General features: G+C 45.1%; 1 protein-coding gene across 1 annotated transcript; it reads left to right on the top strand.

Annotated features, from left to right (window-relative positions):
- The first annotated feature begins 37,953 nt into the window (after positions 1–37,953).
- On the top strand, positions 37,954–112,317 carry BCAS4 (breast carcinoma amplified sequence 4). Its single transcript, XM_040437302.1, has 6 exons — positions 37,954–38,038; positions 39,237–39,360; positions 43,703–43,774; positions 46,230–46,331; positions 46,814–46,948; positions 111,920–112,317. The coding sequence occupies exons 2-6, from the start codon at positions 39,271–39,273 to the stop codon at positions 112,004–112,006; spliced, it is 486 nt and encodes a 161-aa protein (XP_040293236.1). The 5' UTR covers positions 37,954–38,038; positions 39,237–39,270; the 3' UTR covers positions 112,007–112,317.
- The last annotated feature ends 12,236 nt before the right edge of the window (positions 112,318–124,553 follow it).

Raw genomic sequence — 124,553 nt, 5'->3', positions numbered from 1 at the left:
GCTGCTATAACAGATGGGTTATGATTTTACACTAAGCCGTTTTATGAAAGGGTTAATTGACAACTCCGTCGCCTTTTGGTCACTGACCCAGAGCTCTGCTCCAAAGAATCTCTGCAGGACAGAGCGTGGTTAAAGGGGCCGTCCAGTTTGTGTTCTCTCAAATCACCTGCCTCTCCAGTACGGGGAGCTGCGCTGGACGCGGCCCTCTGTTCTGACCACTATTTTGTAAGGGGGTCACCAACAACAGAGCGCCCCAGTCTTTCTGTTGGCTGAATGACTTGTACGTGGGAATGTGGCCACTTTAGACCTCTACATATCTTGTATCGGACTCTCTACCTCTTTTAATCTCCTGTTAAACACTGGACGCCATCACCTCGGGCATCCTGTCAGTCCGGCCATCTTTGTTCTGTTCTGTTTCCAGCTTAGATCTCGTTCACATCTCCATTAGGAGATCCGGCAGGCTGTTCTGGCACAGAGCACCCTGCCAGATCCCCATTGACTGCAATGAGGTACGGCGAAAATCCAGCTGATTTCCGGCATACATGGCGGGATGCGTCCAGACAAAAGCAGTTGCTTGCAAAAAAAAAATTGTCCAGCCAGGATTTCCGCCGAATATCCAAAACGGAGATGTGAACGTAGCCTTACTGAGTTTATGTTCCTGTTTAATAAATATATATATATTAGATTGCTCTTCGATTGGGGCTGATTTTCAGCCGGTATTATACGCCAGGGCTGCACTCTGTATTCTGATGATTTTTTTTACTGGAAACTGTCAGTAAGCTATGCTTACTGACAGACATCCCCAGCCCTGAAAAAAAAAAATCAGCAGAAAGCAAATCAGGGGGTCATTTATCAAACTGGTGTAAAGTAGAACTGGCTTAGTTGCCCATAGCAACCAATCAGATTCCACCTTTCATTTTCCAAAGGAGTTGTCCAAAAATGAAAGGTGGAATCTGATTGGTTGCTATGGGCGACTAAGCCAGTTCTACTTTACACCAGTTTGATAAATGATCCCCTTAGTTTTTTGTACATTAGATGACTGTATAGAGCCTGGCCTAAAGATGACTCTTCCCAGAATGCAAACCACTACAGCAAGCTCTATGTAGGTGCTGAACAAGCAGGGAGTGCTGGGAGATTAGGGAGTGCAGCTCTGACTTACGGCCTGCATTAAACTTCAGAGTCAGAAGAAATAATGTATTATATATAACTCTGTGTAAAATGGGATTCATATGTAAACTGACTGAACCAATATGCATCAAACCCCCCTTTCTCTTTTTTAATACTCTGGTACAGTCACAGGCAGTCATCATGTTTCGGAGGTGGAGCTCATGATTTGCATTGACTTTGATAAACCTATATAATTTATTACTGTGTATATAATCTCCATATCTGACTGTTCATATATAAGAGAATCCTGTGTAATTATCTAATGCTGAACATATAGGAATAACCCGAAGCACAAGATTACCCAGAATCCCCAGTTTTATTTAATACCCCACCCCCCACCCCTAATCTGCAAGGAGCAGTGCACAAGTAAATGGGAGGGTCGGACTGATGGGGCGGTTGTAGGTACTCGGAATACGAACCCCACCGCACAATATTGCAGCACTAACCACTATTACTCTAGCGATTCCCATATGTTTCCCATCAGCTAAATAATTTATTGAAATAAGATTGGAGGCGAACATACGCTGCCATCTTATCTCTGTGTATTAATGGATTTAACCCCGGGTGGCACAGGATGTTACCGTACGGTACAGGGCCCGGCCCAAGGGCATAAAATGGGCAGACGCTGCCTCGGCCCGAACTGTAGCGAGAGGATACTACAAAGCCTCAAACCTGACTAAAATATTTAGTAGTAATCCCCCACCCCCGTCCCCCCGGTGTGTCTTACTTGATACAGCTGTAATGAAGCCCTTTGTATAGGACAACTGTGAAAACCTAGTGTAAGACTACATTTCCTTTAAAGAGACATTCCACTTTATAGGATAACGTGGATATTGCAAGAAAAATGAGGCCATCAAATGCTAATTCATGGTGGAGTTCCCCTTTAAGAAGTTTCTTTTTATATTTTTGTGGGCGTTAGATCTTTGTTATTCTGTTTTCAATTTCCTTTATTCTGAAACTGGTACTAGTAGAGCGATTGGCGCAGCAGAGGCACTTTGAAGGCAATGAAGTCGGGGGATGGGGGTCTCTAAGGCCCTCAGACCGTGCAGGGTTGCGGGATCTCCTTCAGTTGAGGTGTGTTTGTCATGTACTCCACATATATGGGAAGATTTATCAAAACTAGTGGAAAGCTGGAAAACTGGCTTAGTTGCCCATAGCAACCTATCGGATTCCACCTTTCATTTTCAGGATCTCTGAAAGGTAAATTCTGATTGGTTGCTATGGACAACTAAGCCAGTTTTCCTTTACACCAGTTTTGATAGATCTCCCCCATAATGTCTAGCAACTGCCTATCGTTTGTTTCCCTGTATTGATTTCAGGTTACCTCATCTCTTGTACTCTAGTCACAACCAAAGCTGCATTCATAGATCTGGAGGCTGCACAAACCTTACATCTTCCAGTTGCTGCTGTATATGTGGAGAGCATCCTCTGCTGTGCTGCATGGTAGATGATGTGGTTAAAACAAATCCCCTAAAATGCACTGCAATGGTGTAGCCAGCAGATCTGTGAGCGTGGTTTACATTGTACTCCAGTCACAATCAGAGCTGCATTTATGTCTTTGCTGGTTGGCTGGGATTGATTTATCTGCACTGTACGGTCATGTGACCTAAAATCTGAACTCCCACAATGCACTGCTGTCTGTCAACCGTAAACCAGCAGGGTTGTGACCTCAGCTTTGGATGTGACTACAGTATGGGACCTGATCGGAGTTCCTTCAGTGCACTGTTCCTTGGTCTGCAGCTCTGGATGTGACTGGAGACCAGATACAACTCTGGACCAACAATAAAGTAATGGACAAAATATTACGTGTAGATTATAACCAGATATCACGGTAAAATTCTGTTCTTAAAGCTGCCCATGCGGTGTCAGTAATACCTGGTGTATGCCCCACCCCCGCTGTGTTATTACCTGGCCTATGTCCACCATGTCGCGTGGCGTTGCTCTCTCTACGGCGCTAGAAAAATGTGATTTTTACACATATTCTGAATGTTTTAACGTCAGATGTCAGTATTTTTACTACGATCCTGTAAAATATGCATTTGTATCACTAAATGAAGTTTTAATTTTTCAACAATCAGATGAGATCAGATCATTGCTTCTGCAGTATGTCATGTCTTATATTTTTACAAATGGAAAAATAAACCAATAGATTCTGACACTTTTTGGCTGTGTTATTAGAGGTCTGGGGGGGGGGGGGGGGGGGTTTGCTGACATGCACAATCCTAAAGCTAGGTTCACATGAGCCTCCGTCGCAGATTCCGGAAAAAAGGCGGGACAATTAAAGTGCTGGATGCAGAGCTATGTGGTCCAGGAGAATGACGGAAACCATTATAGTCAGTGCGGTCTGTCGGATGCAGTTGGTGTCCATCATTTGCCAAAAAATAAATAAAAAATTCCTGCTCCTATACCAGAACAGAAAGATGGAAACCCCACTGCAGATGTGAACCTAGCCGAACAGGAAAACATTTTATTTATTTATTTTCAGTTTTTCTTTTTGTTTGTTAGGATTGGGTGTATTTGTTTATTTGTCACTTATTATATTTGTAAGGAATACATTATTGGTGACGCAGCTTTTTGTACACCAGACTGCGACTAAAGTGCCAAGTGTGAAGAAAACATCTCCCACAAGAAGCCTTGCCGAGTGTGAATACTGAACCAGCTGGACAGCCGCAGGTTGTAGATCACTGCTCTAGGGCTCATGCACATGGCCGTATACGTTTTGCGGTCCTGACTGTGTGCATCCCACCATTTTTTAAATAAACTACAGTAGAATTGTCCTATCCTTGCAGGCGAAACGAACAAGAATAGGACATGTTCCAGCTTTTTTTTTTTTTTTTTTTTTTGCGCGGGGCTGCAGAAAGGACACGCGGTAAAATCCACACGAGTTACATCCAGATTGGTCACAGATTTCACGCTATGCATTGCATTATATTGACGTACTGTGGATTTCAATTTCTCAAATGGTAACTTGGTTTCCGCGTGGATTTTGTGCAGATTTGTTCTGTAGCGGGTGGATGAAATTTGGTAAATCTCTTCCACTTTGCTATTGTAATATGCTACAGATAGAAAATCTGCCGTTTATCTGCTCCATGTGAACATACTCTTAAGTTCACCGTTTTTGTTTTCCATCCAGATGCTGTCCATGTGTAGAACGGACAGCACCAAGACTGAACATTCAGACCTTATGCACATTTCCATATCTATGATAACATCCAACACAAGACGGTCCAGTTTGGTCCGTGTCCATCAGTCATCCGTATTCCATGTGCACTGCTAGGCTGAAAATTGGTTTCCAGAGGATCTCCTAGCAATGGTCAGTGAAAAACCACTGACAAAGTGGGAAAGGCCTCATGCACACGACCGTTGTTTTGGTCCGCATCCGAGACGCAGTATTTGCGGCTTGGATGCGGACCCATTCACTTCAATGGGGCCACAAAAGATGCGGATAGCACTTCGTATGCTGTCTGCATCCGTTGCTCCGTAAAAAAAAATTCAACCTGTCCTATTGTCCGTTTTTGCGGACAAGAATAGCCAGTTATATTTATGGCTGTCCACGCCGTTCAGCAAAGTGCGGAACACACACGGACGCCATCCGTGTTTTGTGGATCCGCAATTTGCGGACCGCAAAACACTGGTCGTGTGCATGAGGCCTAAGCCATCCGTATTCTGTCAGTGGTTTTTCACTCAATGGGCAATGGGTTTGGTTCACATCATGGACCAATGCAGTACTTGCCTCTATTGTTTTTCCACTGAAAACCACTGATGTTTGAAATCAATGGATCCGAAGTGTGAACAAGGACTAAAACAAAACAAAAATCTATTCACATCAGTGATTTTCCATCCTTCTCCAATCTTCCCATGAGATTTTTTCACTTGAGTAAATGGATCTACAAAAAAAACCTGAACCCTCACGGATGCCATCTGTGTGCAGTCTGTTCCGAAACTTTTCTGACTTCAGCATCGGAACGCGGATGTGTTTCCTGACGTCCTGAAGAAGCCTTAAAGTTTATAAGTAGCCTGCAATGTTTCCTAATGAACATTAGGACAATATAACGGTATAGCTCACCGTGACATTGATGGGGGTGGAGGCGGACGTGGTTTTGTCACAGGTAACGGGTATGAGCTGGCTCTGCTGCCCTCCGGTGATCATATGGTTTTTGCCCCCTGGGGCTTTTACCCTGCTGTTCTGCATTCACCATTTGTCCTGACTCATGTCTGACCTTGAATGTAGCAGCTTAGAAATCACATGCTGGAAGTTTTGTCCTGTCTGGAGCGGAGCATTAACCATGCAGGAGCCTGGCACGGCTCACAGAAGTCTAAACCAGTCATGCCCAGGCAATGCCTTCATGTTCAGCCGCCGTTTCAGTAAGAGGTGGCTGCGTCGGGTGATGCACGAGGCCAAGAAATGGATTACATCGGATAATTCCTCCTGGTCCGCACACTGGGTCTCTATTGGTGACTGGCAGAAGGGATTATCCAGACTAGATCCTTTTGTAACAACCCCTCAGCTGTGAGAAGTCTTGGGTCAGGACAGGCTTCTTTCCTCCTCTGGATGTAAACAAGCAAGCTTCCACTCACTCAGTGGTGTAACTAGAAATGACTGGGCCCCACAGCAAATTTTTGAATGTCCTCCAACCCAGCAACTTCTTCACATCCCCCGACTCCCATGCAACCCCCCCCCCCCCCCACCTCCTGTGACTAGTCAAGATCGCTCTCTCAGACGAGGCCCTTCATCCGCTACATCTGTTTCCTACAGTGTCACTATATAATGTCATTAAATAATACTGTTGAAAGGGTGCTGACTATATAAACGGGCCACTCCTGAGTTCGGGCCCCAAAGCCCCCTATAGCTACACCCCTGCACTCACTGACCGCAAACAGAGACGTTGAAAATGGTGTGGAAATGGAACACAAGGGGGTAAGGGGAGACTGGGTACTTAAAGTAGCCCTGGAATTTTTTTTTATTTAAAAGTGGCCCCATGTTGTAGGCAGGTTCAAATTGACAGATACAACAGAAGTAGGCGGGGCCAGCAATACTGTAGTGCAGAACAAAATACCGCCACGGCATAACCAGGTACCACAGTGCAGCACACAATACTCGCACCACAGTATGAAACTATATCATTGCAGTTGAACTCAGGAGGGCACCTGCAGACACTGGCCAGGTACATAGGTGCCCGATGCTCAGGGGCGTAGCTATAGGGGGTGCAGAGGTAGCATTCGCTACTGGGCCCAGGAGCCTGAGGGGGCCCAGGACCCTTGAGCCGCATAAGAAAAGACTGGTATTATAGAAAGTCCATGCTGGTCAAGTTACACCTCTTGGTGGAAAGAAGGGGTTAGGTCAAGAATCTGGCATATGGGGGGGGGGGGGGGGGTAATGTTTAAATTTTTACCTCAGGTAGCACGAAGGCTATGTTCTTCCCCGCCCCTGGCCACAAAACACTGAGGGGAGGGCGGCCCAACTGAACTCTTGCATCGGGGCCCATGAGCCTTTAGCTACGCCCCTGCCGATGCTCCTACATTAATTAGTGCTGACAGCATCAGATCTTTATGTACCCTGTAGAGTCTAGGGCCAGTCTGCTCATGCAAAGAGGGGAATTTATCATGAGGGTCACATTTTAGGTCAGTTTTTTCTCGAGTCTTGGAATGCTTTGCGCTAAATTTATCAAATCTCGCACAATGTTTGTTAAATTTGGCCCATCTTCGAACCTAACCCTTTTTGTCTAGAAATTCTACTCCGGTTTTCTACACCACCCCCTTATTGGAGTGGCTTTGAGACTTTTTAAAATGTCTCAGTGATAGATCTGCAGTGACTCATTAACAGAGCTAATCGCACTCCTCTTTCCACCCACATTTAGCGTCCTATTTTGTGAGTTTTTTTGAAGACAGGACTTGGGAGTGCAGGTCATGATAAATACCCCCCCCCCCCCCTCCCCATGTCTAGTAAAAGGTTAGAGTTCTTTTGATGCTCATGGACACGACCATATGGAGACGCAAAAGATGGAGACAGCACACTTTATGTCTGTTCTGCGGTTCTGCAAAAAAAGATAGAACTTCCTATTTTTGTCTGTTTTACGGACAAGGATAGGACATTTCTATTAAAGCGAAAAAGAAAATGGCAGCATGCACCCGGCCAGGATCCGCAATTTGCGGACTGCAAAACGGATATGGTTGTGTGCAAAATAGGCTTGCACAAAAGCAAGACACCCCTTTAGGGTACGGCCACAAGTAGAGCCAACGCTACAGATTTATCCCAGTGTGGAAATTCTGCATCATTTACAGAAGCAGCAAAGAGAATGAGATGAGCTCTCTTCTGCACGCGGTGGAGAGTGTTCTCAATGATTGGACCCACTATATGAGGCAGTACCCAAAAAGTAAGCTCTAGAGGTATGCTACAGGGTCAACTCCCCTGCTCCACCTGTAACCGCGTCCCATGGAGTCCTATGTGCAGCAGCTCCTGACCCTTCACCCGTTGATGTATTACCACTTGCCCACTCATGAGGTAATCTACAACTGACCGTCTCATCACCCCAGATAGGAGGGGTCAATCCATGGTGCCAGGCGGTCAGTAGAGGAGACAGTGGGCCTCTGGCAGGTCAGCCCGAAGTGGGTTAAGCTGCTTTGCCTGGAATGTAGGGCACAGATTACTGCAGGCGAGGATTAGGACCCCCATGGTGCAGTCAGGTAGTGATTTCCTGCGTCTTGCAGAGCTGGAATAGTTATGGGGGTGGACATAGCTATGCACCGCACGCACACAGTATGTACTCCAGTGTCATCGTATATAATAAGGGATGGTCCAATAGCAAAAATCACCACCATCAGGATCACACACGTACAGGCCAGTTACTGACCGCTGTTACATGTTCTATAAGGTATATTCATAGGCGGCAGACTTGTTAAAGAAATTTCTGTAAATCAGGGGCTTACTTGGGATGGGTGTCGGGGGTTTTCTGGTGGCCCAGAATTCCCCCTGATCATCAGTCCCAACTTAACCCTACAGCAGTAGTGAGGCTGCTGTACAGGCGCCTTCCCGCTTCTCTCCAGAGAGGCGCAGGGAGGCCGGCTGTACAGGAGCATTGCTACTAATTGGAGAAGGGCAGGAACTGAAGGCCCACCATATTGATGTAAGCAACGCTTACAACGTTAAAACATCTTTGGCGACGGGACCTCTAGAGAGACAGAGGTGGTGGGCAGGCAGCTATTTTCTTGTGATGGTCCACAGGAGAGGCATCGGGGCCCATTTACTATAGTGCAGGAATGGCTAACCTGCGGCTCTACAGCTGTTGTAAAACTACAACCCTCACCATGCCCTGCTGTAGGCTGATAGCTGTAGGCAGTCTGGGAATGCTGGAAGTTGTAGTTTTGCAACAGCTGGAGAGCCACAGGTTGGCCATCCCTGCTATAGTGTCTGCGCCTGTTTCCATGAGTAAGGCCTCAATCACACGACCGTTGTGTGCATCCGCGGCCGTTGTTCCGTTTTCCGTTTTTTTTTCGCTGACCCATTGACTTTCAATGGGTCCGTGGAAAAATCGGAAAATGCACCGTTTTGTAGGCGCATCCATGATACGTGTTTCCTGTCCATCAAAAAAATAGGACCTGTCCTATTTTTTTGACGGACAACGGTTCACGGACCCATTCAAGTCAATGGGTCCGTGAAAAAACACGGATGCACACAAGATTGCCATCCGCGTCCGTCATCCTTGTCCGTAGGCTACTTTCACACAGACGGATCCGCTGATCCGTCTGCATAAAAGCTTTTCGTGAAAACTCAGATCCGACAGTATATTCTAACACAGAGGTGTTCCCATGGTGATGGGGACGCTTCCGGTTAGAATATACTAAAAGAACTGTGTACATGACTGCCCCCTGCTGCTGCCACCTCCCTCTCCCCCCTGTATTTAACTCATTGGTGGCCAGTGCGGCCGGCCCCCCCCTCCCTTGTATTTAACACATTAGTGGCCAGTGCGGCCGCCCCACCCCCCCCCTAATTAAAATGACCGACCCCCCCATCATTGGTGGCAGCGGAGAGTTCCGATCGGAGTCCCAGTTTAATCGCTGGGGCTCCGATCGGTTACCATGGCAGCCAAGACGCTACTGCAGTCCTGGCTGCCATGGTAACTTAGCAATTTTAGAAGCATTATACTTACCTGCGATGTCTGTGACCGGCCGGGCGCTCCTCCTACTGGTAAGTGAAAGGTCTGTGCGGCGCATTGCTTATAGCACAGACCTGTCACTTACCAGTAGGAGGAGCGCCCGGCCGGTCACAGACATCGCAGGTAAATCTAATGCTTCTAAAATTGCTAAGTAACCATGGCAGCCAGGACTGCAGTAGCGTCCTGGTTGCCATGGTTACCGATCAGAGTCCCAGCGATTAAACTGGGACTCCGATCGGAACTCTCCGCTGCCACCAATGATGGGGGGTCAGTAATTTTAATTAGGGGGGGGGGGGGCGGCCGCACTGGCCACCAATGTGAAAAAATACAAGGGAGGGGGGACCGGCCGCACTGGCCACCAATGTGTTAAATACAAGGGAGGGAGGGGGGGCCGGCCGCACTGGCCACCAATGTGTTAAATACAAAGGAGGGAGGGGGGGCCGGCCGCACTGGCCACCAATGAGTTAAATACAGGGGGGGGGGGGGTCTGCCCCCTGCTGCCTGGCAGCACCTGCCAGGCAGCAGCGGGCAGTCATGTACACAGTTCTTTTAGTATATTCTAACCTGAAGCGTCCCCATCACCATGGGAACGCCTCTGTGTTAGAATATACTGTCGGATCTGAGTTTCACGATCTAACTCAAATCCGATGGTATATTCTAACATAGAGGCGTTCCCATGGTGATGGGGACACTTCAAGTTAAAATATACCATCGGATTGGAGAAAACTCTGATCTGATGGTATAAAATTAATAGGGACTCCTGACTTTACATTGAAAGTCAATGGGGGATGGATCCGTTTGCACCATATTGTGTCAACGTCAAACGGATCCGTCCCCATTGACTTGCATTGTAATCAAGGAAGACCCACGGAAGAAAAAAAGGTCACGGATCACGAAACAACGGAAATCCGTTTTGTAGACCGCAAAAAAAAAACGTGAGGCCTAAAAAGCCTGTTTTTGACAGTTATTTACCAACTCCAGGGATGGCGCACTTTTCTGCCTCTGTTTTGAGTGATGAGTTGTGCCACAATTTTTCTACTTTCATGGAGACGTGCGCCTAACTTCAGCTCACTTGTGCCACATTTTCATGCGCATACTAATTAGACCAGTCTTAGTGAATATGAACCCGTCTTACAAGAAAATAACCACTAGATGTCAGACTTAAACCAAAAAAAGAAAACCCTGATTTAAAGGGATTCTGTCACCAGGTTTCACCCCTGTCAGCTAAACATATGCTGATATTCAGGGCCTCATCACGATTCCTAATGTGGGCTTATAAATGTGCCCAGCGCCGCCTTTCCAGACTTCTGCGCCGCCTCTCGCTCTCCCTCCCTCCCCTGCTGTAAGATCTCGCGCGTGCGCACAGGGCTCTGCCTGATGCGCCCGTGCGGACTTCTCCATTTGGCTTCTTACAGCGAAGTGCGCATGCGCCGGCACTTCGCTCAACCCCCTGTATGACCTGCACTCTGGCGCCAGCCTCTCAGAGCCCTGTGCGCACGCGCGAGATCTTGCAGGAGGAGGGGGGAGGGAGGGAGAGCGAGAGACGGCACAGAGGATTAGGAGGCGGCGCAGGGCATGAACGGCGGTGGGTGCGGCGAGCACCTTGCATCGCTTGACATCCCCTTGGGCACCTTATTTCTTTGAGTGACAGGTTAGTAAAAGCTGTTTTTTAGCAAGATAAGGCTACAGATCACATTTATAAGCCCACATTAGGAATCGTGATGAGGCCCTGAACATCAGCATATGTTTAGCTGACAGGGGTGAAACCTGGTGACAGAATCCCTTTAAAAATAAGGGTGGATTCACATCTGCGTTCTGGATTTTGTTACGGCTTTCCGTTATAAAATGGTTATAACAGAATCCATAAGACGGTTCCCGTTATGTAAGACGGAAAACAAAGTCCTGTCGATAGGACTTTTTTTTGTCCGTTCTGCATAACGGAAACCAAACGGATCCGTTATGCTTCCCCATAGACTTCTATTAAAAACAGAATGCCTTTTAAAGGCTTCCGTTTTGCATTCCGTCAATAATAGAAGTCTATGGGGAAGCATAACGGATCCGTCCTTCTGTCTTATGGATTCCGTTATTTTCCGTTATAACCATTTTATAACGGAAAGCCATAACGGAATCCAGAACGCAGATGTGAACCCACCCTTAGACTTAAATTAAAGACAGGAGTTGCCAATACGCTTGATAACTGTGCCCCTCTCTGTTTTCACTGACTGGCCTTCAGCCTTTCTTTTATTTTGTTTGGCAGGGTGACTGCTAGTGTGAATTTAGGGTACTAGGAACAGGTTCCTAAACATGCAAAGCATACCTCGAACCGGCTGTACACCGTAAATGTACACTGCCATGCATGACGGAGTTAAACAGTTTGCTTTTGGAAACCTCCTTTTTCAAAATCCTGCATTTACCGTGTAACTTCCCCATTTAGCTGAGTAGAGCTTGCTAGAGTCCATGCACCTTCTGCAGAAATAACCCCATTTAGATGAATGGAGTTGATTTTCAGTCGCACAAATATCAGCAACAAATCTGGTGATTGTGAATATACCCTTACGGTTCTCTGGTTGTGTCCAGTAAAATCATGCAGTCAGTGTGATGCAGCCTTTATATGGTGCTCTTACTTGTTTCTATTCTTGTTTAGTAGACACTAATCCTGATTTGTGACCCCGAGAACCCTACAGAATACAGTAAGGGCTCATGCACACAAACGTTTTTTGCGTTCCGTATACAGACCGTATTTTGATTCCATATACGGTCCGTATACGGAACCATTCATTTCAATGGGTCCGCAAAAGATGCGGACAGCACTCTATGTGCTGTCCGCATCCGTTGCTCCGTTCCGTGACTCCGCAAAGATTATGAGACCTGTCCTATTCTTGTCCATTTTGCGGACAAGAATAGGCATCTCTGTAATGGGCCTCCTGTTCCATTCCGCAAATTGCGGAAGGCACGCGGGCGGCATCCGTTTTTTGCGGATCCGCAATTTGAAGACCGCAATAAACGGCACGGTCGTGTGCATGAGCCCTTAACGGGATGTCAGAAAATCCGAGCTGTAAACGAATACATTTCTACATTGGGTTTTGAAGATTTGCTTGCTTGTAGCACCACCTTGTGGCAACGTGATGCATTGCTTCAGTTTTAATATTCAGGGAAACAATGGGCGGGATTTATGTAAATAAAATCAATGCTAATATGAGGAATTATAGTAGACATTGGGGGATTTTCAGTGCACTACCTTAGGCTGCCCTCTTGTGTTTTAACATGAAGCGGTTTAAGGGCCCGTACACACGATTTTTCTCTGGCACTTAGAAACCACTTGCATTTTTATGACAGTTTTTGTCGCAGCATTTTTTTTTGTGAATAAGGCGCAAAACACAGATCCACAAAAAATACGGATGATATCTGTGTGATGTCTTTTCTGCATCCATTTTTACTTTAATGTGGACCCATTGTAACAAAAATATGATCCTGTGAATAGGGCCTAAGTGTGTGAAAACAAGTCCTGTGCTTCACATTTCCTATAGATTTTCAGCTAAACTCTGGAGCCGGCATTTTTAATTGTAAAAAGTCCCACTCAAACTGCAAAGATGCATAATAACCGTACAAAAAATCTATGTGTGAACCCGACCATAGAGGGGTTCGGTTCGGTTCGAAGCTGTAAAGTGTTCGCTGACAGAGATGAGTCTGATCATTACGCTTTGGCATTTTTTTCCCCCACTGTGCTTAGGATAAAAACCTGAAAACCTAAAAGTAATCAAAACCACACATAGATAAATACAAAAATAACATCTTTATTAGTCAATACAACAATGAGTAAAAAATGCAGGGAGTGTTGAATAGTAGAGAAAACAGGCATATAACCATAACTCGAGACATATTGTATCACCAGTTAATCCAACACAAAAAGTACTGCTCAATAAGATAAAATCCAGTAACAGTAGTGTGGGGATACCAGGTATTGATAGTGGGGTGACAATAAACATAAATCATCTACCACATAAATGGATCATCCCTTATCTCAGGAAAAATTTCCCATTGCAACTCAATGTGAACAGCAAAATTCACTGTGTGAAAAACTGGGTATAGCAGGGTACATGTGGTGGCATGGCCGACACCCAACACAGCCGACAACCAACCACACCCTGAACATAAATACAAGAGGCAAAATACCTGTAATAATGAATACCAACCAGTTTGGGGAGAGCCGAAAGCCCGACGTACGTTTCGCAAGGTGCGCTTCTTCCGGAAGAAGCTCTATGAGCTACTTCCCTATGGAGAGACCCAAGCGGCGCATGTGTGAATCACAAGCACTGCCCATAAGCTGACGGCTGGAGAAGGCGGCGCATGCGCAACACCGTCACCTTTAACCACCGCCATATTCAAGAAGGGAACATTGCCAGATCTCTTTTTTATAATTCATCATCGCAGCCAAAAAATGTCACCATCATATAAGACATGTCACTGTGGATAAATTCCACTGACAGGCAGGTTAGGCGAGTGACCATCTTTTCCAAGATGGTTAATCCAGACCCAGTCGGCGCCCCAATGTTGCCAGCACGTCAGTGCTAGCCACATTACGGGTCCCCGTCCTGGCCCAACTCGTGAATAAGAGGGTTCTCCTCTATCAGCTGTGACATGATTGGTCATTGGATATATAAAGCTCTAAAGAAATACCATACTGGCAACATAAGCACTTGAACTAAACAAAACATTGTCTTATCGAAACAAGGAGGGGACTACCCCCATGCAATGCAGGCGGGACACGCAAAAGGAACCAAAAATTAAAAACCGATGAGATGTTGTAGCAAAATTGTACTTTATTCGGGGCTCTTCATCCAACGTCCAGGCTCATTACTAATCCAAAAAAAACTTCTCCCAGATGTGCAAAAGTGTCTAAAAAACTAAAATAATAGAAAAGTATGAATAATAGACATAAATAATACACCTTATTATTCCTATGTTACAAAAAAATTATAATTATATTTTTCGTTATTTTTTAACCAATGAACCTGTCTAACACAGGTGGAACGCTTCACGTACAACCAGGGTAACCAAGAGCAAAAGAATACATACTCATACTATATATACCCCCATATCTATAATCTATATTCAATCCATTAGGATGCAAGCTATTTAAGGTCTGGATCCAGTATAACTCCCTTTTTGTAAGTAGAGATATACGGTCTCCACCCCTCCGTGGCATTTGAATCTGATCTATAATCCAACATCTGAGATCCTTTTCATTATGCTTATGTAACACGAAATGTCTGGGGACCGGTAAATCTGTACGCCCTTTTCTAATCGTGTAGCGATGATTGTTGAGCCTGGTCTTTAAATCTGTAGATGTTTCACCTACATAGAGCAACCTGCAAGGACAGGACAATATGTATACTACAAAAGAAGAATCACACGTTAGGTGGAACTTGATAGGATATGTGCAACCCGTATTGGGGTGTACAAATATCCTAGATCTACAGACATAGCGACAATTGACACAATGCAAGCACGGAAAACAACCAGTGCCCGATGGTGCCAACGTCGACTGTCTGATAGTTGTTTTGGGGCCAACATCCGCTCTCACTAACTGATCTCTAATATTTTTACATCTGCGATATGAAAACAAAGCTAATACCCTAAATTTAGGTACCGCTTTCAAACAACTGCCTAATATCGGCCAATGCCTCTTCAGAATTTTGTTGATTTCGCAGCTACACTCAGAATAAGTAGATACAAATGTAATTCTCCTTTGAACATTCCTATCTCTAGTCCCTTGAAGTATGGAATCCCTATCCATTGCCAAAACTTTGTGTTTTTGTTCACTAAGCAATTTGCTAGGGTAACCTCGCTGTCTAAATTTGGTAACCATGTCATCTATTGTCTTGTCCAAAGTGATATTATCTGTTACAATCCTCTTTGCCCTCAAGAATTGTGAGTATAGTAAATGTTTCACCATACTGTTTTTCCTTGGTTTTTCCTTGGTTTCTTGTCGTCCCTCATGTTGTTATATGAGGAGTTATTTGGTTGCCAGGTGTAAATATCACCCTTTTTATAGTCCAAGTTGGTTTACACCTGGCAACCAAATAACTCCTCATATAACATGAGCGACAACAAGAAACCAAGGAAAAACACGCAGACGCACAAAAGTGAGTCGAATGTTTTTTTAGGGAACAATTCATATCCAAAGACACCAAAAGGAAGCGAATCAGGAGGGGCGACCGTCGATACAGATGAAACCGGAAAAACCCACAATATGAAAACACGGACTCAATTGAACATAGCACCCACCACCAAGAAGAAGTAGCCGTTATCAATCTTTCTTCCAAAGTACTGACTCCTGCACAATTAACTGTCCTGTCCAAAGGATTGTCCTTTTGCCCTAATGCACAGGTAAACTGGTTGGATCTAGAGACAGATTTGAGTAATTTTTTTCGTTCCATTAAGGCAAAAGTATGGTTTGAGGGAGTGATTGGGGATAAGGTGGAGAGATCTAGTGAATTCTCCTGCAAAATGTTTTATTTATCCAACAAAAGCAGTTTCAATCCTGTGATAAGTGAACCTGCCTTTGAGGCGTACATCTCTGCCGTCAAGACTGAGATTGCTGAGCTGAGGTCTCTCCCTCGATTGGAGGGCTTCAAATACCCCAATCTCACTACGGCCGAGGCGTATGCTCTGACTGAGTTGCGGGATGACATTGATTTAACGGTGAAACCAGCCGATAAAGGCGGTACAGTTGTAGTGATGGATACTACAAAATATATCAAAGAGATCTTAAGACAATTAAGTGATGGGAATGTGTATGGTTTGGTACAACATGATCCCAAGTTTCATATTGTGTGTCAGATGCTTTGAGGACGGGTATCATAGATGAGGGACTTAGGGAATACTTGGTTGTTCCCCACCCCATCACCCTGGTGATTTATGTGTTACCTAAGGTTCACAAAACGTTGGTGGACCCACCGGGACGCCCCATCGTATCTGGCACAGATTCTGTTTTTGGACATATAGCAATTTTCCTGGACAAGGTATTATGTGACTTCTCTACAGGAGGCCAGTCTTATATTAGAGATACGTCCGATCTTTTTAACCAAATTGAATAAGGTTAACTTAGATGGGTTTGAATCAGTCACTTTGGTCTCATTTGATGTCACATCCCTATATACCTCCATTGACCATCAGAAAGGTATTGAGGCTGTGAAAAGTATGTTGGTTGTATCATCAATGACACCTGAAGCGTTTTCCTTTATTGTTTCACTTCTTAGGATAGATTTGGAACATAATTACTTCCTTTTCCAGGACACGTATTATGTCCAGAAATGCGGCGTGGCGATGGGGTCCAATGTGGCCCCCACGTACGCCAATATTTTTATGCGCCGGTTTGAGGAGGATGTCGTCTATGGCTCCCACCATGCCCAACACATTTTGGGATGGTGGCGATACATAGACGACATCTTCCTCATCTGGTCAGGGTCAGAACAATTGTTTAATTTTCACCGATATCTCAATGGTATTGACGGTGATTTTGTCACGGAACCATGAACCAGACGTACAACAAGAGATAAGTGAAAATAAGAAGGCTTTATTGAAAATAAAGCTGTAAAGCAAAAGTCCAAACGGATGGTGAAACCGAGCAGAGTCTTTGCGAAGCCAGAGGTCAGGAACCAGAAGGGTAGTCAGACAAAGCCAGGATCAGGAACCAGCAGGGTAGTCAGACGAAGCCAGGATCAGGAACCAGCAGGGTAGTCAGACGAAGCCAGGATCAGGAACCAGCAGGGTAGTCAGACGAAGCCAGGATCAGGAACCAGAAGCAGCAGCAGTCTTAGAAGCATGTGAACACAAGAGGACCAAGCAAGGAACTGAAGCCACAGACCTCCTATATATATGAGCTAGGCATCCAGCTCCTCCCAGGGGAAGGAGGAGCCGCAGGGTGGAAGGCTACAAGAAACCCAGGACCCAAGATGGCCGCCAGCACATGTCAAACGAAGGAGAGCAGCAAGCAGGTAAGACCATGACAGATTTACAGTTCACCATCACCTATTCAGATACCGCCGTACAATTTCTGGACATCAATGTATTTTTTTCTAATGGGGCTCTTATTACACAACTCTATACCAAACCAACTGATAGAAATACGATGTTGAGGTATGAGAGCTGCCATCCTCGTAGTATGGTGAAACATTTACTATACTCACAATTCTTGAGGGCAAAGAGGATTGTAACAGATAATATCACTTTGGACAAGACAATAGATGACATCATTACCAAATTTAGACAGCGAGGTTACCCTAGCAAATTGCTTACTGAACAAAAACACTAAGTTTTGGCAATGGATAGGCATTCCATACATCAAGGGACTAGAGATAGGAATGTTCAAAGCAGAATTACATTTGTATCTACTTATTCTGAGTGTAGCTGCGAAATCAACAAAATTCTGAAGAGGCATTGGCCGATATTAGGCAGTTGTTTAAAAGCGGTACCTGAATTTAGGGTATTACCTTTGTTTTCATATCGCAGATGTAAAAATATTAGTGATCAGTTAGTGAGAGCGGATGTAGGCCCCAAAACAACTATCAGACAGTCGACATTGGCACCATCGGGCACTGGTTGTTTTCCGTGCTTGCATTGTGTCAATTGTCGCTATGTCTGTAGATCTAGGATATTTGTACACCCCAATACGGGTTGCACATATCCTATCAAGTTCCACCTAACGTGTGATTCTTCTTTTGTAGTATACATATTGTCCTGTCCTTGCAGGTTGCTCTATGTAGGTGAAACATCTACAGATTTAAAGACCAGGCTCAACAATCAACGCTACACGATTAGAAAAGGGCGTACAGATTTACCGGTCCCCAGACATTTCGTGTTACATAAGCATAATGAAAAGGATCTCAGATGTTGGATTATAGATCAGATTCAAATGCCACGGAGGGGTGGAGACCGTATATCTCTACTTACAAAAAGGTAGTTATACTGGATCCAGACCTTAAAGGGTTTCTATCACTTCGTATGCCATAATTAGCTCTCAGACACTAGCGATCCGCTAGTGTCTGCTCTGGCCAACCATCCTAATATAAGAGCTTTTTGGGCAGCCGTTTTGCTAAAAAATAAACTTTTATAAATATGCTAATGAGCCTCTAGGTGCTATGGGGGCGTCATTAGCACCTAGAGGCTCCGTCTACCTTCATACACAGCCACCGCCCAGCGCGTCCCTCCAGCCCGACCATCTCCTGATGAATGCGATCCTCCGTGTGACGCAACGGACGAATTCTCGCGCATGCGCCGTGCGCGGCTGTATTCGGCGCATGCGCAGAGAATGTCTGACCGCTTCCCTGCTCAGACATCTCCACTGCGCCTGCGCCGATGACGTCATAGTGCTCCAAGGAACAGGCGCAGTGGAGATGTCTGAGCAGGGAAGCGGTCAGACATTCTCTGCGCATGCGCCGAATACAGCCGCGCACGGCGCATGCGCGAGAATTCGTCCGTTGCGTCACACGGAGGATCGCATTCATCAGGAGATGGGCGGGCTGGAGGGACGCGCTGGGCGGTGGCTGTGTATGAAGGTAGACGGAGCCTCTAGGTGCTAATGACGCCCACATAGCACCTAGAGGCTCATTAGCATATTTATAAAAGTTATTTTTTTAGCAAAACGGCTGCCCAAAAAGCTCTTATATTAGGATGGTTGGCCAGAGCAGACACTAGCGGATCGCTAGTGTCTGAGAGCTAATTATGGCATACGAAGTGATAGAAACCCTTTAAATAGCTTGCATCCTAATGGATTGAATATAGATTATAGATATGGGGGTATATATAGTATGAGTATGTGTTGGTTTGCCCTTGGTTACCCTGGTTGTACGTGAAGCGTTCCACCTGTGTTAGACAGGTTCATTGGTTAAAAAATAACGAAAAATATAAATATAACTTTTTTGTAATATAGGAATAATAAGGTGTATTATTTATGTCTATTATTCATACTTTTCTATTATTTTAGTTTTTTAGACACTTTTGCACATCTGGGGGAAGTTTTTTTTGGATTAGTAATGAGCCTAGACGTTGGATGAAGAGCCCCGAATAAAGTACAATTTTGCTACAACATCTCATCGGTTTTTAATTTCTGGTTCCTTTTGCGTGTCCCGTCTGCATTGCATGGGGGTAGTCCCCTCCTTGTTTCGATAAGACAATGTTTTGTTTAGTTCAAGTGCTTATGTTGCCAGTATGGTATTTCTTTAGAGCTTTATATATCCAATGACCAATCATGTCACAGCTGATAGAGGAGAACCCTCTTAGTCACGAGTTGGGCCAGGACGGGGACCCGTAATGTGTCTAGCACTGACGTGCTGGCAACATTGGGGCGCCGACTGGGTCTGGGTTAACCATCTTGGAAAAGATGGTCACTTTCCTAACCTGCCTGTCAGTGGAATTTATCCACAGTGACTTGTCTTATATGATGGTGACATTTTTTGGCTGCGATGATGTATTATAAAAAAGAGATCTGGCAATGCTCCCTTCTTGAATATGGCGGTGGTTACAAAGGTGACGGTGTTGCGCATGCGCCGCCTTCTCCAGCCGTCAGCTTATGGGCAGTGCTTGTGATTCACACGTGCGCCGCTTGGGTCATCGACAGACAACCCTGCGACGAGCGTGTGTCTCTTTTCGGCCCGATACTGATGACGTAATGCAGCCAGAACATGCGCAGAGGTAACCTGTATGTATTTTCACTGATTACCTTGATTGATACACTTTTATATGTGTGCTGTTCATTTTGTACCAATGCTTGAGAAAGGCTCATGTATGAGCCAAAGCGTCGCTCTTTGCCACTTCATGGGTGAATAAAACACTTTGACTTTTTGAAGAGTCCTTTGGAGTGCAGTCCGATTTTTGTTTTATACAAGTGGGTAAGAACCTATTGCCATACTTGGACCTTGCACCCTCCTTCTTTCCTTTTTTCTTTTTGGATGGTGCTGCCGGTGGTTTTTTCTATTATATATATATATATATATATATATAAATCCGGAAAAACGAGCGGCACTCCGTTGAATAAAGAATAGTGAACCTTTAATCACCCAGGTGGTGCAACGTTTTGGCTCTGCTCTTGAGCCTTTTTCAAGCATAAATACAACTCCAAATCTCAACAATATATACAGGTGAATCAATTAACTTGTGAATCATGTGATCACACTCCACCCAGTGGGTGTGAACAAATCGTGGCAGTAATACACTGAAGCAATATAAACACATATTGTTGACATATAGTGATAAGCAAGTGCAAATCAAAACACAATTGGAGGAGACATGAATCATCTATGTCATACATATTCCAGTGATCCAACATATTATCATTCTAGTGAATAAAAAGTTGTCGATCAGAAACATAAGGATCGATCGATTTATGTGCTAGACATGTCATAACTTGCAGGGGGGAGAGCAAGAAGGAGGGGTGATCCAACACACATACCGAGATCACAGGGAGAATCGCGTCCTGCCGTGTGCCCAGCCTTGTTTACAGTCCATTGCGCAGGCTCGGCACCGCACCAGTCAGGGAAGAGGAAGCGTCATCAGACTGCGTCGACGCACAATCATCACTCCAGTGTCTTCTTACACATCCGGAACGCCCCTCTCCAGGCGCATGCTCAGATGAAAAAACCTATACTCGGCGCCATCTCACTCACTGGAAAGACGCCCTCAATCGATAATATCCAGTGTAATGCATCCACATTACATCGGACATGGCATACTCAGAAGGGCAGTGGGCTCCCTCAAGACAGGGTGTCCACATGCATCGCCCGGGCGAAGAACTGTCAGACCCACGGTAACCGCGGATCATGCAGGACTGTCACCCAGGTTACTGAGCTGTCATCTCATCCGAGAGGGATCTCCTCTTATGGGTATACAGATGCCACTGGGTGTATCTAACATATGAAAAATAATGCAAAGTTGTGCCGCCTGGGTTGTTATATCAAAATCATCCCATGGTGCTAGCCAAACCAGACAGAAATAAAGTATATGTATAATAAAACAAAAAATGGGCAATAAAGACCTATAAAACGGCCCTCTCCTGTGCGGTATGTTGTGATCACTCTATCCGAACCTGCCATTCCTCCTGAAGTTCAGTGTACGTGGTCTCTACGTGAAAAGGGAAAGAAAAATAAAATTATTATTGAAGCAAGAAAATGAAAAGATTGAGTTATATAACTCTCTTAGTGTATACCAGAGACACCGAGTTACACCCAACCCGACACGGGAGGCAAGCCAACCTCACAAAACATCCCCAAAGTTGTATTCTATATTTAACCCGTGGGGTTTCAGACTCCCCAACTTGTGGATCCAGTTGAGTTCTCTACGTTTCAGTATCCTTGACCTATCGCCACCTCGTCTAGGTTGAGGTATATGATCTACTATCCAGCACCTGAGATCACGTTCCCCATGTTTGGCCTCCGCAAAATGCTTGGATACCGGAAGATCCATACGTTTCTTCCGGATACTCAAGCGATGGTTGTTGAGGCGGGTCTTAAACTCGGTCGTTGTCTCTCCCACATATAATAAATTACATGGGCAGGATAATATGTAAACGACATAGCTGGAATCACAGGTTAAATGGAAAGAGATTCCAAAGGATTCACCATTACCAGGATGTATAAAGTTCCTCCCCTTACACATATATTTGCAATTAACGCAATTGAGGCAGGGAAAACAACCCAGGCCCAACTGCGTTAATGTGGTTTGTCTCAAAGGCCCCTTGGAGCCCAGATCGGCTTTAACCAGTTGATCTTTCAAATTTCTGGATCGGCGGTAAGAAAGAAGAGGAGGATTCTGAAATTCAGGAATTTCCTTGAAGCAGGAGCCTAATAGACCCCAATGCTTCCTCAAAATCCCGTTTATCGAGGAACTGTGCTCACTATATACTGAAATAAACGGAATTCTATCAGCTTTGCGGACAGCCTTCCGTTTAGTCAGTAGTTCCGTCCTATCCAGATCATGGACTCTATTGATATGCTCCTTCAGCAACCGTTTAGGATACCCCCTGTCCTGAAATTTAAGGGCCATAGAACCCAAGGTCGCATCCAATTTAGACTCCTCTGATACTACCCGCTTAACCCTGAGGAACTGGGAGAAGGGTAAGGATTGAATCATTTTCCTTGGATGAGAGCTATTGAAACATAGGAAGGTGTTGGTGTCGGTTGGTTTGGTATATAACTCGGTGTGTAACATACCTTCTTTGAACACTACCTTAGTGTCCAAAAACTGAATCTACTAAATTGTATTTATGCTCTCAAGAGCAGAGCCGAAACGTTGCACCACCTGGGTGATTAAAGGTTCACTATTCTTTATTCAACGGAGTGCCGCTCGTTTTTCCGGATTTATACATTGGGGTAAGAAGCCTATTCCCCCTGGGACGTGCACCCTACTTTTCACATTCATTCTACCAGTGCCGCCATTTTTCTTGTACTATATATATATATATATATATATATATATATATATAACAGAGGGGGGCAAAAAAATATATACAGAGTGGGAGGGGACAAAATCAAATATATACAGAGTGAGAGGGGGCAATCATTCAACTATATACAGAGCTGGCAAAATTATATACACTGCTCAAAAAAATAAAGGGAACACAAAAATAACACATCCTAGATCTGAGTTAATTAAATATTCTTCTGAAATACTTTGTTCTTTACATAGTTGAATGTGCTGACAACAAAATCACACAAAAATTAAAGAATGGAAATCAAATTTTTCACCACATGGAGGTCTGGATTTGGAGTCACACTCAAAATTAAAGTGGAAAAACACACTACAGGCTGATCCAACTTTGATGTAATGTCCTTAAAACAAGTCAAAATGAGGCTCAGTAGTGTGTGTGGCCTCCACATGCCTGTATGACCTCCCTACAACGCCTGTGCATGCTCCTGATGAGGTGGTGGACGGTCTCCTGAGGGATCTCCTCCCAGACCTGGACTAAAGCATCTGCCAACTCCTGGACAGTCTGTGGTGCAACGTGACGTTGGTGGATAGAGCGAGACATGATGTCCCAGATGTGCTCAATTGGATTCAGGTCTGGGGAACGGGCGGGCCAGTCCATAGCATCAATGCCTTCGTCTTGCAGGAACTGCTGACACACTCCAGCCACATGAGGTCTAGCATTGTCTTGCATTAGGAGGAACCCAGGGCCAACCGCACCAGCATATGGTTTCACAAGGGGTCTGAGGATCTCATCTCGGTAGCTAATGGCAGTCAGGCTACCTCTGGCGAGCACATGGAGGGCTGTGTGGCCCTCCAAAGAAATGCCACCCCACACCATTACTGACCCAATGCCAAACCGGTCATGCTGGAGGATGTTGCAGGCAGCAGAACGTTCTCCACGGCGTCTCCAGACTCTGTCACGTCTGTCACATGTGCTCAGTGTGAACCTGCTTTCATCTGTGAAGAGCACAGGGTGCCAGTGGCGAATTTGCCAATCTTGGTGTTCTCTGGCAAATGCCAAACGTCCTGCACGGTTTTGGGCTGTAAGCACAACCCCCACCTGTGGACGTCGGGCCCTCATATCACCCTCATGGAGTCTGTTTCTGACCGTTTGAGCAGACACATGCACATTTGTGGTCTGCTGGAGGTCATTTTGCAGGGCTCTGGCAGTGCTCCTCCTGTTCCTCCTTGAACAAAGGCGGAGGTAGCGGTCCTGCTGCTGGGTTGTTGCCCTCCTACGGCCTCCTCCACGTCTCCTGATGTACTGGCCTGTCTCCTGGTAGCGCCTCCATGCTCTGGACACTACACTGACAGACACAGCAAACCTTCTTGCCACAGCTCGCATTGATGTGCCATCCTGGATAAGCTGCACTACCTGAGCCACTTGTGTGGGTTGTAGACTCCGACTCATGCTACCACTAGAGTGAAAGCACCGCCAGCATTCAAAAGTGACCCAAACATCAGCCAGGAAGCAAAGGAACTGATAAGTGGTCTGTGGCACCACCTGCAGAACCACTCCTTTATTGGGGGTGTCTTGCTAATTGCCTATAATTTCCACCTGTTGTCTATCCCATTTGCCCATCAGCATGTGAAATTGATTGTCACTCAGTGTTGCTTCCTAAGTGGACAGTTTGATTTCACAGAAGTGTGATTGACTTGGAGTTACATTGTGTTGTTTAAGTGTTCCCTTTATTTTTTTGAGCAGTGTATATATATATATATATATATATATATACAGAGTCAGGTGGCAAAATGAAATATATACAGCGTTGAAGGGGGAAAAATTCAAACCTATAATGGGGAGGGGGGCCAATCCAAAGTTTGCCCTTGGGCCACTGGCTTAGACTGCGCTAGCTGCTACATTTTAGGCACGTCTGGCTCTGACGGTGCCCAGGCGTAGACTGCTCTAAACTAGATCTGCAACCCCCTGCCTTCGGGTAGAAAGCAGGACTGGTCCACTTCTGCCCAAAGGGGGGAGAATGTAATGGTAAGTTCCATTCTGTCTAGAGATCTCTCTCTCTCTGCCAGATATACACCGCCACCTGCTGGTGAACCAGGCATATTACATGTACAAAGATGTAATTTATGTTATACTAGGGTTGCTCAACCTGCGGCCCTCCAGCTGTTGTAAAACTACAAATCCCATCATGCCCTGCTGTAGACTGATAGCTGTAGGCTGTCCGGGCATGCTGGGAGTTGTAGTTTTGCAACAGCTGGAGGGCCGCAGATTAGGCATCCCTGTGTTAGACCATTAGAGACAGTAGCAGGGTAAAGAAATGTTAATACCACTCTGGGGTGTTACACAACCCCATTCATTCCTATGGCAGCGATCTTATATGGACCAATAATTCTTGGCCCCAACTTCCAAAAAGGTACCTTAAGCTTAACCCCTTCAACCCTGGGCCTGTTTTCACCTTCCTGCCCAGGCCATTTTTTGCAAATCTGACATGTGTCACTTTATGTGGTGATAACTTTAAAACGCTTTCACTTATCCAGGCCATTCTGAGATTGTTTTTTCGTCACATACTGTACTTCATGACACTGGTAAAATGGAGTCAAAGAAATGAATTTTTATTTATAAAAAAATACCAAATTTGCCCAAAATTTAGAATAATTTGCAAATTTCTAAGTTTCAATTTCTCTACTTCTATAATACATAGTAATACCTACAAAAAATAGTTATTACTTTACATTTCCCATATGTCTACTTCATGTTTGGATCATTTTGGGAATGATATTTTATTTTTTGGGGATGTTACAAGGCTTAGAAGTTTAGAAGCAAATCTTGAAATTGTTCAGAAATTTTCAAAAACCCACTTTTCAAGGACCAGTTCAGGTCTGAAGTCACTTTGTGAGGCTTACATAATAGAAACCACCCATTCTAGAAACTACACCCCTCAAGGTATTCAAAACAAATTTTACAAACTTTGTTAACCCTTTAGGTGTTCCACAAGAATTTATGGAAAAAAGAGATACAATTTAAAAATTTCACTTTTTTGGCAGATTTTCCATTTTAATAATTTTTTTCCAGTTACAAAGCAAGGGTTAACAGCCAAACAAAACTCACTATATATGGCTCTGATTCTGTAGTTTACAGAAACACCCCATATGTGGTCGTAGACCACTGTACGGGCACACGGCAGGGCGCCGAAGGAAAGGAATGCCATACGGTTTTTGGAAGGCAGATTTTGCTGGACTGGTTTTTTGACACCATGTCCCATTTGAAGCCCCCCTGATGCACCTCTAGAGTAGAAACTCCAAAAAAGTTACCCTATTCTAGAAACTACACCCCTCAAGGTATTCAAAACTGATTTTACAAACTTTGTTAACCCTTTAGGTGTTCCACAAGAATTAATGGAAAATAGAGATACAATTTCAAAATTTCACTTTTTAGGCAGATTTTCCATTTTAATAATTTTTTTCCAGTTACAAAGCAAGGGTTAACAGCTAAACAAAACTCAATATTTATGGCTCTGATTCTGTAGTTTACAGAAACACCCCATATGTGGTCGTAAACCGCTGTACGGGCACACGGCAGGTCGCAGAAGGAAAGGAATGCCATACGGTTTTTGGAAGGCAGATTAAGGGCTCTTTCACACCTGCGTTATTGTCTTCCGGCATAGAGTTCCGTCGTCGGGGCTCTATGCCGGAAGAATCCTGATCAGGATTATCCTAATGCATTCTGAATGGAGAGAAATCCGTTCAGGATGCATCAGGATGTCTTCAGTTCCGGAACGGAACGTTTTTTGGCCGGAGAAAATACCGCAGCATGCTGCGCTTTTTGCTCCGGCCAAAAATCCGGAACACTTGCCGCAAGGCCGGATCCGGAATTAATGCCCATTGAAAGGCATTGATCCGGATCCGGCCTTAAGCTAAACGTAGTTTCGGCGCATTGCCGCATCCGACATTTAGCTTTTTCAGAGTGGTTACCATGGCTGCCGGGACGCTAAAGTCCTGGCAGCCATGGTAAAGTGTAGTGGGGAGCGGGGAGCAGTGTACTTACCGTCCGTGCGGCTCCCCGGGCGCTCCAGAGTGACGTCAGGGCGCCCCAAGCTCATGGATCATGTGATCACATGGATCACGTCATCCATGCGCATGGGGCGCTCTGACGTCATTCTGGAGCGCCCGGGGAGCCGCACGGACGGTAAGTATACCGCTCCACCGCTCCCCACTACTACTATGGCAACCAGGACTTTTATAGCGTCCTGGGTGCCATAGTAACACTGAACGCATTTGGAAGACGGTTCCGTCTTCAAATGCTTTCAGTACACTTGCGTTTTTCCGGATCCGGAGTGTAATTCCGGCAAGTGGAGTACACGCCGGATCCGGACAACGCAAGTGTGAAAGAGGCCTAGCTGGACTGGTTTTTTGACACCATGTCCCATTTGAAGCCCCCCCTGACAGGGCCGCCATCAGAAATTTTGGGGCTCCTAACACAGCTCAAGTCCTGGGCCCCCCCCCCCGCCCCTAGGTCGAAAGCTAATTTTGCCGCCCCCCTTGACTCGGCCCATTGACCACACCCTTTCGCCTGCCCCTTTTCGTCTGCCACCTATTTAATGATTGTTTTATGATACATTTTACTTGACCAGCTAATTTTAAATATTCTAGTTATTCTTGGTGGTCATCTGTGCCATTTTGGCCTCAAAACATTACATGGCCCCCTACACTACATTACATTATTGCCAACTGTAAGTTTTTTACCTTGACTTGTGGTGGCCTAGGTGTGTTTATCAGCAGGTCTGCTCCAGTCACTGTTATGGGGGATCTGTGGATGACACACTGTTATGGTGGATCTGTGGATCACACACTGTTATGGTGGATCTGTGGATGACACACTGTTATGGTGGATCTGTGGATGACACACTGTTATGGTGGATCTGTGGATGACACACTTTTATGGTGGATCTGTGGATGACACACTGTTATGGTGGATCTGTGGATGACACTGTTATGGTGGATCTGTGGATGACACACTGTTATGGTGGATCTGTGGATGACACACTGTTATGGTGGATCTGTGGATGACACACTGTTATGGTGGATCTGTGGATGACACACTGTTATGGTGGATCTGTGGATGACACACTGTTATGGTGGATCTGTGGATGACACTGTTATGGGGGATCTGTGGATGGCACATACAGTATATAGCATCTTATGCTATGTGTCATCCACAGATCCCCCTCCATAACAGTGTTCTGTGGATGACACTGTTATGGGGATCTGTAAATGGCACTGTTATGGGGGGATCTGTGGATGACACTTATGGGGGGGATCTGTGGATGACACTGTTATGAAGGGGGATCTGTGGATGACACTGTTATGGAGGGGGATCTGTGGATGACACTGTTATGGAGGGGGGTCTGTGGATGACACTGTTATGGAGGGGGATCTGTGGATGACACTGTTATGGAGGGGGATCTGTGGATGACACTGTTATGGAGGGGGGTCTGTGGATGACACTGTTATGGAGGAGGATCTGTGGATGACACTGTTATGGAGGGGATTTGTGGATGACACTGTTATGGAGGGGGATCTGTGGATGACACTGTTATGGAGGGGGATCTGTGGATGACACTGTTATGGAGGGGGATTTGTGGATGACACTGTTATGGAGGGGGATCTGTGGATGACACTGTTATGGAGGGGGATCTGTGGATGACACTGTTATGGAGGGGGATCTGTGGATGACACTGTTATGGAGGGGGATCTGTGGATGACACTGTTATGGAGGGGGATCTGTGGATGACACTGTTATGGAGGGGGATCTGTGGATGACACTGTTATGGAGGGGGATCTGTGGATGACACTGTTATTGAGGGGGATCTGTGGATGACACTGTTATGGAGAGGGATCTGTGGATGACACTGTTATGGAGGGGGATCTGTGGATGACACTGTTATGGAGGGGGGTCTTTGGATGACACACTGTTATGGTGGATCTGTGGATGACACACTGTTATGGTGGATCTGTGGATGACACACTTTTATGGTGGATCTGTGGATGACACACTGTTATGGTGGATCTGTGGATGACACTGTTATGGTGGATCTGTGGATGACACACTGTTATGGTGGATCTGTGGATGACACACTGTTATGGTGGATCTGTGGATGACACACTGTTATGGTGGATCTGTGGATGACACACTGTTATGGTGGATCTGTGGATGACACACTGTTATGGTGGATCTGTGGATGACACTCTGTTATGGTGGATCTGTGGATGACACTGTTATGGGGGATCTGTGGATGGCACATACAGTATATAGCATCTTATGCTATGTGTCATCCACAGATCCCCCTCCATAACAGTGTTCTGTGGATGACACTGTTATGGGGGATCTGTAAATGGCACTGTTATGGGGGGATCTGTGGATGACACTTATGGGGGGGATCTGTGGATGACACTGTTATGAAGGGGGATCTGTGGATGACACTGTTATGGAGGGGGATCTGTGGATGACACTGTTATGGAGGGGGGTCTGTGGATGACACTGTTATGGGGGATCTGTGGATGACACTGTTATGGAGGGGGATCTGTGGATGACACTGTTATGGAGGGGGGTCTGTGGATGACACTGTTATGGGGGATCTGTGGATGACACTGTTATGGAGGGGGATCTGTGGATGACACTGTTATGGAGGGGGATCTGTGGATGACACTGTTATGGAGAGGGATCTGTGGATGACACTGTTATGGAGGAGGATCTGTGGATGACACTGTTATGGAGGGGGGTCTGTGGATGACACTGTTATGGAGGGGGATCTGTGGATGACACTGTTATGGAGGGGGATCTGTGGATGACACTGTTATGGAGGGGGGTCTGTGGATGACACTGTTATGGAGGGGGATCTGTGGATGACACTGTTATGGAGGGGGATCTGTGGATGACACTGTTATGGAGGGGGATCTGTGGATGACACTGTTATGGGGGGGGATCTGTGGATGACACTGTTATGGAGGGGGATCTGTGGATGACACTGTTATGGAGGGGGATCTGTGGATGACACTGTTATGGAGGGGGATCTGTGGATGACACTGTTATGGAGGGGGATCTGTGGATGACACTTATGGAGGGGGATCTGTGGATGACACTGTTATGGAGGGGGATCTGTGGATGACACTGTTATGGAGGGGGATCTGTGGATGACACTGTTATGGAGGGGGATCTGTGGATGACACTGTTATGGAGGGGGATCTGTGGATGACACTGTTATGGAGGGGAATCTGTGGATGACACTGTTATGGAGGGGAATCTGTGGATGACACTGTTATGGAGGGGGATCTGTGGATGACACTGTTATGGAGGGGATCTGTGGATGACACTGTTATGGAGGGGGATCTGTGGATGACACTGTTATGGGAGGGATCTGTGGATGACACTTATGGAGGGGGATCTGTGGATGACACTGTTATGGAGGGGGATCTGTGGATGACACTGTTATGGAGGGGGATCTGTGGATGACACTGTTATGGAGGGGGATCTGTGGATGACACTGTTATGGAGGGGGATCTGTGGATGACACTGTTATGGAGGGGGATCTGTGGATGACACTGTTATGGAGGGGGATCTGTGGATGACACTGTTATGGAGGGGGCTCTGTGGATGACACTGTTATGGAGGGGGATCTGTGGATGACACTGTTATGGAGGGGGGTCTGTGGATGACACTGTTATGGAGGAGGATCTGTGGATGACACTGTTATGGAGGGGATCTGTGGATGACACTGTAATGGGGGGGAATCTGTGGATGACACTAATGGGGGGTCTGTGGATGACACTGTTATGGAGGGAGATTTGTGGATGACACTGTTATGGAGGGGGATCTGTGGATGACACTGTTATGGAGGGGGATCTGTGGATGACACTGTTATGGAGGGGGATCTGTGGATGACACTGTTATGGAGGGGGATCTGTGGATGACACTGTTATGGAGGGGGATCTGTGGATGACACTGTTATGGAGAGGGATCTGTGGATGACACTGTTATGGAGGGGGATCTGTGGATGACACTGTTATGGAGGGGGGTCTTTGGATGACACTGTTATGGAGGGGGATCTGTGGATGACACTGTTATGGAGGGGGATCTGTGGATGACACTGTTATGGAGGGGGATCTGTGGATGACACTGTTATGGGGGGGATCTGTGGATGACACTGTTATGGAGGGGGATCTGTGGATGACACTGTTATGGAGGGGGATCTGTGGATGACACTGTTATGGAGGGGGATCTGTGGATGACACTGTTATGGAGGGGAATCTGTGGATGACACTGTTATGGAGGGGAATCTGTGGATGACACTGTTATGGAGGGGGATCTGTGGATCACACTGTTATGGAGGGGATCTGTGGATGACACTATTATGGAGGGGGATCTGTGGATGACACTGTTATGGGAGGGATCTGTGGATGACACTTATGGAGGGGGATCTGTGGATGACACTGTTATGGAGGGGGATCTGTGGATGACACTGTTATGGAGGGGGTCTGTGGATGACACTGTTATGGAGGGGGATCTGTGGATGACACTGTTATGGAGAGGGATCTGTGGATGACACTGTTATGGAGGGGGATCTGTGGATGACACTGTTATGGAGGGGGATCTGTGGATGACACTGTTATGGGGGATCTGTGGATGACACTGTTATGGAGGGGGATCTGTGGATGACACTGTTATGGAGGGGGATCTGTGAATGACACTGTTATGGAGGGGGATCTGTGGATGACACTGTTATGGAGGGGGATCTGTGGATGACACTGTTATGGAGGAGGATCTGTGGATGACACTGTTATGGAGGGGATCTGTGGATGACACTGTAATGGGGGGATCTGTGGAGGACACTAATGGGGGGTCTGTGGATGACACTGTTATGGAGGGGGATTTGTGGATGACACTGTTATGGAGGGGGATCTGGGATCTGTGGATGACACTGTTATGGAGGGGGATCTGTGGATGACACTGTTATGGAGGGGGATCTGTGGATGACACTGTTATGGAGGGGGATCTGTGGATGACACTGTTATGGAGGGGGATCTGTGGATGACACTGTTATGGAGGGGGATCTGTGGATGACACTGTTATGGAGGGTGATCTGTGGATGACACTGTTATGGAGGGGGGTCTGTGGATGACACTGTTATGGAGGGGGATCTGTGGATGACACTGTTATGGAGGGGATCTGTGGATGACACTGTAATGGGGGGATCTGTGGATGACACTAATGGGGGGTCTGTGGATGACACTGTTATGGAGGGGGATTTGTGGATGACACTGTTATGGAGGGGGATCTGTGGATGACACTGTTATGGAGGGGGATCTGTGGATGACACTGTTATGGAGGGGGATCTGTGGATGACACTGTTATGGAGGGGGGTCTGTGGATGACACTGTTATGGAGGGGATCTGTGGATGACACTGTAATGGGGGGATCTGTGGATGACACTTATGGGGGGTCTGTGGATGACACTGTTATGGAGGGGGATCTGTGGATTACACTGTTATGGAGGGGGATCTGTGGATGACACTGTTATGGAGGGGGATCTGTGGATGACACTGTTATGGAGGGGGATCTGTGGATGACACTGTTATGGAGGGGGATCTGTGGATGACACTGTTATGGAGGGGTATCTGTGGATGACACTGTTATGGAGGGGGATCTGTGGATGACACTGTTATGGAGGGGGATCTGTGGATGACACTGTTATGGAGGGGGATCTGTGAATGACACTGTTATGGAGGGGGATCTGTGGATGACACTGTTATGGAGGGGGATCTGTGGATGACACTGTTATGGAGGGGGATCTGTGGATGACACTGTTATGGAGGGGAATCTGTGGATGACACTGTTATGGAGGGGGATCTGTGGATGACACTGTTATGGAGGGGGATCTGTGGATGACACTGTTATGGAGGGGGATCTGTGGATGACACTGTTATGGAGGGGGATCTGTGGATGACACTGTTATGGAGGGGGATCTGTGGATGGCACATACCGTATATAGCATCTTATGCTATGTGTCATCCACAGATCCCCCTCCATAACAGTGTCATCCACAGATCCCCCCCATAACAGTGCCATCCACAGACCCCCCCCATTACAGTGCCATCCACAGTCTAGATCCCCATAACTGTGCCATCCACAGTCTAGATCCCCATAACAGTGTCATCCACAGATCCCCCTCCCTATAACAGTGCCGCCATCCATAGATCCCCCTCCCCGCCGCTCACAGTAGTATACATTTATAAACTGTTATCTGTATCCTGCAGACAGTAACTTTAAATCAGCGCTCATCTCTTTACTACCTTACATTCAGCTCCCTCCACAACGTGGAGGGGTGGGATTCAAATTTTTAACAACAGGTTCCCTACTCAGCAGAGGACACGCAGCGCCAGGACACATGTTTACGTATACAGTACATACATCATATATATGCAACACACATAAATACACCATATACATTTTGGCGCGCTTTGGTTAGCTGTGCTTGCACGGTGTGCTCTCCTTCATTTTGGGGGCCCCATTCTGGATATTGGAGTGGATCCCAGAAGTGGGATCCCCATGTATCTGACATTGGTGGCATATCCTAGAGATATGCCAGCAATGTCTGAGATGGAAATACCCCTTTAATGCACCCTATCCTTTTCTCCCCCAACATCATCTGTCGATGATGATGTCCCCACAAACATTAGTCGGTTGGTCCCGTCAAAAAGGGAGGGGGCCTTTACAGCACAAGTCACAAGCGCAGACTTTAAGGGAGATTTACTAAACTAATTTGCACCCAAAAAATGGTGTACTTGCCTTGCACCACCTTAGACACTTTTTGTGCTTTGTTAGATAGGGGGATGTGGTAACGGTGAAGCGGTGTGGCCTAAAATGTGGCAATGTGCACCAAAAGCTTTGCGGAATATCAGCCAACCAATAGTTAGTGTAAAGTTAGAAAGAAGTATACTGTATGTCTTAAAGGGACACTTCCTTCAGAAAGGGTTATTTTTTAAACTCAACATTCATAGAAAACATTATGAGGGACATTTATGAAGACTGGTGATTTAGACGCTGGTCTTCGTCCCTCCTGCGGCCAAGTGTTGGCCTCTACTTAACTTAGACAGACCTTACACTTGTCTAAATCTACGCCAGCTCTCTTGCTGGTGTAGATTTAAATTATTTTCTATACCTAAAACAGGTGTAGAAAATGATAAATGAGACAGGCCTGCCAGCCCGCCCTTTTCCCTGCCCATACCACACCCCTTTTTTAGACCTGGCGTGAGCAGCGAAAAAGGGGAAAAACTTGCGCCTCAATCTTTGCCACAATCGGCAACAGATATATACCAAAAAGTGGCGTATGTCTGTTCGTAAATGACCCCTATGTTTTTTAGAATATTTGGCAATTTTATTTTCATGTACTATGTATTCGACAATACATAAATATTGTCCTTCTGTTGCAGTCACCACAAATGATAAGACCTCCTATATAGTTAATCTATTGTTTACTGCTGCTGTGAGGGAAGGGGTTATTTGCAAGTTAAACGGTTTCTGTCATCAGAAAAATCGTTATGTAGCTGGCTCGGCTGACCTTAGCGATGTGCTAATGTCAGCAGTACATAACTGTATGACTTGTATCTCCCTGCCTGCCGCCGTTCGCGCTAGATAATGATTTTTATAATATGCAAATGAGCCTCTAGGTGCTAGTGGGGCGTTGCTGCAGCACCCAGAGGCTCCGTCCTCTCACCGTTTGGCACACACGCCCTTGTAAAGGTGATTGACATCCTCGGTCGCCTCTGTGCCCCGCAAATACCGTGCCTGCGCCGTCCATTTTAGTATTAGGCGCAGGCACAGTGAGTGAAGGACGGCAGCAGGCAAGCGTCCTTCACTCACTGCGCCTGCGCCTAATACCTCAAATGGACGGCGCAGGCGCAGGATTTGCGGGGCACAGAGGAGACCGAGAATGTCAATCATCTTTACAAGGGTGTGCCAAACGGTGAGAGGACGGAGCCTCTAGGTGCTGCAGCAACGCCCCACTAGCACCTAGAGGCTCATTTGCATATTATAAAAGTCATTAATTTGAGGGAACGGTGGCAGGCAGGGAGATATAAGTCATGCAGTTATGTACTGCTGACATTAGCACATCGCTAAGGTCAGCCAGCTACATAACGATTTTTCTGATGACAGAAACCCTTTACAGGGGTTATCTAATTTCAAGAACCCCACCCCCCCCCCCCCCCCACACACACACATGTGCCGGGCCCCTCACCGGCAGGCGGGGACGTGGACTAGCCTCCCTAGCGTCAACTGCGATGCTAGGGAGGCTCGTCCCCGTTCCCGTCTGCCATTGGCTGCTCCCCCCGACACCGGATGTTTTCACCCATGTGCAGGGAGAAGCAGCAGCGGCGATGCGGGGACCAGGAGCGGTGCGGGGAGCAGGGTAAGTATATTACCGGTTAGGGGCCCGGCACATGTGGGGGGGTTCTTGAAATTGGATAACCCCTTTAATCCTCTCTAGTAATGTGGACAGTGCGGGAAGGCGTGTGTATCCCACCCAGATACCTCAGCTGGGTGAGATAACTAAAATCCGGAAAGCTGCAGTGGTCTCAGCAAAGTATAGTTTGCTGAGGCAGTTTTGTATACATTTTCTTCTGGGCTGGATTTTACTTGGATTGGCGGATAGGTTTGGTAGTGGGATATGCTAGTCCACACCCTTCCGGCACAGGTATTCCCTTTCACCTGAGGTGATTGCAGGTGAGGCCTTCTCTAATCAAGGAGGCATGAGGCATAGGCCTCATGCACACAAACATATTTTGTTTCCGTGTACGTTCCTTTTTTTTTTTGCGGATAGGATGCGGACCCATTCATTTCAATGTGTGCTACCACCATCTGTATGTCCGTTCCGTAGCCCCGCGAAAAAAAAATAGAACATGTCCTATTCTTGTCCGTTTTAGACATTGTTACAATGGATCCGCAAAAAAAAAACAAAAAAACGGATGGCATATGGACCGCAAAACACATACGGTTGTGTGCATGTAGCCTTAGTCAGGGGGCAGGAAAGGCTCAGGAGGCCTGAGAGTGAGAGAGAAAGGCTGAGGAAGCCTGAGATTGGGAGACCTAGCGACGCCTGCGGAGAGAGGGTCGCGCGGCCAGTCAGGCGGACTTCTGGGTCACAACCCCCCAAAGGTACTGCTGTTGTTGTAGTCACAGCCTGGAGGCTGCTGGACTGCTTGGGCTGAGAAAGCCGCATCTGATCAGTGAACTGTGTTCTTTAGAGGTGAGTGAGGGAATCAATTATATATTAGGTAGTGCCTAGACGGGCAGGAGTTATTTTGGTTGCTGTATTGGGCTAAAGTGCTAGAAAATAAAGCATCGTTTGGACTTCAATCCGGTTGTCTGTGAGAAATCTGTGATTGAGACCCCCTGAGAGGGAGTGATCCCTTACACCTCATTATTAATAGTAGAGATGTGATGACAGCTCTATTGTTCTCTTGATAGGCCTAGACAAAGATGCCCACAAAGGAGCATTATATCATGACAAATGTTTTAACAATAAATAAGTACTCCCACAATTTTTTTTATTCTCTATTAGAAAGGTACACGATGTAAAATGTAGTCAATGTAATTTTCTTATCAGTAACTGTATTTGTGAGTTATAACCTCTCTTCTGATCCTCAGCTGTGTCATGTGACCAGCACTCTTACTGTCCAAATAACACAGGAAGCCAGTTTCTCTCTGTATTACTATGGGAGCCTCAATGGCAGTCTTATAGGAATGAATAGAGAAGTAACTGACCTCCTGTCCCTGTGTTAGTTGGAGAGTCAGAGTGCTGGTCACATGACACAGCTGAAGATCAGAAGGGATTGGGTAACTCACAAATACAGTCACCGGTAAGATTAGCTTCACTATAGTTTACATCATATACCTTTCTAACAGGTAAGAGAATAAAAAAAATTCTGGGAGTGCTTCTTTAAGCCATGCCTCTAACTCCACCAATCTATACACACACATGGCGGACAGAAAAACGCTGCTTGCAGCGTTATTTTGTCCAGCATGGGGACGCAACCAAACGGAACGGAACGCATTCTGGTGCACTCGTTTCATTCAGTTCAACTTTGTCCCCATTGACAATGAATGGGGACAAAACTGAAGCGTTTTCCTCTGCTATTGAGACCCTATGACGGATCTCAATAGCGGAAAGGGAAAAAGCAGATGTGAAAGTAGCCTTATCTGTCTGGCCTAATGCTACTTTCACACTTCTGCTAGTAGTTCTGACAGAAGCACTCTAGATCTGGCATTGCCGGATGTTACTAGGATGCCCGGCCGGCTCCATTGACTATCAGCCGCGTTTTTTGTCAGGCCAAATCCCAGCATATTTGTCGGGTAGCGGCTGGAACGCCGCCCGACTATTCAAAGAGCTCCGGCAGCGTCTTCTATGATAGAACTAAAAACGGAATTGTGAAATTAGCCTAAGGCCTCATGCACACGACCGTTGTTTTGGTCCGCATCCCAGCCGCAGTTTTGGCAGCTCGGATGCGGACCCATTCACTTCAATGGGGCCGCAAAAGATGCGGACAACACTCCGTGTGCTGTCCACATCCATTCCTCCGTTCCATGGTCCGATAAAAAAAATATAACCTGTCCTATTCTTGTCCGCGCTTTGCAGACAAGAATAGGCAATTATATTAAAGGCTGTCCGGGCCGTTCCAAAAAATGGCGGAACGCACACGGACACCATCAGTGTTTCGTGGATCTGCGATAAAAGGACTGAGATAAAAACACAAAACGGTCGTGTGCATGTAGACTAAATTGCGTGGTAGTGTCAGGGTACAGTATGGAAGTTGTAATTAAGGCACAGTGTGGCAGTCAGGAATAGGGGGGCAGTTTCTGTAAAAACCAATCCTTAAAACATTAGAGGGTGTATGTGTATACGTGTATGTGTATGTGTATATGTATATATATATATATATATATATATATATATATTATATTACACACATACATTATTGAACATCTAATGAGTGGTGCTGGTGGGGAGAACAGAGTCACGTGACGGTGACCCTGAGAGACCCTAACGCTGACTCGACCCCGCCGTATGCACGGCAGTTTCCAGAAATGACCACACGGTGGCGGCAGCGCTCGGTTTAGTGCAGGATGTGATGGAAGGAAGCCCAAGAAGAACAGCCGGGAATGACCAACCAGAGTCGGTGTCTGAGGGCAGGACGCCGCGGGAATCAGCATGGAGGCCTGCAGGAGAGCCGGACCTCTGGGGGTGAGGGAGCAGGAGAAGAACCCTGAGCTGCAGGACATAGAGGAGGAGGAGGAGGAGGGACTGGACGGAGGCGGGGGGCAGGGGGACGCAGACCTGCAGAGGCTATCAAAATATAGGGTGCAGGGTCAGCAGTATGTGGGGGTATCAGGGCAGCTGCCAATGCAGCATGATGTAAGGGCACTAGAGCAGCTAACAAAGAGAGAGGTGCAAGGGCAGCGCCTGGTGGGTGCATTAGAGCTGCTGTCAGATGTGCAGGATACTGAGGTAATAGAGCTGTCAGGGGTGCAGGATGTTGGGGTATTAGAGTTGTCAGGGGTGCAGGATGTGGGGGTATTAGGGCAGCAGTCAGGGGTGCAGGATGTGGGGGAATTATACCACCTGTCAGGGGTGCAGGATGTGGGGGAATTAGGGCAGCAGTCAGGGGTGCAGGATGTGGGGGAATTAGGGCAGCAGTTAGGGGTGCAGGATGTGGGGGAATTAGGGCAGCTGTCAGGGGTGCAGGATGTGGGGGAATTTTACCACCTGTCAGGGGTGCAGGATGTGGGGGAATTATACCACCTGTCAGGGGTGCAGGATGTGGGGGAATTAGACCACCTGTCAGGGGTGCAGGATGTGGGGGTATTAAGGCAGTGGTCATGGGTGCAGGATGTTGGGGTCTTAGGGCAGCTGTCAGGGGTGCAGGATGTTGGGGTATTAGGGCAGCTGTCAGGGGTGCAGGATGTTGGGGTATTAGACCACCTATCGGGGTGCACGATGTTGGAGTATTACGGCAGTTGTCAGGGGTGCAGTATGCAGGGGTATTAGGGCAGCTGTCAGGGTTGCAGGATGTTGGGGTATTAGACCACCTGTCAGGGGTGCAGGATGTGGGGTTATTAGGGCAGCAGTCAGGGGTGCAGGATGTGGGGGAATTAGACCACCTGTCAGGGGTGCAGGATGTTGGGGTATTAGGGCAGTTGTCAGGGGTGCAGTATGCAGGGGTATTAGGGCAGCTGTCAGGGTTGCAGGATGTTGGGGTATTAGGGCAGTGGTCAGCGGTGGAGGATGTTGGGGTATTAGGGCAGCTGTCAGGGGTGCAGGATGTTGGGGTATTAGACCACCTGTCAGGGGTGCAGGATGTTGGAGTATTAGGGCAGCGATCAGCGGTGGAGGATGTTGGGGAGCAAGAGCAGCATGAGGAATCTGATGTGTTTCGGGCCAGGAACCCACAGGAAAAGCCAGAATTGGCACCTGAGATGTTGGGAGCCCTCTGCCCGCAGGAAAGCAGATCTGAGACTGATGGCCATCAGTATGCCACCCTGGTCAATGCTGACACAAGTGCAGAGGTTTGTATCTGTGTGCCATGACTGCTGCAGATCATCTTGGCTGACCCCGTAGTCATCTGTCACATCTCCGCAGTACTGAGGGTCAAGTCTCTCTCCCTGGACATAAAAGGGATCAGTTCAGTATTGAGATTATAATGTTATAATGTGTCAGTGTCGTCTTCCTTTCCTGTCTTTGCATACTCCAGTCGTGTATCTGTACTCACTGACATGTTAACATGGGCCTTCATGTGGAATGAAGAACATGTGACCATATGGTGGCCTTTCACTGTACAGATGTCCAGGCTCATGGGATCTCCATACTCATCAATATTCATAGCTTCACAGAAGACAGATTTATCCAGCTTGTGCCCCTTTGTATGATTTTCTGGATTTACATCTCGCTGTCATCTGTGGATCCAGGTTCTCTATCTGTTAGGGTACTTTCACACTAGCGTTATACTTTTCCGGCATTGAGTTCCGTCCTAGGGGCTCAATACCGGAAAAGAACTGATCAGTTTTATCCTAATGCATTCTGAATGGAGAGCAATCCGTTCAGGATGCTTCAGGATGTCTACAGTTCAGTCTTTTTGCCTTTTCAGGACTGAGATAATACCGCAGCATGCTGCGGTTTTATCTCCGTCCAAAATTCCGGAACACTTGCCAGATCCGGCATTTTTTCCCATTGAAATGCATTAATGCCGGATCCGACTCCGAGTGTTCCGGCAAAACGGATCCGGCTTTGCGGTCTGCGCATGCTCAAACCGCAAAGAAAATGTGAAAAAAATAAAAATGCCGGATCTGTTTTTCCGGATGACACCGGAGAGACGTATCCGGCATTTCAATGCATTTGTCATATGGATCAGGATCCTGATCCGTCTGACAAATGCCATCAGTTTGCATACGTTTTCACGGAACTGCCTGCCGTAATCCTCTGCCGCAAGTGTGAAAGTACCCTTAATTGTTCAGTTTTGTCTTTCACGGTCTTTGCTTGCTGTCAGTGAATAGAAGCATTCATATTTACACAAGAGGCCGAATGCTTGTCCTGCTCATAGCTGAGGCTTTGTTAGATCTGTAGACAGTTCTCTGGAGGTAAAAAGACTGGACTCCAGACTGATCCATCTTAGGCTACTTTCACACGTCGCCCGAACAGCATGCCGGATTAGGCAATCTGCATGCAAACGGATAGCATTTGTAGACTGATCCGGATGCGGATCCGTCTTACAAATGCATTGCAAGAATTGATCAGTCTCTCCGGATATCATCCGGAGAAACGGATCCGTTATATATTTTTTTCACACTAATATATTTTTTTCTGGCACTAATACATTTCAATGTAAATTAATGCCGGATCCGGCATTCCAGCAGCTGATCCGGAATTTTGGACGGAGATAATACCGCAGCATGCTGCGGTATTTCCTCCGTCCAAAACGCCGTTCAGTGACTGAACTGAAGACATCCTGATGCATCCTGAACGGATTGCTCTCCATTCAGAATGCATGGGGATAAAACTGATCAGTTCTTTTCCAGTATTGAGCCCCTAGGACGGTACTCAATGCCGGAAAAGAATAACGCTAGTGTGAAAGTACCCTTACCTGCACTGATACATTGTGACAAATTATGAAAATTAAGACCATTGCAAGATAGGGTAATTTTTTCCCATGTTCATGGGCAGACACAATCTCCAGGTTCTGTCTTGTTTTTGTTTGTTTTTAGTACATTACTTTTTTTGTCTTACTGTAATTAGAATAATTTTTATCTACTTTTGTCATTTTTATTGTAGTATTTTTTTGGTTTAGATTTTTTTGTTATAAGAAATGTAAACAACAAAAAAAACAGTTTTTCCCTTAGGCTGGTTTCACACGGGCGTTGCGGGAAAAGGTGCGGGTGCATTGCGGGAACATTGTAATGCGTTTTGCATGCGCGTGAGAAAAATCGGCATGTTTGGTACCCGAACTTCTTCACAGAAGTTCGGGTTTGGGATCAGGGTTGTGTAGATTGTATTATTTTCCCTTATAACATGGTTATGGGTGTATTATTTTCCCTTATAACCATGTTATAAAGGAAAATAATAATGATCGGGTCTCTATCCTGATCCTGAAATTGTGATTTTCACGCAGCCCCATTTACTTCTATGGGGCCTGCGTTGCGTGATAAACGCACAGTATAGAGAGCGTGCTGCGATTTTCACGCAAAGCACAAGTGATGCGTGAAAATCACCGCTCACCTGAACAGCCCCATAGAAATGAATGGGTCCGGATTCAGTGCGGGTGCAATGCGTTCACCTCACGCATTGCACCCGCGCGGAAAACTCGCCCGTGTGAAAGAGGCCTTACATTATTACTTATGATATTATAGCAATAATGACACTACAATACTCTCTTAAATTGTGTCCCTTTTTCCGTTACCTCTGGTGTGGGATGGTGGTGGCTTTTTTTATTTATTGTTTTTGTCCTTATGCCGCTTTTTGGGTCACACAAGACCTTTAGGGGGGCATTTTTATTGCTGATTTTCCCTGTAACTGGGGCTGACAAGTTAGCCCCATGTCGGTCTTGTCCGTGTCATTCTTCATCCGTGAAGGATCTGTGTTTGGTCCGTGTGTCCATTTTTAGCTTCCATGTGTCATCTGTAATCCATGGACGTTGCTCAACAGAAAACTAATTTCCAGAGCATCTTCTGTTAGTCTCCAGTGAAAAATGGACGCACCTTAGATGTCACACGAATGCCATCCGTGTTGTGTCCGTGATTTTCATGGACCCATAGACTTCAATGAGCATGCTTGGTCCGCGTTAAGCCTCATTCACACGTCAATGTTCCACGTACGTGTGCTGTACGTGTTCTCCACAGACAGCACACGTCCCCATTCATTTTAACGTGTGTATTCACACATCAGTTTTTTTTTTTAACCATGGTCCGTGGTTTTAGCACGGATGCACTACGCCCCTTATAGTCTGTGGGTCTGTGAAAACCACGGATGCCATCCGTGTTTCTTGGATCATTATGAAGAGATGCTTTGAATAAAAAAAATTTATGTGTGCAGTGTCAGTGAAAAGCGGATGACACATGGACAGCAAAAAACGGACACACGGATCCATCGTGGACATCTTCACGGAGGCATCACTGACCACATTTTCACAGATTTGAGCAAGGACACGGACGTGTGAATGAGGCTTTACAGACCAAAGTAGTGCAAGTCACGGTCATTAAAGGAAGTCTGTCACCTACTGGCCACGATTTAAACTGATTATAGAGCTGTGTTGGACACAAGTACTTGACACGAATGTTACCTTTGTTTCATTTGTGAGAGTCTCCAAAGCGCCAAAAATCAGGTTTTAAAGATATTCAAATGAGCCATCGCAAGTGCCCAGGGGCGGCTTATTTGCTGCAAGTGACCAGCCCCGCCGGCCTTACTCGCATCCAACTCCTCCCCTGTGTATCCTCCGCCCAGCTCTGTATGCTTGTGACATCATAAATTTTCTGCAGCCGAAATCCGGCGACTGCGCAGTACACTGCGCCAGTTAAGTAGCCTCGCACTTACGATTGCTCATTTACATATGTTTAAAACTTGATTTTTGGCGATTTGGAGACTCACAAATGAAACAAAGGTAACATCAGCGTCATGTACTTGTGTCCCACAAGCTTTAGGCCTCATGCACACGACAGTTCAGTTTTCTGCGGTCCGCAGCTGCTCGGATGCGGACCAAAACAACGGTCGTGTGCATGAGGCCTTAGAATCAGTTTAAAAACTGTCAAGTAGGTGACAGACTCTCTTTAAAAAATATTGATGTATGAACAGACACGTTCAAATCAATGGGGTACGTGTGCTCTCTGCAGAAAATGCAGACAGCACACGTCAGTGAAAAACGGAAATGTAAACGAGGCCTTACAAGCGGCTTACAGCCTCCTGACTTTCCCTACAGAGATGATCTGGGTCTGCTACGAACCAGCAGCTCCTGCAATTACCCAAAATCCCGTGATCACTGGGGTGGGAGCATGAAGTGTCATGGCCACTTCCTGATGTATATAGACAGCACTCATTGAGTGCCGTGTATACAGTGATGGGGAGGGCAGGGATAGTTATAGTCATAGACAGCCCGATCTCTGTGCATCTGCAGGCTCAGGAACGTCCTGGAAGTGTCACATGTCGGCCCAGTGTGCACTCTGTCTAGTAGTCTGCAAGCAGTTAATGACCACAAGCAGAGCTAAATCAGGCCTATGCAAACAGCCCCTCCTATCTCAGCCTCCTGGACCCCTCTATAGAGTGTGGCATGGTTGGAGAAGCCTGAAAGAGACCTCCTGCCTTTTTGTTTTCATTTTTAGTATCTAACGCCAACGATTCAGAGATATTTTATTTGCTCATTTTCAGGCCCAGGATTTGGAACTTTCTATAGAAGAAATGCTGATCCGACTAGATGAGTTCTGCGCCATGATGGACAGGGTGAGTTGGAAGATTCTTGGGGCCCCAACTCGAGGCTGCCCCCATAAAGAGGGCTGAGCGTCTTGTGTCATACACTGTCTGGCCAGTAGGTGCTTATCACACGCACTGACTGAGCGGCCATCTTAAAGCTGCTCTCTCTCCCTGATGTGGCTCAGCTACACCACTAGGTGGCAGAAGTAGGTGGAACTGGAGTATTTCTCATTGCACTCCAGTTAACCTGTTCTTGGCTGAGGTGCACTGCACATGCTTAACCATTTATGTGCAGCACAGAACCTCATGTCTTTGGGTATATTTATTATTGTCTGTTCTGAATAATGATGTCATTATTTTGTTCCTATTTCCTGTACTCATTGTTGTTGCTTATTGCATCATCATTGGGATATACCTCTGACTGCAGATAAGGACAGGACACGTGACGGAGGCCGGACTGGAGAAGTATAACCCCCCACACACCCCACACACCCCACCATGGATGTCCACAGTAGTGGGCAGGGTTTTATTGACAGCTATTAAATAACTTGTTACCTGATATAATAAGCTCTGCCCCATTGCTGATACCATAAATCTCATTAGTGGGGGGATTGGATATAAGAGTGGAGTGCACCCCCCCTTGTTGTCGATATATTTGACTTGCTTCAGCTCTGCAATCTTAGGCAGGAGTGATCGGGGGGCGATCAAAGATTTCCCAGATTAGAATTTTATACCACATCATTTGGTGGTATTGGGGGTGTGAACCCCCATTAATCAGACCCTTCAGACGTGTTTCGTGGCCAGAACTCCCCCCCATATCTTTACTTGCACTGCTCAATCTTCCATCTCTGTGCTGGGTATTAAATTATAATAGACAATAAAAATAAAATCAGATGTCATTATAACAGACAGTTAACTTCTTATCAACTGGTGTGAAACCATCATTACAGGAAATTAAGTGAAACACGAAGGAGCTCGTCACCTATTGCAACCAATGAGAGTAATCCGTATCTAGTCCGACTGCTGGGGCTCCCACAGATCACGAGAACAGAGACCCATGTCCCCCATTTGAATGGATCGCTGGTCGAGCACGCACATTGCCTCTCCATTAATCCCTATGTCCGACAGTCCCATAGAGCGTGAATTCATGGGCATTGCACGTGCTTGACAAGGCTCCCCTGTTTTTGTGATCATTGGGGGTCCCAGTAGTCGGACCCCCACCATTCAGACACATCACTTATCCTGTCAATAAGTTGTCATGCTGGGACAACCCCTTTAATTTTATAAACTGCACTGGAGTGGCAAAATATTGTTTCTGATTAGCCGCAGCAAGGTCACACGTCTGCTGAGATATTTAAAGGAGAATTCCACTATTTTACGAAATGAGCCACAAATTGCATCCATGGGCCCTTAAAAAAAACGTTAATTAAATGTAAATGGTTCTAATTACAACCATTTCCGTCAGAAGCCTGATCGTAGCCATCCCCTGAAGGAGAATTTCTCTGTTAAATTCCCTCTAACACTGGTGGAATTGCTAATGCAGGGATCTGATCGGTGCCAGGTAATCAAATGGTCATAAAAATATATAGAACATGTTTCTACGGGTATAGTAGATTGGCACAGAATAACCGTTCTGTATGTCCTGCAGTCTACCAGAAGTTGTTCATATGTGCCCATGCCACCCCAGTGTGCATCCTTAGGCAGCAGCAAGGAATGAATGAACCACTATGGTGTTCCTCATTGCGATGCGCAGTTTGACAACTTCATCTTCCATGATAGAAACAGCGGCTCCAGATGGTGATACATTTAAGACATCACTTCAGAGTGGCTGCCATTTTGTAGAACCACTCTACAGTGTTCACTCATTCAGGAAATGGAGGACGCTCTGCTGGATGTAATTTCCTGAGTGGCCACAAGGGGAGCTCTTCCTTCACTGGCGCTGGTGACCACACTGCTTGCAGGGATAAGTGGCTTCTGACCTGATTTGAGTTTCTGCTTGTAAAATAAAACATACAGGTCTATAGATCCCATCTCCATGGCAACCACTCGCCTCCATCTTGTCCTTGCAGCCATTCGCATCGCTTTGAAAGCAGCATACAAGGCCTGAATAAGGTGCTGCAGAAGAATCACTTACTCCTGCAGCTAAGTTCTATAAATCTGAGTGGGTCCTTGATGGGGGCACCACAAGTCACAGCAAATCCTTCCAACACATATGCATATTTGCCGTGTACACCTGTAGAGCTTTTGCGTAATGGTTGGGGAGAGATTTACATACTTTTAGGCAGATATTATCCTAGAAGTTACACCATCTTAATGGCACAAAATAATGAATAGAATTTGTTTTATAATGTTCTAGAAGCTTCGGAGTTCCCCTTTAGTATGGAAGTTGTTTAGATCTCTCATCGTTCTCCAGTTGATGATATTTCTGAAGAGTGAAATATCTTTAGACGTTTAATTTGTTTGTTTGTTTTCTTCCCCCCCATAGATCAGAAGTGAAACATCCCTCATCCTAGACGACCGAATTCCAGCGATTAAACTCCGAGTGGAGGAAATGAACAAGATCTACTGTCAGGTGGAGAAACTGGAGGTTTGTTGCTTCTTAATTTCAGTGTCCTTTCTAATTGGTGAGTTAATTTATAATAATATTGTTGTAGAGTAGGAGCTTTGTTTAGACAATTTTTATGTTCTGTGATTTCAGTCATGGGGGCGGGGCTGTGACAACCTTTTAATCATGATATGGAGACTGGTAGTCACCAGTAATAGATGTGATAGCTGTTACTGAAATATAATGTGTGGATCTCATATCTGATCTCAGTATTATTTCAGTACTAATAAATACAGTGGCGTCAGTAACAGGGGGCGGGGCTGTGACAACTTTCCTGACATGATATAGAGGTTGTTTGTCAGCAGTAATAGATGGAATAGCTGTTCCTGTAGTATACGGTGTGTGAATCTCATGGACGTCTAATCACAGTGTAATTCTATTAGTATTATATTCCGTAATGGGGGTAGGGCTGTGACAACCTTATGATCGTCCTTCACTCCTGACGTGTGCTTTACTGTTCACAGTCATTTGTGAAGATGGTTAGACATCATGTATCTTACCTGGAGGAGGATCTGATCCGAGCAGAGTCGGATAACATGTCCTTCCCACGTGCCATCAGCCGGGTCCTGGCAGGAGCTATTCTCCCGGTGTTCCGACAGGTAAGCCTGTTTACATAATTGGGAGGGGTCCTTCTAGATAATGCACTGTAGTGTGAGGCTTACACAGTGGGGTTGTATGGCCAGTTATTGTTATTGCTGGGCTTGCTGGTAGATAATAAGGTGACCATGAGCATATTTCATGGGAGTTGTCTTTTTGTTTTTGCTTTTTTTTGGGGGGGGGGGGGGGGGGAGGAAGGGGCAAACTAGACATTATCATTGCTTGCTGTCCCCAGTGGAGCTCACAATCTAAATGCTCTATCAGTATGTCTGTTGTTGTGTGGGAGGAACCTGGAGTACCCGAAGGAAACCAAAGAAGAACATACAAGTTTCATGCAGATGTAGCCCTTGGTCGGATTCCAGCCCAGGACCACAGTGCTGCAAGGCAACAGTACTAACCACTGTGCGACCATTGTACTTATTGTAGGGCACCCCTGGCAGTATCTCCTTGATGAGTAAAGTAAGCGTTACTGCTGTGTGGAGCCATATTGGCTTCCATTCTGTTACCCAAAGACACCTCTGCCTTTCTCTTTCATGTTGACCTTGGCATTCAGTGACATTGGGAGACCCCTTCCTCATTTTATCAGGTTAGGAGATAAATAAAAATAAAAAAAAGTTAACAAACAAGGAATCTTGGGAAGCTTAGTTGAAGAGTGACATCAGTGAGACAGGAAGTAGCTAATTTCTCCTACTGCAACCTGGTTTAAAACTGCAGGGATGGAGAAGTAAGACCTGGGATTTATAATAAACAGATGGAGCACATTTATGGCTACTTTCACACCTGCGTTTGGTGCGGATCCGTCAGGTATCTGCACAGACGGATCCGCACCTATAATGCAAACGCTTAGATCCGTTCAGAAAACGGATCCGTTTGCATTTACCATGAACAAAAAAAAAATATATATATATTTTTTTTTTTTCATGATAATGCAAACGGATCCGTTTTGACTTTACATTGAAAGTCAATGGGGGGACGGATCCGTTTGAAAATTGAGCCATATTGTGTCAACTTCAAACTGATCCGTCCCCATTGACTTACATTGTAAGTCTGGACGGATCCGTTTGCCTCCGCACGGCCAGGCGGACACCCGAACGCTGCAAGCTGCGTTCAGGGGTCCGCCTGCTGAGCGGAGCGGAGGACAAACGGTGCCAAACTGATGCATTCTGAGCGGATCCGCATCCACTCAGAATGCATTAGGACTGGACGGATCCGTTCGGGGCCGCTTGTGAGAGCCTTCAAACGGAACTCACAAGCGGAGCCCCGAACGCTAGTGTGAAAGTAGCCTATAATAGTCAGTGGCAAAAGTTTTTTGTGGCCAATTTTCCAATGTACTTACCCAATTTACCTGTCAGACACACGACGATACAGTCCACTGAAGAGAATACATCTTGGTAGTAATGCCCATATAGTGTAAAAGATCAATTCTCAGTATTCACAATCTCACTGGTCCACAGAGACAAAAGTGTGTGTGTGTATATATATATATATATATATATATATATATATATATATATATATTTATATTACACATACACTAAGAGTAACAATGTTTAGAACTTTTGACTTTCAGGCTCCATATTTTACCATCCACTACAGCTTCGAGAGACTACCATCATTTTATAGAAAATCATCTTGGCTATCTCATACATTATTTGGACTTGCAACTATTTGGCATATGATTAGTTATTCAAATTCATGTCGTGTAACTGCATTTTTACTGTTTTGCTCCTGGTGGTGGAACACTCCAGGAGATTTCCCAAGAAAAGAGAAGCATAATCCAGCTCATCGATAGCGGTATCTCGGCCAAGAAAATTGCCAAACTGCCATTACAGAAGAATACGAAATGAAGTCCGTCCATCCATTCCAAAGCCAAGAAGTGGATGTCCCGGCAAAATATCAGAGTCAACAAGTCGGCTCATCACAAGGTCTGCGCAACAAACACGGCAGTGGTGGTGGCTCGTATGCTTCATAATAGTGAGATCACACAAGTCTGGAATGGTGGCCCGAAAAAAGGTGAAGAAGCTTCGACTTCAATATCGTCATAAGAAGCGTCAGCTCGAGTTTGCATAAAAGTACGTACAGTGAAAGTAGACGCTAGAAGATTGGAAATGGGTGATTTGGAGCGATGAGACAAAAGTCAATAGACTGGGCTCTGATGGGTGCAAATGGGTCTGGAAGAAACAAGAGGAAAGGGGACTAACGGATCGAGAAATTGAAGGAACTTTCAAGTTTGGTGGAAAAAGCCTGATGATATGGGGTTGTTTGACAGCCAAAGGCGTTGGATACTTGACCAGGATCAATGGTGATCTCAATTCTGAGCTATATGTGAGTATCCTACATGACGAGTTACTTCGTACACTCGAGTATTATGGGTATGAAAAGGACGACATAGAGTTCCAGCAGGACAACAACCCGAAGCATACGTCAAGATTGGTGATTAAATGGTTCAATGACAATGAAGTAGAGGTGCTGGATTGGCCTTCACAGACCCCAGACCTCAACCCAATCGAACACGTGTAGGTAGAGTTGAAGAAAAAGCTGTATTCGTACCCAAGTGAGTTGACCAGTATGCACCAACATTGGGAACGTGTAGAAGAGACCTGGGATTTCGGTCGAGACATGCTTGAATCTGATCGAAAGCATGTCCAGAAGGATTCAGGCAGTGTTCAAAGCCAAAGCTGGATTTACAAACTACTACCAAAACAATAAAAATAAAATTTTAGAATTTTAGGAGCAAAAACAGTAACAATGCAGTTACATGACAATAATCTGCATAACTAATCATATGCTAAATAGTTGCAAGTCCAATTTATGTATGAGATGGCCAAGATGATTGTCTATAAAATGATGGCAGTGGATAGTGAGATATGAAGCCTGAAAGTCAAAAGTTCTAAACATTGTTACCCTTTTGCTTGTCAGTGTACAGTGGATATAAAAAGTCTACACACCCCTGTTAAAATGTCAGGTTTCTGTGATGTAAAAAAAAGAGACAAAGATAAATTATTTCAGAACTTTTTACACCTTTAATGTGACCTATAAACTGTACTACTAAATTGAAAAACAAACTGAAATCTTTTAGGTGGAGGGAAGAAAAAAAACTAAAACTAAAATAATGTGGTTGTATAAGTGTGCACACCCTCTTATAACTGGGAATGTAGCTGTGTTCAGAATTAAGCAATCACATTCCAAATCATGTTAAATAGGAGTCAGCATACACCATCATTTAAAGTGCCTCTGATTAACCCCAAATAAAAGTCAGCTGCTCTGGTTGGTCTTTCCTGAAATTTTCTTATCGCATCCCACAGCAAAAGCCATGGTCCACAGAGAGCCTCCAAAGCATCAGAGGGATCTCATTGTTAAAAGGTATTAGTCAGGAGAAGGGTACAAAAGAATTTCCAAGGCATTAGATATACCAAGGAACACAGTGAAGACAGTCATCATCAAGTGGAGAAAATATGGCACAACAATGACATTATCAAGAACTGGACGTCCCTCCAAAATTGATGAAAAGACGAGAAGAAACACTGGTCTGGGAGGTTACCAAGAGGCCTACAGCAACATTAAAGGAGCTGCAGGAATGTTTGGCAAGTACTCGCTGTGTGGTACATGTGACAACAATCTCCGTATTCTTCATATGTCTGGGCTATGGGGTAGAGTGGCAGATGAAAGCCTTTTCTTACAAAGAAAAACATCCAAGCCAGGCTACATTTAGCAAAAACACATCTGAAGCTCTCCAAAAGCATGTGGGAAAAGGTGTTATCGGTCTGATTAAACCAGGTTAAACTTTTTGGCCATAATTCCAAAAGATATGTTTTGGCGCAAACAAACAACACTGCACATCACCAAATTACAGCATACCCACAGTGAAGATTAAAGTTTTGGAATGGCCCAGCCAGAGCCCAGACCTGAATACGATTAAAAATCTTTGGGTGATCTGAAGAGGGCTGTGCACAGGAGATCCCCTCGCAATCTGACAGATTTGGAGTGTTTTTTGCAAAGAAGAGTGGGCAAATCTTGCCAAGTCAAAATGTGCCATGCTGATAGACTCATACCCAAAAAGACTGAGTGCTGTAATAAAATCAAAAGGTGCTTCAACAAAGTATTAGGTGGAAAAAGTTCTGAAATTATTTATCTTTGTCGAATTTTTTTTACATCACAGAAACCTAAATTTTAACGGTGTGTAGACTTTTTATATCCACTGTATGTGTGTGTGTGTGTATATATAATATTGTTGTGGGTATCGAAATTTCGATACTTAATCAATACCTTTTGTCCCGGTATCGGATTTCCATTTTTTTTCGATACTGGCTGCGCTGCTGCGCAGTCTAGTATCCACAGGACATGAGTGCGCTGCCTCAGCAGAACAGGGGAGAAGGAAGCAGTCTCTTCCTCCCCCCTGTGCTGCGCTGCCAATAAAGTGGGGGCGGAGGAGGGGTGGGCACACTGCACCACCAATGTAGGAGGACTTTTCATGGATTCGGACTTTAAGTTAGCAGGCTACATAGAGCGGCGCCCAGGGATCTCATTGCACTTAGGCCCCATTCACACGTCCGCAAAAGGGTCCGCACCCGTTCCACAATTTTGTGGAACGAGTGCGGACCCATTCATTCTTTATGGGCCCGGACGTGAAGTGGAGAGCACACTATGTGCTCTCTGCTTCTGCATTTGCGGAGCGCGGCCCCGAACTTCCGGGTTTCGGCCCCGAACTTCCGGGCCGCAGCTCCGCAAAAGATAGAACATGTCCTATTCTTAATAGGCATTTCTATAGGGGGTGTCGGCCAGGTGTGTTGCGGATCCGCAATTTGCTGGTCCACAACACACCACGGACGTGTGAATGGACCCTTACTATTATTCCTGGGCGCCGCTGGGGCTCCGATCGGAAGCTGCCACTGCCACCAATGAGGAGGGGAGGAAGGGACCCTGTGGCCACTGCCACCAAGGACTATAATACTGGGGTTGGGGTGGGGGTGTACTGCGCCACCAATGAAGATAACTAACCTTTTAATACAAATATAGGCGACAGAATCACATACCCGGCACCCGACCTCTATGACAAGGCCCTGCGATCCGCGGAAAATAACCTCTCAGGTGCCGCACCTGAGGGGTTAATTGCTGCGGATCGCAGCGCCTTGACATAGTGGTCGGGTGCCAGGTATGTGATACCGCCAGCACCCGCCGCCTATATTTGAATTAATGGCAGTGGCGTATCGTCAATATAGGCAGACCACGCACTGGCTATGGGGCCCCGTGAGGTTAGAGGGCCCGGCCAGACTGCATGGCTCCGCCCCCTTTCTGACCGGAATACCTGCTGCATACCAGTAACAGTAGAGAGATAAATACCGTCCCCAGTCCTGTGTCCTCCTCCTGATTCCTCCCCTCCTCCTTGCCTCTGCTGGGCTCCGCTGCAGCGAATGGCATTGGCCCCTGCCCCCTGTCTGTCAAAACACGTCAAGTACAGCTGGCCAATAATCAGGGAGATGCTGTGCTGACTGCGCTGCTTATTGGACTGCTGACACCTGACCTCTGCTCTGTCGGTGTGAAGTGTTACAGTCCAGCGCCTTTGTCCAGAGCAATGTGAGAGCCCTCAGCCCATCTATCTTTTGTGCAGCCTGTGCCAGAGGTCCTAAATCCTGTTGACCTGCAGGAGAGACTAGAGAGCATGGACAGATTCAACCAGCAGATGAAAGTGCAGCAGTCGACATCTGTGTGAGTGACTGCGCTGCAATGTGGAGGGAGTAATATGGGGAGGTCTGTGTGGCTTGCACTAGTAGTAATAGCTTACTATAATTGCAAAATGCACAGCATCTGTGCCATAGACATGCAACCTTCCCTCATAGACCCAGCACCCCCATAGAAATACAACCCACCCCACCCATGTATGCTTTTAGTTCTGAGGGACGATCCATTCCCTGCCTCTCATTGCCCTATTAGAAATACCCTATTTTAAAAATAGGCTGGATCCCCCCTTAGAACTTGAAGCATAATGCATCTCTCGCTCTCTCTCTCTCTCGTTTGCGCTCTCTCTCTCGTGTGTGTGTGTGTATGTGTGTATATATATATATATATATATATATATATATATACACACACCGTAAAAAAAAATTGAACCAAAAAGTGTGCTTTTGGTGGGTTTTGAACTAATGGTTGTCTGTGGATGACACTGTTATGGGGGGGCATCTGTGGATGGCACTGTTATGGGGGGGCATCTGTGGATGGCACTGTTATGTGGAGGGGGATCTGTGGATGGCACTGTTATGTGGAGGGGGATCTGTGGATGGCACTGTTATGTGGAGGGGGATCTGTGGATGGCACTGTTATGTGGAGGGGGATCTGTGGATGGCACTGTTATGTGGAGGGGGGATCTGTGGATGGCACTGTTATGTGGAGGGGGATCTGTGGATGGCACTGTTATGTGGAGGGGGATCTGTGGATGGCACTATATAGCATCTTATGCTATATGTGTCATCCACAGATCCCCCCCCGTCCACCATAACAGTGTCCCCCAATACACCGGGCCCCGCCGCTCACAGCAGTATACATATCTAAGCAGTAATCCTTAACCCCGAGTAACTTTAATTTTAAAGCAGCGCTATCCTGTTTACTACCTTACAATCGAGCTCCGGTAACAGGCAGAGCGGGCGGTAGCGTAACATAACTCACTCACGTCACGAGCCTGCTCCGCCTGCTTCATTCAGAAAGTGGGAGGAGCAGGAGTAAACAGGATAGCGCTGCTTTAAAGTTACTCGAGGTTAAGGATTACTGTTTAGATATGTATAATGCTGTTAGTGGCGGGGCCCAGTGTAAGAGTACAGTGACTACACCGGGCCCCACCGCGAGTCCCCGGCCTCCAGCCCCTCCTCCCTCCCCGCTGATAAATCGCTGCGCTGTGCAGCATCGCAGCCGGCGATGTATCAGTGTTAGCGATGTAAAAATGGCAGCATTCGCCTCATAAGACTCACTTCCATCCCCCCCCCCACACTTTTGGGGGGAAAAATTGCATCTTATGGGGCGAAAAATACGGTATATATATAATAAAAAAAATTCTTCCTGCTCTTCTATGTACAGCATTGTGATGGTGAAGGCTCAAAAATGAGCCTGCGCCATCAGCTGTTGGTATAACACACTGCTTCAACTGTCAGGACTGGAGCTAGTTCCAATTACACCATTTTAACCCTTACGATGCCCTGTTTGAACATTGCAAACATAATAAATAATACACATAAAATTTAAAAGAGTGTTTAAAGAAAGCAAAAGTATCCACTAAATAAACTTCTCAATTAGGGCTCATGCACACAAATGTATTTTGTTTCCATGTCTGATCCTTTTTTTTGCGGATAGAATGCGGACCCATTCATTTCAATGGGTCTGCAAAAAATGTGGACTGCACACTGTGTGCTCTCTACATCTGTATGTCTGTTCCATAGCCCGCACTGTTTTCCACACAAGAATAGGCATTGTTACAATGGTTACCCCCCCCAAAAAAAAACATGGATATTACACAGACAGCATCCGTATTTTTTGCAGACCGCAAAATACATAGTCGTGTGCATGAGCCTTTATTCCGATTTTCTTCATCAATATCACTGCAAAACCCCACACCTTCACTAATCAGCTTTAATAATTGTACTTTTTATTGGGGGAAGTGCCCAATTCTGAGTTTTCCTATGGGGCCCCATGATTTCTATGTACGCCCCTGATTAATGGGTTAGTTATCTTCATTGGTGGCGGCAGGGGCACTTCGCCCCCAACCCCACTATTATAAATTATAATCATTGGTGGCGCAGTGAGCACAGCCCCTCCCCTTCTCTTCCCCTCTCTTGTCATTGGTGGCAGCGCCGGCACAGTGCAGAGGGAGAGACTCCCTACTTCTCCACTGTGCTGCTGAGGAGAACATGGTGCCTGCTGAGAGCAGTAGCAGTAGTGCAGCCTAGTATCGGTAATGGCAAATCCCAGTATCATATAGATTCGGGTACAATAGTATTGATTGGGTATTGATCATTCGATAACTGGTGCAACCCTACTGGATACAGTAGTAAATCATCAGCTCTCAGAAGTAGTAGGGCCTGTACAGGTTTCTTAATAAAAAAATATCTGTTCACATTCATTGAAACCAAGCAAAGATCTTGAAAATGGTGAGGAAATCAAAAACCAAGGTCTAGTAGAAATTTGCTGACATTTTCAATATGGCATTCGCAGTATAGTATTTATTTGGGAAGTAATTGGTTAACAAGTATCTTGAGAGTAGTCACAGACACTCCCAGGGCCTAAAACATGAACACCGAGTATAAAAGGGACGACACTGCTCTTGTAATGAAACCCATCATCATCATTATTGTTCCATTTTTATTTATTTTTTCCAGGTTAAAACAGGGAAATAAAAACTTTCTCATCTTAAGTAAATACTCCCAGACATTGTAATTTGGGCCACATGGGAGCTGCTTGACCACTGCAGGAAAGGGTTCACCATTGCATTGTAGTAATATACACTTTGATTGACAGCTCTCCTCCATACAGAATCTGTAGTTAATGACCAGACCCAGGCATGGAGACAGAATGTCTAATGGTTCCCCACCACCGCAGAAAAAAAAAAAAACAACCATGTAAATCTATTCCATTCTGTGTCCTGGTTCTCATCTTCCTTCCTCAGCCAACCAGGACTGGGAATACTGTATGTGCGGTACAGTCATTTTAGTGGCATCAACACAGGATTATGCAGATCCAGTGATGTCACCCAGCAGCAGCATTTTCAGTGGTATTATAACCCTATGACATATCTCTTGTCATGGTGCTGTAGTTACGGCAGGGTGGGTCCCTTGGCGTAGGAGATCGTTTTGCTGCCTGTCTGCCCCATTTCCCAGTATATGCTGTGTGCTAAATTTAGGTTCCTGTATTTTTATTTCATCTCATTTTGGTATTTTGCATCTCTGATCTGTCGCCCACGTACAGACAACACTTCACCCCCCCCACTGTTGTGTCTCCAGTGCCATCTGTGCCCTCCCCCCCTGCAGGGCCTCTTGTTTCCCCAGGGCACATTCACATGTGCTGTGTTTTGGGGATTTTATTTTCTTTGCACACTTTAAAAAAAAAAAAATCTATCGGGTCAAGAGTTGTGCAAAACTAAAATCTATTACTGGCATAGGTACTATTCAGTAGGAAGAGTAGTTTGGGGACCCCAGTGATGAGGAGAGGATGCCCATGAGAATATGGCTGCTGCTCTGTCTGTGACCAATGCCTCATGGAGTTAGAGGTGTTTGGTTTGAAGAACCTGGTGATCTGATGGGCGGGAGTGGTTAGGAGCTCTGCCAGTATAATGCAGGTAAATCTGCTGCTCAGGTTGCAGATTGTCCCTGAGAGATTGTCTGACAACTTTGTAAAATATTGCAAGAAAATTTAGACTAGCACAACCATAAAGCTAGCATATAAACAAAATATGGCAGCACACTGTTATACATGCAAACAAAAGAACTAGAGATTAGAGATTATTCTGGATTACAGTGGTACTATACATGAAAAATGAAGCTCTACCATCAACAAGGCTTCTAATCAGAGTATAAATATACAGTAGCTGATTCCTACATGGCCCTGAACATTGTAGGTTTAGGTTAGGCCCAGGAGAGGCAGTTCTGCTAGTGTTAGGTACCCATCTGCAGATGCACCTTGACAGTGGTAGATGGGCCCGAACATGTTTCGTGCCTCCATATTTCGTGTATAATAGGTATAGTAACATTGTATTTCAGAATAATCTCTAATACCTAGTTCTATTGTTTGCATGTGTAACAGTGTGCTGCCATATTTTGTTTGCTGTCCATATGTTAGCTTTATGGATGTGTACCTGTAACTTTCGATGTGCAAGTCTAAACTTTCTTGCTGTGTGTTTGGAGGGTAGCTCCCTCCTTTAGATTAAGCACTCCCCTCCCATCTGCCCATGGCTTCTGAGCAGAGTGTAAATATAGCCCTACATGTAGACCTACATTAGGCCGAGGAGAGGCAGTTCTGTTAGTGATAGGTAGCCATCTGCAGAAGCCACCTTGACGATGGTAGATGGGCCCGACACATTTGATCAAAAATATGTGCGAAGAGCTTCCATTTTTGTGTATAGTACAACTGTAATCCAGAATAATCCCTAATCCCTAGTTCTATTGTTTGCATATACAGTCCTGATCAAAAGTTTTAAGACCACTTGAAAAATGGCAAAAAATCATATTTAGCATGGCTGGATCTTAACAAGGTTCCAAGTAGAGCTTCAACATGCAACAAGAAGAAATGGGAGTGAAACAAAAATGGCGTTTCCATGAGGTGAGTGGGAGCATTTCTCCAAGTGGTGAAGACTGCCGCACGAAGGCCATCTACTGTCTGGAACTGTTGTCCATTTTTGTAAACTTCCCTTGCCATCCCATCCCCAAAGGTTCTCAATTGGATTTAGATCAGGGGGAACACGCAGAATGGGTCAAAAGAGTGATGTTATTCTCCTGGAAGAAGTCCCTTGTCCTGCGGGCATTGTGTACTGTAGCGTTGTCCTGTTGAAAAACCCAGTCGTTACCACACAGACGAGGGCCCCTTAGTCATGAGGAATGCTCTCTGCAACATCTGGACATAGCCAGCGGCCGTTTGACGCCCCTGCACTTCCTGAAGCTCCATTGTTCCACTGAAGGAAAAAGCACCCCAGACCATTATGGCGCCCCCTCCACTGTGGCGCATAGAAAACATCTCAGGTGGTATCTGCTTGTCATGCCAGTAACGTTGGAAACCATCAGGACCATCAAGGTTAAATTTTTTTCTCATCAGAGAATAAAACTTTCTTCACCTTTGACTATCCCATGTTTGGTGCTCTCTTGCAAAGTACAAACGAGCAGTTCTGTGGCGTTCAAGGGGACGAGGTCTTTGAAGATGTTTTTTCTTATTGAAGCCCTTCAGTCTCAGATGCCGTCTGATGGTTATGGGGCTGCAGTCAGCACCAGTAAGTGCTTTAATTTGGGTCGAGGATCGCCCAGTGTCTTGACGGACAGCCAATTGGATCCTCCGGCTCAGTGCTGGTGACATTTTTTGGGGTCTTCCACTTGCCTTTTTTGTTCCATAACCCTCAGGATCATTTAAGAAATTCCAAATGACTGTCTTACTGCATCCCACCTCAGCAGCGATGGCGCGCTGTGAGAGACCCTGCTTATGCAGTTCAACAACCCGACCACGTTCAAAAAGGGAGAGTATTTTTGCCTTTGCCATCACAACGTGTGACTACCTGACAGAAAATGACAATGAATCCACATCTTTGCACAGATTTGGCCTTTTAACCACCTCCGGACCGCCTAACGCAGGATCGCGTTCCGGAGGTGGCAGCGCTGCGCACAGTCACGCATATATGCGTCATCTCGCGAGACGCGAGACTTCCTGTGAACGCGCGCACACAGGCGCGCGCGCTCACAGGAACGGAAGGTAAGAGAGTTGATCTCCAGCCTGCCAGCGGCGATCGTTCGCTGGCAGGCTGGAGATGTGTTTTTTTTAACCCCTAACAGGTATATTAGACGCTGTTTTGATAACAGCGTCTAATATACCTGCTACCTGGTCCTCTGGTGGTCCCCTTTGATTGGATCGACCACCAGAGGACACAGGTAGCTCAGTAAAGTAGCACCAAGCACCACTACACTACACTACACCCCCCCCCCCCCCGTCACTTATTAACCCCTTATTAGCCCCTGATCACCCCATATAGACTCCCTGATCACCCCCCTGTCATTGATTACCCCCCTGTCATTGATCAACCCCCTGTAAAGCTCCATTCAGACGTCCGCATGATTTTTACGGATCCACTGATAGATGGATCGGATCCGCAAAACGCATCCGGACGTCTGAATGAAGCCTTACAGGGGCGTGATCAATGACTGTGGTGATCACCCCATATAGACTCCCTGATCACCCCCCTGTCATTGATCACCCCCCTGTCATTGATCACCCCCCTGTCATTGATCACCACCCTGTCATTGATCACCACCCCTGTCATTGATCACTCCCCCTGTCATTGATCACTCCCCCTGTCATTGATCACCCCCCCTGTCATTGATCACCCCCCTGTCATTGATCACCCCCCTGTAAGGCTCCATTCAGACATTTTTTTGGCCCAAGTTAGCGGAATTATTATTTTTTTTTCTTACAAAGTCTCATATTCCACTAACTTGTGTCAAAAAATAAAATCTCACATGAACTCACCATACCCCTAACGGAATCCAAATGCATAAAATTTTTTTGACATTTATATTCCAGACTTCTTCTCACGCTTTAGGGCCCCTAGAATGCCAGGGCAGTATAAATACCCCACATGTGACCCCATTTCGGAAAGAAGACACCCCCAGGTATTCCGTGAGGGGCATATTGAGTCCATGAAGGATTGAAATTTTTGTCCCAAGTTAGCGGAAAGGGAGACTTTGTGAGAAAAAAATTTAAAATATCAATTTCCGCTAACTTGTGCCAAAAAAAATATATTTCTATGAACTCGCCATGCCCCTCATTGAATACCTTGGGGTGTCTTCTTTCCAAAATGGGGTCACATGTGGGGTATTTATACTGCCCTGGCATTCTAGGGGCCCCAAAGCGTGAGAAGAAGTCTGGTATCCAAATGTCTAAAAATGCCCTCCTAAAAGGAATTTGGGCACCTTTGCGCATCTAGGCTGCAAAAAAGTGTCACACATCTGGTATCGCCGTACTCAGGAGAAGTTGGGGAATGTGTTTTGGGGTGTCATTTTACATATACCCATGCTGGGTGAGAGAAATATCTTGGTGAAATGCCAACTTTGTATAAAAAAAATGGGAAAAGTTGTCTTTTGCCAAGATATTTCTCTCACCCAGCAAGGGTATATGTAAAATGACACCCCAAAACACATTCCCCACCTTCTCCTGAATACGGCGATACCACATGTGTGACACTTTTTTCAGCCTAGGTGGGCAAAGGGGCCCATATTCCAAAGAGCACCTTTAGGATTTCACAGGTCATTTACCTACTTACCACACATTAGGGCCCCTGGAAAATGCCAGGGCAGTATAACTACCCCACAAGTGACCCCATTTTGGAAAGAAGACACCCCAAGGTATTCCGTGAGGCGCATGGCGAGTTCCTAGAATTTTTTATTTTTTGTCACAAGTTAGTGGAAAATGATGCTTTTTTTTTTTTCATACAAAGTCTCATATTCCACTAACTTGTGACAAAAAATAAAAACTTCCATGAACTCACTATGCCCATCAGCGAATACCTTGGGGTCTCTTCTTTCCAAAATGGGGTCACTTGTGGGGTAGTTATACTACCCTGGCATTCTAGGGGCCCAAATGTGTGGTAAGGAGTTTGAAATCAAATTCTGTAAAAAATGACCTGTGAAATCCGAAAGGTGCTCTTTGGAATATGGGCCCCTTTGCCCACCTAGGCTGCAAAAAAGTGTCACACATCTGGTATCTCCGTACTCAGGAGAAGTTGGGGAATGTGTTTTGGGGTGTCATTTTACATATACCCATGCTGGGTGAGAGAAATATCTTGGCAAAAGACAACTTTTCCCATTTTTTTATACAAAGTTGGCATTTGACCAAGATATTTATCTCACCCAGCATGGGTATATGTAAAATGACACCCCAAAACACATTCCTCAACTTCTCCTGAATACAGAGATACCAGATGTGTGACACTTTTTTGCAGCCTAGGTGGGCAAAGGGGCCCATATTCCAAAGAGCACCTTTCGGATTTCACAGGTCATTTTTTACAGAATTTGATTCAAACTCCTTACCACACATTTGGGCCCCTAGAATGCCAGGGCAGTATAACTACCCCACAAGTGACCCCATTTTGGAAAGAAGAGACCCCAAGGTATTCGCTGATGGGCATAGTGAGTTCATGGAAGTTTTTATTTTTTGTCACAAGTTAGTGGAATATGAGACTTTGTATGAAAAAAAAAAAAATCATCATTTTCCACTAACTTGTGACAAAAAATAAAAAATTTTAGGAACTTGCCATGCCCCTCACGGAATACCTTGGGGTGTCTTCTTTCCAAAATGGGGTCACTTGTGGGGTAGTTATACTGCCCTGGCATTCTAGGGGCCCAAATGTGTGGTAAGGAGTTTGAAATCAAATTCTGTAAAAAAAATGACCTGTGAAATCCGAAAGGTGCTCTTTGGAATATGGGCCCCTTTGCCCACCTAGGCTGCAAAAAAGTGTCACACATCTGGTATCTCCGTACTCGGGAGAAGTTGGGGAATGTGTTTTGGGGTGTCATTTTACATATACCCATGCTGGGTGAGAAAAATATCTTGGCATTTTTTGCCAAGTATAACTACCCCACAAGTGACCCCATTTTGGAAAGAAGAGACCCCAAGGTATTTCGTGATGGGCATAGTGAGTTCATAGAAGTTTTTATTTTTTGTCACAAGTTAGTGGAATATGAGACTTTGTAAGAAAAGAAAAAAAAAAATAAAATCATCATTTTCCGCTAACTTGTGACAAAAAATAAAAAGTTCTATGAACTCACTATGCCCATCAGCGAATACCTTAGGGTGTGTACTTACCGAAATGGGGTCATTTGTGGGGTGTTTGTACTGTCTGGCCATTGTAGAACCTCAGGAAACATGACAGGTGCTCAGAAAGTCAGAGCTGCTTCAAAAAGCGGAAATTCACATTTTTGTACCATAGTATGTAAACGCTATAACTTTTACCCAAACCATTTTTTTTTTTACCCAAACATTTATTTTTTTATCAAAGACATGTAGAACAATAAATTTAGAGCAAAATTTCTATATGGATCTCGTTTTTTTTGCAAAATTTTACAACTGAAAGTGAAAAAATGTCATTTTTTTTGCAAAAAAAATCGTTAAATTTCGATTAATAACAAAAAAAGTAAAAATGTCAGCAGCAATGAATACCACCAAATGAAAGCTCTATTAGTGAGAAGAAAAGGAGGTAAAATTCATTTGGGTGGTAAGTTGCATGACCGAGCAATAAACGGTGAAAGTAGTGTAGGTCAGAAGTGTAAAAAGTGGCCTGGTCTTTCAGGGTGTTTAAGCACCGGGGGCTGAGGTGGTTAAAGGCATGTGGTCCTAAAATTTTGATCAGCTGAAAAACAGCCTGTTTCAGTTTAATTGTTATTTTCAATTAATTGAATGCTCAAAAAATGTTTTGTCTCACTCTCATTTCTTCTTGTTGCATGTTGAAGCTCTACTTGGAACCTTGTTAAGATCCAACAATGTAAAATATGATTTTTTGCCATTTTTCAAGTGGTCTTAAACTTTGATCAGGACTGTATAACAGTGTGCTGGCATATTTTGTTTGCTAATTTTCCAAAATATGTCACGATTTTGCAGATGTGAAATAATAAGGATGGGACTGACGTCAGACAACCACAGTCAGTGTATTACCAGCGGTATTGTGTACTACTGGTGCCCATCACACCAGTAAGGCACCCAGTGATTCTCTCCGGTGATGGGGCTCTGTGTTTCGGCCACTAGTAGTCCTGCGTTATAATGCACGCTGTGCAGAGCGTATTTGATGCATTGTGTTTTTATGGTTAACCAGTGACCTCTCACATAGCAGGGTGAGCTGTGGTCAGGCAGTTGTTAACTATGCGGAGAGTAACTCAGATATATTGATGATGTATTTATCGTGTGGCCTGGTTCAGAAAATGAATTCATGGAGTTTGTGAATGAGAATGACATGAATATGTAGTTTACGTCACAGTTTGGGGGTAACACCCTGCAATTTTTGGATGTTGAGATTAAGGAGGGGTGTATTCACACTAGGGAATTTAGGAAACCTTCAGCTATGAACTCACTACTCAGATACGACAGCTTTTACCCAGAGTATGTGAAACAATCTCTTCCATACGGACAATTTTTGCCCTTGCGCAGAATTAATGGTGAAGACCGAGATACAGGCAGAGTCACTAAGTGCATGATCAAGGATGAGGGGATATCCTCAGAAATTAATAAAACAGTCCCTAGAAAGAGCGTGGGCCAAAAATCATAAGTCTTTATTAAAAACTAATATAAATAAGAAAAACAGAACAGACAGTTTGCATTTTCTTTCCAGTATAGTCTGATATTATTAGAGTTTCCATCAGAAAAAATTGGCATGAATTGGAAAATGATCCTTCGTTATCAGAAGTTGCAAGTCAGCAATCATTAATCTACTTTAGACGTACGTGATATTTTGGTGAAAAGATGATATGAAAAGAAGGTGGATGGAGGGTACAGCTGGCTACGAAGTACATTGCCAGAGGGCAATCACCATTGTGGCCAATTTAGATTTTGTACTTATTTGCAGAGAGGATCTTAAGTACGTCTAGGATAGGGATCAGCAACCTATGGCACTCCCAGTATGCCTTGCTTGGCTGTTTCACAACAGCTGGAGTGCCGGAGGTTGCTGGCTCCAGGATTTGGTATCGCCATAACTGTATCAACCCACAGAACAAAGTTATCATATCAAATATCCCTCATGGAGAACTCTATAAAAAATAAAAATAATAAACAGAGAATTGTAAATTTGTCAACACATCACCTCCCAAAAATCAAATAAAAAATGATCAAAAAGTCATATGTTCCCCAAAATGGTACCAATAAAAACTTCAGCCCATCCCACAAAAAAAAAAACCCTCACACAACAATGTTAAAATGTTGACAGAAAAATAAAGTCATGGGCCTTAGATATGGCAATGCAAAAAAAAGAGAGATTTTTTTAATAAAAAATGATTATATGATTATAAAAGTAAACACATGAAAACAACAATATAAATTTGGTATTGCCACAATTGTAACCAACCGATAGAATAAATTTCATAAATCATATCAAATATACTACATGGAGAACCCTATAAAAAATTTAAAAAAACTTACACAATTGCAATTTTTGCTCGCCTCACTTCCTAAAAGAAATGAAATAAAAAGCGATCAAAAATGGTGCCCATAAAAACTACAGCCCGTCCCACAAAAAATGAGCTCTCACACAGCTCAGTCAAGAAAAAATTAAAAACTTATGGCTCTTGCAAACAATTTCAGCAAATTCCATGTTAGAAAATGCACATACTGCTCCTTACCTTTTGAACTCTGCTGTCTGCCCATACAGTAGTTTACAACTACATATAGGATGTTGCCGTATTCGGGAGGCAATGGGTAACAAACTGTGGGGTTCATTTTCTTCTGTTACCCCTTGTGAAAATGAAAAATTTGGGGATAAAGTGACATTTTCATGTAAAAATGTACGGTAATGGACCTAGATAAGGGTCTTATGGAGGAGGATATTACATTAGAGGAAGTGGAGAGAGCCATTAAGGACCTACCGACAGGGAAAGCCCCAGGCCCAGATGGCATCCTGGTAGAGGTATATTCTAAGTATGGGGAAAATCTAAACCCTCAATTACTGAACCTGTACCGAGCGGCGCACTCCCGTGGCTCCTTGTCAGATTCCATGTATGATGCATCCATTGTTGTGATCTTGAAGCCTGGCAAGGACCCATTGGAATGTGGATCTTATCGTCCAATTTCACTTTTAAACTTGGACTATAAAATCCTGACCAGAATTATAGCCAATAGATTGAATAAGGTCATCACGTCAATAATTCACTCTGATCAGTCGGGCTTCATGCCTGGAAGGTCCACATCAGACAACATTAGGAGGGCTCAAGTAATTGCGCAGCTGGGGGTAGCTAAGAAGGAGAGATGAGCTCTAGCCTCACTGGACACGGCCAAGGCTTTCGACTCGTTGGAATGGCCCTTTTTGACTGCAGTGCTGGGCAGCTTTGGCTTCGGTCCTAAATTCATTAAATGGATTGAAATATTATATAAAAAACCCACTGCTAGCATCCAACTGAACGGTTCCCACTCTGATAGGTTCCCCTTACTCAGAGGCACGAGGCAGGGATGCCCGCTCTCGCCTTTGCTGTTTGCAATTGCCATAGAGCATCTGGCCATTAGATTTATACAGGACCAGGTTTATACAGGTGTCTGCGAGGGAGATAGGGAAGACAGGATTGGACTGTATGCAGACGACTTGATCCTCTTTATGTCGGAACCGGAAGTATCTCTACTAAGAGCTATTGAAATCATAGAGCGCTTTGGGCAATACTCCGGGCTGCACATAAACTGGGGCAAGTCTGCCATCATGCCACTCTGGAACCATGATTGGCCTAGTTGTCAAAACAACCTGCCTGTAGTTGATAGGTTTAAATACTTAGGGGTAATAATCACTAAAGAGCCCCAACTCTCCTATGTATTGAATATTGAACCCTTAGAGACCATATTCCAAGATAAGGTTAAAACATGGGAGACCCTCCCTTTGTCGGTTATGGGTAGATTGAATCTGGTAAAGATGGTACTCTTGCCCAAGGGTTTATACTTGCTGTCCCACGCCTGTACGCCAGTCCCCAGGGGATTTTTTAAACGTATCCATGCTATTATAGCCTCCTTTGTATGGGGTAAATCTAGGAGGAAACTCTCACTGTCAGTTTTACAGAGGCCGAGGCTACAGGGAGGAGCTTCCCTTCCAGACTTCTTTCGTTATTATATTGCAAGTCAACTTAGATTTCTGAGATATTGGGTAACCGATGCCCCAAGCCCAAAAGCAGAATGCTACCTGCACGAATATTTGCAAGTCCCCACGCTGTGGCCCGTTCTGGAGGGATCTCGCCATATTCAAAAGGGTCTTCTCCCAGTACATAAGCTAGCCCATCAGATATGGCAGGCATCCAAGTTAAATTCCTACACGGATTTGCCAAGTGAAGTCCCCGTATGGGATAACTGTATGTTCCCACATCTGGTAAAGCTGGAGGGTGTCTGACTGGAAGAGGCATGTTATACTCACTTTGGGCGATCTATAAGAGAGCGGGCAGCTTAGATCATTCTCCCAGATTCAGGATAAGTTTCAGGTGTCCCGTACTCTTTTCTTCAGGTACCTCCAATTGAGACATGCACTACAGGCCCGATTCAGAGGTGATAACAGGAGTATTTCTAAATACCCTATCATAGGGGTTTTAAAATCGCAAGGCCCGAGAGGCATAGTCTCAGCGCTATATACACACTTGTTGGACTGCCGCTTGCTGGTGGCCCCGTTGGCCGTTGAGGGCAGATGAAGTTGCTAATACCATCTTTGTCTTCTGAGGATTGGGAGGAGGCATTAATGGCTCCGACTAAGGTATCACTCTCTATAAATAATAGGATGATCCAGCTTTTTATCCTTGATTGTAGCTATCTCACGCCCACCAGACTTCAAAAGATGGGCAGGATTAGCCACTCCAGGTGCCATAGATGCGATGCTGTTGGAGCCAATTTTTGGCATATGATGTGGGATTGTGAGTTCATTCGACAGTTCTGGATTTCAGTTCTGGAGGTCCTCGCAACTATGGTTCCTGTGACATTGCCGTTATGCCCCAAGATGTGCATTCTGGGAGTCATTGATGAAGAGTCGTGGTCACACTACCATAGAATCTTCTTAGCGGAAACACTATTTCTAGCTAGAAAGGCAATTGCCATAAGATGGATGGGAGATTTCCCCCCCTCGAAGGGACAATGGCTCACTCTTGTGAACCACGCAGTCTCCATGGAGAACATTGTGTATAAGCATAGGGGGTGTCCACAAAAATTTGATAAAGTCTGGGGTGACTGGTGTGCCTCTCCTCTCACCTTACACTCATCGCGTCTGCACTCGACAGCTGACGGGTCACATTGATCTTCGAACCAATATTCAGATACTTTATAGCACTGTTATCACTGATGTTAATGTTGGAGCATTTATGTGTGTGATTTGTCTATTCTGTGAATATTGTATGCTGTCAGGGTTAAGAACATGTCCTTTTACATGCTAGAGTCCTGATAAATGTCAATGTCTTTATGTATCACTGTTCTCTTGGTATTTCTGAGGCGCCCCTGCGTGGGCCATCACATTGCTACATGTATGCCATACTTGTGTCATTCTCTTTTAATAAAAAGAGTTAAAAAAAAATAAAAAATGTACGGTAATATTTAATTTTCACAGCCAAGTGTTTCTAAATTCTATGAAACGCTTATTGGGTCAAAGAGCTCACTTCACCCCTCGATAAATTCCTTGAGGGGTTTAGTTTCCAAAATTACTTACTTTTTGCGGGTTTACTTTCTAGGGGTACCTGAGGGTCCCTTCAGATGTGAAATGGCACCCGAAAACCATTCCAGCAAAATATGCCTTCCAAAAACCATTTGGCGCTCTTTCCCTTCTGAGCCCTGTCGTGTGCCTATGTAGAGATTTATGATCACATATAGGATGTTTCTGTAAACTGCAGAATCGGGGTAATAAATATTTGCTTTGCTGTTAACCCTTGCTGTATTATAAGAAAAAATTTATTAAAATGAAAAATCCACACAAATAGGAAAAATGTTAATTTCACTTCCATTTTCCTTTTAATTCTTGTGAAACACCTAAAGGGTTAATAAAGTTTGTAAAATCAGTCTTGTGTAATGTAGTTTCTAAAATGGCGTCATTTATGGGTGGTCTCTTTTTTATGTTAGACCCTCAAAGTGACTTCACAACTGAATTGGTCCTTAAAATTTGAAAAATTGCTTCTACAATTCTAAGCTTTCTAATGTCCTAAAAAAATAAAATGACATTTACAAAATGATGCCAACATAAAGTAGACATATGGGGAATGTTAATTAATAATCTCTATGAGGTATAACTATTTGTCTTTAATGTGTAGAAATTCAGCTTTAGAAAATAGCAATTTTTAAAAAAAATCTGTAAATTTAGGATTTTTAAAAATAAAATAAAGGTTAAACGTATTGACTCAAATTTAACCCTAATATCAAGCACGATGTGTCACAAGAAAATAGTCTCAGAATGGCTTGGATAAGTACCGTAAAAGCATTCCAAAGTTATTAACACATGTGACATGATTTACAAAATTACTCTTGGTCACGAAGATAAAAAATGGCTTTGTCCTGATAGGGTAAAATGTGTTCCTATAACTTGAATAATGGAGGGTAAAATGTGTTCCTATAACTTAAATGATGGCAGAGGTGAATAGTTAAAAATAAGAACTGTTTTATGGAGAAGGATGCACATTTTTAACCCTTATTTGAAGTGCCGATATGTTTTGTGTTGTAATTATGTATGTGATTTAGGTTTCAATCAAGTTCTTATAAGGGGTGTGACACACGTGAGTGCATAGGCCAGACGAAGTGCATACTAGCACAAAACGGCCGTCGCCAATATGTTTTCATGAACCTGTAAGTTGGAATAAAGAAGTTTTTACAGTCTGGTGAGTGCCATGTGGACTTTATCTTTTTTTGTATGGATTAATAAGCTATAATGATATATAGAGCACCACCTTGGCGTGAGGATGCAGCAAAAAAAAGTGGGGAAGTCACAGGAATGGAGTAACTGTTGCACTGACCACCATCGTGACGTTTCTTCTGACATTTCTTTCACTTTCCCAGTCCTAATATATAACTTATATTAGGAGAGCAGTGATGTCACAACTGTAGTATATCGCTTATATTAGGAGGGCACTGATGTCACATCTGTAATAACTTAACAATTATATTATGGCTACACTGATATCACATCCGCAATAACTATATAAGTTAAATATTGCAGCAGTGACATCACTGCTCTCATAATATAACTTAGACAAGTACTTGGACAAGTATAGGACATGTAAAAATGTTATTTTTTTTGTAAGACTGCGGCACAGACATACAGATGTGGACAGCATACAGTGTGCTGTCCACATTTTTTGTGTCCCCATTGAAATGAAGGAGTCCGCATCCACTCCAAAAGAAATGTGGAAAAGAAAATTTGTGCATGAGGCCATATTAGGAGAGTAGTGCTCTCGCAGCTGTAATGCATAACCTATTTTACATGAGTAGTGATGTCGTAGCCGTAATGTATAACTTGGGGTACTTTCACACTAGCGTTATTCTTTTCCGGCATTGAGTTCCGTCCTAGGGGCTCAATACCGGAAAATAACTGATCAGTTTTATCCCCATGCATTCTGAATGGAGAGCAATCCGTTCAGGATGTCGTTCAGTCTTTTTGCCTTTTCAGGACGGAGATAATACCGCGGTTTTATCTCCATCCAAAATTCCGGAACACTGGCCGGAATCCTGGATCTGGCATTTTTTCCCATTGAAATACATTAATGCCAGATCCGGCCCAGAGTGTTCGGGCAAAACGGATCCGTTTTTGCGGTCTGCGCATTCTCAGACCGCATAAAATGTGAAAAAGATAAATACCGGATCCGTTTTTCCGTATGACACCGGAGAGACGGATCCGGCATTTCAATGCATTTGTCAGACAGATCAGGATCCTGATCAGTCTGACAAATGCCATCAGTTTGCATACGTTTTGACGGATCCGGCAGGTTGTTCCAGCGACTGAACTGCCTGCCGGAATCTTCTGCCGCAAGTGCGAAAGTAACCTTAGGGTACTTTCACACTTGCATTAAAGAGGACCTTTCATCAGTTTTGACATAGGCTAATTATGGTAGGGCCCACTGATGCCATGGGTGTATTTATTTTTTTTATTTTTTTAAAAAACCCGTTCGTCCGCTGTGTGAATCTCGCTCCTTGTCCCTGACTGTGAGCGTTCCGCTCTGATTGGATCGCACTCACAGCCAAGGAGAAGGAGACGTCCACAGCAGAAGACTGAGTCTCCTCCCCGTTGCGACTTTAATGCTAATTATAATACAGCGCACCAAATCATCGGCGGGCCACAGCGGATGAACGGGAGGGGGGTTTAAAAAAAATACACCCATGGCATCAGTGGGGGCTGTCCTACAAGGTAATACCATAATTAGCCTATGTCAAAACAGAAAAGGGTCCTCTTTTTAATGTTTTCCGGTATTGAGTTCCGTCCTAGGGGCTCAATACTGGAAGAAAAACTGATCAGCATGCTGCGGTATTTTCTCCGTACAAAATTCCGGAACACTTGCCGGAGTGCCGGATCTGGCATTATTTTTCATTGAAATGCATTAATGCCAAGTGTTCCGGCAAATCGGATCCGGTCTTTCAGTCGCATGCGCAGACCTTTAAAAATGCAAAAAAATTTGGAAAAAGATAAATACCGGATCCGTTTTTCCGTATGACACCGGAGAGACGGATTCGGTGTTTCAATGCATTTGTTAGACGGATCCGCATCCGGTTCCTTCTACAAATGCTCTCCGTTTGCACACGGATTTCCGGATCTGGCAGGCAGTTCCGGCGATGGAACTGCCTGCCGGATCTTCACAACGCAAGTGTGAAAGTACCCTTATAGTAGGAGAGTAGTGATGTCACAGCTGTAAAATAGAACATATTATGAGGGCTGTGATGTCATAGCCATAATATAGAACTTCTAAAAGCTGTGGTGTATAACTTATATTAGGATAGTAGCAATGTCACAGAAGTAATACATAGCTTATATTATGTTAGCAGTTAAATCAATATATATATATATATATATATATATATATAAAAAAAAACACTTATTTTAGGAAAGTTGTGATGTCCCAGCCATAACATATAACTTATATTATGACAGTAGTGATGTCACAGCTGTAAAATATAACATATTATGAGGGCAGTGATGTTATAGCTATGTATATATCTTACATTATGAAAGTAGTAATGTCACAAAAGCAATATATAACTATATTTGAAGAGCAGTGGAGTTACGCTGGAAATGTTCACCGATAAAATGTATTCTGTTTTCAGCTGAAGCTATTTGATCTAAGAAATGGCTGCACAGAGGAAGGGATTGTAATGTGCGCATCACACTTCCTGCTGAAAACTGGGTACAATCTTCCACTGTTTCCTGTGTCTGTATACAGCTGGTTGTTTGAGACAGTGGCTCAGCAGACTGAATCACACAAGATTGAGATACAGGGCTCATCACAGTATCACACATGATAGGCTTAGATACAGTATCCCAGCAGACAGTACTACCATGGTAGGATTGGATACTACGGTTCAGCAGAGCATTACTCTGTCAGAGTAGCTGAGCAACAGGAATGGTAGTTTCCTGGCTAGCTGCTAGCTTGCCGGAGGAGGTGCTAGTGTCAGCGTGGGCCCAGGAAGAGCCCGGCACTGACAGAGATGTGTGCATTGTTGGGCTGAAGTGCTGCACAAGGAGGCAGCGTGCAGAGGAGAGACCGTACGAGGAGCCTGTTGTGGACTGGGGTAGCAGGCCAATGCTTGTCCACAAAAGAGGTGGATGCTGGAGCACATGACTGCGTGCCTGAGTAGAAGCTATGCAGTGGGACTCCTGTGGTTGAGACAGAGGTCTATAAATGCCAGAGCGGTACAGCGCAGCAAGGCCAGAGTGTTACCTGTGTGCCTTCAGCCCTGAGAGTCGCCAACATTGAGAGACTGAGAGACACATTCACAGTGTAGGCTGGGAGAGAGTTCAGCTCTGTGGGAAGATGCACTTACGTCATCGCTGTGTGAGGGTTATGCCACACTGAGCAGTAGGGGTGAGCGAATCGAGCTTCAGATCCAAGATCCGAAGTCGATTCGTTCCTAAACATTGTTTTAATGCTGTACGGAGACCTGTCTCAAAACGGGATTAAAATGTATGTGCTGCAGCGAGGCAAAATTCGTTAAGTGAATAACTTCGGGCTTCGATTTTACAACATTTTAAAACAGGAATCCGAAGCCGGCTTCGGTACCGAGGTACTGATTCGCTCATGCCTACTGAGCAGCATTAGGGCAGCCGGGAGCCACACTAAGTTGATACTTAAAGGGGTTGTGTCAGTTCAGCAAGTAGCAAAACGGACAAGAATAAGACATGTTCTATTTATTTTATTTTTTTGCAGGGCCACGGAACGGAGCAACGGATGCGGGCAGCACACGGAGTGCTGTCTGCATCTTTAGCCACCCCCCATTGAAGTGAATGGGTCCTCATCCGAGCCACAAAAAATGCGGCTCGGATGCGGACCCAAACAACGTTCGTGTGCATGAGGCCTTAAGGAGGTGACAGGCTCCCTTTTAGGTTCTTGTGTGTTGTATCACCTAATGTTACCTGCAACCATCAAGCTTATCTGTTCAACTGCTATGTTCTGCAAGTGAACCCACTATTACATGACAGGATTAGTTACACTGGCTCAGCACATGGTTAGGCTTAGATACAGCTGCTCAGCAGCACTGTAGCACACATGATTAGCTTAGATACACACTATTAAACATGATAGGCTTAGATAATGCGACTCAGCAACACAGTGTCACATAAGATAGACTTAGATAAAGCAGCTCAGCAGACTCGTGTTTGGTGCGGATCCGTCATGGATCTGCACAGACGGATCAGTTCAGATAATACAAACGTTTGCATCTGTTCAGAATGGATCAGTTTGTATTATCTTTAACATAGTCAAGACGGATCCGTCTCGAACACTATTGAAAGTCAATGGAGGACGGATCCATTTTCTATTGTGCCAGATTGTGTCATAGAAAACGGATCCGTCCCCATTGACTTACATTGTGTGTCAGAACGGATCCGTTTGGCTCAGTTTCGTCAGATGGACACCAAAATGCTGCAAACTGATGCATTCTGAGCGGATCCTTTTCCATTCAGAATGCATTAGGGCAAAACTGATCCGTTTTGGACCGCTTGTGAGAGCCCTGAACGGATCTCACAAACGGAAAGCCAAAATAGCCAGTTTCAAAGTAGCCTTAGATACAATGATTCTGCGGGCAGGCTTAGATACAGTGGCTCAGTAGAAAGTATCACACTTGATAAGCTTAGGCTACTTTCACACTAGCACTAAAATCTTCCAGCAGGATCTAATTTACTTTTTTTTTTTTAATCTTCCGGCAGGCTGTTTTCCAGCAGAGGAACAGCCCGTCGGAGTTCATTGTATCCGGCATAGCCAGATACTAACTCTCCCCCCGGAGCCCATTAACTACAGTGGGAGCCGGCCGGGATCTGGATCTTTTCCGGCATTGGTGCTGGGATTCGGCTGGACAAAAACCACTGCTTACAGCTGTATTTGTCCAGCCGAATCCCGGCACTAATGCCAGAAACAGGCTGGGTCCTGTTACAGTCAATGGGGCCTGGCGGTGCTCCGGCCCTTTCCAGCTATGCCAAACACGTTGAACTCCAGCAGGCTGTTCCTTTGCTGGAACAGTCTGATGGAAGATTTTATTGCTAGTGTGAAACTAGCCTTAGATAAAGTGGCTTAGCAACCAGTGTCACACATATCCCTAGGGTACGGACACACATTCAGTTTTTTTATGCAGTTTTTGAAGGCAAAACCAGGAGTAAATTACAAGAAGAGGAGAAGTTGTATCTGGCCTATTATTTTCCACTCTTGGTGTTGGCTTCGAAAACTGCATAAAAAACTTGAACATGTGGCAGCACCCTTAGATACAATGGCTCAGGAGACAGTATGTAGGCTTAAAGGGGTTCTCCAGACATTTTGTCGAAATAGGGTATGTTGTGAAGGGAACCTCTTTTTTAGATAGTACTTACCCTCCCTAGTTCCCGATGCTGCGGTCTCTGCTGCACTGACCGCGCTGCAGGCTCTTCTGCCTGGGTCCCAACTGGATGTGGCCGCTTCTTTTCCTGTTCATCCTCATTATACTCATCTGGCCGATGGATGATCGGGCACTGGTTTATTTACTTGAAGGATTCAATGGTATTGTATGTGACTAAACTTTCGTTAGTGCAATCTATGAGGCTTATACAGTTTAATTATTGTTGATTGCACATGCATGGAGCAATCTGCTGCCGACAACAGATGTTTTTTTTGCTTTTTGTTTTTCTTATGCCCGCGTTTGCTCATTTAACAGATCACTGGGCATGTTTACATGGGGCAATGATCATTCTCCCAGTCATCAGCCTATTTAAATGGAACCAAAAAAACTGTAGCTTAACAGCACTGTCTCTGGAGATTAGATTTTATTTTACTGTTGTGATATGTGATTGTGCCATCATCCAGCCCCCACTCCTCCATCATCTTGGTGCCTCTCAGGTGGTCTCCCTTGCATGGTTCTGACTAGTGTCTTGTTTCAGTGCAGCCCCCTCCCCCCCTTCATTTCCCGATGAGAGCAGGGCAGGTTTTCCCCCCAAGGCTCGTGAGCCACAGTCTGGACTTGGCTGTGTGATTTCACATCATCTCCCAGCAGCAGATGTAAGAATACATTGGACGAGATGTTCGCCAGGTTGTAGTGGTGGTAACGCTATCAGAGGCAGAATGCAATTGTGGTAAACCCTTAAAAGTGGCTGCACTGGGTTTAACGTGGGCTCAGCCTTTCCCTCGTCACCTTGTTAAATTTTGCTTTCTCATTTGGCATCAAGTGAACCAGACTCCTGTATTGGTGATGGACACACGGGTGTATGGCTCATTACAATATGGTTATTAAGTTAAAGGGGTTGTCTCACAAGAGTAAATAGCATTTATCATGTAGAGAATATTAATACAAGCCACTTACTAATGTATTGTTATTATCCATATTGCCTCCTTTGCTGTCTGGATTCTTTTCCATCACATCACACACTTCTCGTTTCCATGGTTACGACCACCCTGCAATCTAGCAGAGGTGGTCATGCTTGCACGCTATAAAATAAAGCACTAGCCTATGTGCGCTCCCGCGGTCCCGGCCACCAGAGAGGCCAGCGCTTTTTCCTATTGTGTGCAAGCACGACCACCAGTGTTGGATTGCAGGGTGGTCGTAACCATGGAAATGAGTAGTGTATAATGTGATGAAAAAATTAATCAGGCCAGCAAAGGAGGCAATATGGACAATCACAATACATTAGGAAGTGACTTGTAATAACTTTCTCTACATGATAAATGCCATTTGCTGAAGTGAGACAGCCCCTTTAATGCTCAACATAGCGGCTGCCACTTGGCTGGGCTGCTGTCTGCTAATTTCAAACCCTGCCGCCTTTAACAAGCAGTAATGATTTAGCACTTATTTTACTAGTAGACCACTAGGACTTGCAGCTTTTGGACGCACCAAAGACCACTAAGTCGGGTATCACCATCAGAGCTCTGTCTAGTAACTAGACCTGCCTTACTGTGTCCATTACATAACTATGGACAAATTAGTCCAGAATGTATCAAGTTAACACAGCACACACTAAGGGTCGCTTTACACAACCGCATCCATTTTGTGGTCCCCAAATCACGGATCTGCAAAATACAGGTGCGGTCCTTGTGCATCCTGCACATTCCGCACTTTTCGTGGGGGCCCCATTGCCTATTCTTGTCCTGTTTTGCGGGACTGCAGAATGGACATACAGATGCGGACAGCACACGGTGTGGAGTACACATATTTTGTGGCCCCATTGAAATGAATGGGTCTGCGTGCAATCCACAAAAAATGCGGTTCGGATGCGGACTGAAAATAGTCGTGTGACTTGCCATTAGTAATCGTGCAACACCATTTTTGAGACCCCGGGACCAAAACATAGCAATATTTCAGGGAAACCAAACCCTTTATCAAACCTGAAAGATATGTCAGGACCTGCGGTCTCTGAAGAAACAAGCAAAGCAGGTCCCATTTTACATCCTTCAGGCTTGATAGAGGACTTGATAGCCTGAAACATTGCCACTGAAGCCTCAAAACGGTTTTGCGCAATTACTGCATCTACGTTAGTGTGTGCTGTCCTACTTGGTGTCATCTGGACCATGCCAGTTGAACACCTTTGGATTTATACCACATATGCAGTGGCTGGTAGGAGTGCTGCAGTATTTTTTTTTTTATAATTTTTTTGTTTCCACTGAAAATATACAATGAAGTTTCCCGTTGAATGATAGCAAGCAGAAATCTTGAATCCTATGAGGTTTAATACTGTATTTCGATCTCCATACCAAGAGCACCAGAGATATATTGTATGTCCCTAACTACATAGTTTATCATTTGAGCTAGTGTATCATCTGTGATGTTACATAGGACTGCAGGTAAAACTGACCGTATATTTCTGATCACAGCCAGCCCAACACTTATTTGTTATCCTGCAGCTAATTCCCTCCCTCCTACATACAGAGGCACTGAATGGGGAGAGTGGAGCAAGATGCTGCCAGACAACCTCCCTGTAAACAAAAGGATTGGGCATGTTGAAATCCAGCTACCTACCGTCAGAAGGCACCCATGGACGTTAGCTGGTCCCGCCAAAATTGGCAGGTTTGGCCAACATTAAAATGTATGACCAGCTTAACATTTACTTACATTATCCGTATGTGGAGAGTTATCACTGTGTGTTCTCTGTGGTGTTGCATAGGACTGCATGTGACATCTACTACATTATCTGTACTCAGTTATCTGTTATCTTTGACGTTACACAGGACTGCAGGTCTCATCTGATCTACTACATTATCTGTACTCGGAGAGTTATCACTGTGTTATTTGTGGTGTTACATAGGACTGCAGTTAACATCTACTACATAATCTGTACTCAGTTATCAATGTTCGTTATATGTGGTATTACATAGGACTGCATTGGTTATCTGCTAAATTATCTGTTATCACTGTTATTTGTGGTGTAACATAGGACTGCATGTAGGGCTGAAACAATAACTCGATTGAATCGAGTAATTCGACACAAAAAAATCCTCGATGCAAATTTTTTGCATCGAGGATTCGTTTGTGTCATGTGACCACAGAGCGGGTGTGAAGGGCTTGCTATTACTCACCACTCTGTGGTCACCTGCCAGCTCGTACCACGCTGCACCCACCGGCTGTCGGACAGCAGCTTCTTCGCCAACCTCCCCAATGGCTACATGACCGACCTGCAGTGCCCCGAGCCCCCCCAGCCGCCCCCATCCACTGGGCTGGACAGGAGCAGGCAGAGCGGGGCACAGATGGCGGGGGGCTTCTCCTCTATCACCAACGTGGTCAAACAGACGACTGCCTCGGCCGGTCTGGGGGAGCAGGGGGCCCCGGGGGGAAGCCTCGTGTTCTGCTGGTGGTAGATGACCCCCACACCGACTGGTGAGTCTTTAGCCGTTATATGTGCGCACTGGATCATGGGGGCCCTCACCTGCAGGGGCCCTTATGTACACAAGACAGTGCATTAGGTTCTGTCTGCATAGACTGGGGGGGGGGGGATCATGTCAGCTGTGGGGTCCTTAGCTCCCCCCAATGTACTGGTGTGCAAACTGGTTTACATTCAACCTGTTTAATGTTAGGGGTCCCCAAATAAATGTATGCAAATAATTTCTTTATATTCCACATCCTGCATTCTAGGGGCCCCGTGTTAGATTGCCATAGTGCCCCCCGAAAACTATATGGAAAATATATTATGTCATGTACACAGGAGGCCCTGTGTTAGATTGCCATAGGACACCCAGGAAATATATAAAAATTATATTATTGCTTAATATGTCATGTAGACAGAGGGCCCTGTATATGATTGCCATAGGGTCCCCAGCCCACTCCCCAATAATATATCTGGAAATTATTGCTCTATATGTCATGTAGAGAGGGGCGCCCCCGGTGTCCAGGATCCACCATACTGACTGGATAGTTCCCCTATAATGAGACCTCCTTCACCATGTCATTGCTGGTACGGCATGTACTGTATTATATGTGACGGGGATCCACGTGTGTATGTTTGTTGTATACATGCACATAGATATAATATACAGGGAGTGCAGAATTATTAGGAAAGTTGTATTTTCGAGGATTAATTTTATTATTGAACAACAACCATGTTCTCAATGAACCCAAAAAACTCATTAATATCAAAGCTGAATATTTTTGGAAGTAGTTTTTAGTTTGTTTTTAGTTTTAGCTATTTTAGGGGGATATCTGTGTGTGCAGGTGACTATTACTGTGCATAATTATTAGGCAACTTAACAAAAAACAAATATATACCCATTTCAATTATTTTTTTTTACCAGTGAAACCAATATAACATCTCAACATTCACAAATATACATTTCTGACATTCAAAAACAAAACAAAAACAAATCAGTGACCAATATAGCCACCTTTCTTTGCAAGGACACTCAAAAGCCTGCCATCCATGGATTCTGTCAGTGTTTTGATCTGTTCACCATCAACATTGCGTGCAGCAGCAACCACAGCCTCCCAGACACTGTTCAGAGAGGTGTACTGTTTTCCCTCCTTGTAAATCTCACATTTGATGATGGACCACAGGTTCTCAATGGGGTTCAGATCAGGTGAACAAGGAGGCCATGTCATTAGATTTTCTTCTTTTATACCCTTTTTTGCCAGCCACGCTGTGGAGTACTTGGACGCGTGTGATGGAGCATTGTCCTGCATGAAAATCATGTTTTTCTTGAAGGATGCAGACTTCTTCCTGTACCACTGCTTGAAGAAGGTGTCTTCCAGAAACTGGCAGTAGGACTGGGAGTTGAGCTTGACTCCATCCTCAACCCGAAAAGGCCCCACAAGCTCATCTTTGATGATACCAGCCCAAACCAGTACTCCACCTCCACCTTGCTGGCGTCTGAGTCGGACTGGAGCTCTCTGCCCTTTACCAATCCAGCCACGGGCCCATCCATCTGGCCCATCAAGACTCACTCTCATTTCATCAGTCCATAAAACCTTAGAAAAATCAGTCTTGAGATATTTCTTGGCCCAGTCTTGACGTTTCAGCTTGTGTGTCTTGTTCAGTGGTGGTCGTCTTTCAGCCTTTCTTACCTTGGCCATGTCTCTGAGTATTGCACACCTTGTGCTTTTGGGCACTCCAGTGATGTTGCAGCTCTGAAATATGGCCAAACTGGTGGCAAGTGGCATCTTGGCAGCTGCACGCTTGACTTTTCTCAGTTCATGGGCAGTTATTTTGCGCCTTGGTTTTTCCACACTCTTCTTGCGACCCTGTTGACTATTTTGAATGAAACGCTTGATTGTTCGATGATCACGCTTCAGAAGCTTTGCAATTTTAAGAGTGCTGCATCCCTCTGCAAGATATCTCACTATTTTTGACTTTTCTGAGCCTGTCAAGTCCTTCTTTTGACCCATTTTGCCAAAGGAAAGGAAGTTGCCTAATAATTATGCACACCTAATATAGGGTGTTGATGTCATTAGACCACACCCCTTCTCATTACAGAGATGCACATCACCTAATATTCTTAATTGGTAGTAGGCTTTCGAGCCTATACAGCTTGGAGTAAGACAACATGCATAAAGAGGATGATGTGGTCAAAATACTCATTTGCCTAATAATTCTGCACGCAGTGTACATAATGCTGCGCTGCGTCTCCAGGAATGTGACCTTTCGGAGAGAACTGTTGCATTATGGAAAGTATTGAGAGTATAATGTGTTGTATGTGATACGCTGACAGATGTAACATGTATATAGAGATGGTATATTTTTTTTTTCATCGATATATAATGTTGGTGACTAGGAATCTGTGGGCAAGCTGGTGGTACTGGGAGGGGGGGGGGCTGATGAGTTTCTATAAAGAAAAACATTCTTTTAGTTTTTTGTTATTAGATTACTCGATTAGGCTACTTTCACACTAGCGTTTTTCTTTTCCGGCGCTGAGTTCCGTCCTAGGGGCTCAAATCCGGAAAAGAACTGATCAGTTTTATCCCCATGTATTCTGAATGGAGAGTCAGTCCTTCAGGATGCATCAGGATGTCTTCAGTTCAGTCTTTTTGACTGATCAGGCTTTTCAGAAAAACGTAGCATGCAGTATTTTTACCTCCGGCCAAAAAGCCTGAACACTTTGACTGAACGCCGGATCAGGCCTTTTTCCCATTGACTTGCATTAACGCCGGATCTGGCACTGTGTGTTCAGTCAAAACGGATCCGGCTTTTGCATGTTAAGCCCGAAAAATGTGAAAAAAAAGTTAAAGTCCATAAATGGCGGATCCGTTTTTTCCAATGCATTTTTTCATTGTGATCAAAATCCTGATCAGGATTCAAATGTAATCCGTTTTCACACGTTTTTCCGGATCCGGCGGGCAGTTCCGGTGTCGGAATTGAACGCCGGATTAAAACAACGCTAGTGTGAAAGTAGCCTAAATCGTAAAAAATAATCGATAGAATACTCAATTTCTAAAATAATCGTTTACTGCAGCCCTAACTGCATGCAACCTCTACTACATTATCTGTACTCCATTTACAATGTTTATGTGTGGTGTTACATGGAACTAGGGCTGCAACGATTGATTGATGTAATCTATTAAAAAAAATATTGGCTGCAGTTTCCCTGTATCGAGGATTCGTTTAAATCACGTGACCACGGAGCGTGAGTGAAGAGAAGCCTCTCACTTACGGCTCTGTTGCCTCCGGTCCGCGCTGCGCTGCCAGGGCCTTGCGTGCACACATCGTCTGCGTGCTGGCTGAAGCTGTGGGTGACTTCAGGTCCCGCCCAGTGCATGCCGGGAAGTGGGAAGAAGATGCGGTCCGTCTCCTGTGAACTCCATGATAGCGCACTGCCAGGAAAGGTAAGTACAAGTTAGCAGGGGCCCGAATCTGCCGGGGGGGGGGGGGGGGGGAGGGTGTTGGGGGGCACCAGTGATTTGAAGGGGCTGATGGCGCTTGGGGACATGGATGGAAATGGCATGGAGAAGCTGATGGCGCTGGATGGAAATGGCATAGAAGGGCTGATGGTGCTGGGGGGAAATTCCATGGAGGGGCTGATCTGATGGCACTGGGGGAGTGGGGGACATGGATGGAATCGAGGCACTGGGGGAGGGGGACAGATGGCAATGGATGGCATGGAGGCACTGGGGGAGGGGGACAGATGGCAATGGATGGCATGGAGGCACTGGGGGAGGGGGACATGGCAATGGATGGCATGGAGGCACTGGGGGAGGGGGACATGGCATGGAGGGGCAGATGGCACTGTGGGAGTGGGGTACATGGTACAGAGGGGCTGATCTGATGGCACTGGGGGAGTGGGGGACATGGTGGATGGCATTGAGGCACTGGGGGAGGGGGCAGATGGCAATGGAGGCACTGAGGGAGGGGCAGATGGCACTGGGGGAGTGGGGGACATGGCATGGAGGGGCTGATCTGATGGCAGTAGGGGACATCACATGGCAATGGATGGCATGGAGGCACTGGGGGACATGGCATGGAGGGACTGATGGCACTGGGGGAGTGGAGCTGACGGCACTGGGGGAATGGAGCTGATGGCACTGGGGGACAGTGGAGCTGATGGCACTGGGGGGAACTGATGCACTAGCGCTGATCGCACAGGGGGGAACAAAGGGTGTTGGGGACTGATGGCAGGTGGTCTGATGAGTTTTTATAAAGGAAAACAGTCTATTAATTCATTTTTTCTTATACTAGAATACTCGATTGCTAAAATAATCGTTTGCTGCAGCCCTACATAGAACTGAAGGTAATCCTACTCCACTGGTTCCAGTGTGAGAGATGAGATTAGAGTCAATTATTGGGGCTTGGAATGATGGGAGTGATGCATTGTATCTGTAGCTCTGCAAAAATACGATGGTGCTATATAAGCAGAGCTTGTGACATGAGAACTGTGTATATCTGTATATTGCATTTCCCCTGCTTGGTTGGCAAGTGTCACCCTGCACGCTGCCATGTCCCTTCTCATCACCTGTGCACACTGTGTCATGTCAGCCTGTTGCTATGGAAACAGTGTGGCCTTCATCCTGCTGACTCCAGGCTCGCGTCCCAGATTTGTGTTTGTAGGCCAGAGCCTAGGGCTGCCACATAACAGGGGACGCTGAGCGTCTCGTCTATATGAAAACCGGTGCATGGAGCAGTGGGGAACATTAACACATGCGCAGTATGTCGCGCCAGCATTTCGGAAGTTCATAGAGGAGGAAGGAGGCAACCAGGTCAAATTATTTGCACATCTGAAGGCCCTTAGCATCACCCTCTGTTCTGGCATTTGATAATCCAGGAATTTTAATACCCTGGCACTTGAATTTCACAAAACCAGAACCAAAGACAGTAGAGGAGTTTGTAATTTTGGACTTTCTGTCTACCATATGTAATGGCATTGAACCAAACAGTAGCCTCGGGGTAGATTGGTAAGGCTTTGGGTTATCCGGCAGATAATGGGTGTGTCACCAGAAGTCTTCCTTTTTATATTATAAAGTGTAAAGATAGGCCCTTCTCCACACCCTGGAGCAGGAAGGGGAGACCAGCAGAATGTGGAGCGCCACTGCAGCTGATGTGACCTTGGCTAACAAGGAGAAGGCGCACTAAGCTGACGGCAAACCGTAGAGCTGGCATGGCCAAGGACAGTGGAAGCCCAGAGCTGTATTATGTCATAACAATGACATCACAACTGTTTAATTCAGAGCTCTGTCTAGTCCGGATGCAGTTGTAATAAATCCTTAGCAGTGAGAAGTATATGTACTGGTTTTCAACCTCTGTAATTAAATAAGAACGCCCTCATTCACTGACAGCAAGCAGAGATCTCAAACACAATCTACACAGGTTTACAGAAACAAGGCACCTATATTTATAGGGCATCAGATGGCGAAACTAATGTTCGCCAGACTCCTTGCTTGCAGCTGCGAGGGCCTGGACTGCAGGGAATTGATGGCACGTGAGTCTTCTCCACACTGCCAAATATCAGAGAGCTCGCAGTGAAGGGGCCACCACATCTGCTTCCTGTTTTATGCCCTTTGAGGAATGAACGAGGAGACAGGTGCACACAAATCTCGGAAACAACCAACCATGGTTAAACTAGTGAGCACCAACAGGATAGAAGACTCCAGGCGACTGCGGTACACGAACTGGCTGAGTAGGTGGTAGAGACAGATAACCAATGTTCTCCTTTGGTTCCAGTAAGTTTGGGTGACCCCAGTCCTGTCGGAGCTGTAATGTGTGCCACACAATGTGATTCTGACTGTATATACAGTAACAGGGGGCGACTCAGGTTCTGCTGTAATGACTCTTTTTTTTTTTTTTTTTGGGTTCTAGGAACAACTTATTTTAAAATTCCTCAAACATTTTATGCAGCCAAAATATAAAGCAGATTCATCTCTGAGCAGCCATCCAGGAACTGTGGAGGAAAATGTGAGTTCACTCGGCAGTCCCTGTACTCACTCTTTCTCCCTCCTCAAGGCTGGAGCTTGCAGCAGCTCAGTGTGTGTGCGTTTCCCCATCTGCACAGTGCAGACTCCCCACATGTTCTCCGCAGCCTGCAAGAGTCGCTGTTAATGCAGCAGCTCAATATCTGCCTCCCCTCCCCCATCCTTCCCTACACTGCAAGCACCATTGGTTTTTTTTTTCCCTTTTTTTTTTTTTTAACTCACAGCCATCTTGGCTGGAAGATCTGGGCTGGAGCCGACTCAGGCTCCTGCAGCTATGCCGTCTATGGGCATTGTGCAAACTCCATATATTATTTATGGAATTTGGAGCAAGGTTCATTCACAGGGACCCACATTTCTTTTGCCGTTTTATCCTGTGTTCTTGGCATCCACGATTTTGCCTTCATTCCCCCTTTGTCCATTTTAGTGTAATGTGTTTTGAGATCCTACCTTATGGCCGCCTCTCCCGTGTCGGACATGTCGTTTATGGAGCTGAAGGGGATTCTCATTGGCGGTATTAACTTGGACAGTATTATTGGCGTTCATTGGAGCCTTGCAGAATATTACATTTTTAGAGTTTTGCTTATTATTTTATAGATTAGTTTCTTGGATAATGACTTGATTTATTTCTGTGGTAAGAATATTACAATTATAAATTATAAGATACATTCTTCTGTTCGCAGCTTTTCTCAATGTCACTGAGAGAAAATGGTTCAAATGGTTTTCTGTTAAAGGCAGGGTTGGACTGGCCATAGACACTACAGGGAAATTTCCTGGGGGGCTGATGTCCAGGGGGCCACCTGAGCCTTCCTCAATGCCGCTTGCCAGGTACATAACGATCTGATGCTCTTTGTAGTACTTAATGTAGGAGCATCAGCTGCATTATGCGTGCCCTCCTAAATTCAATTGAGAATGGCTATACAGTCAAATACTGCAGTGGGCAGCAGTAATTTATGCTGCGCTGTGGTATTTGGTTCTTCTGAGGCGGTATTTTGTGCTGCACTACTGTATTTGTGTTGGCCCTGCCTTCTGTCAATTTGGACCCACCTACAACATGGGGCCACTTTTTAGGTGGTTTTCCATGGTCGCTTTAAGTTTACATTCTGCTCTTTGTTAAAGGGGTTGTCCAAATTATTTGAAAACCTTCCTAGAGCCCCTAAATATGGTAAAAATAATATAAAAGAGCTTATATTCATCACTTTATCCCCCACCATTTCCAGCACTGCAGCTCCGGTCCTCGGTTCCAATGATCTAGGGGGTATACAGCTAAGTCACTGGTGGAACCTGTAAACACAGATCAGAGGTGAGGATCAAAGTGGCAGCACCGAAAAAGGTGGAGGATTAAAATTAAGTGTTGAGTAAATTTCATTTTATTATGTCAGCACATTTAGGGCACTGGGGAGGTTTTTAGCGCTTATTAATGAATAACTTTCTAATTTAAAGATCTCTGTTTCAAGTCAATGAATGGAAACAATTGGGCAGATTTACTAATCCTGTACATGGCGTAAACTTAGGCTGTCTAAACATGCACCAATTTATCATAGTTGACAGTGCCTGGCTGGGCACTTTGTCTAGTTCTATACCAGCTATGGCTTGGTTTACTTTGAGACAGACTTTTACACCAGAATTGCGCTCAATTTGGGCACAACTTCCTTTCTGAAAAAGCCACAGCACCTTCTCCATATAGGTGCAGATAATTTCTCTAAACTTAGATGCAGCAACTTGTGCCACATTTTGGTGACCTTTGCGCCACAATATAGGTGCACTCGCATTAGTAAATGTCGGTCATGCTTGACATTCTGAGGCTGTCCTGACCTGTTGCTCACACTGCTGTTGAGCTTGTTACAACGTATCAGTGTAGGTAAAAGTGATTGCATAAAATCCAGAAGAAGACATTTGTGTTGGATGTGTTTAGCCCACAAAGGATTGCGTTTGCTGTGTACAGTGTAACAAGCTCAAAGCAGTGCTACTAAAATTACTACGACAATCGCCACAAAATCAAGTCAAAGAAAATTCTAACATATTTTCCTGTTGACTTCGGGGTGCATCAGCTAAACATCTGCTATCCACAGCAAGTACAATTTAACCATGGATGTACCCCCCTCTCCTGTGGACTCATTGGTATATAACACTCACTTGGAACCAGGGTGATGGCATGGGATGGGCCCTATGTAGGGAATGCACTCAACAATTCATAAGTAGCTTCTTATGTACTGCACCACTACCAGTCAAACCAGTTGCATTTTTACATGTTTTTATTTTCCAAGCCCACTCCTTCCCCCGCACATTGATGTTCTAAGAATTAAAGTTTACAACATAAATGGGGCAAATTGTGCACAAATGTATGGCTAGTTTATAAAACAGATATATTCATCGGCTAATATTTTTCTTATGTCACTTTTCTGGTGATTGTCTCCAGCTAATTAGCTTTATGTAGTTTTTCTTCCACAATGATCCAATTTATCTACTTTTTTTTTCCAATCATATGTTGCATCTGCTGACAATACCATTAGGTTATCCCATGCTGTAGTCATTTGTTCTCTTTTCTGAAGGCATTGAACACTAGTAGGAAAGGGAATTCTCCTATACTCCGTAGGAACATTTTTCAGATTAAGGACAAACATTTGTGTGATAATGGCCAAGTCTCAGTGTCTAATAAATACGGATAAAAAGAACACTATAAAGTAAGACATGCAAAGCCAAAGTTGTCATAAATTAATTTATTAAGTCACAAATTAATAGAGAACACAAATGAAAAAAAGATGAAAAAAAACATTTTTTTTTAATCACAATTCATGTAAAGGGGGCCTAAGATAATAAGAATTGATCCCCCACACCCTGATAAGGATGCTATAAGAAAAAACCCTACAACATATAGTAAGGCCCACATTTTACCAACAGCGCAGCAATACATAACTAAAGCTTATACAATATGCAAACATATCATAAAGGTCATGAACAGTCAGAAAAATAAGAAACAACTGTGTAATCCCAAACATGTTGCAGTAATGCATAATGTGACATCTAATATGTGTAAAATATTTAGTAACACCCAAAAAGGAATAACAAAGGGCAAGTGCAGCTTCCTCAGGGCTACCTGGTGATCAATGTTCTTAAATATATATAATAAATCTTATGTGAAGGGTAGGGATTCCGTAGAACAAATTCAGTGACAGAAGCTAATAAGAAAAATGGGTCTGCTCAGTGTGATAGATCCATTCAATAAGGGCAAACACAAAGTACAGGTGCATGAGCTCCACAGTAAACTATAATAATCGACATTTACTAAGACTAAGACATCCAAATTATAGACCTTTGAACAGAGAAGTAATATGTGGTCCAAGCAAACATACTACATGTTATGTCAGTTAGAGCAAAAACAAACAAATGTGCAGATCACAAATACACTGATATATCGTTAGGTGTATGGGCTATATACATACCCTTAAATGGCCAGATCAGAACTTATGTTGCTAATAGCAAAATAAATGTGGGGAGCACTATTGTAGAATTAGACCCTTGTGCTATAAAATGATTTACTGTATAGATATACAGTCAGGTCCATAAATATTGGGACATCGACACAATTCTAAAAATTTTGGCTCTATACACCACCACAATGGATTTGAAATGAAACAAACAAGATGTGCTTTAACTGCAGATTGTCAGCTTTAATTTGAGGGTATTTACATCCAAATCAGGTGAACGGTGTAGGAATTACTACAGTTTGCATATGTGCCTCCCACTTGTTAAGGGACCAAAAGTAATGGGACAATTGGCTTCTCAGCTGTTCCATGGCCAAGTGTGTGTTATTCTCTCATTATCCTAATTACAATGAGCAGATAAAAGGTCCAGAGTTCATTTCAAGTGTGCTATTCGCATTTGGAATCTGTTGCTGTCAACTCTCAAGATGAGATCCAAAGAGCTGTCACTATCAGTGAAGCAAGCCATCATTAGGCTGAAAAAACAAAACAAACCCATCAGAGAGATAGCAAAAACATTAGGCGTGGCCAAAACAACTGTTTGAAACATTCTTAAAAAGAAGGAACGCATCGGTGAGCTCAGCAACACCAAAAGACCCGGAAGACCACGGAAAACAACTGTGGTGGATGACCAAATAATTCTTTCCCTGGTGAAGAAAACACCCTTCACAACAGTTGGCCAGATCAAAAACACTCTCCAGGAGGTAGGTGTATGTGTGTCAAAGTCAACAATCAAGAGAAGACTTCACCAGAGTGAATGCAGAGGGTTCACCACAAGATGTAAACTATTGGTGAGCCTCAAAAACAGGAAGGCCAGATTAGAGTTTGCCAAATAACATCTAAAAAAGCCTTCACAGTTCTGGACCAACATCCTATGGACAGATGAGACCAAGATCAACTTGTACCAGAGTGATGGGAAGAGAAGATTATGGAGAAGGAAAGGAACTGCTCATGATCCTAAGCATACCACCTCATCAGTGTAGCATGGTGGTGGTAGTGTCATGGCGTGGGCATGTATGGCTGCCAATGGAACTGGTTCTCTTGTATTCATTGATGATGTGACTGCTGACAAAAGCAGCAGGATGAATTCTGAAGTGTTTCAGGCAATATTATCTGCTCATATTCAGCCAAATGCTTCAGAACTTATTGGACGGTGCTTCAGAGTGCAGATGGACAATGAACCAAAGAGTTTTTTAAGGGAAAGAAGTGGAATGTTATGCAATGGCCAAGTCAATCACCTGACCTGAATCCAATTGAGCATGCATTTCACTTGCTGAAGTCAAAACTGAAGGGAAAATGCCCCAAGAACAAGCAGGAACTGAAGACAGTTGCAGTAGAGGCCTGGCAGAGCATCACCAGGGATGAAGCCCAGCGTCTGGTGATGTCTATGCGTTCCAGACTTCAGGCTGTAATTGACTGCAGAGGATTTGCAACCAAGTATTAAAAAGTGAAAGTTTGATTTATGATTATTCTGTCCCATTACTTTTGATCCCTTTAACAAGTGGGAGGCACACATGCAAACTGTTGTAATTTCTACACCGTTTACCTTATTTGGATGTAAATACTCTCAAATTAAATCTGACAGTCTGCAGTTAAAGCACATCTTGTTCGTTTCATTTCAAATCCATTGTGGTGGTGTATAGAGCCAAAAATGTTAGAATTGTGTCGATGTCTCAATATTTTTGGACCTGACTGTATATGCCAATAAATTACAAGAACCTTTCCTTTCTTCTGCCTCATGAAAGAAGAACGGTTTGGTTAATACTTACCAGTCCTTTACGCTGCAGTCTCTGCTGCACTCACACAGGCTGCAGGCTCTTCTGCTCGGGTCCTGACCATACCTTAGTCTTCATGTTCAGCTTCCTTATTAATTCCAATCCTGTGTGAGTGCAGTGGATGGGTAAGTATTAACCAAACTGTCAGAAGAAAAGTCGGGTTTTGTAAAAAGCCAGAAGAACCCATTTAAAGGGGTTATCAATAATTTTTTTTTCTAGTGGTTCCCCAAAATATTCCTGGCAGACCAGTGCTTTGCTCCCCGGTGTGATAACTTTGTGGGCACTTCCTGGATCATGTGCTGTACATTCGGCATGGGATCCTAGCCTAGTTACAACCAGTGATGTAAGTGGAATGCACTAGCGCAGTCAGGCGGCCTTGGGCGCTGTGAGCAGTCAGGGTTGTAACTGGGCTAGGATCAGATCATGTACCGAATGTATGGAACATGATCCAGAAAGTGCCTGCAATGTAATTAAAACAGGGAGTGCAGCACTGGTTGAGTAGGAATATTTTCAACATCATCATTGTTAAAGTGCTTAATCACATGAATGAGGGGGGGGGGCATTAAAAATTTCCAAAAATTGCAGATAACCCCTTTTTAAGTAACGAATAGCAATATCACAATATACTGTATATCCCACTAATAGTGAATACAATACGTAACGCCTTGTGTGCATCAAAGCCAGCTATGTAAAATAGGGTCAGCGCTTTAACTTGATCTACTAAATATGCATAATTCATTGCTGTAAATCTATGGAGATTGTTTTTAAATCTTCTGATGGCTTCGGGAGATTCTGCTCATAAAGTGATTCACTCGATGCCGCAAAGGCATTCGATGGTGTGGAATGCGGGTACTTGTGGGCTTTCCTGAAGAAAATGGGGTTTGGTCTGTCCTTCGTCGCTTGGGTTCAACCGCTTTATGTGGGCCCTAGGGCCAGAATTAGAGTTACTAATGAGATGTCAGATAGTTTCTATTTAGGGCGAGGTACTAGGCAGGGATGCCCACTGTTATTCACAGTGGCGATTGAACAGTTAGCTGCCATCTTGCAAGGCTTTCTGGAAATCCAGGATCAAACTGGCTAAATGACAGTTGGCCAAGGATTGTGGTGGAGTGGCACCGCCACATCCTTGGATGTACTTTTTAGCGGTGCAGCTCTAGCACTTGCAGGGATGGAACCTGGAGGCGGTGCAAGACTCTAGGAGGTCCATCATAAAGTCTGCCATAGTAGACTATACCTCACAAAGGGGCGTTGGAAGCGCATGCATTTAAACTGTATTCCCCTTGTTTGCCCACTTTTCAACTTATGCACAAGGTCTGGTGGGTTATTAGAGATTTACTGGACATTTAGGGGTGCACTAAATACACTCCCCTGTGGCATAATGTTTACCTGTGGAAACTTTATAAATCGTAGGGATTTGGGGGATCGGTGCAACAGGGGATTCAATATGTCCATCAGGTTTTCAATAATGCTGTATTTAAAACCTTTCAACATCTTCAGACTGAGTATGACTTACAGAGGTTGGTTTTATATGTTTATCTGCACATAAGACACGCTATGCAATGTCAGGAGAGAGTGGTATCTACTGCTATTGCCCGTAGTGCACTGTTTGACCATGTAGTACAAGCGTCTGTCTCTTACAGACCTATTTCCTTTGTTCATGGATTCCATCTGGAGAGATGTTTGGAAGACCTTTGACCTTTACCCAGTGGCAGTCAATCCTGGAGAATGCTCCTCAACGCTGCTTGCAATTGTTTCAGCTGCATAGGGTCTACAAAATTCCCCAACTGCATTATAGGATGGGGGTTTGGCCCAGACGCTCAATGTACAGAACCTGAGGCAGATCTTATTCATATGATGTGGTCATGCGGGAGATTGAGTACTATATGGACCTTGGTGTTTGACCTGTTGGATACCATGTATAACATTGCAATCCCTAGAACTCCTGTGGTTGGTCTGTTAGGGTATGTCCAAGACCTACCAGTTGCGGAGGGGCAAAAGCTGGCAATAGCTAAAACTCTATATTCAACTTGGAAACTGATTGCAAAGTATTGGATCCTGCCCATAAGCCCAAGTAAGCAGGAGCTGATAGGGGATATAAATCAGATGGTACAGTTGGAAAGAGGGGTGTACTTGAAAAGGGGTACACTTAATACATTTTCTAAGCAATAGGAAACCTGGATACTTAAAGGAAACCGGTCATAAACTTTATCCTGACTCACTGAAGGCAGCATAAATTAGTGACAGAAATGTTAGGATCCCGGCATTTCATATGGAGGGATCCTCATGGGATTTTGATCATCCCATGTTGTTAGGTGGTGTTTTTTGGCTGGATTTTTCCCGCCAAAATTGGTGGTCAGGGTGGCTAAAATTAGCCATTGTTGCTGGGTAGAGGTCAAAGGTCTGGGATTGGATAATTAGGACACCTATGAAGGGTTGTTGCTGGGCAGATTAATTGTTGATGCCCAGCAACAGTTAGGGCATTGGGTGATGAGTTGTGGGGAGGGGGATTGTTTTGTGTATATATATTGCGGTGGCTGATGGTGATTTTGCTGTCAGCCAAGCCGCAAGTGTGGAGCTGCACTCTGCCCGTTTTCCCTGTGACGTCTCGCCTGCTTTCCGTGGTCCGGCCGGTCTTTTTACCTGATGGAGGAACTCATCTCTGCCCTATGGAGCCGTGCTGAGGAGGAAGGAGCGTCCGCTTGGTTGGAGGCATGCCTATCGGATCTGTCGCCCTCCATGTCGGTGTTACCGGGAACTGTCGGCGCCTCCTTCTGTGCTGGAACGGAGCCTGTGAGCCCTGCTGCTGCCTTGCCTGCGCTATGCTCTTCTCAGCGGGAGAGGAGGCAGCGCACCCGTTTCTCACTTTCTCCCTCTAGGTCCTCTGCGGAGCGCAGTGTCTGGAGAAACTCCATGCATCGGAGTCCAGACCCGGAAGTGGCGGCGCGGGTGTGACGTCACATCTGGTTGTACGGCAGCTTTCTGTGTCCCCCGGGAACTTGGATGCTTCTAATGGTTCCGGCAGTCCCTCGATGCCTGTGAGCCCTCTGGAGGATGGTCAAGGGAATTCTTCTTCTTGTCGCCGCAGAAGTGGGAAGAAGTCCAGGACTCGTGGACAGCAGGGGCAGCGTCCAGCTCTGCGGCTCCAATCTAGTGTCGAGCTGCGGGCGGATGCGTGCCGGGAGGATCCCTCTTTGCCACCGGAGGTGTCCGCGCCTTCCCCTCCTGGCAGGACTGAGGCATCTTCTGATGGTGAGTGCCTTAGTGGCTTGGCACCGGTTCTTACATCTTTGTCCTCTGTCCTCTCTTCTCTACGAGCTATGATTCCTCCTGTCCCTCCACCTGCTGTGCCGTCTGCCTTGGCGGATGATGTCGCTTCTGCCTGGCGGTCATTTGGGCAGAGGGAGGAACAGGATTCGGATAGCGAAGGTTCTCTCCCTCTTCTGTTATTTTGTAAGCGGAAGGGGGTGGCGGAGACTTGTTATAAGGAAGCTCTCCCTTGCGAGATGTCCCCCTTAGGTTTTCATTTGTCCATATCTGTAAAAGAAAAGATATGGCGTAATGAATTTGTTGATATTTTATCTCTATTGCTTGCGTCTAAGGACTTTGTAAATAAATTAGATAAGTGAAAAGATGAAAATGAGGAGGATAGACGGCGTCCGATTCCTCGGACGTTCAATAATTGGTTGCAGGCTTATTGTATTTTTTATAGCGTGATCGGAGAAAAATTCCCTCAGAAATGTTCTGGGTTATTTCAACATTTTGACAATGTTTTGGAAGCTTATAAGAGCTTTGGGGTTGGATGTTTTTTTTTTTACGACAAAGGCGTTAGGCAAAAATTGTCTGTGTACCCTGGTATGCGTTGGGGGGCAAAGGATGTGGGTTTGTGGCTCAATTTGTTGGTGTCGCATCGCAGTTGTCCTCAGCGGTTTCTCAGCTGTCTGCTTTGAGGAAGGGCACTTGCTTTGCGTTCAATGAGTCGCAGTGTCGATGGCCTTCCTCATGTAAATATCGACATGAATGTACATTTTGCGGAGGCAGCCATCCCATGGTGTGTTGCTTTAAGAAAGCCAATCTACCCTCACAGTCATCCGCAAAAGAGTATGTTTCAAAGAGCCTGGACGCCAGTAAAGGTAGCGAGCATGCGTCCATGGCTAGAGCAATATCCAAATCACAAAATTGATGAAGGAGCTGGAGGGGGATAGGATTTCTGGTCCTTTCCCTTCCCCTCCGTTTATCAATTTTCACCTCTCACCATTGGGTATTGTACCTAAGAGGGAACCAAATGCCTTATGGTTCGCTCATTTGGTAAGGGAGCTCTGATGGCGAAGGCCGACGTTCAGTCGGCTTTTCGTTTATTGCCTGTGCACCCTTCTTGTTTTAATTCTCTTGGTTTTCAGTTTCAGGGTTTATTTTATTTTGATAGATGTTTACCTATGGGTTGTTCTGTGTCGTGTTTTTTATTTTGAAGCTTTTTCCTCTTTTATTGAATGGGTTGTCTCTGTCAGGTGCATGAAAGGTGACGCATTATCTAGATGATTTTCTGTTTATAGGTCCGGTTGACTCCCCAGTTTGTTCTGATTTGTTAGATTCATTTTTCCGGGTTTGTTTTGAATTTGGTGTTCCTTTGGCTGTTGAAAAAACTGTTTATCCTGTTTATTGTTTGGAGTATTTGGGTATTACTATTGATTCAGTAAAGGGTGAGTTTCGTCTTCCTGAGGAAAAGGTCACTAGAATATGTTAATTGCTTTCTAATCTGTTAGGTAGGAAGAAAGCGACGGTAAAAGAAATTCAGTTGTTATTGGGTCTTTTGGCTTTTGCGTCTAAAGTCATGCCAATGGGTCTGGTTTTTTGTCGACGGTTAGCGGCTAGAATTGCAGGCATTTGTAATCCGGTTTTTCATGTTCGGTTGTGTAAGGATAGCAAGGATGATTTGGTGATTTGGTTGGAATTTTTCAAGCATTATAATGGTCGTTCTTTTTGGCAGGAGCAGTTTGTATTTGCCCCCTCTTTGGATTTGTTCACTGATGCAGCGGGTGCTTTTGGGTTTGGGGCTTATTGGAGTGGTCATTGGTGCGCGGCTAGTTGGCACTTATCTTGGGTGGCTAATGGTGTGACACAAAATATTGTGGTTTTGGAACTGTTCCCTGTTATAGTAGCTCTAGTTTTATGGGGTAGGTTTTGCTAATAAGAGGATTTCTCTGCATACGGATAATAAAGTGGTTTTATTTGCGGTTAGTTGTCTGTCCTCAAAATGTCCACTGGTGGTGAAGTTATTGCGTCATTTAGTTCTGCTTTGTTTAGAATTAAACATCTGGTTAAAGGCACGTCATATTCCAGGCATAGATGACTCAATTGCTGATGCTCTTTCTCGTTTTCAGTTTCAGAGATTTCGCTCGTTGGCGGCTGGGGCCGATTTGGAAGGGGAAGTGTGCCCTCCACATTTGTGGAATCTGATTTGGTCTTAGGTATGTCATATCTGCAATCGTCAGTAGCCCTATCAACGTTGTCAGATTATGTTCGTTCGTGGAGTCGTTGGTGTCAATTTGTGGAAGGTAGAGGTTGGTCTCCTTTTGTTAGTAATGAGGTTTCGGCATTAGCATTTTGTCTGTCACTCTTTAAGGTTCGCTTAGCTCATGCAACTGTTGTTGGGATTTTATCAGGTGTGTCCTTTTTTCTCAAGGTCCTGGGTGTTCCTTCTTTTCTCGATTTTATTTCATGGTGAAGCAGATGTTAAGGGGTTATAAGAGAGGTAACTGTTCTCCTGATAGTAGATGTCCTATCTCACCTGGTTTATTGGCTACTTTGTGCGAAGCTACAGCTGTGGTTTGCGTAAGTGATTATGAGGCTCTGCTTTTCTCTACTGTTTTTTTTATGCATGTTTTTTGGGGCTTTTAGGATTAGTGAGCTGTTGCCAAAAAACGGCAGGTTTGGCCTAGGGTTGATGATAACAAATGTACACGTTCATTCTAATAATATTCTGTTCTTCCTTCCTAATGCTAAGACGGATCAGTCTGGGAAAGGTTCTTGGATCCGGGTGGGCAGAATCAGGTCAGGTGAACTCTGCCCGGTGAGTATGTTATCACGTTTCTGGAAGTGCAGACCAGTCGGCGGTTCATTGTTTTTTATTCATCTGGACCTTTCCCTGTTAACCCAGTATCAGTTTCGGAGGGTTCTGGGTAAATGTCTTGGTGAGTTGGGTTTGGAGGGTTTTCGGTTTACTTCACATTCCTTTAGAATCGGGGCTGCAATTATAGCAGCTCAATTCGGTTTGGGTGCATTATTGATTAAAAGGATTGGTAGATGGTCCTCCAATCGCTTTAAGCTGTATGTTCGTCTATTTCCTGATGCCCTCTAATGCTGTTTGTTTTCTCAGGTTTCCAAGGAATCACCGTATGGATCGTTGGCCATTCTTTCGTTCATTGGGCCCATCAGGAAGATCGTACGGTGAAAACCTTTCATGGTCTACAGATGATGTCAGAGTCCATTGGAATGGGGTCAGAGGGCTACGTTGGGAGGGTGTTATTGATGTCATTTTGTAAATGTGTTCGTTGTATCCGGACCCTGATATTATTATCTTTCATGCTGGCAGCAATGACGTGGGTAAGCTGGGTACCATGGAATTAGCCTTCAGCATGAAACGCACCTTGGTTCGGATGCGGCGATTATTTCCGGTTTCAAGCCTTGTCTTTTCAGAAATGGTTCTGCGTTTATTGTGGCTGTCCTGTGCGAATCTTAAATATCTAGATAAAATTAGGATTCGCATAAACAGAGTAATGGCGAAATTTATGCCCTTGGTTTGGGGGTTTTCATATCGACACGTGGACTTGGAGGGAGGTTTGCACAGCCTGTATTTCTCTGATGGTATTCACCTGTCGGCCATTGGACTTGATATTTTTAATTTGGGCTTTCAGGCAATGATCAAAGCAGCTATTGGTCGGCATGGTCCGGTGGGGTAAAGTCGCTCACTGAAATGGTGAGCGGACGAGTTTTATTCTGGTATTTAGGCCGAGCTTATGGCTGGTCTAATCTGTGGTATTAAGCTAGATGGTCCGAGCTTATGGTCCATTATGTGGTTATTAAGTTATATGGTTCATGGTTTTTAATGTTTAATTGGTTTTAAGCTGTTCTTTAATAAAGCTGGTCGTGGCCAAAATCTTTCCACCATATCAAGTGTCCACGTGTCTTATTTATGTCTTTGATTTTTGTGTTATTGATGATGAAGGGATTTTGCTGCATGCAGTGAGGTCTATGATCTATAATCCCATGCTGATTTCAGTGGTGTCACTCATGAGCTAAAAGTAAGTGGTTGCTGAGAACCAGCATCATAATCATTGCAGCACAGGCCTTGAAAAGAGTCAAATCTACTTGAGAAGAGTCATGGTTATTCATAATCTCCTGCACTCTCACCCATCTACTGATGATTGTCAGTTCTCTCCTAGAGAGAAAGGGAGAAAACTAGGTAGAAGACTGTCAGTCATCAGCAGGTCGGCAGGGAGAGCACGAATTTATGAATAACCATGACTCTTCTCAGGTGGCCGTGACTCTTTTCCAGGCCCAGTCTGCAATGATTGTGATGTTGGTTCTCAACAACCACTTACTTTTAACTTATAAATGACAGACAGCTGAAATCAACTCACCTGTCTCTACTTGGTTCTGCCGTTAGTATGGGCAGCATAAAGTTGATGACAGGTTCCCTTTAATTCTGGCTTAGCGTTTCAGGAATAGACTGGTATGGTTGTTGGATACTATGAGGATATCAAGCTTTGTGCGGAGAGGAAGGAATACTAGCTTCTGAAACGGAGGGTGCAGTGGTGGGAAGTGAGAGCAGATACTCTGATGTTCAGGTCGTAGATGACTGGGGGGGGTACTGCATGGAGGAGTGAGGGTAGAGTGAGAAGGTTTTCAGGGGAGTCATTGTATTTTACTTGTTGTGCTATTATTTTTGACTGTAAAAATCAATAAAAATTGTTTGATTTAAAAAAAAAAAAATACCCCTAATTTATACTAGTCTAAAATATAGATACAAAACATTTGAAAAGTCTTCAGAACTTTTTTCTTTTTTAACATTTTATGTTACGGCTAAAATAAAATAAAACAATCAAGTTATCCCTATCAGTCTGCACTCAACACCTCATAATGAGAAAGTGAAAACAGAATTTTAGATATTTAAGCAAAAGGAAAGACTCAAATCTTAAGTATTCAGACCCTTTGCTATGACACTTGAAATTTAGCTCTGGAGGCCTCCCATTTCTTTTCATAATTTTTGTGATGTTTCTACACCTTTATTGGAGTCTGCCTGTGGTAAATTCAGTTGACTGGACATGATTTGGAAAGACACACTCCTGTCTATATTAGGTCTCACAGCTGACCATGCATATCAGAACAAAGACCAAGCCATGAGAAGGAAAGAACTGCCTGTAGAGCACAGAGACACAGTGTGGAGGCACCGTTCTGGCAAAGGGTACAAAAGAATTTCTGCTGCATTGAAAATTCCCAGAAGCACAGTAGCCTCCATAATTCTCAAATTAATGACATTTGGAATAACCAGGACTCTTCCTGGAGTTGGCTGGCTACCCCACCAAACTAAGCTATGCTGTTAGGGTGTTTTTCAGCGGCTGGGACAGGGAGACTGGTCAGTTAACAAAAAGCTGAATGGGGCATAGTAAAGAGATATGCTTATGAAAGCCTGATCCAGAGTGCTCTGGACCTCAGACTGAAGGTTTACCTTCTAACAAGACAGTGACCCTAAGCACACAGCAATGACAACACCGAAGTGACGGAGGGACAACTCTGTGAATGTTCATGAGTGGCCCAACCAGAGCCCTGACTCGAACATCTCTGGAGAGACCTAAAAAATAGCTGTCCACCGATGGCCCCATTCAGCCTGTCAGAGCTTCAGAGGATCTGCAGAGAAAAATGGGAGGAAATAACTAAATTCAGATGTACAAACCTTGTGACATCATACCCAAAAACACTGGAGGCTGTAATCGCTGCCAAAAGTTCAACTTCAACTAAGTCCTGAGTAAACGGTGTGAATACTTTCAATAAATTAGCAATGATTTCTAACATTCTTCTCATTAAAGGCTTGCAACTTTCCAAATGCATTGTACACTCCAAAAATATATTTACTACAGTAGTAATAGTATAATTAAACATTGAACCAACACTTCTGGTAATATAATTACAGTAGGCAGCGCCCTAACACACTTTATACTTTCTTGTACACAATAATTAGATCTAGTACACAAAAAAACACACTAGGGCCACTTAACTGCAGGTAAACATATATAAATAGAACAATAACAGAAAAAATACACGGGCAGTAATATTGAATCCAAAGAGAACACCCACATGAAAGCAACGCAGACATGCTGGAAAGGCCTTCAGAAGGTCCTTAAAATACAGTCCCAGAAAGGTATGCCTCATAGGTAATATTGATTCCAAAACTACATTGTTCCAAATATATAGTCTAGTCTCAGTGTCTGTGGCAACTCTCATTCTTCTTGCAGAGAGCATCAGGAGCAGGAGATACAGGGAATTTGGCAAAATTATTATGTAACAGATGGAGCAGGAAGTGACTGGCAGCATGCACCAATCAGCCATAACACAAAAACCAATTGATAGAATGTAGGGCTCGCTAGTGCAAAAAAAACACCGGGTCCGGTAGAAGCATGGACTCCGCAGCACCTCTGAAGGTATATTGTCTTATCTGACACCATAACCTTAGCAGCAGGTCCTTTTAAACGAAACCTATCTCCTAGTTTTTTTTTTACCAATTAAAACTAGAGCGTGATACATATTCTTATTTTCTAATCTGAAGATTTTTATTGGTTCCTGTACATGTTTATGGGTGCTGCCTAAGCTGTTGTTAAAAGCATTTAGATATATACTTTACAGCAGCCACATGGTTTCAGTGGGAGAGTTTTCTAGATATGCCCTGTGATCTTTGCATAGGTCATTGTGCAGGGAAGGAGAGCGAGTAAAGGCTGTTTCACACTAATGGTAAAACAGATCTGGCCTGAACAACCTGCTGGATCCGTCCTTGCCGTGCGCTGCCGGCAATCTGTCTGGCCCCATTGACTATAATGGGGTCCAGCGGCGATCCAGCCACACCCCAGCAAATATGTAGAAGAGTGGCTGCACACAACAGTATTCGTCTGGCCGCTACTCAGCATATTTGCCGGGTTATGGCTGGATCACCGCCGGACCCAATTATAGTCAATGGGGCTGGATGGATTGCCAGCTGTGCCTGGCAGGGACTGATCTGACAGGCCATTACTGGCCGGAACAGCCTGCCGGATCTGTTTTACGGTTAGTGTGAAACAGGACTTAGCTGTGTCCTTCACCTGTTTTGAGTGGTGGATGCTGTGTCATCTGTATTTAAACACGTGGACAAAATTGTTGGTACTGTTCCAAAGAATGAACAACCCACAGTGGTCACTGAAATAACTTGAAAATGACAAAAGAAATAATAAATAAAAAGTTACTGAAAATTAGCTAATAAAAATAAGACATTGCTTTTGGATTGTGGTTCAACAGAATAATTTTAAAAAATAATGAAACTGGCCTGGAGAAAAGATTTAAAATAATTTGCTGCTGTATGTCTATGGGACAGAAACGGTGAACAGGAAGAGAGAAGGGAGGGGTTTAATACTCCTCTTCTTCATTGATGTCTTGGTGGTCCAAGATGTTGTAGTCCCTGAGCAGGCGTACAGTTTCACATATTATTCAGATGTTTAAGGTCTACTGGACTGTAGCCAACCTCCCTGGATGTGGCTGCAAGAGGAAAATTGATGACAAATTGAAGAGACGAATAATACGAATGGTAACCAAAGAACCCAGAACAACTTCCAAAAAGATTGTTACCGTGTCTTCTGTGACAGAGGTTAGAAGATTGGAGAGACTGACTGCATGTGAGGTTAGCTGACATTCTCTGGATTCTCAGTGTTGTGGTTTGGTAATGACCACACCTCTTGTCAGGTGCAGCCCGTGGTCATTACTGCATTCCCTACTTAGTTTGGTCTCATCACCATTCGGATGATATTCTCTGGATTTGGAAGAGTTGGTGTGTGGACCTTACCTGTGTTCCTTTGCATTAATTTTCTATTAAATAAGTTGTACTGCTCTTTGTATTTGGTTGTTTCCCCTGTGCTTGTTGTTATTAGGCCTCAGTGAGATGCTGGTTCGTTCACCTGGGAAGGAACCAGTAGTCTCATTCCCTGCCACCACCTAGGGGCATTTCAGGGCTCCTAGGGTCTAGGTTCTGGCGTATGTATTTTCCCACCTTCAGGGTCTATACATACTGATAGGAGTCAGGGCCAGGTTTAGGGGCTTCCTAGGAGGTGACCTTTTCCCTCTCCCTAGCCTTGAGGCCTAGTTCTGTGTCCCTCCCCTGTATTCGTGACATTATCAACCGCCAAAAAACGCCATTTTGTTTGGATCAGTGCATCTATGGATCCTTTGTCTGCACTGGTCGGACAGCTGCAGGGTCTGTCTTTGGAGGTAGCTGATCTCCGTGTGACCGTCTTGCGGATCCAGAGACCACAGGCTGCTGGTTCCAGTGGTGGGTACCAGGCCTGCCCTGAACCTAAGGTTGCCCTCCCGGACAGATTTTCCAGGGGTAACGATAATTTCATTCGGTTCATGGAGTCGTGTAAATTGCACTTTAAGCTGTGTCCGTACTCTTCTGGGGATGAGTCAACGTGTGGGTATGATCATTTCATTGCTTAAAGGTGACGCCCAGTCTTGGGCTTTTTCTCTGCCGACCGGATCACAGTCCCCCAATTCGGTAGATTAATTTTTTAGAGCCTTGGGTCTCATTTATGATGACCCAGATTGGATCTCTCAGGCTGAGACCAAATGACGTGGTTTACTGCAGGGAAAGCGCTCCGCGGAGATCTATTGCTCTGAATTTAGGAGATGGTGTACAGATACGGAGTGGAATGATCATGCTCTCCGTAGCCAATTCTGTCAGGGGCTATTTGAGAGGCTGAAGGACGCGTTGGCCTTAAAATCCTGAGTCATTGGAAGCAGCTATGTCCCTTGCTGTACGTTTTGATAGACGCCTGAGAGAGATCTAGGGTTCCTCATTTGACATTTGGGAATGCTCTCAGTAGCGCGTCTACCAACGTGCGCTTGTACTCGCGCATCTTCCTATCACGCTCCAGTGTAGGAAGTAAGGTGGGCACATTGTCTTTGTACCGGGGATCCAGCAGGGTGGCAACCCAGTAGTCCGCACACGTTAAAATGTGGGCAACTCTGCTGTCGTTGCGCAGGCACTGCAGCATGTAGTCGCTCATGTGTGCCAGGCTGCCCAGAGGTAAGGACAAGCTGTCCTCTGTGGGAGGCGTATCGTCATCGTCCTGTGTTTCCCCCCCAGCCACGCACCAGTGATGGGCCCGAGCTGCTTTGGGTGCCACCCCGCTGTGAACATGCTTCATCCTCGTCCTCCAGTAGTGGGCCCTGTCTGGCCACATTTGTACCTGGCCTCTGGTGTTGCAAAAAACCTCCCTCTGAGTCACTTCGAAGAGACTGGCCTGAAAGTGCTAAAAATGACCCCTCTTCCTCCTGGGCCACCTCCTCTTCCATCATCGCCCTAAGTGTTTTAGAAGTGGTATTGTAACGCTGATAACGGCGTCATCGCCACTGGCCATGTTGGTGGAGTACTCGAAACAGCGCAACAGGGCACACAGGTCTCGCATGGAGGCCCAGTCATTGGTGGTGAAGTGTGTCTGATCCACAGTGCGACTGACCCGTGCGTGCTGCAGCTGAAACTCCACTATGGCCTGCTGCTGCTCGCACAGTCTGTCCAGCATATGCAAGGTGGAGTTCCACCTGGTGGGTACATCGCATATGAGGCGGTGAGCGGGAAGGCCGAAGTTACGCTGTAGCGCAGACAGGCGAGCAGCGGCAGGGTGTGAACGCCGGAAGCGCGAACAGACGGCCCGCACTTTATGCAGCAGCTCTGACATGTCGGGGTAGTTGCGAATGAACTTCTGCACCACCAAATTCAGCACATGCGCCAGGCAAGGGATGTGCGTCAAACCGGCTAGTCCCAGAGCTGCAACGAGATTTCGCCCATTATCGCACACCACCAGGCCGGGCTTGAGGCTCACCGGCAGCAACCACTCGTCGGTCTGTTGTTCTATACCCCGCCACAACTCCTGTGCGGTGTGGGGCCTGTCCCCCCAAACATATGAGTTTCAGAATGGCCTGCTGACGTTTACCCCGTGCTGTGCTGAAGTTGGTGGTGAAGGTGTGTGGCTGACTGGATGAGCAGGTGGAAGAAGAGGAGGAGGAAGCTGAGTAGGAGGAGGAGGAGACAGGAGGCAAAGAATGTTGCCCTGCGATCCTTGGCGGCGGAAGGACGTGCGCCAAACAGCTCTCCGCCTGCGGCCCAGCCGCCACTACATTTACCCAGTGTGCAGTTAGGGAGATATAGCGTCCCTGGCCGTGCTTACTGGTCCACGTATCTGTGGTTAGGTGGACCTTGCCACAGATGGCGTTGCGCAGTGCACACTTGATTTTATCGGACACTTGTTTGTGCAGGGAAAGCACGGCTCTCTTGGAGAAGTAGTGGCGGCTGGGAACAACATACTGTGGGACAGCAAGCGACATGAGCTGTTTGAAGCTGTGTGTGTCCACCAGCCTAAATGACAGCATTTCATAGGCCAGTAGTTTAGAAATGCTGGCATTCAGGGCCAGGGATCGAGGGTGGCTAGGTGGGAATTTACGCTTTCTCTCAAATGTTTGTGAGATGGAGAGCTGAACGCTGCCGTGTGACATGGTTGAGATGCTTGGTGACGCAGGTGGTGGTGTTGGTGGTACATCCCATGTTTGCTGGGCAGCAGGTGCCAACGTTCCTCCAGAGGAAGAGGCCGAGGCGGCGGCAGCAGCAGAGGAAGAGGCCGAGGCGGCGGCAGCAGCAGAGGAAGAGGCCGAGGCGGCGGCGGCGGCAGCAGCAGCAGCAGCAGAAGAGGCCGAGGCGGCGGCGGCAGCAGCAGAAGAGGCCGAGGCGGCGGCAGCAGCAGAAGAGGCCGAGGCGGCGGCAGCAGCAGAAGAGGCCGAGGCGGCGGCGGCAGCAGCAGAAGAGGCCGAGGCGGCAGCAGCAGAAGAGGCCGAGGCGGCAGCAGCAGAAGAGGCCGAGGCGGCAGCAGCAGAAGAGGCCGAGGCGGCAGCAGCAGAAGAGGCCGAGGCGGCAGCAGGGGGAGCCTGAGTGACTTCCTTGTTTTTAAGGTGTTTACTCCACTGCAGTTCATGCTTTGCATGCAGGTGCCTGGTCATGCAGGTTGTGCTAAGGTTCAGAACGTTAATGCCTCGCTTCAGGCTCTGATGGCACAGCGTGCAAACCACTCGGGTCTTGTCGTCAGCACATTGTTTGAAGAAGTGCCATGCCAGGGAACTCCTTGAAGCTGCCTTTGGGGTGCTCGGTCCCAGATGGCGGCGGTCAGTAGCAGGCGGAGTCTCTTGGCGGCGGGTGTTCTGATTTTGCCCACTGCTCCCTCTTTTGCTACGCTGTTGGCTCGGTCTCACCACTGCCTCTTCCTCCGAACTGTGAAAGTCAGTGGCACGACCTTCATTCCATGTGGGGTCTAGGATCTCATCGTCCCCTGCATCGTCTTGACCCCTGACCTCCTGTTCAGTCTGCACACTGCAGAAAGACGCAGCAGTTGGCACCTGTGTTTCGTCATCATCAGAGACATGCTGAGATGGTATTCCCATGTCCTCATCATCAGGGAACATAAGTGGTTGTGCGTTAGTGCATTCTATCTCTTCCACCCCTGGTGAAGGGCTAGGTGGATGCCCTTGGGAAACCCTGGCAGCAGAGTCTTCAAACAGCATAAGAGACTGCTGCATAACTTGAGGATCAGACAGTTTCCCTGATATGCATGGGGGTGATGTGACAGACCGATGGGCTTGGTTTTCATGCGCCATCTGTGCGCTTTCTGCAGAAGACTGGGTGGGAGATAATGTGAACGTGCTGGATGCACTGTTGGCCACCCAATTGACTAATGCCTGTACCTGCTCAGGCCTTACCATCCTTAGAACGGCATTGGGCCCCACCAAATATCCCTGTAAATTCTGGCGGCTACTGGGACCTGAGGTAGTTGGTACACTAGGACGTGTGGCTGTGGCAGAACGGCCACGTCCTCTCCCAGCACCAGAGGGTCCACTAACACCACCACGACCATGTCCACGTCCGCGTCCCTTATTAGATGTTTTCCTCATTGTTCCCGTTCACCACAATTTTGAGAATGGCAAATTTGGGAATAGTTTTTCAACCCAGAACAAAAAGTGTGCTTTTACGGTCACTACAAATAACTTGACCAGCTAAAACAGTACAGATTTGGTTGAATAGAAATGTGAGGCCTGTTTTTTTTTTTGCGCTGTGTGACAGGTATAGGTTTAATCACAGAATCAGACTTCTATCTGCACGCTAGCGTGTGTCTTAGGTTTTTCTGAATGACACTATCAGTACCTTCAATGTAAGATATCCTTTTTGGGATAGATTTCAAATAGGCCTCAAATACCAGAAACTAGTTATTTTGAGAATGGCAAATTTGGGAATAGTTTTTCAATCCAGAAAATAAAAAGTGCTTTTACGGTCACTACAAATAACTTGACCAGCTAAAACAGTACAAATTTGGTTGAATAGAGATGTGAGGCCTGTTTTTTTTTGCGCTGTGTGACAGGTATAGGTTTAATCACAGAATCAGACTTCTATCTGCACGCTAGCGTGTGTATTAGGTTTTTCTGAATGACACTATCAGTACCTTCAATGTAAGATATCCTTTTTGGGATAGATTTCAAATAGGCCTCAAATACCAGAAACTAGTTATTTTGAGAATGGCAAATTTGGGAATAGTTTTTCAATCCAGAAAATAAAAAGTGCTTTTACGGTCACTACAAATAACTTGACCAGCTAAAACAGTACAGATTTGGTTGAATAGAGATGTGAGGCCTGTTTTTTTTTGCGCTGTGTGACAGGTAGAGGTTTAATCACAGAATCAGACTTCTATCTGCACGGTAGCGTGTGTCTTAGGTTTTTCTGAATGACACTATCAGCACCTTCAATGTAAGATATCCTTTTTGGGATAGATTTCAAGTAGGCCTCATATACCAGAAACTAGTTATTTTGAGAATTTGGGAATAGTTTTTCAACCCAGAACAAAAAGTGTGCTTTTACGGTCACTACAAATAACTTGACCAGCTAAAACAGTACAGATTTGGTTGAATAGAAATGTCAGGTCTATTTTTTAGGCGCTGGGTGACAGGCTCAACTTGCCCCTGATGTAGTATATGGCCAAAAAATAACCACACTGTTGATGGTTAAATGCTCTTGGGTGACACAGGCTCAGCCTGCACCAGATGTAGTATATGGCTAAAAAATAATCAGACTGTTGATGGTTAAATGCACTTCGGTGACACAGGCTCAGCCTGCAGCTGATGTAGGATATAGCACAAAATAACCACACTATTGATGGTTAAATACACTTGGTGATAGCTTGTGCTGGCGCACCACAAGTCACAAAATGGCCGCCGATCACCCCAGAAAAAAAGTGATCTAAAAACGCTCTGGGCAGCCTCAAAAAAGTGAGCAAGTCAATATTAGCACTTCAATGATCCACAGCTGCAGATCGATCACAGAATGAAGTCTTTTGGAGGAGTTAATCTGCCTAATCTCGCCCTAACGTCGCAGCAGCAACCTCTCCCTACGCTTGAATCAGCAGAGTGACGTGCAGCGCTACGTGACCCAAGCTTATATAGAGGCTGGGTCACATGCTGCACTGGCCAATCACAGCCATGCCAATAGTAGGCAAGGCTGTGATGGCCTCTTGGGGCAAGTAGTATGACGCTTGTTGATTGGCTGCTTTGCAGCCTTTCAAAAAGCGCCAAGAAAGCGCCGAACACCGAACTTTTACGAAAATGTTCGGGTTCGGGTCCGTTTCACGGACACCCCAAAATTCGGTACGAACCCGAACTATACAGTTCGGGTTCGCTCATCCCTAATCAAGAGTCATATAAATCGTAATGTATCTTACGTTATATATGTGGTAACCTGCAATATTTGTAATGTGCAATACGTGAGATGTACCACGAATGCACTAAAAACTCGTATGAGAAAACACCTAACTATATCTATACTATCAAAGCACTATAGAGATGTGCACAGTGGTGATCTGACAGGATTGGAAATATGTGCCATTGAAAGGGTGTTCAGATCATACAGAGGTGAGGCTCTAAAGAGAATAATTTTGAATTGTGAATCATTTTTTATTTTTGTGTTGAATAGTAGGTATCCAAAAGGTCTTAATCAGCATTAAAGGGAACCTGTCACCAGAATTTTGTGCCTAGAGCTGAGGACATGGGCTGCTAGATGGCCGCTAGCACATCTGCAATACCCAGTCCCCATAGCTCTCTGTGCTTTTATTGTGTTAAAAAACCGTTTTGATCCATATGCAAATGAACCTGATATGAGTCCTGTGTCCGGAGAGGAGTCCAATTTTCTGAGCGCAGAACCGCCCCGCGTCCTCCGAATCTCCTCCTTGCTGGCTGACGTCACAGAGCTGGAGCGCCGAAATCTCGCGAGCTAGCGCATGCGCAGTGTCGGCATCATGTTCATTCCCTGTGCTGGCATCAGCAAGGGAACGAACTACGCATGCGCTAGCTCGCGCATCGCGAGATTTCGGCGCTCCAGCTCTGTGACGTCAGCCAGCGAGGAGATTTGGAGGACGCGGGGCTGTGCTGGGCTCCTTTCCGCTGGACTCATCTCCGGACACAGGACTCATATCAGGTTCATTTGCATATGGATCAAAACTGTTTTTTAACACAATAAAAGCACAGAGAGCTATGGGGACTGGGTATTGCAGATGTGCTAGCGGCCATCTAGCAGCCCATGTCCCCAGCTCTAGGCACAAAATCCTGGTGACAGGTTCCCTTTAAGATGAACTCAGGTTCTATATGTATGGACTTTGTTTTAATTGATGTGATTATGCAGCCATATGTTTCACTTATTGACCTGCAGTCTTGTGTTTTTAAGAGGCAGGTCACCAGTATGATTGATGGGGGCTGCGGCCTTCTTTCTGCTCCCAAGCACAGCACAGTTTATTGTATAGCACCTGTGTTTTTTTTTTATTGCACTCTGCTCCATTCATTTCTGTGCCATATGACCAATAAACGTGCCAGCACTGACCTAGGAAAAGCTGTGAGAAGACCGCGGCTTTACTGTGAGCATCGGTGCCTTCTCAGACAGCTGATCGTTATGGGTCCTGGGTGTCGGACCTCCACCGATCAGATACTGATTACGTCCAGAGAAAAGATCATCAGTTCTCAAGTTTCTTAAGACCCCCTTAATGTTGGCTGCAAAAGTGAAGTCTTAACAGGACATTGTGTGGTTCTGGAATTGGTGTGCGGAGATTATATATATATATATATATATATATATATATATATATACTCACCTAAAGAATTATTAGGAACACCTGTTCTATTTCTCATTAATGCAATTATCTAGTCAACCAATCACATGGCAGTTGCTTCAATGCATTTAGAGGTGTGGTCCTGGTCAAGACAATCTCCTGAACTCCAAACTGAATGTCAGAATGGGAAAGAAAGGTGATTTAAGCAAGTTTGAGCGTGGCATGGTTGTTGGTGCCAGACGGGCCGGTCTGAGTATTTCACAATCTGCTCAGTTACTGGGATTTTCACGCACAACCATTTCTAGGGTTTACAAAGAATGGTGTGAAAAGGGAAAAACATCCAGTATGCGGCAGTCCTGTGGGCGAAAATGCCTTGTGGATGCTAGAGGTCAGAGGAGAATGGGCCGACTGATTCAAGCTGATAGAAGAGCAACGTTGACTGAAATAACCACTCGTTACAACCGAGGTATGCAACAAAGCATTTGTGAAGTCAGAACACGCACAACCTTGAGGCGGATGGGCTACAACAGCAGAAGACCCCACCGGGTACCACTCATCTCCACTACAAATAGGAGAAAGAGGCTACAATTTGCACAAGCTCACCAAAATTTGACTGTTGAAGACTGGAAAAATGTTGCCTGGTCTGATGAGTCTCGATTTCTGTTGAGACATTCAAATGGTAGAGTCCGAATTTGGCATAAACAGAATGAGAACATGTACCCATCCTCTGATGGCTACTTCCAGCAGGATAATGCACCATGTCACAAAGCTCGAATCATATCAAATTGGTTTCTTGAACATGACAATGCGTTCACTGTACTAAAATGGCCCCCACAGTCACCAGATCTCAACCCAATAGAGCATCTTTGGGATGTGGTGGAACGGGAGCTTCGTGCCCTGGATGTGCATCCCTCAAATCTCCATCAACTGCAAGATGCTATCCTATCAATATGGGCCAACATTTCTAAAGAATGCTATCAGCACCTTGTTGAATCAATGCCACGTAGAATTAAGGTAGTTCTGAAGGCAAAAGGGGGTCCAACACCGTATTAGTATGGTGTTCCTAATAATTCTTTAGGTGAGTGTGTATGTGTATGTATATATATATATATATATATAATGTTACCTTTTATTGTAATCCTGCTTGTGATGGTAATGAGATGACTGCAAAGAAGTTAGGACCTCCATGGATCGGACTGCTTTTACTGGGTCGTACAACAGAAGTCAGATTGAGATCTGTGCACTTTGGAGAGCAGTTCAAGACCTTGAACTCTGTTGTGTTCCTCAGTACATTCCTGAACTATATTAGCAGTATGGCAGGGCATTCTCCTGCTGAACTAGGGAATACTGTTGTCATGAAGGGATGTACGTGAGCTTTCAGCGGTGGATACTCTGACTGGTCTGTATCTATGCGGAGAAATTTGATTTGAATAGTAACATAAGCAATGTGCGTCCTGACATTGTCCTGTTAAAAAATGGCTCCTTTGAGAAATGACTACCACTGGTCCCATGACTAAAGCAATGAAACGCTGAGCTGTTAGTATACCTGAAATGGAGACTAGAGCGCTCCGGCTACCATACATTATGCCACCCACCATAATTCTGGGAGTATGACTGGTGTAACATTCCCTTGTGAAGGCCTCTTCATGGTGTTGCCCACATGGTCTCTAGACCAATCTCCAGCTATCATTGCATCCGAGACAAAAGTGGGACTCATCACTGAAGATGATAGACCTCCATTGCTTACTAGCTATGCACCATGATAGCCTTTGAGATCAGTGCCAGGAGGTCAATGTTGACCAGCAGGAGTCGTCACACAATTATCACACATGAATTTTTCCAATTTTTGAAGTTTCATGTGGCTAAAAAAAATATATTTTGCTTTCAATCTGGCTTTTAAGCCAGAGTGGAGCTAGGTGCTTGAAAATTTGCTCCTGCAGATCTTAGCGACACCTGCTTCTTGCTCAGTTTGCATAACCTTACAGCTTGTCCTTGGTGTTACAATTTCAAGGTTGAGGAGTGTATTATGCATACAAACCGCTGTAATGGTGAATTTACGCATGTTGATAATCAGGGGCGAACATTTCTGCAAACGCTTGTTCCTGACAATCTGCCTAAAGGTGCAGCCGACCAATCACCCAATGAACGAGTGAAACATTGCAGGTAAGTAAATTATCGTTACTGGGCAGCAGACCTTGCGGTATAAACAGCACTTGGCTGCCTAGAAACAATTGCGAGTGATTGCTCGTTCTCATACTGAGGTGATCGCTGCATCTAAATGCGATGTTTCATCCTCACTGAACGAGCAGCCAGTTATTGTAAAGTAATGTTTCCTTACCGATAATCGGCTGCTCCTCTGCAAATGTAAATCCACCTTAAGTATTGTTTGTGTTATCCGGGTACAGCGGCCATAGGAGAACAAACCATAAGATCTATACCCCCATCCTGCCTTGGCAGTACTTGGCACTAGGAACCAAGTGCAGTAGGATTCTTCTTTACATTTGGGCCGTTGCTACGGAAACCTGTGCTGGCACAGTGACAGTATGGGCTTCCAGCTGTCACATGTGAGAGAGGAGAATGCTGGGAGGACAGGACCTGTGTCTTCCCAGCATTTCTCTGTTTGTAGATCACTGCTGCAGGTCTTGATCTGGAAAGAGGCTTTTTAGTGTTTTATGTAGTTACGGTAAATCGTAGAATGTGAGAAAATTGCTAAACTTTTTTTAGTATACAATCCTTTGTGTTTCAATTCCTCCCCATTTTCCAGATGTCTACATGAGTGAAGGAAAACATTTTTCTTTACTTCTAGAGGTGGAAATCCCAGCCTAACAAATTAATTCTTGCAGTTGAGGGTTTGGGACAATTTTATCAGTTCTTGTCAATGATTGATGAGCCAAATGCAGCAGCAATACAAATCTATCTCCCGTTCTAAAAGTTTGTAGTTTGTGGAGTTGGTACCCGGGGAATCGAGCAGACTTCATGATGCACCGTCATCATACTGGCTTTATGATAATTAAAGGGACAGAAATACCTTTCAAACTACAGTGAATAGCGTTAGGGAGGCCGAATCAGAATTTAACGTTTAGCTTGATGCTTACCCGTGCTGTGTGGCCTCAAACCTGCCATGTAATGCATTGAGAGGAGGCCTGAGCGCACAACCATACTGGAGAGGACTCCAGCAGTGCTCCCAATGCATTACTGTGCCGGTGTGAGTATCAAGATTAAAATTACAATTTGGCTTTGCTAACACTATTCAGGTATTTTTGAGCTGACACTCTTTAAAGAGGACCTTTCACCTGGAAAAACATTGTGAACTAAGTATGCTGACATATAGAGCGGCGCCCGGGGATCTCACTGCACTTACTATTATCCCTGGGCGCCGCCCCGTTCTCCCGTTATGCCCTCCGGTACCTTTGCTCTTTAAGTTATAGTAGGCGGTGTCTTCCCTTGTCCTGTGGGCGTCTCCTTCTCCAAGGCTGCAGCGCACAGCCTGGGAGAAAAAAAACTCCCAGGCTGTGAGCTGTGCGCTGCGATTGGCCAGTGCTGCAGCCTAGGAGAAGGAGACGCCCACAGGACAAGGGAAGACACCGCCTACTATAACTTAAAGAGCAAAGGTACCGGAGGGCATAACGGGAGAACGGAGCGGCGCCCAGGGATAATAGTAAGTGCGGTGAGATCCCCAGGCGCCGCTCTATATGTCAGCATACTTAGTTCACAATGTTTTTCCAGGTGAAAGGTCCTCTTTAACCCCTTCCTGACCTTTGCCTTACATGTACAGCGCAGCAGGATGTGAGCTTCCAACTCAGCCAAGAAGCTGTGCTCACTCGATCAGGACAGGGGCCTGGCTGTTACTTCCGGGAGCAGATATAATGCTGACCCCACACCTAAGCGGTTTACAGAATGAGGGGGCTCCCTCTCTCAACCAATCGGCTCCGATTGGGCACTAAAATGCAATCTGTGGAAAAATTGCTATTTTCATTTTGCATGGACTGCTACGCATTCATTTCTGCAAAATATCTGAGGCATCAAAATACTAACTTGCCCCCTAATAAATAGAAAGGGCGTGGTTTCCAAAATTGGATCACTTCTTAGGGATTCCATTTATTATTTTACCACAGAGCCTATACAGTTGTCAGCACAAGTGGTGTAAATCACCACATTGAGCCTCAAAATGTACATGGTGCTTCTGAGCCCTCTCATACATTCAGGCAAAAGAATGTACGGTGAATCTAAAACCAGGAAGCACTGAATACTAAGAATAAGAGGGCTGACTTTTCAAACTGGCACACTCTGGGCACTGAAATGGCATCTCTGAGGAAAAAGCGCAGCTTTCCCTTTGCACCATTTGTTGTGCATTAACTTTTGCAAAATACCTGAGGTATAAATGGGGTCACTTTTTTTTATTTCTCCTCAGAGTCTCTACAGTTGTCAGCCAAACTACGCCTCAAATGCACATGGTTAGGGCTCCAACAAGTACTCCACTAAATAGAGTAATTCGACACAAAAAAAAATCTTCAATGCAAATTTTCTGCATCAAGGATTCTTTTATGTGACCACAGAGCGGGAGTGAAGCGCTTGCTGTTATTCCCGCTCCGTGGTCTCCCGCTGTGCTCGGAATACTCACCTTTCCAGCAGGGGGCCTCCGGACACTCCACAGCACATCCATGGTCCCTCGCTGCACTGACCTTCTGACATATGCACGCTGTGACCTGGCACACTGTGACGTCAGGCGCAGAACGATGGAGTGTCGGCGGTGCCCCTGCTGGAAAGGTAAGTTGGTGCAACTAATGCCAGGCGCCCCGAGTGCACAGTGTCATAGCAACCAATGATGCTGTGCACTCCTGGTGTCAGGAGGGGAGAGCTGATGGCACTGGGGTGGAAGGCTGAAGGGGTTAAGCTTATCCATTGTATGATGAAAAGTTGTTACGTTATAACTGATTGTGCTCAATTTCATCATTGTGTTCAAGCTCTATGCTTGCCGTCAGTAGATTGAAACATTCTGGATCACATTCAGAGGCTGTAAACCAGTGTCACCGCTGTGTTTGCTACATTTTGTATCCAGTCTACATCATTCTGATCGTTGTAACAAACTACTTGTATTGCTAGAGGATTGTCTGTCCTAAATACAATTGGGACAAAGCCTCAGCTGTGATGTGTATTAGATCAGCGCATGTTTTCAGTCTCTGAATGTAAGTACATGTTTCCAGTCAATGAAAGCAAACAGAGATCTTGAACATTGTGAGGAAGTGAAACAAAGTGTATTACAAGTTTCTCTCTTAGCGAATAAACAGTTACAGAAAACACTAAAATGTACTGGGTGGGGTATTGGGGCACATGTATAATGACAGATTTAATTACTGCAAATGTTGCTACATTAAATATATATTTTTTTTCTGTAGAGAAATTCCAAACCACGTAGCGCCTACGAGTTACCAGAACTGTACAGAACAGAAGACTACTTTCCTGCAAGTATCAGAAAAACATGAACTGACTCCTAGTGAGCACATGAACTGTAAATCTGCTCCATGGACAGTGAGTAATAAGCGGGTACCTTGGCAGTGGTCGGATATGGGGCTGCTCACTTTGATGAGATTGTGCACTCACTGCTCAACTATATTTATTATGCCTGCACATTGTTTATTAAAGTGATTTTTAGAAACAAAATCTGTTGTGTTTCTCAAAAATTATTTGCCTCATTTACATACGGTTACGGCACACTACGCCAAACACCACCTTTCACCACTCACCCCTTGGCTATGTCTATATGCCCGCTTCCCTGTGGGTTTATATAGAAGGCTGTCCCCAGATACAATACTCTATCCTGTGGGACCCCTGCCTATGCTAGGACTATCCCAACCACTGCAGCCAAGCCAGTACACACAGTAGATTACAATACGAAATACCACCCAGTTGCATCAACAGGGCTGCACAGCAGCTATTAAACCGTTAACTTTAATAACGGTGCGTACAAGTTACCGACGATAAAAAAGATAGGTAAAGGAATTACATTAAAAAGTAAACTCAAGTCCCTAAAGATGTGGTTCATGTATTCCTGCCAGTGGAGCTTGGCATTCAGTTCTTTGTCCATTCATGCAGGGAGTGGTGTCCTGATGTTATCGCATAGCCCCACAGCATACCTCCCAACTGTCCCGGATTTCATGGGGCTGTTCCGGTATGGTGGAGGTATGTCCAGATATCAGGCAGCTGTCCAGCAGAGACCGTTGCCTGTAATGATGAAACAGAGAGCCATCGCAGGAATCGGCTCCCTGCTCAAACATTCCTCCCCCCTGTCACCTCTGGGCTGTGCGGGGCAGGGTCACCAGTAGTCAGTCTCGTCCACAGACCAGAGCAGCCGATGTCCTGCTGCTGCTAGGAACAAGGTGAGTATGTGGAGTTTATTCACTTTGTGTGGGGGCGCCAACGGCATATTACAGGGGGCACATCTGGGCATAATTCTATGAGGGGGCACCTAACTCTGCATAATTCCATGAGGGGGGCACCTAACATGGCATATTACTGGGGGCATAATTCTGTGAGGGGGCACTTATCTTGGCATCACTACTGTGAAGGAGGCATAAAGGAAGAATAACTACTATGTGGGGGCATTTAGGGGGCTGGTTGGAAATAGGTGTATAGTTATCTTTTGGGTGGAGTTAGAGACGTGGGCTAGTGCAGGAAAAAATTTGCTTTGAGCACCACACACTGTGTCCCTCTTCGTTATTTTGAAAGTTGGGAGGTATGCCCAAACACACACACACACACACTCTCACTCTCTCTACCTCCACATGACCAGGTGGTTTATTTCTTAGGGTGTGTTTGTCCATCCAATGTTCTCTTTGCCCAATTATATGGTTAATACAGAATGTTATCGGATGTGTCCTGCCCTCCAGCCAATCCATTTCATTACCAGAGCAAAATGTGTTTGAGGCTCGTCTTCAAAGGCAATAAGGTGCCCAGCCATCCCATAATCCTCCACTCCCTTGCCTAGTCTCAGAAGCAATGTGAGGCCATAAACTATAAGGGGTCCTCATAGCTAACACATTACAACTCAGCTATTAACCCTTTTGAAACATTAGGCATGAATATAGAGAATACAAAAAGGAGGACATTTATCAATAATTTGTGCCCAAAAAATACTAGCATTATAAATCAATAGTGATTTGTTTCACCTCATATCAAAAGGTGCACGCCACTTTTAAAATGTGATTATTTTTTTTAAATATAAACTTGATTATCTTCCTATTTCTCTCGATTTGTGACATTTTAACTCCAAAAGCACTAAAATGCGACTTTTTAAAACTGAAATGTCCCATTTCATCCAACCCCTGGTGGACTGCACTTGTGACTTTCAAAACATATGTGCGACATTTCCTGTGGTAAATTGCCTCTTTTTTCTCAGACTCTGGACCTTTTTTGTAAAATGTGAATTTACTGACAAAACCCTGTTTAGCACATTTATATTAGGTAAAAATAAATGCATCCTGTTTATTACTTTTCATAAAGGCGACTTTTTACACAAAACACCACCACATAAGCTGGCTTAATTGTCCGCAACAATGAGCCATTTCTGCCGAGATGCATTTTTTATGGTGAAAAGTGTGGAGAAAACAGTTGATATATTTGGTACAAATCGAAACCCCTATTTGTTTTGGTGCATTTCAAGCCATAATTCTGGCACAACATGCTTAGTAAATGTCCCCCAAAGAGTCACGTACAAACGTCTTAGTTTGTCACACATACTGTTAAAAACTACTCAGACGATTGTCAGGAAGGAAGCATACCCTCCCGACAATTGCCAGCTTGTCAGTGGAGGAGACTGCTGCATGTAAATGCAGCAATCTCCTCTACAGTGTAGGGCGGAGCGATCGCTAATGCCGTCAATCATCCCCATGCAGCGATTGTTTTTCTGGCAGCAGAATGCTGTTTAGATGGCACCTTCTGCTGCCAGCAAATGATGACTTAGGTGACCTCGATGAATGAGTGCTTTGCTCATTCATCGGGTAATTGGCAGCATCTTTACACCAGCAGATCATCTCTAATGAGCATTCATTAGCAATAATCTGCCCAAACCTCGGGCAGTGTAAATGGGCCTTAAGGCTAGGGCTACACAGTAACATGTTGCGTGACAAAAAGGGTACAACTACATTGCAAAATGTACTGTGCAACATCCATGTCGCGCCAAATTCATTCAACTTTTTTTTTTTTATATATAATGATGGTCAATGGTGTCACACTGCAACGTGACAGTAGCTCAAAAAAACAACTTGGATGGATTTTCTGCGACTGTCGTGTCACAGCGCGAAACTATTAACTATCCTGACTCCTACACCTGCCGATTAGCTGTTCTGCACCCGAACTACACTGCACCCTCAACATTGTAGTGGGCACCACCTATTACTGCAGCACTACTCTCATGGACTTCAATAGGAGCAGTGATGATGACTGCCCACTACAATGTTGACAGTGCAGTATAAAAAGGTCAGAGCCACACACATCTGATTGGTAGGGGTGTTTGGACACCCGCCGAACAGCTAGTAAGAACAGGAACCCCATACCCTCAGGGACACCTCACCAAAAGGCAGTCTAAAGATGTGCCAGATTTATTGCAGTGGCTTATAAATGATGATTTTTCACAATTGCTAAAGGAAATCACTGATCAGCCTAAGGCCTTTCACAGAGTCAAGTGTTTGGAGTCAGTTTTTAGTGGCGTTTTTCTGAACATTTTTTATTTTTTTTTGCAGAAAACTGCCAGCTCCAGATGTTAGGGTAGGTTCACACTAGCATTAGGGATTCCGTTATAACAGAATGCAAAACGGAAGCCTTTAAAAAGCATTCAGTTTGCTTTCCATCCTAATAGAAGTCTATGGGAAAACATAACTGATCCGTCTGGGTCCCTGTCGAGAGGACTTTGTTTTCCGTCTTGCATAACGGATCCGTTTTGATCCCCATAGACTTCTGTTAGGACGGAGAGCAAACGGAATGCCTATTAATGACTTCCGTTTTGCATTCCGTCATAATACAAGAATATGGGCAGAAGAACGGATCCGTCCTTCCGTCTTATGGATTCCGTTATTTTCCGCCATAACTGAATCCCTAATGCCAGTGTGAAGTCTGTGGGACTGTTATGTTTTTTTTTTCATTCCCTCCGCCCTAAGGAAAAAGCAGCTGTTAAAAAAAAAGCCAAACTCTACACACAGAAGGTGGGAATTTAACTTGAGGGCAAGGCCTCATGGACACGGCCAAGATGTGGACTGCAAATTCTGGTCCCCAACACGCGAAACAGCCAGGCAACAGCCATGTGTATGAGGCCTAATATTTGTAATTAAGTCAGTTTTGCTTGTGTCTACATTGGCATCCTTTCTGCCAAATTTATCAAATGCTGGTGTTTTAGGTTAAATTTGGCACATCTTTCAACCTGACACTTGTCTAGAAATGGCAGCAGGAGAGGAGGATCGGCAGTGGCACACCTGGGTAAGTTCAGATTTCAATATGGAGTTTTCTCTTATTAGGTTTTGGTCTGATGAAGGTGCTGATCTGGCCCTGAAACACATCACTTAATAACAGGAAACTCAAACGATATTCTTTACTATATCAAAATCTGAACTTACCTGGTTGCACCACCACCAAACCCGATTCTTCTCACTTGCTGTTCCTGACCTTGCACGTCCATGCCTGGAGGGTGAAGCCTGGCAGCACCAGTGACTCTTCTGTTTACATACCAGTTTGGGTGTTCCGCTCCTAGCGCAACCCTATCAGGTGAGCCTCACCAGCCTGTGTACTTACCCTGCAGTCCCACCACTTAGCGCTGCTCTCCCCTTTTCTAGAAATGCTACTCCAGATTTTTTGGCAACCCCTTTAACTCTGAGTGACACTATTATAGCTAACTACGCTCACTTTTCATAAGTGTTGCAAAAGTGCACATTTTCACAAAAAGCCCTTTGTGGCTTTTTAAAGCTTTAATATAGCAGGGTTGTTTTTTTTTGTTTTGGTTTCTGGGTCTGAATCTACCAGAACAGTTCTTACACCGCACATTAATGATATCAGTTTTCCATTCTTTTAAGGCTGTCCAGGTCTACTCAATCCTTCACATGCAGCCAGAAAACTTGCCCTCTGACTGTTCACACACCATGTGACCAGTCCGCTTTCCATTAACCCACTGTAAGGTTACCATATGAAGTTTCTGTTGCCATGGATACTAGCCATTTGCTCATCCTACCAGTACAAGTTGTGAGCGCCATAACTTAGATCTGTAAAAATAAATATATATACATACTAGAGTTGTTGCGATACCAAATTTTTGATTCGGTTTCGATACCATGAAAAAGTATTGCGATACTCGATACCATTCGATACCACGCGAAAAAAATAAACAAAAAAAGCCACGTGCATTCCTCATTTTTAAAAATGGCGAATCGCGCAGTTTTTATTTTATTTTTTCTGTTCCGGCATTCACCACCTAGATTTTTTTTTTATATTTTAATAGTTTGGACTTTTCTGACGTGGCGATGTAATATGTTTATTTATATATTTTATATGTGAAATTGGGAAAAGGGGGGTGATTTATACTTCATATTTTAGTGGGTTTTTTTTTTTCACTTTTTATTTAATAACTATTTCCCCCCTTAGGGGCTAGAACCTGGGATCTTTCATCCCTTTTCCTATTCACCCTGATAGATCTCTATCAGGGTGAATAGGACTCCACACTGTCCCTGCTGCTCTGTGCTTTGTGCACACAGCATCAGGGATGTTACCATGGCAACCAGGGCTTCCTGGCTGCCATGGTAACCGATCGGAGCCCCAGGCTTACACAGCTGGGGCTCCGATCAGAAGCTGCCACTGCACCACCAATGAGGGGGAGTGGAGAGGTCCCTGTGGCCACTGCCACCAATGATTTTAATACTGGAGGGTTGAGAGGGGCCGGCGCACTGTGCCACCAATGATTTTAATGGGATGGGGGGATTGAGGGGGGGGGGGGGCACACTGCACCACCAATGATTTTACCCCTTTATACAGGAGGCGGGTACTAGCAGATCAGCGGCAGTTAACTGCCGCTGATCGCAGCTCCCTGTCAGGGGCAGGGTGCCGGCAATGCGATTCTGCTGCCGGCACCCGCCTCCTGTATGTGTTAAAGACTGAATACTGTATATGAGTCCAGACTTTCACTATTAGGCCACACAGAGCGGCGCCCAGCGATGTCTCAGCACTCACCATTTAGTCCTGGGCGCCGCTCCGTTCGCCCGCAGTGCCCCATTACTGTCTCCTCTCCTGCTCCACATGCTGCTGATTACTATCGGAGCGATGGGAGGAGACATCAGCTTCACTAGTGGGCGTTCCTTCTCCCTGGCTGTAGCGCTGTCCAATCGCAGCGCAGGGAAAAGGAACGCCCACTAGTGAAGCTGATGTCTCCTCCCATCGCTCCGATAGTAATCCTATCATTGGTGGCGCAGTGCGCCCGCCCCTCCTCCGCCCCTCTCTTCTCATTGCCGCCCCTCCTCCACCCCCTCTCTTCTCATTGCCGCCCCTCCTCCGCCCCTCTCTTCTCATTGCCGCCCCTCCTCCGCCCCTCTCTTCTCATTGGTGGCAGCGGCAGCAGCACAGGGGGAGGGAGGACAGCTTCCTTCTCCCCGTGCTGCTGAGAGAGAACATGAGCGCGCCGACAGCAGCGCGCTCATGTTCAGAGATACTAGACTGCGCAGAAGCGCAGCCCAGTATCGAAAAAACGGAAATCCCGGTATCGTATCGATACCGGGACAAAAGTATCGATTGGGTATCGAAATTTCGATACCCGCAACAACCCTAATACATACATATTAGTACATCCCATGTAACCTGTGCTTCATAGAACAGATTGTAAGCTTCTCAGGCAACATTCAGCCAGCTGAAGTGACCACAGCTGTAAAACCTGAGGAGCCATCTGGGGCCCCGTCTAACTGGAGGATAGACTATTTCCTAGGTATCTGAGCTGGCACAATGACACAAAGTAGGGTTTGGCCGATATTGAGGATTTTGAACGTTATCGGCATTTATTTTGCCGATATACCGATAACGTATGGGGAACACAGAACGCGCTGCTGTCAGCGCTCTCCGTGTTCCCTCAGCAGCACAGGGGAGAAGGAAGCAGTGTCTCCCTCCCCCTGTGCTGCTGCTGCGGCCAGTGAGAGGAAGAAGTACAAGAGGAGGGGAGGGGCTGTGGCCGCTGCGCCACCAATGAAGATAAGTCTTTCATTAATTCATATACAGGAGGCGGGAGCTGGCAGCAGAGTCACATAGACGGCTCCCGACCTCTATGACTAGTAGCTGCGATAGTTAACCCCTTAGGTGCCGCGGATCACAGCTACCGCTCATAGAGGTCGGGAGCCGTCTATGTGATTCTGCAGCCGCCTCCTGTATATGAATGATTGAGAGACTTATCTTCATTGGTGGCGCAGTGCGCCCCCCAGTATTAATCATTGGTGGCAGTGGCCACAGGATCCCCTCTCCCCTCCGATCGGAGCCCCAGCTGTGTAAACCTGGGGCTCCGATCGGTAGCCCTGGCTGCCAATGTTCAGCTCCATGCTGCTGTGTACACAAAGCACAGAGCAGCAGGGACAGTGTGATGTCCTATTCACCCTGATAGAGATCTATCAGGGTAAATAGGACAAGGGTTCTAGTCCCTAAGGTGGCTAAAAGTTAGTTTAAAAAAAAAAAACAAAAAAAAAAAAACACTAAAATATTAAGTATAAATGAAAAAGATTTACCAAAAAAAAAAAAATACACGTTAATAAACATTAATTTTCAGCAGATGTGTAGGAAATTAATTTCTCAAAAATGAAAATTCCCAGAATATTGGTATAAATTATCGGCTATCGGCCTGAAAGTTCACAAATTATCGGTATCGGTCCTAAAAAAAAAATCAATATCGGTCGATCCCTACACAAAGCCACAGAAACTGCTAGAGCTGGCCTTACACATTAGATGCATCTCAGCAGTTATGGCTCCTGACTGCCGATACTGAAGGGGATAAAGATTGGGCACTTTGGCTTCAGTGACCGCTTTCCAATATGTATGGTTCGCTTTATACTAGGCTTGCTGCAGATTGTGTTTGCTTTGAAAAAGCACAGCGCTGCAATCAATGTACACAATGCATAAAATCAATAATGTCAGGCAGCAGGCCATCTCACTGACATACAATCCCAGAGGGCTGAATGGCTGCAGACCAGGCCACAGATGGTACAACCAGAACAATGGCCTCCTGTAAGGAAGGTCCGATCCGGGATGAGATAAAGCATTGATCGCACCCTCTAAGCTCTTTGGTTAACACCACCAGGTGGTCACTATAGTGCTATATAATACACATAATGTAATGGGCCTGGAAACAAAAAATACAGGCTGTGTTCCTGCCTGATCTCACAGGTCTACCGTGCTCTTCTGAACTGACTGTATTCTAGTATTTCATAATGCAGTCAGTTCATATCTGATTAAAGATCTCTTGTATTGAACCATCATGGGAGTTCAGTACAAGAGATCTGTGGTCAGATATGTACTGACTGCATTATGAAACACTGACAGTCATTTCAATTCAGGGGAACACAGTCGGCCAGTGATCTGGCAGACACTGCCTGCTTTACAGGGCCAAAACAGCCCTTAAAGAGGTTGCCCGCATTATAATATTCATGTCCTATCCTATAGGTCATCAAAATGAGATTGGCAGGGGTCTAGCACCCCCACCGATCAGCTGTTTGAAGAGTGCTCTCTTCTCGGTTTTCCTGTTTGTTACAGCGACAAGCAGTGTAATTACAACATTCACTTCTATATCAGACCCCCGCTGATCTGATCAATAGTAATAAAAAAAAAAACAGACAACCCCTTTACAGCATGTTTATACAATTTCTTCACCACCTTAAAAATCAGGGAAAGTTTCCTGTAGCACCTGTAAAGTATGTTCATATCGTTGACATTACTTATCCTGTAATGGTCCCAAGTTATACCTCTATTATAATGCATTCTGCTGGTGGACTCAGTGTGTACATGCATTTCTTGCACTGATCCTGAGTTATATGCTGTATTGTACTCCAGAGCTGCAATCACTATTCTGCTAGAAACTGACCTGTGGATAGACACACCACAGGCAGTTCATTTCTTTTCCCTAGAGTAACTATAAAACTCACCAGAGTTTTCTGCAGAAAATACTGAAACCGAATGCTCAGCTCTGAAGCCTGCAGAATAGTGAATGCAGCTTTGCAGTATAACAGGCTGAACGTAGATCAGTACGTGATAAATACATTGGGGGAGATTTATCAAACTGGTGTAAAGTAGAACTGGCTTAGTTGCCCAAAGCAACCAGATTACACCTTTCATTTTCCAAAGGAGCTGTAAAAAATAAAAAGGTGGATTCTGATTGATTGCTATGGGCAACTAAGCCAGTTCTACTTTACACCAGTTTGATAAATATCCCCCATTGTAACTAAAGGCCGGCAATGTGAATTAGTGTCATTTATGGGAGACTAGCTTAGTTACTAGAAAACAGGTCCAGATTTACTAACGTGTCAGCGCCAAGAATCTTATATTTATATAAAAAAAAATAAAAAAAATGCATCTAGGGTTTCCACTTTTTTTATGTTGATATAGAATGAGAGAAGTGTATTCCGGCACCAGATTAGTAGGGGTACAGCTTTTCCATGAGCTGCTGCTGCCCCTCCTCCAACAGCTTTCTCCCCATTACAGACTGTACAGGCTCCTAATTTGCATCGTGCTACAACTAATAAATGTAGGCTTTCCAAAAAAACTATACCATCATCTCACATAAGCATACCTGTGCCAACATGTCCCCTTTAAATCACATTCACTTTACAGGGTCAACTTTGACAGTGTAACAAAGAGCATTTTTCTGTAATAATTGACTTTATACTGTATTTAAATGTATGTCTCACTCACTGGAATACTGGGTATTGTTAGATGTATTATTCATGAATGAGCCCACAGCATACATGCTCCATTTATGACACCTGCCATATCTCATCGGAGCGCATTGTAACAAACCATCCACACACTGCCCATTGCTAGGCGTATATGGTTGCCATTTATCATGTCTGCATTCAGTGCTGAAAGTATGGGGTTTTGGATGCTCCCTGCCTACTCATCCCCATCACTCCAGTTAGGGTACTTTCACACTAGCGTTATTCTTTTCTGGCATTGAGTTCCGTCCTAGAAGCTCAATACTGGAAAAGAACTGATCAGTTTTATCCCCATGCATTCTGAATGGAGAGCAATCCGTTCAGGATGTCTTCAGTTCAGTCTTTGCCTTTTCAGGACGGTTTTTATCTCCGTCCAAAATTCCAGAACACATGCCGGATCCGTCATTTTTTCCCATTGACATGCATTAATGCCGGATCCGGCCCGAGTGTTCCAGCAAAGCAGACCCTGTATTGCTGTCTGCGCATGCTCAGACCGCAAAAAAAAAAAAGAATTTGAAAAATAATAAAAGCCGGATCAGTTTTCCGGATGACACCGGAGAGACGGATCCGGCATTTCAATGCATTTGTCAGAAGGATCAGGATCCTGATCCGTCTGACAAATGCCATCAGTTTGCATACGTTTTAACGGATCCGGCAGGCAGTTCCGGCGACGCAACTGCCTGCCGGAATCCTCTGCTGCAAGTGTGAAAGTAACCTTAGTCTATCTTGTAAAGGAAATATAATTAGGAAATTGCTCAAAATGTAATTCCCAGAAAGTGCAGTTTTGCCACAAGATCTTAATTGCCAGGTTGAGGCACAGAAGATAATACAGCATTAGTCACACAGGGTACTCAATTATGGCAATTGATAAACCTCACATTATGCAGAGTCTGTCACAGATCACTTTTGCAGTTAGTTTCTTCCGGTTAACAATGTAGGGCAAGCTGTTCTGCAGCAGCTACAGTGTTCCAGCTGTAGCAGGGCCACATACTCTACATATTAACTAAGAATCTCTCCGTTCCGCAGCAGTTTGTGCTCTGGAGCAGTGGGAGCCGTATACCTCCTGCTCCTAGATGACTTCTAATAGTCATAATTTAGAAGCAGGGGTGGGAGTATTATCTACAGCAATGGTTTATATGTGATAACACTGACCTCTGCTGAGCATCCTCACTAACACAGGCTGGCATATTAAAAACAGAAGACATGGAAGGAGATCAATTGTCCTGAAAAAATAAGGGCTCATGCACACAAACAATTTTTTTTGGAGACCGTATGCGGAACCATTCACTTCAATGGGTCCACAAAAACAACGGAAGGTACTCAGTGTGCATTCCGTTTCCGTTCCGCAAAAAAAAATTGTGCATGTCCTATTATTGTCTGCAAATTACGGTTCGAGGCCCCATTCAAGTCAATGGGTCCGCAAAAAATACAGAACACATCTGTATGTAATGGATCCATACTGTAGAAATGCTATGCCCAGCCGATATTGCTCATGTGTGGTGATTAATAAGTTACGGTTTCTGATCCGCAAAAAACAGATCACATACGGAAACCGTACAGATGTGTTTTTTGTGGAATAACGGCAGAGGACTTCATCAGAGAAGAAAAAAAACTCATACGGAACGGATCCGAGAAAAACGGACCGCAAAACAGTTGTGTGCATGAGCCCTAAGGGTCATATAAAACTAGAGACCACGTACCAGCTGTATGGTCAAGGAACCACATGCTAAAAACTGCTCTAGACTGGGACATGTAAACTAATGAGAGCAACACAGTAAACAGATCGGTATAGTGCCAGCTGGGGACAAGAACCGCTAAACTATATCCAACAGAGGTCGCAGAAGTGCCCCCCCGGGGGCCCCTGTTCAGCAGACAGAGTCCCTTTTAGATCCATCACTATGGGAATGTATTGGAAGATGTAATGTTATGTGATCCCTTCCTTTTAAAAGGTTTGGGAACTGGTTTCCAGTGAACCCCTATAGGACAATGTCGGTAACATTATAGTATTCATAGGAGTCAATGGCTGCATAATTCTGAATGTAATACACCAGACTTGCCTTCAAAATGACACAGCCTCTTGCACTGCCACTTCAGGAGCAGGACCTACCAGGGAAAAAAGTATTGTGGAAAGATTTGTGCCTCTTCTCCATGGTGGACCCACTCCTGGTTTTGGCTCGCACATACTAATGAAAAATCCCAACTATGTGAAAGTGGCCATTCACAGAGATCCAAAATCCAGTCCAATTCTTATCAGCCAGAGACTGTAATGTGGTTCTGTCAGCATGTACTAGTAAGGGGTATCAGAAGTCTATATACCACAAGTCGAAACAAAAGTTTTTGTAACTTACCATCTAACGTGTAACTATAGAAACAAGATAGACTGAAGTTTCCATGGTTACAGATGTTGGTGAGGCAAGTCTTCTACATAGCAACAGACAAAATTCAAAGTACAAAACACAACACTACTCGGCTAAGTTTAAGCAACCAAAAAACAGCACCTTGGAGTATTTCATGATCAGATACAATAAAGGCATACAAGCCGTATCACCAGCTCTGTGTACGATTATTAAAGGGATTGTCCAGGATTGAAAAACATGGCTGCTTTCTTCCAGAAACAGTACAACAGCTGTCCATGGGTTGTGCCTGGTCTTACTGCTCAGCTCCACTGAAGTGAATGGGGTGAGCAGCAACACCACACACAACAAGTAGACAGATGTGGTGTTTTATGATCTTGGACAACCACTTTAACCCCTGAACATAGCAGAATGTAATAACTGTAGGTAAAAAGCATAGTGTTCACTTCAAACAAGACCGGAAGCCATCAGGAGGAGGAATACTTGACGATACTTTCCTGTACATTTACTGCTCCAAATAATATGTCCATAGAGAACTACATGAGCTTTGTACATGTCATCAGTATTGTAGATAGGACAGCTGTAGTTGTTCAAAACAAAAGGGTTACTAAACGGGGGTATTCCCATACAGAAGATCGATCAACAGGATAAGTGATAAATATGTGATCACTGGGGTTATGCCGGTCCCCGTGTGACTGGGGCAGTGGTGTCCACTCCATTCACTTCTATGGGACTGCAAAAAACAG

The sequence above is a fragment of the Bufo bufo genome, chromosome 6, assembly GCF_905171765.1.
Source record: "Bufo bufo chromosome 6, aBufBuf1.1, whole genome shotgun sequence".
Taxonomy (NCBI): Eukaryota; Metazoa; Chordata; class Amphibia; order Anura; family Bufonidae; genus Bufo; species Bufo bufo.
This window is presented reverse-complemented; position numbering and strand designations above follow the sequence as displayed.

Coding starts and splice junctions, on each gene's coding strand:
- BCAS4 (XM_040437302.1), top strand. CDS start 39,271: ATGTTGGGAGCCCTCTGCCCGCAGGAAAGCAGATCTGAGACTGATGGC. Junction 39,361..43,702: donor ATGCTGACACAAGTGCAGAG/GTTTGTATCTGT, acceptor GCTCATTTTCAG/GCCCAGGATTTGGAACTTTC. Junction 43,775..46,229: donor TCTGCGCCATGATGGACAGG/GTGAGTTGGAAG, acceptor TCCCCCCCATAG/ATCAGAAGTGAAACATCCCT.